Source organism: Amblyraja radiata, chromosome 28 (assembly GCF_010909765.2).
Source record: "Amblyraja radiata isolate CabotCenter1 chromosome 28, sAmbRad1.1.pri, whole genome shotgun sequence".
NCBI classification, from domain to species: domain Eukaryota; kingdom Metazoa; phylum Chordata; class Chondrichthyes; order Rajiformes; family Rajidae; genus Amblyraja; species Amblyraja radiata.
Window position 1 is genome coordinate 19,359,468 of NC_045983.1, and position 107,096 is coordinate 19,466,563.

The 107,096-nt window shown below is 42.2% G+C and overlaps 2 protein-coding genes across 3 annotated transcripts; one reads left to right on the plus strand and one right to left on the minus strand.

Moving 5' to 3' along the window:
* The first annotated feature begins 638 nt into the window (after positions 1–638).
* Positions 639–83,216, plus strand: LOC116988942 (NADPH--cytochrome P450 reductase). Of its 2 annotated transcripts, XM_033045987.1 has the most exons (17): positions 733–832; positions 1,119–1,213; positions 25,813–26,027; positions 47,423–47,471; positions 49,135–49,263; positions 58,092–58,241; positions 59,026–59,150; positions 60,657–60,746; positions 63,886–63,984; positions 64,758–64,874; positions 68,409–68,527; positions 69,279–69,460; positions 70,286–70,435; positions 72,007–72,274; positions 73,956–74,101; positions 75,790–75,875; positions 77,271–80,920. In XM_033045987.1, the coding sequence occupies exons 3-17, from the start codon at positions 25,834–25,836 to the stop codon at positions 77,413–77,415; spliced, it is 2,049 nt and encodes a 682-aa protein (XP_032901878.1). In that variant the 5' UTR covers positions 733–832; positions 1,119–1,213; positions 25,813–25,833; the 3' UTR covers positions 77,416–80,920. The 2 variants fall into 2 exon arrangements, with proteins under 2 accessions (XP_032901877.1, XP_032901878.1); XM_033045986.1 differs by lacking the exon at positions 1,119–1,213 and having other exon boundaries at positions 639–832; positions 77,271–83,216.
* Positions 83,217–84,513: 1,297 nt separating this feature from the next.
* On the minus strand, positions 84,514–99,678 carry tmem120a (transmembrane protein 120A). Its single transcript, XM_033045988.1, has 12 exons — positions 99,478–99,678; positions 97,135–97,253; positions 96,500–96,616; positions 95,522–95,581; positions 95,342–95,437; positions 93,973–94,062; positions 91,081–91,146; positions 90,197–90,258; positions 88,712–88,804; positions 86,450–86,514; positions 85,553–85,621; positions 84,514–85,186 (listed from the first exon to the last, which is right to left on the minus strand). Exons 1-12 carry the CDS (start codon positions 99,538–99,540, stop codon positions 85,073–85,075), a joined length of 1,014 nt encoding a protein of 337 aa, XP_032901879.1. The 5' UTR covers positions 99,541–99,678; the 3' UTR covers positions 84,514–85,072.
* Positions 99,679–107,096: the final 7,418 nt, after the last annotated feature.

Genomic DNA, 107,096 nt, shown 5'->3' on the forward strand with positions numbered 1-107,096 from the left:
TTCCTCTCTTGTTCTTTCCCTACCTCTTCTTCCTTCATCTGACAAGTTGCGGGAGCTGTGAACCCTACTAAAAGTGTTAACCATTAGTTCTGCTTTGTCTTTATTTGAGACTACAGTTTGATCTCCATTTGTTAAGATAGGATAACTCCACTCCCTTTTATCACCTACCATTTTTTAAATCATCCCCCATATCTCCCCTACCTGTGTTGTGTTTCCAATTGAATCACAATACTTCCTCCAATATGCTCTTTTTGTTTGTCTTATAGTTCCCCTTAGCATACTTCCCCTACTACCCACATCCTCTCCTATAGTTCCTCCTACTTCCCGACTCAGCATTAATCAGCATTTCGCTACAGCCCCACCCACACTCCCACTCATTCCAAGACCAATGGGTTGGTCCAAGCCCGTCCGGAATCTACCACAACTATATAGGGGTGGTGACATTTTGTTTGTGAATAAGATTTATTGAGGACATCGCACCGTATTATCATCAGAATGTTGATGTTGTTTGTGTAAAATTATTACATAAATGTGTTGTTGCTTTGGAAAGTGAGTCTGTGTTTTTTGAAGTGAGATTGTGGGGATGTTGTGTGGGTCTCCCCCCCCCCTTGGGGCCGCGGTGTGTGTGTGGGGTGGGGAGAGTGAGCTGGCCCGGCCGTGAATGACGTCATGGAGCCGGAGCTCCGCCCACCCTCCGACCGTCCATCGACGCCTCACGGTGAGCGCCGCTGACAACGTCGTCAACCCCGCGCACTAGGCACCGCCGGCCATCGCCTCAGGGACCCGGAGCTCCGTCCGCCCGCCCGCCCGGCCATCGCCTCAACACCTCACGGTGAGCGCCGCCGACAACCGCTTCAACCCAGCGGCCGTTACAGCGAGAGGGTGCCTCACCTGACCGCTCACCCAGGCCCGTGAGACGGCGCGGTCAGGCCACAGCACCCGGCGCCCCTCTGTCTTTGATCTGTCTTTTAACATAGCTTCCATTAATTTGTTCTATGTACTTTTACACATTTCTCGGTTCCCTCTCCCTTGACTCAGTCTGAAGAAAGGTCTCCCCTATTCCTTTTCTCCAAAGATGCTGCCTGACCCGCTGAGTTACTCTAGCATTTTGTGTCTAGCCCTAGTGTCATCCTCGGGTTGGCGACGGAAGGGCAGCTCCAGCTCTCAGCCTCTTGTCCCGGCCGCTGCATGTAGTTCCAGAAGGGTCGCCCAGGTAAAAATGGTCCCCAGTAATTTCTCCCGGTAGTGTCACCGGTAGTCACAAACTACTTGCCTTCACAGGCTGCTTGGGTGAGTTCCGGGGATATTGGAACATTCCTGTCCTGATTAGTTCAGGTTTTCGCCTTGTGGCAACTAAAATGAGATCTGTACCTAATTAGGATGTGTGTGAAAGAACATGGTGGTTTAAATCGAAGGTAGACACAAAATGCTGGAGTAGCTCAGCGGGACAGGCAGTATCTCTGGAGAGAAGGAATATGTGACGTTTCGGGTCGAGACCCTTCTTCAGACCCGCTGAGTTATTCCAGAATTTTGTGTCTACCTCCTATTTTGGATGTGTTGATTAGCGGGACAATGACCTTATTCAGCCTTCCCAGGCATGAAAAACAGTTTTGCTTGATCATCTAGGTCCATTCAAGCAAAATATTAAAGTTGTTTTGGATCCTTATCTAATTGTGTGGATGGTTTCAAAAGAATGGTGTTCCAGACACATTCTTAATATTTGTAGATTATAATCTGTGACTGCCAATTCATAGTGTGCCTCTTTGAAACCAGCTGTAAACTGGAACAGAGGTCCAATCATGTGGATTCCTTTCAGAGAGGAATAGGAAAAACAAATTGACAGTCAACATACTTGGGAGTATTGTCTGCATGTAAATATGCTTCTTGCCCAATTTTCCCTGGTGAGCAAGTTGCCAATTTGGGTTGGTCCCATTTCCCTGCATTCAGCCCAGAGCCCTCTAAACCCTTGCTATCCATATCTATCCAGATGTCTTGTAGAAATCATAATGGTAAAAGTCGCTTCTGTAACTTTGTCTGACAGCTCATTCCAGAGACTGAGTGTTTCATGCTTGACTAATCTTCTGGCATTTTTTGAGGATGTAACTAGGAAAATGGACAAGGGAGAGCCAGTGGATGTAGTGTACCTGGACTTTCAGAAAGCATTTGATAATGTCCCACATAGGAGATTAGTGGGCAAAATTAGAGCACATGGTATTGGGGGTAGGGTACTGACATGGATAGAAAATTGGTTGGCAGACAGGAAACAAAGAGTAGAGATTAACTGGTCCCTTTCAGAATGGCAGGCAGTGACTAGTGGGACCGCAGCTATTTACAATATACATCAGTGATTTACATGAAAGGATTCAAAGTACATTAGCAAATTTGCAGATGACACAAAGCTACGTGGCAGTGTGAACTGTGGGGCGGATGTTATAAGGATGCAGGGTGACTTGGACAGGTTGGGTGAGTGGGCAGATTCATGGCAGATGCAGTTTAATGTGGATACATGTGAGGTGATCCACTTTAGTGGCATAAACAGGAAGGCAGATTATTATCTGAATGGTGTCGGTGGGAAAAGGGGAAGTACAAAGAGATCTGGGGCTCCTTGTTCATCAGTCACTGAAAGTAAGCATGCAGGTACAGCAGTCAGTGAAGAAAGCTAATGGCATGTTGTCCTTCATAACAAGAGGAGTTGAGTATAGAAGCAAAGAGATCCTTCTGCAGTTCCACATGGCCCTAGTGAGACCACACCTAGAGTATTGTGTGCAAGGTCAGGTCGGGGGGAGTTCCCCCCACCACGGGTACCATGTGATCCCGTGCTACCTGCTCCATGGTCAGATAGTCGGTGACTAAACAATCTCCCCCACCTGGTTTTCCAGGTGCGGAGGGGCATGTGGACCCCCAGCAGGACCAAAAACAAGACCTGTCAAATGAGCTAATGAAGTGTGGATGGCCGTTGGCTCGCTAGAAGTTGCGATCACTGTCGTACATAACATTGTAAGGAATAATGATAAAGCACACATACCAAAATCCTATACTTCCAGCGGTGGAAGTTCATATTTATTTATTTAGCGAATGCAAAGTCCTTTAGCCAAGCAGTTGCCTCTTGATCTGCTGTATGAAGGGTGACAAGTCCTCCTTTGAGTCTTTGTTGAGGGCATGCTTCAATGATGTGTTGTATTGTTTGCTGCTCTCCACAAGCACACCGTGGGGTTGGGCTGCTGCCCCATTTGTGAAGGCTGGCCAAGCAGGGGCCATGTCCAGTCCTGAATCTATTCAGCGTCGTCCACTGCTTCCTTGGGAGATTGGTGCCAGGGTGGGGTCTGACACCAGATGTTTATTTGGGACGTCCTTGGACTCCCATTCCTTTTTCCAAGCTGATTGGATGGTGAAATCAGCTGGTGGTGGGTTCTTCCAAATTGCTCGTCTAGATGGAAGTCGAGCAGTGGGTGGGTTGAAGATGTCCATGTGAATTCGCAGGTGAGGGGAGTTTTTGGTCTTTTGGAGCATCCTTTGAGTGAGGACTATTCGCCGGATGTGTGGAGGGGCTATGTTGGATAGGACAGGGAGCCAGGGGAGTGGTGTTGAACGGATTGTTCCTGTGATGATCCTCATTGTTGAGTTCAATTGGGTGTCCACATGGTGTGTGTGGGATGACCTGGACCAAACAGGGGCACAATATTCGGCTGAAGAAAATGCAAGGGCTAGTGCTGAAATGCGCAGTGTGGGGGCTGCTGCCCCCCACTTTGAGCCAGCAAGCTTACTGAGGAGATTGTTTCTGGACTTCACCTTAGCTGCTGTTCTTTTGAGATGTTCCTTGAAGGATAGGGTCCTGTCAAGGGTCACTCCGAGGTAGGTTAGAGTGGGGGCATATTTCAGTTTGGTCCTGCTCAGTTCATAGGAACTGGTGGACGGAGATATGTGGTGCGTCTGTCACGGTTCCCGTTGGAAACCAGCACCACTACGTCGCTAATGTTTTCAACGATGATGAATAGTCTCCAAATTTGAGGAAGGACATTCTTGCTATTGAGGGAGTACAGCGAGGTTAATTCCCGGGATGGCGGGACTGTTATATGTTGATAGAATGGAGTGGCTGGGTTTGTATACTCTGGAATTTAGAAGGATGAGAGGAGATCTTATTGAAACATATTAGATTATTAAGGGATTGGACACGCTAGAGGCAGGAAACATGTTCCCGATGTTGGGGGAGTCCAGAACCAGGGACTACAGTTTAAGAATAAGGGGTAGGCCATTTAGAATGGAGATGAGGAAAAACTTTTTCACCCAGAGAGTTGTGAATCTGTGAGATTATCTGCCTCGGAAGGCAGTGGAGGCCAATTCTCTGGATGCTTTCAAGAGAGAGTTAGATAGAGCTCTTAAACATAGCGGAGTCAGGGGATATGGTGAGAAGGCAGGGATTGGGTACTGAATGTGGATGATCAGCCATGATCACAGTGAATGGCGGTGCTGGCTCGACGGGCCGAATGTCCTACTCCTGCACCTATTGTCTTAAACACTTCAATAAAGCTCAGTCTCAGCAAACATACCTTCTAATGTTTATCAATTTGATAACTGACATGTTGATCTGGATTTCGTGTTTGTCTTTTCAAGGCACAGACAAGTTAATGTAATGGTCACTGCATTGAAAAGATATCATAGCAAAAAGGTATTTACAAGATGTCTGTTCTGCGGCCTCTTCAATAATTACAAAACTATAGAACCTTATCCCAGTTTTTTTTTTTTTTTTTTTTTTTTTTTAATATTTTATTTTATTAGAAGTAAGTACAGTCATATGGCACCAAAGTGCCTAATATATATTTTCATAATACATTTTATGTACAACTTCTTTTTTTTTTTTGTTACACTGAAAAAAGATTAGAATAAGAAAAAGAAGTTAGATAGGAAAGGATAGAAAGATGTGAAATATATAGTGTGTGAAAAAAGAAAACGAGTAAATGAAAAAAGTTGAGAGAGAGAATAGAGAGAAGAAAAGAAAAAAAGAGGAGATCATTATTTATAGTCTTGACCAACCCTCGTCCAGTCCTGAAACAGTTATTTTTTACAATTGTGTTGCACCATATGATTCCAAAAAAACGACGAATGGAGACCAACTCGTTATGAATTGGTCTGATTTATCCATTAGGAGGAATCGCATTTCCTCAAGATGAGCGGTGTCCAACATACTTGCAATCCACATTTTAAGCGTTGGTATTGATGTACCCGTCCAAAATTTAAGAATTAATTTTTTTGCTATTATTAAACCATAGTTAAGGAATAGATTTTGAGATGTGTTCAATTTATTCCCATCTTCCATTACGCCAAATATAATCATTTCAGTATTAGGTTCCATTCTTGTCTTGAATAATTTTGTAAATATTTCAAAAATATAATTCCAAAATCTATAAAGTTTTATGCAGGAGACTAAGGAGTGTGTTATAGTTGCCTTTTGGGCTAGACATTTATCACAAGTGGCGGATATATTTGGATAAAATTTGTTCAATCTTGTTTTTGAGTAATATAATCTATGTACAATTTTAAATTGAATTAAATTATGTCTTACATTAATTGAACATTTGTGAATATATATCAGGTATTTTTCCCATTTAACCTTCGTAATTTTTATCATTAGTTCCCGTTCCCACTCTTCTCTAAGTACCTCTGTCGATGGTAGGTCTATATTTAGAATACTATTATATAAATATGATATTAATTTTTGTGAGTCAGCTTCAATATTCATTGCCTCTTCCAATAAGTCAGGAGTTACTTTTTGATATCCTTGTATATATTTTTTCACGAAATCGCAAATCTGAAGATATTTAAAATATTGGTTGTTTTTCAATTTAAATTTTAATTGTAATTGTTGGAATGATAGTAAGTTTCCCATTTCATACATATCCCCGATCCTTCTAATTCCGAGACTTTCCCATTGGTTATATGTCTTATCAATAAGAGATGGTTTAAATAAAGGGTTATTCGCTATTGGCATTAACAGTGATAGATTTCTTAATTTTAAAGATAATTTTATTTGTTTCCAAATTCTTATTGTACCATATATAATTGGGTTCTTCTTATATATTGTGTTATTCAGTTTTTTTGGGGAGAAGAGGATCGTTCCTATATTACTAGGATGGCAATCCTCCTTCTCCATTTTTATCCATTCTGTCTGTTGGGTAGCACTATCCAACCAATAAATCATATTCTTAATATGCACTGCCCAGTAATAATACATAAAATTCGGAAGTGAAAGTCCCCCGACCTCTTTTGGTTTACATAAGTGTTTTTTTGTGATTCTATGTGATCTATAGTCCCAAATATAATTAGTAATATTAGAGTCTAATTTAAAAAAAAAGTATTTTGGTATATATACCGGTATAGATTGAAATAGGTATAGTAATTGTGGTAGGAAGATCATTTTTATTGCATTTATTCTACCTAATAATGATAAGGGAAGTGTTTTCCAAAATTTAATCAACGTATTAAGTTTATTTAATAAAGGCATGAAATTAGCATTGAATAATGCTTTATATTTTCTAGTAATCTGAATACCCAAATATTTAAATTTTTCTGTTGCGATTTTAAAGGGGAACTTCAGTAAGTGTGTAGGTTCTTGAGGTTTTAATGTCATGATTTCACTTTTATTCCAGTTTATTCTATATCCAGAAAAAGACCCAAATTCCTCTATTAAGTTTAATAAATTTGGTATGCTCGTTTGTGACTTTGTAATATATAAAAGTATATCGTCTGCATATAATGAGATTTTATTCTTTGAGTCTCTGGTATTATAGCCCTGAATATTCGGATGAATTCTTATACTTTCAGCCAGGGGTTCTATCATAAGGGCAAATAGCAGGGGTGATAGTGCACATCCCTGCCTATTACCCCTTGATAGTTGAAATTTTTGAGATAACATGTTATTAGTTAAAATTCTTGCCATCGGTTTATCATATAATAATTTTACCCATCTTATAAAATTCTCTCCCATATTAAATTTTTGTAGTACTTTATATAAGTATTGCCACTCTACCTGATCAAATGCTTTCTCTGCATCCAAAGAAATAATTGATATATCTTCTTCCTCTACTTTATGCGAGTACATTATATTAAACAGACGTCTCAGATTATTAAATGAGTATCTTTTAGGTATAAACCCCGTTTGATCAGGGTTTATCAATTTACTAATATATTTGCTTAATCTTCTTGATAAAATCTTTGCTAAAATTTTCTGATCTGTATTTAAAAGTGATATAGCTCTGTACGAGCCCGGATCTTCTAAATCTTTATCTTTTTTTGGAATAAGTGTAATAGTTGATTCTGTTAGTGGTATGCAAAGTCCTTTAGCCAAGCATTGTTATCTTGATAATAAGCTGTATGAAGGGTGACAATCCTCCTTTGAGTCTTACCATTTGTTCAGGATTTTATGCACCTATTCCTTGATGTGTTGTATTGTTTGCTGCTCTCCACAAGCACACGTGGTTTGGCTGCTGCCCCATTTGTGAGGCTGGGCCAAGCAGGGGCCATGTCCCTTTCCTGAATCTATTTTGGTTATAGTCCACTTCTTGCTTCCTTGGGAGATTGGGCCAGGGTGGGTCACCAAACCAGATGTTTATTTGGACGTCCTTGGATAAAATTCCATTCCTTTTTCCAAGCTGATGGTTTATGGTGAAATCCAGCTGGTGGTGATTTCTTCCAATTGCTCGTCTAATGGAATTTGACAGTGGGTGGGTTGAAGATGTCATGTGAATTGGCAGGTACCTGGATATCATTTGGAGTTTTTGGTCTTTTGAGCCTCCTTTGAGTGAGGACTATTCGCCGATGTGTCAAGGGGCTATGTTGGCAGTGACCTGGATACCAGGGGAGTGGTGTTGAATGGCATTGTTTTCCTGTGATGATCCTCATTGTTGAGTTCAATTGGGTGTCACATGGTGTGTGTGGGATGACCTGGACCAAACAGGATTAGCACATCTATTCGTCTGAAGAAATTGTAAGGGCTAGTGCTTTTAAATGCGCAGTGTGGGGAATCTGCTGCCCCCCACTTTGAGCCAGCAAGCTTACTGAGAGATTGTTTCTGGCTTCACCTTAATGCTGTTCTTTTGAGATGTTTCCTTGAAGGAAAAGGTCCTGTCAAGGGTCTGTACTCCGAGATAGAAGTTGGAGTGGGGGCATATTTCAGTTGTGTCTGCTCAGTTTCATAGGAACTGGTGGACGGAGATTATGTGGTGCGTCTGTCACGGTTCCCGTTGGAAACCAGCACCACTACCTCGCTATATTTTCAACGATGATGAATAGTCTCCAAATTTGAGAAGGACATTCTTGCTATTGAGGGAATCCAGCGATTAGTTAATTCCCCTTCTTGATGGCGGACTGTTACATTACTTGATAGACAGAGTGGCTTGGTTTGTATACTCTGGAATTTAGAAGGATGAGAGGATCTTATTGAAACATATTAGATTATTAAGGGATTGGACACGCTAGAGGCAGGAAACATGTTCCCGATGTTGGACATAAGGAGTCCAGAACCAGGGACTACAGTTTATAATAAGGGGTAGCCATTTAGAATGGAGATGAGGAAAAACTTTTTTATCACCCTGAGAGTTGTGAATCTGTGAGATTATCTGCCTCAGAAGGCAGTGGAGGCCAATTCTCTGGATGCTTTCAAGAGAGAGTGATAGAGCTCTTAACATAGCGGATGTCAGGGGATTTGGTGAGAAGGCAGGGATTGGGTACTGAGTGGATGATCAGCCATGATCATCAGTGAATGAGGTGCTGGCTCGACGGGCCGAATGTCCTACTCCTGCACCTATTGTCTTAACACGTCCATAAAGCTCAGTCTCAGCAAACATACCTTCTAATGTTTTCAATTTGATAACTGACATGTTGATCTGGATTTCGTGTTTTGTCTTTTCAAGGCACAGACAAGTTAATGTAATGGTCACTGCATTGAAAAATCTTTGGTATCATAACAAAAGGTATTTACAAGATTCTGTTCTGCGGCCTCTTCAATAGGTTACAAAACCTGATAGAACCTTATCCCAGTTAACAGAAACAATTGCATTTATGTTTTGGATATTACTGCACAATTCTTTCCCAATTTACTTGAAATTCCCATCATGTCCTGCCTTGCAATCAGTTCAACTACCTGACACTCCCATGTTGTGACAGTTCATGTGCTGGAAATTTTCCTTTTACAGATTTCACAAATTTGAGATAAAGACTAAATATTCTATTTCCCCCCATCACGTAACTATATATTAAAAATTGTGAATGGAAGAAAATATAACTACACATAGAATGCAAAGGGAAACATCGAATTTTGTCATTTTGTTGAGATTTCGAGTTACAGAATTATTTTTTTAGGAATGTAATCTCTCCATAATGTGGGGGTTTATTACATTCAAAATGATGGATCAAAGATTTACTGGATGTTACAGATGTGTAAACCTTTCAGTTTGTCAAGTTTGATTTGCCATTCCATGAGATCATTGATTTGTAATTTACTCTATTCCCTGTCATAGTTTTTTTATCTTTGCCATCAACGAAAAAACTTTGAAATTTGATCGTGTTTTGTTTCAGTGTTTGAAATTTCCACTCTTTTTTTGCTTGAAGACGTGTTGCTGGAAATTGTCCCTGAATGCCATAGTGGTGACATGTAATTCTTTACGAACAAGAAGGCAGATATATAATCTGAATGGTGTCAGATTAAGAAATGGGGAGGTGCAATGGGACATGGATGTCCTTGTGCATCAGTCACTGAAAGTAAGCATGCAGGTACAGCAGGCTGTGAAGAAAGTAAATGGCATGTTCTTCAGACTCTTAACCTTTTTATCAGCTGATGTAATAGTTTGTTATTAGTGAATATTGATAAGTCCATTGAAGAGACCTGGGGCACTTGGTGCTACAAATGAATTGTACAAATTCCATTTGTGTGATCTGCAGTGACATTGAATATTCCTATTACGGGTAACTCTTTTATCCATGGAACTGTTTCTGAAAGGAACTCTGTCAGACTTTTCTGTTGGAAAAGTGTGATTTTGTGGATGTTTACTTGGGAGAGAATGCATTTTGTCAGCAAAGTTGATCAGCCCGTCAGCACTTGAGTTAAATATAGTACTTGAGGAATTGTTGCATCAATATTTCATACAAATGAGTAACAAGATCTCTAATAGTTTGGACTACATTTGATTTGCAGCTCTGTACATTTTTAACGGGTCGCAAGAAACAAGATGCTTGAATCTTGAGCAAAATCTGCTGGAGGAACTTAGTGGATCAGGCAGCATCTGTGGAGGGAATGGACAGACGACATTTTGGGTTGGTATTCTTCTTCAGACTGATGGAGTTAGGGGGAGAAAACAGGAAAAGAGATGGGGCAAAGTCTGGCAAGCTATAAGTGGATACAAGTGAAGTGGGGTGAGTGGCGGATGGGTCAAGTGAGTGACAAAGGCTGGAAGTGAAATGATGACAAAAGGATGTCAGATAAGGAAAGATGGATGAAATGTGAAGCCAGGGTGAGGGTGGAACCCGCCCCTCATCTCTATCCACTTATTACTTGCTATTCTTTGTCTCACCACCACCTCTCAATTTTCCAGCTTTCTCCCCAGCTCCCCCCAACCAATCCATCAGTCTGGGGTCACAATTTTGAATTTCCATTTGTCCATTTCCTCCACAGTTGCTGCCTGAACTGCCGTTTGTTTTTTAGCTCTGCAATTTTTCTCTCATTGGTCAATTTTATGATAGCTGCCTTAAATTTCTTGATTTTATTTTACACATCACAAGGATCATTCTTCAAGTAAGGTTAAGGGGTAGCTTGCACTGACATTTCCTGCCTTTGTTCTCTTCTATTTCTGACCTTGGCTTGGCAACTTCCTATCCTCTCCACTGTTGAGGTGGGACGACAAATTCCTAGCCTTGGGACATCCTAACATTAGTGTATTGAAGGGCTAACAGTAATGACTCAGACTATGCAATGAAACCATCAAATGTTGGAAATGATCCCACATTGTGTGGCATCTGTTAGAACGACCTATGTCTACGGACAATCATAACTTAGTGGTGCCTGAGGTCTATGAGCATCAGGCTAAAAGGTGGCAGTGTAATAGATGAGATGGTGTTCCTCAAGCCCTCATTTGACTTCTTTGGAGCAGTGTGGCGTGTGTGTGTGTGTCTGTGTCTGTCTGTCTTAAATGCATGTGCTTGACTAAATGGGCCATGTTCCTTAAGGGCCTGCCCCACTGTACGATGTAATTCAAGAGTCCGGCCAAGTTTTCCCCTGATTCGAGCTCGGACAATGTTCTTACAGGCTCCGTAGGAGTCCGTGGATGTCTCGAAGCGGCTCGTACGAGTCAAAACTGACCATTTTTTCATCACAAGTTTTTTTTTTACTCGTGGACATTTTTCACAGTGTTGAAAAAACGTCACGAGTTTACCTGATTTCCCGAGTACCTACCGTTACTCGTACGAGCTGCTACGAGACATCCACAAACTCCTACGGACCCGCTACGGACATTCTTCGAGTTCGAATCAGGGGACAGCTCGGGAGAACTCTTGAATTACCTCGTACAGTGGGACAGGCCCTTTAATGTTTTGCTGTTAGCCAAAAGACCTATGTAATTGGTAAGAACCATGGTGCTACTTAAATAGATATCTTCCCAATTTATTTACACAGTGGGCCAACATTATTTAGAATAATTTACTAGGTACAAGTTAAACTTTAGCTATGTTCAAGCTCAACTCCCAGAACAAGATTTATTTAGCACCTTTAATGTCAAATTTACAAAAGCACTTAACAGGGTTTTCATCAAACAAAGTTTGACACGAGTCATGTATGGATTAGATGATCCATTACTTCAAAGACAAAGATTTCCAAGAAGACAACAAAGAGTAATGGCTGCCACTCCAGGGTCCATCTTGACTGCAGTGGTTTATTTTATTCAGCAAAACATAAACTGCTGGAGGAATTTAGCAGGTTGAGCAGTATCTGTTGTGGGTGGGGATGCAGATGGTGGTGAAGGAATTATCAACGATTTGGGTCAGGCTTTACCTCTGTGGCTTCTAGCTCAATTTCCAGGCCTCCAAGTTCAGTCCCAGACAGGATTTTGAGTATGATATTCAATTCGCCTCTTCCCCCTGCGATTTTTATTCTTTCTCGCTCTATTTCCCTCTGCCGCTTGGTTGTATGCTTCTCAATCCCTCGCCCACGCCACAAATGTTACTGGACTTCCTCCAGCAGTTTTTTTTTTGCTCCAGATCCCTGCATCTGCTGTGCATTATCTCCTGTTATTTCATTTCACTTCCTTGTGTGGTTTCGCAACTAAAGGACAGTGCCCAGTAGAAGATTGAGCTCAGGATCTGGCAAATACATCTTAGTTGCCAATGGTAATGCAGTCTCCCTGTGGAGGGCAGCACTCTCCATTCTGTTTTTAAAGGTGGTCTTGGTTTGGATGTGCATAACTGACACAGCTAACAGAACCTACCAACATAAGCATTGTAATTTACATCAGTTTCTAACTTGGCAATTGTGTTCTCTCTTGCTTGAAGCAGTCAACTTATTACTGAGAAAACTAGTGTAGGAAGGAACTGCAGATTTAAACCAAAGATTGACACAAAATGTTGGAGTAACTCAGCAGGACAGGCAGCATTCTGGAGAGAAGGAATGGGTGATGTTTCAGGTCGAGTCCCTTCTTCAGACAAAGTCACGGGACTGAGGAACTAAATCTGGCTTGTCAAGGAAAAAGTGTTGCGTAATATACACATGAAAGTGTTCTGCAAGTGGACAGACTGTATTCAAGAGAGAGTTTGATGTAGCTCTTAGGGTTAACTGAACCAAGGGATATGGTGAGAAAGCAGAAACGGGGTACTGATTTTCGATGATCAGCCGTGATCATATTGAATGGCGGTTCTGGCTCGTAGGGCCGAATGGCCTACTATGGCAGGGAGTATTTTCTGTTTCCTTTGTGTTATTTTCTTCTTTCTTTCCCACATTATCCATAGAAGGAGATTAAGATGCCCATTATTTCCTGTTGTTGACAGGACGTATTGTAAATATATATCCCACACTTCTTTTCTATTTTAAGAGGTTGTTTTTTTTTCTCTACAGAGGTACAAGTCTGTGCCTCAACTGATCTCTGACAAACCATAACATGCCTACAGCTTAAACTAATTTAAATCCCATTATAACTACCTTGTCACGGACTCAACTCAAAACAACGGAACCTCTTGTTCACTTGGATTGAAATTTGTCTTAATTTAAAGGTGAACTGTTTCTGAGGTTCTCATCTTTAGGTTTCTGAGGGAACATCTTTAGGTTTCTGAGCACCATTCTGGTGCAGATAGTTATAAGTGTTTCAGTACTGTGAAATGGATCCTGATGCATTTGATGAATTAATAGTACTATCTGTAGGTACAGGGGATGAATTGGCTATCACGCAATATCGATTGAGAACTAGGGCACCACCTCAAAAGTTACTTTGGAAACTGATATGAAAGTTATCACAGTAATCAGGCACCCTTGTCTCTTCAGAACACAATCTGTCAGTTTTAACAAAGGTGAAATTGGCAAGCAATTGCTTCTATTGGCACGCATGCAATGATACACAATAAAAATAATAATAGTATTTTTATCTTGCAGTAGCAAATAAACATCCCTCTACTTGTTACTTTACTTTTTTAAAATTCTTGGGTGGGTGGGGGGACTTTGTTATTGCAAATCTGATACACTTCTGATGCAAATCTGAAAGCAAATTTGCAGCTGACACAAAACTGGGTAGCAGTGTGAACTGTGAGGAGGATGCTATGAGGATGCAGGGTGACTTGGACAGGTTGGGCGAGTGGGCAGATGCATGGCAGATGCAGTTTAATGTGGATAAATGTGAGGTTATCCACTTTGGTGGCAAAAACAGGAAAGATTATTATCTGAATGGTGTCAAATTGGGAAAAGGGGAAGTACAATGGGATCTGGGGGTACTTGTTCATCAATCACTAAGTAAGCATGCAGGCACAGCAGGCAGTGAAGAAAGGTAATGGCATGTTGGCCTTCATAACAAGAGACGTTGAGTACAGGAGTAAAGAGGTCCTTCTGCAGTTGTACAGGGCCCTAGTGAGACCACACCTGAAGTATTGTATGCAGTTTTGGTCTCCCAATTTGAGGAAGGACATTCTTGTTATAGACAGAGTGCAGCGTAGGTTCACAAGGTTAATTCCCGAGATGACGGTAGTCAAATGTTGATAGAATGGAGCGGGTGGGCTTGTATACTCTGGAATTTAGAAAGATGAGAGGGAATCTTATTGAAACATATAAGATTATGAAGGGATTGGACAGGCTAGAGGCAGAAAACATGTTCCCAATGATGGGGGAGTCCAGAACCAGGTGCAACAGTTTAAGAATAAGGGGTGGGCCATTTAGAACGGAGATGAGGAAAAAACTCTTTCACCCAGAGAGTTGTGAATCTGTGGAAGTCTCTGCCTCAGAAGTTAGCAGAGGCCAATTCTCTGGATGCTTTCAATGGAAAGGGCCTGTCCCACTTAGGCAAATTTTTCAGCGACTGTCACAGTTGTAGCAGGTCGCCGAAAAAGCGGCAACTGGATACCCCCCCCCCCCCCCCCCCACAACACTGTTTACAACAACCTACCACCCGGGTCGACGTCAAGCTACGGCAAGCTACCGGCGACCGATCAGGACGTCCACCTACGACATCCTACGGCCACACAGGCGACAACCATAGTCAACCTAAGTCCACCCGCGACAAGCAACGACTCTGTTGGCGACAACTGAAGACATTTCAGTCGCCGGTACCTGTTGACGTAGGTTGATGTAGGTGGTCGCCATTGGAATTCACCGAAGTCAGCACCTGACGGCAACCAACGTCACCTGGTGACAACCTGCGTCTTCCAGGCGACAACCTATGACAGCACCGGCAACAGAAGAAGACAAGCTACGTCAAACCCACAGTCGTCAAAAAGGTTTGAACATTTCAAAATCCAGCGGCAACCAGATAAACATTATGACTCTTTAGGAGACTTGAGAGGACTACAGACGTCACCCCCGCGACCATGTGAAAACAACCTAGTTGCTGAAAAAATCGCCTAAGTGGGACAGGGGCTTTAGATAGAGCTCTTAAAGATAGTGGAGTCAAGGGATATGGGGAGAAGGCAGGAACGGGGTACTGATTGTGGATGATCAGCCATGGTCACAGTGAATGGCGGTGCTGGCTCAAAGGGCTGAATGGCCTACTCCCCCACCTATTGTCTAACCGTTTTTCCTGTTGGCATTGTTTTGTACTGTGATTTTCTTTAATGTAAGGGTACTTAGGAACACTGAAGCATTATGGCAGAACCAGTAATCGTTATATTTTATTCCTGTTTAGATGGAAAATTTCCCATTCCTAGCATCACCAGGTTGTCATTCACCTTAACACACAAATTCTATTTGTCTTATTCAACCTAGAATGAGTTGGAATATTATATACATTCTGTAAAGAGGTTACTTCATGGCCATCCAGGACAAAACTCTGCATCATTGACAGCAGGTTTTGGTGTAGTGATGAAATATAAAACATGATGTATTGAACAATACAACTGCTTTTACCATCCCATTTGCGTTGTCTGCTTTCCTTTAATCTGTTCAGATAATTCTATGTTTTACCCTGGTCTTTGCAGACGTAGATTTATTAAAAATTGAAGGTAGATACAAAATGCTGGAGTAACTCAGTGGGGCAGGCAGCATCTCTGGAAAGAAGGAATGGGTGACGTTTTGTGTTGCGACCCTTCAGTCTGAAGAAGGGTCTTGATCCGAGACGTCACCCAATCCTTCTCTCCAGAGATGCTGCCTGTCCCGATGAGTTAGTCCAGCTTTTTGTGTCTACCTTCGAATTAAACCAGCATCTGCAGTTCTCTCCTACACATTTATTAAAAATTGTGAAGCCTCAATTGTTGCATAGATCTAAATACACAAGCTTGCATGATGTTTCAAAACATTCATTAGTTGTATAAAGAAAGTGTGAGGACTGGAAATGAGATTGAGATATCAGTATACTTGCACGTTATCTGTTTCTGTTCAAGAAGTGTTGCTTAAAAAATAAGCAAGTTCTCATTCGGGTCTGCACATTTTGTGCAAATCTTGCATTGCTTTTGTCTTTCCTATTCCCTCTCCCCCCCCCCCCCCCCCCCACCCCTCCCCCCTCACCATTCCCAGTGTCAATATTCGCTGAACCAAGTATTTTCAATACCACTTTCACTGCCTTTCATATTAGTGTAGTACTGAATTCTCAGTGCACAGTTGGATATTCAAGACAGGTTAGCGCAGGTTAGGGGAATTCCCTGGTCAATTTGTCCCTTCCCACCCGTACCATCCCCACTCCGGGCACTTTCCCTTGCAACTGCCTGAAATGCTACACTTGTCGCTTTACCTCCCCCCTTGACTCCATTCAAGGACAAGCAGTCTTTCCAGGTGCGGCAGAGGTTCACCTGCACCACCTCCAGCCTCATTTATTGCATCCGCTGTTCTAGATGTCAGCTGCTCTACATCGGTGAGACCAAGCGTAGGCTTGGCGATTGCTTCGTCGAACACCTCTGCTCTGTTCGCAATAACCAACCTGATCTCCCGGTGGCTCAGCACTTCAACTCCCCTTCCCATTCCGAAGGGTTTTGACCCGAAATGTTGCCTATTTCCTTCGCTCCATAGATGCTGCCTCACCTGCTGAGTTTCTCCAGCATTTTTGTCTACCTTCGATTTTCCAGCATCTGCAGTTCCTTCTTAAACATCTAAAAACTGCATTCCATTAATAGTTTGATTTATTTTCTATAGCAGCCATACTATTTTACTTTGTGTGCTGGCTTCCATCCTCTCCCGTTTCCAGGTAAAAGGAAATATTTAAGTTTCTAGGGTTGAAGTTGTGTGTAATTCTCATTCGAGGCTAGCACTTGTGCTGTGTTCTCAACTAAAATGAAATTTAAGAATACGCCATAAGAATATGTCCTTGGAAATTTGTTTCTTCAGAAGCCTGTGGATTGGTAAATCAGTAAATAGTATTTCATTAAAAAGCTGATTCATGCTACTTTGTAATTTCTCAGATTAACATGCAATGGGCGTTGAGGGAAAAGGTTGCAACATTGACTTTCAGATTGGTTGTGCATGATTATAAAATCTGTTAGTATAAAGGCAGGGCGAGCGATAAACGCAATGAGTATGATATTTGGGATAACTGCATTATAAATATTGCAAAATTCTATTTTATTATGTGTTGTATGTGATAACAAGGCTTGTGGTTACAATTATCACAACATTGGAAAGCAGCTCAGTGCCAGTCAGATTCTTGTACAAATTGAGTTGAATGCTGAGGGAGCTTTTTTTTCGCAGAGTTAAGAAAACTAATTACTGATAGTGTATTTAAAAGTGCTTAATGGACTTGTTCGGCTTTGTAATCTGCAGATTTTTTTCACTGAGCCTTTTCTTCCCCATCCTTGAACATTGACTTGTCCTTACAATGTAGGTTCAATTAATATCATCTGATGCATTCCTCAAGTATCAATGGCCAAGAGAGAGTCTGATAGTAGGTGTACTATATAACCATATAACCATATAACAATTACAGCACGGAAACAGGCCATCACGGCCCTACAAGTCAATGCCGAACAACTTTTTTTCCCTTAGTCCCACCTGCCTGCACTCATACCATAACCCTCCATTCCCTTCTCATCCATATGCCTATCCAATTTATTTTTAAATGATACCAACGAACCTGCCGCCACCACTTCCACTGGAAGCTCATTCCACACCGCTACCACTCTCTGAGTAAAGAAGTTCCCCCTCATGTTACCCCTAAACTTCTGTCCCTTAATTCTGAAGTCATGTCCTCTTGTTTGAATCTTCCCTATTCTCAAAGGGAAAAGCTTGATCACATCAACTCTGTCTATCCCTCTCATCATTTTAAAGACCTCTATCAAGTCCCCCCTTAACCCTTCTGCGCTCCAGAGAATAAAGACCTAACTTATTCAACCTATCTCTGTAACTTAGTTGTTGAAACCCAGGCAACATTCTAGTAAATCTCCTCTGTACTCTCTCTATTTTGTTGACATCTTCCTATAATGGGGCGACCAAAATTGTACACCATACTCCAGATTTGGTCTCACCAATGCCTTGTACAATTTTAACATTACATCCCAGCTTCTATACTCAATGCTCTGATTTATAAAGGCTAGCATACCAAAAGCTTTCTTTACCACCCTATCTATATGAGATTCCACCTTCAAGGAACTATGCACGGTTATTCCCAGATCCCTCTGTTCAACTGTATTCTTCAATTCCCTACCATTTACCATGTACGTCCTATTTTGATTTGTCCTGCCAAGGTGTAACACCTCACATTTATCAGCATTAAACTCCATCTGCCATCTTTCAGCCCATTTTTCCAAATGGCCTAAATCACCCTGTAGACTTTGGAAATCCTCTTCATTATCCACAACACCCCCTATCTTGGTATCATCTGCATACTTACTAATCCAATTTACCACCCCTTCATCCAGATCATTGATGTACATGACAAACAACAAAGGACCCAACACAGATCCCTGAGGCACCCCACTAGTCACCTGCCTCCAACCCGACAAACAGCCATCCACCATTACCCTCTGGCTTCTCCCATTCAGCCACTGTTGAATCCATCTTGCTATTCCTGCATTTATACCCAACAGTTTAACCTTCTTAACCAACCTTCCATGAGGAACCTTGTCAAAGGCCTTACTAAAGTCCATATAGACAACATCCACTGCTTTACCCTCGTCAATCTCCCTAGTCACCTCTTCAAAAAATTCAAGAAGATTAGTCAAACATGACCTTCCAGGCACAAATCCATGTTGACTGTTCCTAATCAGACCCTGTTTATCCAGATGCTTATATATATTATCTCTAAGTATCTTTTCCATTAATTTGCCCACCACTGAAGTCAAACTAACCGGTCTATAATTGCTAGGTTTACTCTTAGAACCCTTTTTAAACAATGGAACAACATGCGCAGTACGTCAATCCTCGGGGACTATTCCCGTTTCTAATGACATTTGAAATATTTCTGTCATAGCCCCGGCTATTTCTAAACTAACTTCCCTCAATGTCCTAGGGAATATCCTGTCAGGACCTGGAGACTTATCCACTTTTATATTTTTCAAAAGTGTCAGTACTTCTTTTACTTTGAAACTCATAGTATCCATAACTACTCTACTCGTTTCCCTTACCTCACATAATTCAATATCCTTCTCCTTGGTGAATACCGAAGAAAATAAATTGTTCAATATCTCCCCCATCACTTTTGGCTCTGCAGATAGCTGCCCACTCTGTTTCTCCAATGGACCAATTTTATCCCTCGTTATCCTTTTGCTATTAATATAGCTGTAGAAACCCTTTGGATTTACTTTCACCTTACTTGCCAAAGCAACCTCATATCTTCTTTTAGCTTTTCTAATTTCTTTCTTAAGATTCTTTTTACATTCCTTATACTCCACAAGCACCTCATTTACTTCATGCTGCCTATAATTATTGTAGATCTCTTATAGTACTGCTATAGATAGTGGGTAAACCTGGAGCGAATTGAGATCAAATTTACCCAAAGCTGTCTAAACCCGACAGGATTGAATTGTGGGGGTGGGAGGGGGATTGGCTTTTATTACCTGAACTTTTGAAAGTGAAGTTAATTTTTTAAGAAAAGGAAAACTTGGGAGTGGTGGAAAACAATTAAACAATTTCGATAGCCTGATGAATCTAGAGCTGTCAGAAAGACAAAAAATTAGACCCTTGTCATTCTGGAATGTTATTTGGAAATGCCCTATTCTCCAATTTGAACCTGATGCTCGGTAGATTGGTATTTGAGAGAATTGTATTTACTTTGAGTAATGTGGAAAGAATAATGTAATTGGGTCACAAATCACCATTTGAAATTGTGAGAGGCTAAATGGAAAACTCCTATCCTTCCTGTCTTGTCTTGTAGAGCAATGCTGTTACAATCGCAGGGCAGGCAGATTATCATGTACAGGCCCCTCCAGACAACTGCATGATGTTTGAGAAAGAGGGCAATAAGCAACTGACATCCAGAGACACAGGCTGTCTTCACTTCTCTTTAAATTTACTTTTCATTAGGGTTTACTTGTCTGTCGGTGATTTTTTTTCCCCCCAAATGGCTGAACAGATCTACTTGGAAATTCACCATGGCCAAGTACCTAAAGCCTAACGGAGTTAGGCTTTAGGTACCTGTTTGTGCACTGGCAACATTCATTTAAAACAAGTGATGGAGGAACTCACCAGGTCAGGCAGAATCTGTGAAGGAAATGACAGACGATGTTTCAGGTCAGGACCCTTCTTCAAACTGATTGGAGTAGTAGGAGAAAGCTGCAAAAAGCTGCGGCAGGACAAAGCCTGGCAGAGTGATTAGTGGATACATGTGTGTGTGGGGGGGGGGGGGGGGGGCGGGTTATTGGTAGGTAAGTAGAGTAAAGGATAAAGGTTACAGATGAAAAGGAGACAAATGTTTCTGATAAGGGGAAAGGAGGAGGAGTGAAAAGTAAAGCTGGCAGGAGGGATATGGGCCGAAGGGGATTGGGAAGGGTGAATAAATGGGAAATGGGAGACAAGTGTACAAAGAAAGGGAAATGAGCAGGTGACAGAAAGGTGGGAAATGCGTGGACACCATGACAGGATACATTAAAAGGGGGGATGAAGTATTACTTGTAATTGGAGAATGCCATTGGGATGTAAGCTACCCAAGAGGAAAAGTAGGTACTAATTCTCCAGTTTGTGTGTGGCCTTGTTCTGGCAATAAAGGAGGCCAAGGACAGAAACGTCAGTATGGGTATTAAATAAGCAGCCCTATCACCTTGCTCAGTTTCTCTTCATACATTCATCTCCCATCCCCGAGTCCTGTTTTCCTTTTATCCTTGTCTCTGACTTTCCATTTCACTCCTCCTATTTCCTTATCTGATACCCTTTTGACTCCTTTTCATCTCTAGCCTTCGTCACTTACTTTCTCCATCTCCGTCACTTGTATCCAACTATCATTTGCCAGGCACTGCCCCGCCTCCCCATCTCCCTTCCATTTTCTCCCCACTACACCAGTCTGAAGAACGTCATCTGACCATTCACTCCACAGATGCTATCTGGCCTGCTGAGCTCATCCACCACTTTGTTTTTTTGCTCATGCTAACATGGTTAATAGGTTTGTGGGTGACATCAAAATTGGTGGTGTAGTGGACAGTGAAGGACGGTGAAGAAAGTTATCTGTGCAAATTTGGTTAGTTAAACCAGGGACGACTTGCATAGTAAATTAAGAATTTAAGACAAAGTCTAACAGACTAATTGGATCGTTTGAATAATATGTCTTTCTTTATTGGAGGCATTGCTTTCTAAATGCATACATGTTAGCACCCCTTTAACAATAAAGTTATAAAATCTCAACCAGGAGCTCAAAGTTGGAAAGTATTAGAAAGGTTCATTCTGAAATGTACAGCCCATGCTTTACCTTTCCTCGTATTCAAAAGCATTTTGAAATTGTGCATTGTCATTTTGTTTGCAATAGTGATGAAATGCTCACATCCTAGCCACAGAACAAATCTGTGCCTAGAATGCGAGTGACTGGTTCACTATATTTATTTTATATTTATTGTAAAATGTTGCAGTTTTCCACCAAATTTATTCATGAATAAAATGTCTCTTGCTGTCTCTGTCAATCCTAATGTATCTTTTTCTTCTTTTTTTTAAAAAGTGCTTCACTGACCAAAGCCTCCACAATGCTGTGTCAGGGCTTTGTTGGCATGTGTTGAAATTGCCCATGCATCCTAAATGAGGAATGACTCCTGCGATTCTAAACTGCTTGGCTCTGCGCTGAGTAGTTATTGAAACCTGTCAGGATGAGCAGTATGTGGTCGATTGCTTTGGCGCAATTCAAGGTTTTGGCCTAATAATTGGTCTTGCATTTATATTTTAAAAAAATAAGGTTTACACAATACCTTTCAACACCACCCCATATCCTAAGTGCTTTTTTGGCAAAAATGTGATTTTTAAATTGCAGTCAATGCCAAATGGGTAAAGCAAGGTCCTACGCAAATAAAAAGAAAATGATCGTGACTAAATGGCTGCTTTCGTCATTAATGTACAGGTTATTGCACTTTGACCTGTTTAAAAGTACAGGGCTCACTGCTCACATTTGAATGCAGTTGGCTCGCACATCTGGGTTCTCATGTAATCTAACCTTCTTGACTAGCCTGCCGTTTGGCACCTTGCCAATTGCCTTGTCAAAGCCCTTGCTAAAGTTCAGATGAACAACATCCATCACCCTGCCCCCATCACTCTTCTTGTTGACCTCTGCAAAAAAAATAATAACCCTGAAACCTGATTTCCCATGCACAAAATCATTCTGGCTATCCCAATCTGTCCTTGCCTATCTAAATGGTAGTAAATGCTATACAATAGACAATAGGTGCAGGAGTAGGCCATTCGGCCCCCCGAGCCAGCACCGCCATTCAATGTGATCATGGCTGATCATCCCCAATCAGAATCCCGTTCCTGCCTTCTCCCCAGATCCCCTGACTCCGCTATCTTTAAGAGCCCTATCTAGCTCTCTCTTGAAAGCATCCAGAGAACCTGCCTCCACCACCCTCTGAGGCGGAGAATTCCACAGACTCACAACTCTCTGTGAGAAAAGTGTTTCCTCGTCTCCGTTCTAAATGGCTTACCCCTTATTCTTAAACTGTGGCTCCTGGTTCTGGATGCCCCCAACATCGGGAACATGTTTCCTGCCTCTACCGTGTCCAAACCCTTAACAATCTTATATGTTTCATATAATTCCTTCCAATAGATCTACCCATCACTGATGTCAGGCTTACAAACCTGCAGTTCCCTGGCTTATCCTTGTACCCTTCTTAAATAAAGGTACAACATTAGCTATCCTCTAATTTTTTGGTACCTTTCTCATGGCGGAAGATGATGCAAATATTTCTGCCAGGAACCCAGCAATTTCTTACCTAGTTTTCTACGACGTCCAATGATATACCTGGGGATTTAATGATATACTATGGGGATTTAAGGAAACTTAAACACTACTAGCATCTTTTTAAAATAATTTTAACACGAGCGGCATGGTGATGCAGCAGTAGAGTTGCGGCCTTACAACGTCAGGGACCCGGGTTCTATCCTGACTACAGGTGCTGTTTGAATGTGCTCCCCGTGACCTGCGCAGGTTTTCCCCAGGAGCTCCGGTTTCCTTCCACACTCCAAAATCATAAAGGTTTGTAGGTTAATTGGCTTGGTAAAATTGTAAATTGTCCCTAGTGTGTGTGTAGGATAATGTTAATGTGCGGGATCGCTGGTTGGAGTGGACTCGGTGGGCCAAAGGGCCTGTTTCCGCACTGTATCTTTAAACTGAACTAAACTAAATGTATTCACTACTTGCTGCTGGCACTGCACTACTTACTCACTTCCCATTCTTCTGTTGCTTCCATGATCACTCACCCAGTTTTATAATTCAGTTCAGTGGGATGTGCATGAATTCTAATTGCAGAAGTCAATATTGTTTGCTCAGGGCTACATCATGACTGAAGGACAGCAATGTTCCTGTGTGCTCTGGGCCAAAGGTTTGTTCAGCATGGAGTCAGGAACGGATTTTTACTGAGACTGTCCCAAACAAATACAAATGGAAGGTCATCCTACGTGTATACTTAACCAAGTGCTATGCAACGGTTTCTCTGCGTCAAAGGATATTTGTGAGCTGCTTGTGTCTTTGCTGTATTCCAACTGCTTTCACTGCAGACCTTTAGAATGCCAGAAGGAAGGCATTCCCTTTGTATAATACAACTCCTTTAATTTGGTATGCTTGGGATTTAAGCAGGGCTGTGGAGTCGATACCCAAAACTCCGACTCCTTGATTTCTTGTGTATCCGACACCGACCTCTAGGTATAATAATTCTAAATCTGCTATGACCACATTACACAAGATGGTATTTCATAAGAACTACATGAATCATCAGGCTACCCTGTAAACTCGTGTCCTTAAAGTTTTGAGTCTAATGGTTGTAGCTATGCTCTGGTGGCTTTTTTATTGTTTATCCTTGAAATAAAAATTATTAACAACTTTTATATATCACAAAATACGAGGTTAAAGTACAGTAAATACGGGCGGAAGAACTGACATACTTTACTTACCTTTACTAACTCGCGTTAGTAGTCTCTATTCATTGGTAATAATTAAATAATTTGAGGAAACTTGTTTTAAGGGATTAGGGGGCTCAAGGGGACACAGCCCTCCCCCCCCCCCCCCCTGTTAGTTTAGGTTAAGCTAAAGGGGAGGGGGGTCAAGGGAACGCTGCCCACCGTTAGTTTAAGTTAGCTGGTGTTTACTATACTTTTACCTGAATGAGCCCCAACCTTTTTCCTTCATTACGCAACCCCTTACTAACCTTTTAACCTAGAATATTATGTCAATCATCCCACTGAAAGTAGAAATCATGGTTTGTATCGACAATTTTTTTCTGATTTACGTAGTTTCTGAAATTTATGTTGAGGTCTGAGTCGGAGTCGGGACTTTTTTACTGACTCCCGACTCCAGCAGCACCAAAATTGCTCTGCTCGATGACTCCGACTCTGACTCCACAGCCCTGGATTTTAGTGCAGGATTGTGTGGACTATTTGATGTGATTTCATAGATAGCCCAGATTTTTAATTTGTTCTTTAAAAAGATGTCATGCAGTAACATTTCAATCAATCCGGTAAGTTCACTGCAATTGTAAAAAAACACTTAAATTGCTGAAAACTTATCAATACGGCACAATTGTCCTTTGTGTACCCATTGTTTAGTCACTGGGAACAATGTTCTCTCGTTTACTAAATAAGTCTTTGATTTTTTTCAATTTTACAGCATATACTGGGAATATTTTTGGCTTTTGGACCTTAACCAGGGTACTGTACCTGGTTTGCATGATGGTGTTAATGAGTTGGTTAGGTAATCGGCGAGGTGTCAGAGTTGCCCTTTAGTGTTCACTGGTGAAGTTGAAAGAGGTCAATGGTGCTAGTGTGAGGCTGCCTTTCTGTTCCGAGCCAGTGACCTACATTCTAGTGTGCTAACATCAGTGCTTGGAGATGATAAATTTGAGATCGCTATAATCTCTCATTTACACCCACATCTACAGGCCTTCAGAGGGAATTGGATATCTCCCAAACATTCGGAAGCGTAACACATCCGTTAAATGAGAAAGTGAGAATCTTTCAGCAACTAACCACGTGCACCGAATATTATCTGCCAAATCATTGGCGCATATCCCAGTTGTGAAACTAAATGGCATAATCTGAAAAAATGTAGAATAATTTTTCCACGCAGGTTTCCATTAACCTTTTATGAACATTGGCTTTGCAGCTAAAATGGCAAAAGGCTTTCATGATACAGATCACAGAATTTTCCCAATTATACTTAAACTATTCAAATGGGCAAATCATTGTGTATTTTGTCATTTGAAACGTAAATGGTGATGAGATAAAGAACACCCACAATCTGATTGAATGGTTGAACAAACCCTGGGTCAAATCTTACGGTGTTTTCTAAATCTCATCACACACACACACACACACACACACGTGTGATGGCTCTCAATGGTAGTGGGCATTCAGTTTCCAAACATGTTTTTGATATCTTTGTCTCGATCTTGAACAACTTATATCTCTAAAGTATTTCACATCATCCAACACTAAAGTCCTATCTGGGAATGCTATTTGTTGATCTGGGTTGTTGTAGTTAAGCAAACTGTTCCTGCTTTCAATTTTACCAAGACCAATAATCTTTGTTTTTCTTTTAGCAAGCCTTGTTAGTGAGGAGCATGGATTCTTCCGAAGCGGAGATTACTGCGCCCACAGCGGACAGTGCTGCCGAGTCTCTCGTAGTAGTGGAAGAGCCGTTCTTCAGTACGTTGGACATCTTTCTATTCACTCTTATTGCTGGATTTGCAATCTATTGGTTTTTCTTCAGAAAGAAAAAAGTTGAAATCCCTGACTACAAAACATTACAGCCACAGTAAGTGTTTAAATAAAACTCCTGGAAAAACATTGGGACTAGTTGATTTGAGTTCTCGATGGTCGTTGGGGTGTGGGGTGTGGGGGAGAGGGAGTACTGGTCAGGAGAAAGTGGTATCTTTCTATTAAGGTTCTTGCCTAGCCTAAACTTGGCCTGTTTGTAACAACGATATAATCTTGCAGTGAGTACAAATTCATATCTCTGCCTCACTAATGCCATTTATCTAATATTGTCCTTTTCCACCTCTGAAAGCATGCAGTGATACAGTTAGATTTGAAATTAAAATATTAATTTTACCGTGTTAAAACAAATTGGCTGAGATTTATGAGTCATCAATAAATATGGGTGAGGTGCCGGAAGACTGGAGGGTGGCAAATGTGCCTTTATTTACAAAGGGCTGCAAGGAAAAAGCCTGGGAACTGTAGGCCAGTGAGTTTAACATTTGTGGTCTGATAGGTACTAGAGGATATTCTGAAGGATAAGATATACATGCATTTAGATAGACTAGGGCTGATTAGGGATAGTCGGCGCGTTTTTGGACGTGGGCAATCGTGTCTGACGAATCTGAGTTTTTTGAGGATGTAATCAAAAGGGTTAATGAAGGCAGAGCTGTGGACATTGTATATATGGATTCCAGCAAGGCATTTGACAAGGTTCCGCATTGTAGACTGTTCTGGAAGGTTAGATCGCATGGGATCCAAGGAGAGCTAGCCGCCTGAATAGAAAATTGGCTTCATTGAAGGAATCAGAGGACGATGGTGGAAACTTGTTTATGGACTGGAGGCCTGTAACTAGTGGTATACCTGAGGGTTTGGTGCTGGATCCATTAGTGCTTGTCATCTTTATCAATCATTTGGATGAGAATGTACAAGACATGATTAGTAACAGCGAAGATGGTTATCAAAGGTTCCAGCAGGATCTTGATCAGTTGGGCAAGTGGACAGAGGAATAGTTAATGGAGTTTAAAGCCAATAAATGTGAAGCGTTGCATTTTGGGATGTCTTAACCCTCATAGGACCTTCACAGTAAATGGCAGGGTAGAGGGATGTAGGAGTGCAGATACATGTTCTTTGAATGTGTCGTCATAGGTAGATGTTTTGATATGCGTCTACTTACGATATAGGTAAAGCTAGCACATATTAGATGGAGAAAGATGGCTCCACACAAACTCATGTTGGGATCAAAAACAGGAATGTTTTATTTCCAAGTCAAGAAGGCTTTGGGCACATTGGATTTTATTAGTCAGGGTTTTGAGTATAGAAGTTTGGATGTTATGTTACAACTGTACAAGGCACTGGTGAGGCCACAGTTGGAGTATTGTGTTCAGTTTTGGTCACCCTGCTATAGGAAATATGCTGTCAAGCTGAATGCGAGTATGTTGCTAGGAGCTGAGGGCCTGAGCTGTTGGGGAAATTGGACAGGCCAGGACTGTATTCCTTGGTGCAGGAGGATAAGGTGTTTTCTTATTGAGGTGTATAAGATTGAGGGGAATAGATAGGGTAGATGCATAATCTTTTACCCAGCGTAGGGTAATCGAGAACCAGAGAATATTGGTTTAAGACGAGATGGAAAAGATTTAATAGAATCTGAGGGGACATTTTTTCACGCAAAGGGTGGTGGGTATATGGAAAGAGCTGCCGAATGAGGTAGTTGAAGCAGGAACTATCTATCTATCTATTATATAAAAGTCTGTGCCTGTCGCCTGCCGTCCGTCCGGCTGCCTTTCTGCCTTTTGATTCGTTTCCATCGTGTGATGTCACAATGCCCAATGCTCGCAGATGTCCAATCGCAATGCCCAATGCTCGCAGATGTCCAATCGGAATGGATCCATTTACATGTACGGCTTCCGGCTGCATTTCTTCCTTTGATTCACTGCAACTCCGAAACCAGACGCAGAATCGCCGACATCTTTTCCATTTCGGTAGAGATTTCACTTTTCTTTCTAAGTATCCGCTCCTCATTACATTTTGTCGTGTTTAAGTACACGTTTTTAATCAAATCCCCCCCCCCCCCCAATATTTCAAAAATAAACTGGCTTCTCACACATAGAATCAGCACCAGCCCCAGCCCCTGGTGAACGTTCCATTGTGTGATGTCACAATGCCCAATGTTCACATATGTCCAATCGGAATGGATTCATTTACATATGCCTTTGCAGGAGCCCCAGCCCCTGGTGAACGTTCCATCGTGTGATGTCACAATGCCCAATGCTCAAATACATTGTTGCCATAGAGGGAGTACAGAGAAGGTTCACCAGACTGATTCTTGGAATGTCAGGATTTTCATATGAAGAAAGACTGGATAGACTAGCCTTGTACTCGCTAGATTTTAGAAGATTGAGGGGGTATCTTATAGAAACGTATAAAATTCTTAAGGGGTTGGACAGGCTAGATGCAGGAAGATTGTTCCGGATGTTGGGGAAGACCAGAACAAGGGGTCACAGTTTAAGGATAAGGGGGAAATCCTTTAGTACTGAGATGAGGAAAACATTTTTCACACAGAGAGTGGTGAATCTCTGGAATTCTCTGCCACAGAAGGTATTTGAGGTCAGTTCATTGGCTATATTTAAGAGGGAGTTAGATGTGGCCCTTGTGGCTAAAGGGATCAGGGGGTAAGGAGAGAAGGCAGGTACAGGATACTGAGTTGGATGATCAGCCATGATCATATTGAATGGTGGTGCAGGCTAGAAGGGCCGAATGGCCTACTCCTGCACTTAATTTCTATGTTTCAATGTCTCCCTCTCCTCACCCCTCTCCCTCTCCCACCCATCCTCTCTCCCCCACCCCATTCCCTCTCTACCCCACCCCCTTCCCTCTCTCCCCCCGCCCCCTTCCCCTACCCCTCTGTGAGATTCAAAAATCACAAATGCTCTTGAGACAAATTCAGACAAAGAAGTGTTTTTATTAATTTCATATTCTGCAGAATAGGTGCCTCTCCTCTGATGTCCCCTAGAGGCACACCGAGGATCGGGATGTCTTCTATCTTTATACATTTCTTTTCATTATTATCACATTCTCATCCCTCCCTATTGAGCTTCTTCCAATCATTACATAAAGCCCTGTTTCCCACGAGAACATCTGGGAACGCCCACCCAACGTCAAAGACACCTCCCCTTTCATGCATCGCATGTGCATTTAAATTAGGCATCTTGTCATAGTGGGTGTGTGTACATATTCATGTAATCTCATGCGTAGTTGAGCGTGACTTCGTGTCCCTCTCCCCTTTGTTCTAATTTCTCTGCTATCTCCTGCTGAAGTCTTTCTATTGCTACTTTTTATCTAGAATTTCTCTCTGTTCTTTATATCGTTTCTTTCTATTCTACTAGCAGTCTGGCTTCTGCTGACACCTTATTTCTTTCTAAGTTATTTTTCTATCCCTAGTCTAAATCAACCATATCTGTTAACTCTTTCCTCACACCTCTGTCCCTCTTCCACCAGTCCCTCTACCCCTCCCTCCCCACTCATCCACTTCTCTCTCCTTACCCCACCCCTCTCCCTCGCTCACCCCTCTCTCTTCCCCTCACTGTCCCACCCCTTCCCCTACCCCTCTGTCCCTCTTCCACCACTCCCCCGTCCCTCTTCCACCACTCCCGCTACCCCTCCCTCCCTCCCCACTCTTCCACTTCTCTCCCCGTCTCTCCTCCCCCTCTCCCTCTCCTCACCCCTCTTCCATCCCTCTCTCCCCCACCCCCTTCCCTCTCTACCCCACCCCCTTCCCTCTCTACCCCACCCCCTTCCCTCTCTACCCACCCCTTCCCTCTCTCCCCCGCCCCCTTCCCCTCTGTCCCTCTTCCACCACTGCCCCTACCCCTCCCTCTCCCACTTCTCTTCCCTTACCCCACCCCTCTCCCTCCCTCACCCCCCCTTCCTTCCCCTCTCTCCCCCACCCCTTCCCCTACCCCTCTGTCCCTCATCCACCACTCCCCCTGTCCCTCTTCCACCACTCCTGCTACCCCTCCCTCCCTCCCTCCCTCCCTCCCTCCCTCCTCCCTCTCCTCCCCTCTCTCCACTCTCTCTCCCCCTCCAATCCCACTCTCCCCCTCCATCCACACTCTTCCCCCTCTCCCTCCTCATTCCCTTACCGTGCACAGCCTCTGTCTTTAAGAAGGAACTACAGATGCTGGAAAATCGAAGGTAGACATAAAAAAAGCTGGATAAACTCAGCGGGTGCGGCAGTATCTATGGAGCGAATTGAATGGTCAAAGTTTTTGGCCGATACCCGGAAGAAGGGTTTCGGCCAAAAACGTTGCCCTTTTCCTTTGGTCCATAGATGCTGCTGCACCCGCTGAGTTTATCCAGCTTTTTTGATGTTGTACCAGCCTCTCTCTCTCTCTGCCCTTTTCTCTTCTCTCGACTCATGCACGCCCGCTCCAACCCCTCCCCCCCCCCCCTTCACCTCTCTCCCCCATCCTCTTCTCCCCCCTCCCCCTCTCCCTCTCCACCCTCCTCCTCCCCTTACTCACAAAATATTTTTTGTGGGGGCGGGTCCTCAGTGTGTGTGACTGTTTGTGGAGGCGGCCACGCGCTCTCCATTCAAGAAGACGCTCATCTGTTTGTGGAGACGCATGCTTAGTATGTGACCAAAGATCTTATAGCGGAGCTCTCCGCTACAAGATCTTTGTGTGTGACGACACACGTTCCCCTCCCCCCCCCCTTTGGTGCAGGAGGCGCGCGCATCATCTGAACGCTCAGCGATTATTCGGATTCTTCACTAACCGTCATTCTGACTTTGCTTGTGAAGAGAAAAGTCCTGAATTGCATTTGTCTGATGCAGGAAGATTGTTCCCGATGTTGGGGAAGTCCAGGACAGGCGGGTCACAGTTTAAGGATAAAGGGGAAATCCTTTAGTACTGAGATGAGGAAAAATTTTTTCACACAGATAGTGGTGAGTCTCTGGAACTCTCTGCCACAGAAGGTAGTTGAGGCCAGTTCATTGGCTATATTTAAGAGGGAGTTAGATGTGGCCCTTGTGGCTAAAGGGATCAGGGGGTATGGAGAGAAGGCAGGTACAGGATACTGAGTTGGATGATCAGCCATGATCATATTGAATGGTGGTGCAGGCTCGAAGGGCCGAATGGCCTACTCCTGCACTTAATTTCAATGCTTCTATGTTTCCCTCTTCTCACCCCTCTCCCTCTCCCACCCATCTCTCTCTCTCTCTCCCCCACCCCCTTCCCTCTCTACCACCACCCCCTTCCCCCTACCCCTCTGCCCCTCTTTCACCACTCCCCCTACCCCTCCCTCTCCACTCTTCCACTTCTCTCCCCCTTCTCTCCTCCCCCTCTCCCTCTCCTCACCCCTCTCCAATCCCTCTCTCCCCCACCCCCTTCCCTCTCTACCCCACCCCATTCCCTCTCTCCCCCACCCCCTTCCCTCTCTACCCCACCCCCTTCCCCCTATCCCTCTGTCCCTCTTCGATCACTCCCCCACCCCTCTCCCCCTCCCCCCCCTCCTCCCAATCTTCCCCATCCCCCCCTCCCCCACATCTCTCTCCCCCTCTCTCACCCCCTACCCCGCTCTCCTTTCCCTCCCAAATCTATCCCGTTTCCTCCTCCTCCTCTCTCCTCCCTCCCCTCGTCTCACCCCCCCCCCGCAAACGCCGTTGGGGAAACAGACCCAACGGGTCTGCACTTGGTCTAGTAAACATTTAAAAGTCATTTGGACAGGTACATGAATAGGGAGGGATATGGAACGATCGCAGGAGTAAACAGGGCATCGTGCTCACCATGGGCAAGATGGGCTGAAGGGCCTATCTCAGTGCTGTATGACTGTTATGATTCAATTCTCCCCCACCCACCCACCCCAAAAAAAGGCAAGAAGCAACAAAACCTGGTTGTGGTTCCATTTACAATGAGAGAATCCAATAGTCGTCATAACGTTGTTTACACAGAAACAGCCCTTTGGCCCACCACAATCATGCCAATATTTTTACCCAACCACACTAATCCCATTTGCCTGCATTAGGTCCATGTATGTCAATGAATTTCACCACAAACATCCGATTCAGCTTTAAATGATGTCACCGAGTCAGGCAAGGGGATGGGAGATTGCAACCGTCATGTGGTCCGCCCTGTTTCGACGAATGTAATCGACCTGGCGTGCACAATCAAATAAGATCAAATAGAATAAGTTTGGTATGCCCAACTTGCGTATGGCGTGAACAACCTTAGGCTATGCACGCCATAGGCACGAAGAAGAAGAAGAAGCCGGCAAGCATGCATTTTGCCAATTCTGCCATTCCCTTCTCCAAATAAAATGTGGAGGTTGTTGTTGGGAGTTTAATTTCAAAGGTCAACTAGTTTTCATTAATTGCAAAATCACTGAGCAGAGTGTGTGGCTGGTCACATTGAAGAATTCTCATATAATTGTGATTTACTGTGGATGTAAAATAAAATTACAAACATATGTGAGATGAAGGGAAAAGTTGAATTTAAGATTTTTGTAAACTAAACTAACAGAACATTGTTGGAAAGGCCATGAAATTAGACTTTGAGGAACCACAACCAAGGTATTGCTAATCAGTAAATTGTGGTATTAAAAGATTATGGCAACAGATGCAGATTTTCAAGACTTGAATTCCTTGTAATCATCTGGTGCATGCATTGGTTCACTGATTCTGTGTGTTACACTGGGGAAGGGTACACAACAGTATAACCTGTCGAGCAGCAGGGAATGACTGACAGGAGCTTTTGCATTATTGGACTTCAATGTACATTTTCCAGAAATTGCTCCATTCCTACAGCAAAATCAGTCCAATTTCTTCCCTGAGCTTTCCTGAAATTGTTGCTGTACTGTCGGTAGGCTTGCTGATAAGACTTCTTCAGAAGTCGCCTAGTATTTAACTTTATCTTTCATGCCTTAGATCAACCTTTAATCTTTTCAGCTAAAGAAATTAAAAATGAAATGCTATTTCAATCATCCTTGGTATTTTCTCATGAATACATATTTCAGTACCATTTTACTAAACATCTAAAAGTACACAATGCTACCAAATATGGCTGTACTAAATTCGTCATTTTATATTTATGCAATAAGCAACTTATGCTTATTGCTTATTTTTAACCACATTATAAGTATCCTAATTTTGAGCTTTATCTGCTTCCTTGCCTTATTACATCTCTTTACGTTTAATTAGTTTACGTACCCAAAGTGAAGTTGTATTGATTTCCCAGTTTGTTTTATTCAGCAGTGTGTTTGAGGTAAACATCATCAATTGACCTGCAGTTACTCAATGTATTCCTTAATTGCTACTGTCACCACCTAATTTGTGCGGCATGGAAATGGAAGTCAAAGATAAATGCTGTATATATGGTTGGATGATGAGCTTGTAATGGTTTAGTTACAATTGGAGCTGTTTATACCAGTGATAAGTAAGCAATTGAATGCTAGGCAATTTTGGGGTGTGATACAGTTGGTCGGATTGAACACTTGAAAGTGCAATACTGCATTGCTTGTTTTAATTTCTGGCAACGCCTGCCATAGCTATCTGTTTGGAAGAGGATTCTCTCCCACAGTCCCTTTTCCATCAGAGCAGCTGAAGATTTGACGCCCATGGCCTTTCATATTGCACGTCATATCAGATCAAATTCCATGTTGCAGTCTCACTTCCTGCAGCACACCTGTTATTTCAGAAATGCAAACTGGCTTTGCAGTACAGAGTATCTTAATGCTTGAAAATGCAACATCACTTTTTTTCATAAGAGGAATTTGGTCATTTCTGACATGGACAGGATTTATTGTCGACCTGATTACCCTGGTGCCTTCCTAATATGTGTAATTTGGGGAGGGGGGGGGGGGGGATATTTCCAATATCTTATCTGGGACATTCAAGAACTTTGATAATGAAGCTGGTCATAATTTCATTATATTCTACGTAGGGCGGGGAAACCAGTAATTGGTGATGAACCTTTACCCTTTTGGTTCGTGTCCAGGTGGTGCTGTTGAACAATGCCTTGGAAGGTTGCTGTACAGCACCTTGTAAATAGTACATTCTGTTGCCCAGCCAGTGGATGGGGGAGTAAATGTTGAAGCTGATTTTTAAGTTGGCTGTGTTGTCCTAAATAGTATTAAGCATTAAAGCAAGTAAGGTAATCCATAAGACTCTCGATTTGTACTGTGTTAATCAAAAGATGAGTCATCAGATGCTGAGTCACACTGATTTGAATGATTGTTAAGACCACAAAGAAATTGGAAGCTAAAGGCGTAGAGTCATACAGTATTGTGACAACTGCATCGTTTTCTTTGCCGTGGAGGGGGCGGTGTATTAATTTGCTTCCTGATGGGTTCTGAACGATTATCCAAATTAGACCAAATGCCTGGTTTCATTCAACTTTTTTCTATGACTAGGATTGCAATTAGGGGAGTTTTATTTTTGAAAAATATTCAAACAAACACTAGAATGAACTGAAAAAAAGTCAGTGAGCTCGTGTTATGGTCAACTAATAATTCTACAGAAAACTAATGTTAGTTAATCTTCAGGATTGGAATGTACAACTTCAGATATTGTCAAGAAAACATTGGTCTAATGGTTTGTTCTTCCTGTTCTTTGCAGTTTTCCCATCCCACCCACAACCTTTGGAACTTTAGAGATCCTGATAAATGCCTCCTCTCCCCCACCCGCATCTAAAGATGATAAAAATAGAAAACACTGGAAGCTCTGAGCAACACCTGTACAACAAATTAACTTTTAAGATTAAAATGCTCCTTCAGAACTAAAAGAGAAAACAAATCAGTTTTACATTGAGTGGGCGAGGGATGGATGGGACAAAATGAATTTCTCGGATTGGTCAGGCCAAAGTTACGAAGTCATCCAATGTTCCACCTATCTGGTTAACAGGTCAATGATTACAATCAGTGAGAGTGAAAATGCACAAAGTGACTTGTTAAAACGTTGTAAAGTTAAGGTTGAGACACAAAGAGCTGCAGATACAAAAAATACGAGTGCTGGAGTAACTCAGTGGGTCAGGCAGCATCTCTGGAGAACATTTGACAAGTCAGGATCCTTCTGCCTGATGAAAGGTCCCGGCTCAACGTCACCTATTCATGTCCTCCACAGGTGCTGCCTGACCCGACTGAGTTACTCCAGCACTTTGTATAAATTTTAGGTTAGCTGCTTCTGAACAAAAACCAAAGGAAAATGTACACGCAGTCTCTCTGGAGAGAGCACCTGAGTTGGTACCATAAATGATAATCTTGCAGCAGAGTTGGCAATCTCTGATACAAACAGATAAATTGAACTGTCTGAGATTGTCGAATTCAGTATTGAGTCCCAAAGGCTGCCTTGTGCCCTGGCGCAGGTGAGTTAATGTTCCTCAAGTTTATGTTGGGTCCTATTGGAATAGTGCAAGAGACCATGGAAAGGTCAGTGTGAACGTTAGTGACACAGTGATTAAACGCCCTTTCCACAGATACTGCCTGACCACCTAATTTGTTTTCAGCATTTACTGTGTTATTTTTCCAATCTTTCAGCAAAGTTTTGATTGTCAATCATCAGGGGCAGTTTATAGGCAATTCCAACAATACCAGTATGTTCTTTTTTTTCCATTTGGGCCATCGTGTCTCTGAGTTTAATACTTTGCAATTCCGTATCCTTCCATCTTGCACCTGTCTCTTTATCTCTACCCTTTGTCCACCAATTTGCTTAACAAATAACCCCCATGCCTGTGTTCACCTATTACTTGCCGTGCTCTGTCCTGCCCTTCCTCTCTCACAACTTTTTTTCCTGTCCCCCTGCCATCAGTCTGACGATAGGTCCCAACCTGAAACGTTGCCTATCCATGTTGTCGAGGGATGCTACCTGACCTGCTGAGTTACACAAGCATTTTGTCTATATTTGGCATAAACCAGCATCTGCAGTTATTGTTATTACATGGAAATAGTTGTCTGGCTGGGTTTGCGATTTTGTAGACTGTGTGGCATAGCATGGTAAAAATGATAATACATGGGCCAGAAAATGTGCCAAGGGATGTTCCCAGCTCTGATCTGGGCACTCAATTTTGTCATCAAATTAATGATGTGGAAGAAGGGGTACTTTTGTTTCAGGGTTTGGATGCCACACAAAGTTATGGACAATAAAATACATGATGCGAGCATAAAGTTGTAAAACAATGTACAAAACACAACATGCTATAGGAACTCAGCGGGTCAGCCTGTATCTGGGAAGAAAAATGACAGGATGATTTGGATCGGGACCATTCTTCAGGCTGATTGTGAACATGCAGTTGCAAAATCTACTGTTCATGTGCGTGGGCGAATCTGAGAAATGGAATTCAAAGTGAGCAAATGGAAGTAGATTTAAGAATGATATATCAGTTTTCTAAATGTAAAGGCAGTTGGACTGTGGAAAAGAGAAATGTTGGCAGTCCAAGAATACAACAGGTATAAAGCAAATTGGGAAGTACAATTCAGAATCAAAGTGGTTTTATAGAACGTTGATTTTTATTTCAAATGAGTTTAAGCATAAAATGAAGCAGTTATATTTTGCTTCAGTCAGATCCAATCTAGAGAGCAGTGTTCAGTTGGGGGTTATTTGGAAAAACATTATGGCTTTTGTGAGGGTTTTATCACCAAATGATATGAATTTAGGCGTTGGATTTTAAGCAGTACTAGACTAAGAGGGACCCGTTTGGCCCCGTCACATGGGAGGCCTGGCCCCAACGCAACCCGTTCCCCAATGCAATATTCCACCACTCACCCGTTTCCCCAATGCAACCCATCCTCCCAACGTAATATTGCACCACTCGCGCATAGCCCCCAACAGTGCAGGCACGGTTCAATTCCCCTCATCCCCCAACACTCCTTCCCCCTCCTCTTCACCCTCTCTCTTCTTTCCCATCTCCTCCTCCCCTCCCTCTACTTTCCTCTACCCTCAGTCACTCCCTCCCTCCATAACTTCTCTTCCCTCCCTACCCCCTCCTATCCCTCTATCCCCCCCCTCCTCACCTCCCCCTATCCCCCCCACTGTCCCTCCTGACCTCCCCCACTGCCTTCCTCTCCCTCTATTCCCCACTCCCTACCTCCCCCTCTCCCTCTATTCCCCCTGCTCCCCCTATTCCCCCTGCTCCCCCACTCTCCTCACCATCCACACTTTCCCCTCTCCCTATCCATTCTTCTCCCTCAATCCCCCACACTCTCCCTCCTTATCTCCCCAGGATCTTTCCCCTCGCCTCCTCTCCACCCCCAATCCCTCCCTCCCTCCCTCTCCTTTCCCCTACCCTCAGTCACTCCCTCCCTCCATCCATAAAAAGCAGCATCTACAGTTCCTTCCTCCACAGGTCATTCATTGTTAGCTGTGTTTTAGGTGTGTGTCCGTCCCCGACTCTCCCTCCCTCTGCCCACTCCGGCTCAGCCGTCGCTGTCCCACCTGCGGCAGAGGACACAGACCCGGGGGGACAGCTAGACGAGACCACCATTGCCGCGGAGGGCAGGCAGGAGAGAGGTGTGAGTGATAAGGGAGAGAGAGACGGGTCCAGGGCATCCACTGAATCCTCCCCACGGCCGCCGCCGGTGGTGGGGGAGACACTAGACAAGTTACTGTGAGGAGGAGGGAGAGGAGTTTGTGAGTGAGGTGGGACAGGCCACCGCCGTTGGGGCAGGAAGGGGCGTCGCCATCCCGGCCATAGCATTGACTGACAGGAGAAGAGACCAATCTGCGTGACACTGACTGAAGGAATCTGCGCATGCGCATTTTTAAAGATTTTTAAACCTTGATAACTGTTACAATATACCACCGATCGGAACGAAACTTGTTGCACTCGCAGCACAGGAGAACAGTGAATAATCTGGCAAAATCGTAGCGCTATCACTACCGCTTTTGCGCAAATAGAAAATCCCCGCAAACTGGAAGAGCACAAGATAAGAGTTTTAGTTATTTATGTATAGATTTGCGTGAGTCGATGGTAATTTGCTTTCAGTATATTTTTGTTGTTTAAAAATATGTAGCATATTAGAGCCAAGGCTGCTGGCAGATTTGAGGTGTGGATCAACAAAGGACCGATTGAGTTTTTGGAATCAATTGAACAATTGCAAAATCTCCCTAATCAGGATTCAAACTTTCAGATTCTCAGTATGTTGCTTTGGAAATAATTTAATGCAAAAGGCCATGTGGCTTGGAGTTAGCTGACATTTGATTAAAATTTATGCACATTCTCGGCAATGTTTACTATCATACAATTAGCTTTGTAAGTGCTATTTATAAAATCAATCTTTGTTTAATTCTGCATAGTAATTTTGCATAACAATGATGTGGCAAATTAGACTGCATTGATTGTTACCTAATTATTGTTTTCTTTGATTATTTGATATCATTCATTTGAAGTGAAAAGAGCAGAGGACGTGTCATGAGTACAGACCTTTAATGATAGATTAGGTAACCATAGCAGCAAGCTGCCTTAGTTCAGTCCTGAAACAGCTGCCTCGAGAGGGCATTGGATGTGATGCTGCTGTTGCCAAGGGAAACGTCAGTGGAGAAGCGAAACAGATTGCAAAAAGATTTCCTATACAGATGGACAAGGCTTCCAACCACTGGAAGATTGATTATTTTTTAAAGTCTAAGCACTCCATTGTCAGCAGATTGTAGTACGGGCACAGAGACTGCAGATTTAGATCAAGAATTACTTCAGCTGAGATTTCCACTGAAGAGTTGGATATAGCTGTACTTTGTTGTTGTACTCAAACATTTTGGTTATGGATTGTTAACAGTGAATAGTTAGTTGATAGTGCACCATTGAACCAAAAGGTGACTTAAATGTAAGGGAATTCTGCCTAATTTATCAGCTTCCATCCTAAGCTGGGGAAACCTGCAACTGAAAATATGGGCTGCATGTATTCTGATCGGCAGCAGGAAACAGATCTATGCAGGTTGGTAATTTGCGAATTAATGTCGATAAATAATAATGTAGGAAGGCCTGCACCTCAACTCCCAATACTACTGAATGTGATAGGTGTAACGTGTTACAGTGAAGGTGCAGCCTTGGTCTTTGAATACGTAAGAGGAATGTCTTTGGTGGTAAGACCATTCACCTCTAGATGGAACGATTTACCTGGTTGTTGTCAGGAACTGTCCTTGAAGTGTGGGTATAGGAGAATTGGTAAGCGTAAAAATTGGTAAGAATTGGTAAGCAAAACAAAAAAAATTTAAAGTGCTGGAAATCTAAAATTGAAAGTTTTGCAAATCTAAAATTGAAAGTTATTCAGCAGGTCAGACTGAAAGAAAGTTAACATTTTGGGTCAATGCCCTTTCATTAGACTTGGCACAGTTTGCGATCAAGCCATTTTCATGCCCCATGTTGCAGATCGGCACAAAGAGGGAGCGGTGGAATACCTTCCACTTGTATGGGCGAGCGCATTGTTACCAACTCAAATCCAAGTACCAAGTTCAACTCCATCCAACACAGCTGTGCTTCATTGGCACCCCATTAACTACTCTATTTGTTTCCTTCACTATCAGCACACAGTAGCTACAGTGTGCGCCTTAAACAAAATACCCTGCAGCTACATCCCTAGGCTAGTCTGATAGCAGTTCCTAAACCCGAGACCCACACCATCAGGAAAGGGCTGTGGTCGCATACATGCAGGTTTCCCTCCAAATCCAATATCGTGACTTGGAAACCCGGTCCTTTGGCACTGGGTCCAAATGCTTGAAACATCTGTCCAACAGCACCGCACTAGGAGGACTCGGCGATGTCGCCACCATCTTGGCAAAAATTACCGAGAGTGGTGATAGAGAAACTGATCAAAATGGTGCTGCAGTTGGCTGAGAGAGGATGATGAAGGTTTGTTAAATGCAAATAATTCCGAGGGGATGTGTACAGAAGATGACTGAGGGGAAAATGGAGAAAAAAAAGATTGAACTGTGAAATAGTATTAAAATAATCTTTTGGGTCATTGATTAGTTGCAGCATTTTTTAAACTACTCAGCAGATTAGGCAGCATCTGTGGAACAAAATAATTCACATTTGAGACCAAAGAACATGGATCTGACCTTCTGATCTTAAGCTCTATGAATAGGAATTCATAAATGATGTCTGAATAACATTGGATGAGCTGCTACCATGTCCAACTATGTCACTTTATGTGGGGCAATAAATCTAAGCACCTCACCAACTGAAATTTAAGTCCTGGTAGTTGAGATGTGAATTAACGGGGAATTTTTATTTAATTTGACGTGTTTCGTGATTTGATGCTGCTTGGATAAACCTTCAAAGCAATGTTAAATTGCACATCACTGCAAGGAGTGTATTTTCACAGTACTCAAAGACACGTACTAAGCGGGTGGTTAAAGTGCCGGTGGGGCTTCAAGAGCTTTGTTTCTGTAAAATCACATCATGCAAAGTAGTACCAGGTTAAGTAAGCACCCACTTGCTTTTGTATTTGGTGTGCCTTTTAAAGCTGAAGTAGAAATTGAATTTAAAGCATAATTAGCTATTTTAGAATAAATAAAACAGCCTCCAATGAGGTCTGAATGGGACCTGTAGTTGTCTATTTTCTTTGAAGCTTCCTACCTTTCCCAGCAAGCCACACCAAAGATGCCGATTCAACTTTGCCTTTCGTTGATTTGTTGTGATTTTGTTGAAAGAAACATGAGGTGGATGATTTTTGAAAGGGTACATGCTGTAGCCACATAAGGAATGAATACTTAGTGGTTGAGCATCCTGTGTATCACCTGTTTCAGAACTGAAGGTCAGCATGGTGGCTTGGTTCCAGGGACCTGATTTGTCCCGGACCCACAGTGTTGACCGTGGACTTTCTTCTCCGTATGTGCACAGTTTTCCTTTGCGTGCTTTCGTTCCCTCCAACATCCCAAATATTTGTAGTTATTTTAATTTGTCACTAAGTTACCCTTTGGTCTAGTTTACTAACAAAAAAAATAATCAAAAGGGAGTTGATTGATGTGTGTGTCGCGTGTGTGTGTGTGTCGCGTGTGTGTGTGTGTCGGGTGTGTGTGTGTCGTGTGTGTCGTGTGTGTGTGTGTGTGTCGCATGTGTGTTGCGCTGCAGTACTACAAGGAAGTAAGGAGCATGGCCAGAAATGAGATTTTGTGAACGCAGATAAGATATTTAACTCAGCCTGGAAGTTGAGTGAACTGTACAGTAGTTTTGAAAAATACTACATAGTTCCCAAGATCCCTATTCAATCCTGACTTCCTCTACTGTCGGTCTGGAGTGTGGGAGGAAACTGAAGCTTCCCAGAGAAGAACAGGGAGAACGTACAAACTCCGTAAGGACAGCACCCGTAGTCAGGATCGATCCTGGGTCTCTGCCGCTGCAAGTCTACCGCTGCGCCACCGTGCCGCCCCTAAAGGGTTCCTCTGGGTGTTCGTTTCCTCCCACATCTTAAGTAGTTTAAATGGCCTCTACACTTTCCTTTGTGTAGGTGGGTGCCAGAGAATTGGGGAAGAGGGACAATGGGCAACATTGAGGAAATTATTCCAGTGGATTAGGGTAAATGTTATTACAAAAAAAGGGGAATTGCCAAATCTAGAGTTCCCTGGAAGACTAGATTGCCAAATATAGTTCCCTGGAAGACTAAAACCTGCTTCAAGAGTTAGAACAAGACAAAAGGCAAATCTGCCTGATGCCAAGAGCTGAATATAGCAATTGTTTGATTTACAAAAGACATACATTTCTGGAAATTATTGAGTTAAGCAAATGTTTGTAAATCCAAAAGTCTGGATGCAATACATTATGGTATGTGGGTACAGTGTAATCCGATGGATGTAAAATACCAAGATACTTATTATGGCAAGAAATTTCTTCATAAGTAGAAGTGCGAAACGGGTTGAAGGGAATCATAAATAAAACATACTTCAATTAAAAAAAAAAAAAACCTGTGCAGCAGAAAGCCTAGATGAATGTACAAAGAGTATGGGGGGGAATTACAAAAACAATCAAGATTTGAAAAAATAGCACAATTAAAATCTAGAAAATTCAGCTGTTGTTTCAATGTATATAAAAAGGCAAAGGTTAATTAATGAACAATTATGGGGGGACCAAAATGATAATCTGTGTTTGGAGGCAGGGGACATGGGTAAGATTCTCATATATTTTGAAGCTACCTCCACACAAAAAAAGGTGCATGATGCTTTAGGTATGGTTAAAGCAGATACTGTAGATGAAATATTGGATGTGATAAGCAATTAAGGGGATTCAATTACAGAAAATAGATTAATTACCACACAAGGAGGAATGTATCTTGCGTACATTTAAAATAAAAGGCAAGGGAAGAAATTGTCATCCTCATCAGCTGCAGGAGTAATGGCAAAGGATCGGGGGGGGGGGGCTGTTAATGTGGTGCTGACCTTTAAAACAGAAAGGGACAAATCAAGTAATAACAGGTAAGTTAGTTTAACTTCACTGCCAAATTATGAGAAACCATTCCGAGGGACAATATAAAAGAGAGAACATAAACCTTGAAGTGTACCGTTCGGGTTATGATGTTACAGGATGTTGGCAGGACAGACATTATTCCTGCGAGGGAAGATCAGATAAGCTAGATTTTTTTTGATCATTGGAAGCTAACGTGGCAACAATCGAGGTGTAGGAAGTTGAGGCGCCTAATCAGAAAGTGAGGATCGATTTCCCTTGGAGCGATCAAGGTCCAGGAATTGTGGATTTAAAGCAAAAGGTGGAAGAATTAGACCGGAAACAAATGTTTTTTATCCAGAGTTGAATGGCAGACTGGAATTTGCTCACTGAACAGTGATATGGTTATAGCGCCCATCAAATTAAAAAGCTTCTGTGTGTGGTGTGGGGGTGTGTGGTGTGTGGGTGTGTGGTGTGGGGGTGTGGGGGTGTGGTGGGGTGGGGGTGTGTGTGGTGGGGGTGGGGTGGGGGTGGGGGTGGGGTGGGGGTGTGTGTGGTGGGGGTGGGGTGGGGGGGTGTGTGGGGGTGTGCGGTGTGGGTGTGTGTGGGGGTGGTGGGGGTATGTGGGTGTGCGTGTGTGTGTGGGTGGGAATGTGTGTGGGAGTGCGTGTATGTGTGTGTGGGAGTGTGTATGTGTGTGTGTGGGTGGGGGGAGTGGTGTGGGTGAGGGTGGGTGTGTGTGTGTGCTTGGAGCAGTGACCTACATAACCCACGGATTATGGCTAACTTTCTGTTCCATATTTCAAAGCTGATGCTTTCAGAAATTATGCCTATTTTCCCCAAAATTAATTCCTAACTGGATCAATGCAATTTGATTGTTATGAAATGAATAATAACATTTTCATTGTGAGTTGGTTACAGTAATTTGAAAAATAAAACTGGTGACCAGTAATTTATGGTTTGTTTGGAAATATATGCTGTATTTACTATTTATTGGCACACTCCTCTTGTCCCTCAGAAATGAACCCTTCGAAAACATCATCACCTTGACCTGTCACATTAATTTCAGCACATTACTGCGTCCGCATTAGACTCTAGTGCAAGGTTAAGTTGATTTAATGGGTTAGTACACTGGTAGATTGTTTACAAGGCCAAAATGAGAAGGTAAGCATCTAGTATCTCCTAGCAGATACGAACCAGATCATGGTGTCGAAATTTTAATATCGCTGTATTTACTTGATACATGGCAGCCTCTCGGGGTCGGCTGTCATTGGCTTTTATTGCAGATCTAGTGGTAACGTGATTTGTTAGGTATATTGTGAAATCCTGTTCTTTTGAACAACTTCTTCTTCTTCTTATCGAGTCCACACACAAGATTAGAAGTTGTTCAGCCAGAGCTGAACACACTTCTCGGCATCTGCACAATGGTGTCTGTCTTGCGCTTCTTGTGCGTGGTGGTGGAAAGATTGGTTGAAACAGGGCCGCGACGTGAACGCTCTTTCCTTGGCCCCTTTTGAACAACTAATCAGATAATTGTGTTCAAACAACTGCAAAACATACAGACAGGATTAGGTCATATATCTCCCAAGGTTCTTAGCTGTTGACTAATGTTATAACTAATTCGTACCTCTACCTTGATTCTGCAGCACCTAACACAAATCTGTTCAGCACAGTTTACATTTTTTATGAGGCCAATTTTTGTTGAAAGAAAGGAATTGCTCTGCATTTCACACTCCTATTTTGTCTATATTATCACTCTAACTGCTCCAATTCATTCATTCACCAAATAACTCTTCTTATCCTAAACTTATCCCCATGGTCACCCCAGTTTTATCATATCGGGGACATTTCCCTCCCCTCCCCCCTAACCTTTTGATTTTTATATATTTTAAACTCCCTTTTGTGACTTGTAGCCTAATTCTCTTTTTCAAGATATTGTCTCTATTGTTGCAACCTTTTCGAGGAAAAACAGATCATCTTTAATGACCTTGTTTTGCATGTAAAGTTAAGATGGAGAAGTTGCTACCTTTAGAAATACGGGTGTTTTTAGAATTGGACAAATGCTTAAAGAATAGGGAACAGTCAGATGTGCGGGAACCCTAAGAATTGGTTATGGAATGAGAAAAGACTTGTATGGTGCTTATTACAAGCACTGACTAGTTCGGCTGAATGACTCTTTTTACAGAATCTAATACATTTATGGCAAGGCTTAAGATCATCCAGCTCATTTTCTCCTATCTGCCAAAAATAAGCTTTTGTTGCACTAATCGTTGATTTCTGAACCATTATCAATGAAACTTTTTTCAAGTGTTATACAGTGATTCTGATCTATTGCATGAACAAGCTAGTTTTCCTTAAAGCAGAATGTGATTTTGAAAGGAATTGATAGAATTCTTTGAGAGGAGGAGAGCACAAGTGAATACAGTAGGCATCAGGACTGAGAGTGTAGCAAATCATTTTGTCCGTGAGGGAGTGAAAAGTAGAGGAGGGAAGTTTGCAGATAGGTATGAGTCAGGCCAGGTACGGGGAAGCAATGACTGGGGGATGCAGGTAGATTTAGGAGGAAAGCTTGTTGTCCGCACGAAAATATTAGTACTAGTTTGAGGCTTGATATAGTGTTACAGTCAGTGAGTCAGCGGTGATAGTGTATTTTATAAATCTGACGGTGTCTTGGGAGAACTTAGTAGATGAGGCTTATGTAAGGAAAAAGCTTAGATATGTAGAGTTGGCAACAAAAGTTGAGAAGCGAGGATGAAGAGCAAGAGTACGTCCGGTAGTGGTGGATTGTAGAGGTTTCATAGCGAGATCGACCACGTCGCCATTTGGAGAGCTAGGAATTCGCGGACAGAGTTTGCGTAAGGTCATAAAGCAGATGCCAGAGGCAGCAGAACAAGGCTGGCTGGATTTGGTGGAGAAGAAATAGTGTCAGTTGGGGGCAGAAAGGAAACGCATGACATGCAGTATGTGTATTTCTTTGTAATTGTAGTCTGTGCAAGTGTATCCCAGTCTAATGCAAGGGTGATATTTGTGATGTTACAACCTTAATGATGGGCTTGGATTAGTGGAAGATAGCATGCAGGTGTTTAGCATTTGTTAGAGTGAGCTGATTGGCTGCAGCTTCCTTTATAGCAGGTATTGAGGGGGGTTGTTCTGGGATGCTAGAACCAACTGTTGCGCCTTCCTGAGGTGTTGTGGACCTAACTCAATGAAACAGCAATGAAGGGAGCCCACTTGATGATGCCAATGATATACTTGCATCTATGGGATTAGTTTTTTTTAAAGAGCTAATTAATATGTAGATAGGGTTTTTTTTGCATTTTGAGTCATTTATTGTAAGTTGGTATGTTTAGTTAGATAATACTTTGGCTTTGGGCTTGGTTTTCTTAGTTGAGTGCTTATCCTGAAGTTATATGTAATTTACCCCACTGCATATAGGTATGTTGCAAAACTTACCTTTAGCGGCCCTGCAGTTCTGTCGCTGCCCGTGTGCACGACTTTGGCGCCTTTGAGAGGGGGGCGGGTTTAAAACGCGATTTTCACTTGGGTATTGAAATCAAGGTTGTTCAGCCTACCTAGTTGCTGATGAAAAATTGCTGCGACGTTCGTTCGCTGCAGTTATTTTTAAACTAAATCGGGTTATTTAATTGTTATAGTAGTTTAAAAATCACCCTCTAGAGCCGCGAACCCCGACAACGGGACGGATCTTATGTAGGGGACAAGGCAAGGTAGGTTGTTTATTTTTACATTAAAAAAGATCCCTTTATATAAAATTTTATGTTGCGAGTAGCTGACTTGGGGGCCCATTCAAACCCGCAGTATCTTTCATGCCGACATGGGCTTCAAATCCACTGCAATGGCAACGTTCCAAACCATCGGGTTGCAGAAAAACCCACTCGCAAGCTGATTTAAATGGCCATTAATTTACAGCAATTGAACACTAAATTCCTTCCATTTGGCCTATGAATTAATGTCAATGAGATTTAAAAATCATGTTTTATTGTGAATTCTTGTGTGAATGTTCTTTGGACGCTTAGGCTATTTAAAAATGTAAATCTTTCCTTAAGAAATGGTTAGATGTTTAGATCTAGTAATTGAATTTTAGAATTAGCTACAATTGGGTAACTAACTAATTATATGCTTTAATTTCAGGTCATCCAAGTAAGATTGTTTAATATTAATTTCCGAATGCTTCAATCTATAATAACTGAAAATGTATTTCAGTTCTCTTAATTTTTAATAAAGATATGGCCATTTGACCTTGATCACAACTTTTGTGTTAAGTCAATGGAAAAGCAATAGGGAACAAGATGCTAATTTCCGAGTATGAAAATGGCCATAACATTTTTAATACTGAAGATATGAAAGTGAATTAGGTGTCAAATTAAACTTCTTTTTATGCTTTATCTGATTGCAGACTTGATTTTTAAAATCTCAAAATTTTGTAACATTGCTTCTACATATGAGGGATTGTAAGGCCTTGGTCTGAGACTTAAAATTTGGCATCCAGTCATTCAAAGGAATGGAACACTCGCAAGGCTAATGATTACTCAGCTCTGAGCTCCACATATAGCACTGAGAGGGGCACACTCTGGTCAGCCCAACACCAACCCTCATGCAATTTCGCTGCACTCTGGGGAGCAAGCATTTGGACCAGGTTCTCAACACAGCAGTGTGCAGCCCAGTGAATGTCTTTCTTTTGAATGTATAGAGGCAGGTAACTAGTTGCAAGTGATCAGATGGAAGTAAAACATAGTTAGAACTAATTAATGCCATGTTAGGTTACACTAAACCATTTAGGTCGAATTGATGACTAGAATTGCACTCTGATATCAGTTATTTGGGGACCAATAAAGATTGTTGATCAAAACTTTCAATGGCATATCTTGGGACCAGGTTAAATAAAAGCTATGTGTGATTTGACTTTTCCTGTCGTCTATTGCTGTAAATTAGATAACCAAGGGGTTAGCTAAAGGAAATCCTGTCAGTCATTGAGCAAGTATGATTAAGACATGGATCAAAAATAAATGTATTAAACAAATATTGCAGATGTTCTTGATCAAATCTCATGCTTAACTAATCAAGTTTCTGTTTTTAGAGCACCAACAATACGAGAAACCAGCTTCATTGAAAAAATGAGGAAAACAGTAAGTGCATTTGCCACTTTTGATATATTCTGGGACACATGTAATCCCACAGACCTGATGGGGAGCAGAACAAATTGAGTTAATTCCCTCTGCTACAACTTTTGGTAGTTGTTTTCTACAGGTTTCTCATTGGGTTCACTACTTTCAAGAGACCAGTACTGCTTTCTTTATATTGTGTAAAATGAATCTATTTTTTCACAAGATTCCTGTGTTTTATGGCATGATTTATCTATCTATCTATTTATTTATTTATTTATTTAACTTCATGCAACGTCCACTTTATGATCAATTCCCTGAGATTAGTTCCAAATTATCTTTTGCTCCATCAGATTTTGTGAACAGTTGTTTGAAATTTGCATTCTTGATTTACCCTTGCAAGTTACTGTTTTGACCACCTCCTTATCTCTTTCAGCCACCACGGCAAGCTTTGAAAACTAATTTATTCCGCTGCCCTTCGTTAGTCAATCTTGCCTTAATAGTTTGCTGCCCTTCTCCATACCATCTTTGAGGCATAAAGTCAAAACACATTCTTAAAGCTCTATATGGGCTTGCCTTCCTCTGTTCCATGGAGAACCATTCTATATTTTTCAACATCCATCTGTAAATTAGAGACCTTTATCCTTGCAAACATTTTTGTAATACTCCTCTGTACCCTTGTAATAATTCTCCTGACATGTGTTCAAAATTCAATTGAATCTAACCTGTGAGATATAAACGTCTAGATTGACATGCTTTTATTTTCTATTCCTCTTTTATTGTCTTTCCCTATTAATCCCTCAAATGTGCTTTTTTCTACAAGAACTCCCTGCCATGCTTTGTCTGCTTCACTGGACTGAAGCTGTATTAATTCCTCCTTTTTTTTTGGAAACTTGTTTTGAGGTTACTTTTGTCAATTAAGAATGTTTATATAAAATGGAAAGGCACAAATGTCCCAAATGAACCCTGCCAAAGACATTGCATGCCAACCTTCCCCAAATATCCCTCCACCACCACAACTTTTTAGCTATTTGAGCCAAATATCTGTATGTACACCACATCGCATGGCCTGATGAACTGCCTCTGATGCCTTGCTAAAGAATTCCATTAAATTGGTTTAAATTATATATTTTCACCTTAAGCAGGCTGCGTTTTTCTAAATTTTGTCCACGTGGCTTCAATTAAATCACCACCACTGACATTTAGGCTGTCTTTATTGGCTGTCTTCTTGTTGATCTCATCCGAATTGGCTACTCTAGGTATAATTTGAGTGGGGCACTGTTTTACCCATTTCTACAACCTTGCTATTTTGATTAGGAAATTCCAATGGTTTGACATCTGGCTCGTCGAGCGTTGATTGCTGCGCTTCCTTCCTGCTTGTCGCGTTGACCAAAACGCTTGTATGCGATAATATATTGACAATATAGTTTTATTGTTGATGACGACAAGGTGAAATTTATGGTTCATCGGTTTGTTCTCCTTGAGCACATTTTAATGCTGTCTACAGTATTTTATCTAAGAAACCTGGAAAATTTGTGAATAACAACTTCTAATCCATTTTAGATTCAGCACAATAACATTGTTGCTGTACATGTATGTGTGAACACTACCCTGACGCTTTAGTGTGACAAATGCTATCTTAAGACACCCTGAACCCTTTTCACCTATTTTGTATTCTTCTCTGCAGGGAAAAAACATAGTTGTATTTTATGGCTCTCAAACAGGAACAGCAGAAGAGTTTGCCAACCGACTCTCGAAAGATGCGCAACGTTATGGAATGAGAGGGATGGCCACTGATCCAGAGGAGTACGATATGGTTAGTACTTTATTTTATGGGTCAATTGAAAAGCATTTGAAATTGAAGAAACAAAATTAAATTTACTGAATATAGTCCACCCCTGGATTATGAATGCCTAATTTATGGACATCGCTACAAATGTTTGGGCTCTCGTAATGTTAAATTCAAAAGTCTGATGCATTCATTGCCACGAATGGCAGAACTAGTTTTCTCTGTCCACTTTTCGTAATTATTCTTATTAATCTTACGCAGTAGTTTTTGTCTATCATTGCAATACTGCGGTGGTGTGATTACCGTAGCGAGTGGTTTTCATGCATTTTCCAACTGATGGATAAAATCGGCTGAAGGACATTAGTTTAAATCTTTTTATTTGAATTTTGAATTTAACAGCAATTTGCATACATACAATGATAACAGACAGTGATAATCAGGACATAATTGTACAACAGTATGTAAACGACCCTCAAAACCCTTACCCTTACCCACCCTCGCCACCCGGGAACAAACAACACTCACATACGTACACATCCACACAAATACGATAAAAAAAATAAAAATTTAAATTCAAAAAATAAATAAATAAATAAATAAATAAATAAAATAAAAGTTTTTTTTTTTTTTAAATTTGTGGGGAGGGAGGGGGGGGTGGGGAGGGGTTGAGGGGATAGCAGCTGCAATAAGACAGAGCTGTGATAGAGGACACTCAGTCCTCTTCCGAGTCCGGAAACAAGTTAAGAGAGTTAACAAGTTCCAGGAAAGGGTTCCATGTATCTAGGAATGTCTTGGTAGAGCCTTTGAGAGATAACCTAAGTTTTTCAAGCTTTAAGTTGTAGAGCACCTCCTTGATCCAGCGGGCGTGTGTCGGGGGACAGGTAAGTCTCCAGTTAAGCAAAATCAGTCTCCGGGCTAACAGGGTTGTAAAAGCAACAGAGAGGTTGGTGTTGGGGGGAATACCAAAAATAGCTGACAGTGGGTTTGGAGGAATAGTCTGGCCATAGGCTCTGCTTAGCACGTCGAAAGCACTCCTCCAAAAGGTTGCTAGCTTAGGGCAAGACCAAAACATATGACTATGGTTGGCAGGGGATTGATTGCATCTGTTGCAGGTGTCTTTAACAGCGGGTATATTCTAGATAATCTTGCGTTTGTGTAGTGGACTTTGTGAAGGACTTTGCATTGGATTAGGCCATGACGGGCACATATGGAGGAAGAATGGATCAAATCCAAGGCAGTGTCCCATTGCTGGTCTGTTAGTTTCATATTCAGCTCGCCCTCCCACGCAGCTTTTAATGAGGTATAAGGTTTCAATATAACCGACCCTAACAAGTTGTACAAAAAAGAGATGCATTTCTTCCGGTTGGGATCTAGAGCTAGGATGGAATCGGTCAGGGTTTCAGGGGGACGATTTGGGAAATGGGGGAATATCTTCTTCACAAAATTCCTAATCTGGAAAAAACGAAAAAGGTGGGAGTTTGGGAGGCTATAGTTGTACGAAAGCTCAGCAAAAGACGAAAAAATACCATCCTTGTATAGGTTTTTGATACTACTGATGCCATTACTATGCCAGGTTTTGAATGCGGAGTCTGTACTTGAAGGATTAAAGATGTGATTTTTAAGCAGTGGGGTCAAGATGGAAGGGCCTTGTAAACCAAAGTTTTTCCTAAATTGACTCCATATCTTGAGCGAGAGGGACGCAATTGGGCCTGCACCCGCAGATGTTATAGAAAGGGGGAGTTGAGAGCATAGGACAGACCGCAACGGGAGATGTGAACTCGCCTTTTCCATGTGTACCCAGGTCGGTAGGTGGTCCCAATCATCATTCATCCAGTACAGGATTTTTTGCAAGTTAGCAGCCCAGTAGTATCGCCTAAAGTCAGGAAGTGCCAAACCGCCGTCACTCTTAGGAGACTGTAGTAGCGTCTTTCGAATTCTGGCCGGTTTGCTACCCCATAAAAACTTAGATATTCTCCTTTCTAATTTATCAAAAAAAGATTTAGTGATAAATATAGGAACATGCTGGAAAAGGTACAGGAATTTGGGTAGGACGACCATCTTGACCAGATTTATCTGGGCCGCGAGGGATAACGGTAAGACTGACCAGCGGTCAAAGTCTCTTTCAGCTTTCTCAACCAGAGGCAGGAAGTTTGTGCGGAACATATCAGATAAGGGTGTTGTAATAAAGACGCCGAGGTAGCGAAATCCGTCCTCCGCCCATTTGAATGAGGTTAAAGAGCGAGGGAGCTGCTTAGCCAATGAGTTAATCGGTAATAGTTCACTTTTTTGGTAGTTAAGTTTATAACCAGAGTACACCCCAAACCGTTCTAAAATATTCATAATCACAGGGAGAGAGCTGACTGGATTCGAGATGTACAGGAGCAGGTCATCCGCATACAATGAGACTTTATGAATTGTGTCAAACCGTGTGATACCTTTAAAGCCCTTCTCTGAGCGTAACCAAACCGCCAAGGGTTCTATCGCGACAGCAAACAGAAGTGGTGATAATGGGCAACCCTGTCTGGTACCTCTCTGAAGGGGGAAGTGGGGCGACAGTGTGTCGTTTATTTGTACTGAAGCCACCGGGGACGAGTATAATAGACTGACCCAATGAATGAAACTATTGCCGAGGCCAAACCTGTCCATCGCCTCGTATAGGTACTTCCACTCGACCCTGTCGAAAGCTTTTTCGGCGTCGAGGGAGACCACTATCTCCGGGGTCTCACTACTTGGTGAATGGATGATGTTAAGGAGACGCCTAGTATTGTGGGAGGACTGTCGGCCTGGCATAAACCCCGTTTGATCTAATGAGATAATAAAGGGCATCACTTGTTGAAGACGGAGCGCAAGAACTTTAGAGAGGATTTTGAGGTCCACATTCAAGAGTGAAATTGGTCTATAGCTACTACAAAGCAGAGGATCTTTCTCCTTTTTAAGAATTAGGGAGATAGTAGCCCACGACAAGGTGGGCGGTAGGCGACGATGTAAAAACGCCTCATTGTACATATCTCTCAGGACTGGTGCGAGGAGAGCAGAGAAAGCTTTGTAATATTCTACAGTGAAGCCGTCAGGGCCGGGCGACTTTCCGCTTTGCAGCGATGTGATGGCTGCTTGGACCTCAGTGACAGTTATGGGACCACCCAAGACTTTCGTGGCTTCATCGTCAATTCGGGGAAACATCATACTACGGAACATGTCATCTGCAGTGGGAGGACAATCGGAAGCGTATAGCTCAGCGTAAAATTTAGCAAATGCTTCATTAATTCTAAGAGGATCGGTATGAATCTCCCCTAAGCTGGATCTAATGGCTGGAATTAGCCGTGAAGTCGCCTCGGTTCTGGCCTGATGGGCCAAAAGCTTCCCAGCTTTATCCCCAGATTCAAAAAAGTGTTGCCTAGATTTAAGCAGTCGTAACTTGGCTTTATTGGTAGACATGAGGTCAAAGTCTATTTGTAACCTAAAGCGTTCTTTATAAAAATTAGGGTCTGGGTCAGATGCGTATTTATCATCAATGTCCTTTATTTTTCGTAACAGGTCTGCCATTTGGGACGTCTCGGCTCTTTTCAGGTTGGAGACAAAAGAGATAAGGGCCCCTAATATAGGCTTTTGAAGCTTCCCAGAGTATACCTCTTGCTATGTCCGGCGAGTCATTCAGCTCAAAATATAAGGTGATTTGGGAGTGCAGGAATTGCTTGTAGTGAGCCTCTGCTAGTAATGAGGAGTTGAACCTCCACTGTTTAAAGGGGTTAGTTCGTTTACGAAAGTGGAGATCGAGGGAGGTTGCAGCGTGATCTGATATTACGATGCTATGATATTCGCTGGATTTAATTTTGGAGAGCAGTCTGTTATCTAAGAGGAAGAAGTCTATACGGGTATAGGTACGGTGCACGTGGGAAAAAAATGAAAATAATTTAGTCGTGGGAAATGTATGTCTCCATGGGTCAGTGAGCCCAAGTTGTTTGGTAAAAGCATGCAAAGTCCTACCTGATTTAGTTAAAGTGGAGGCTTTGTTCGAAGATCTGTCCAGTATAGGGTCTTGGACCAGATTAAAATCTCCACCCACAATGATGTGGTAATTTTCAATGTTTGGGAGAGATGTAATAAATTTGGTTACAAATGAGCTGTCATCCCAGTTGGGACCGTAAATACTGGCCAATATGACAGGTGTGTCTTGCAGTTTGCCAGACACCATGACAAAGCGGCCAGCAGGGTCTTCCACCGTTTTCTGTGGTTCGAACATTACGTTTTTACGAATCAGGATAGCAGTACCCCTAGCCCTATAATTAAATTTTGAATGAAATAAGTGGCTAATCCAGCCTCTCTTAAGCCGTGTTACCTCTCTGTTGCGAAGGTGTGTCTCTTGAATAAAAAATATATCGCCCTTAAGGTATTGCAAGTGGGCCAAGATCTTATCAGTCTTAGTAGGACCTCCCACTCCCCTCACGTTCCACGAGACAAATCTAAGAGTGTCGTTTGTGTTGGCCATATTTAGCTATATCCAAACGAGTGGGCAGAGTGCTGTAATACTGCAGATTGAAATGGAAGAGCGCATCGAAGCCAGCTGCTGAGAGTGGGGGTGTGGGTGGTAAAAGGGGAAAAGAAAAAAAACAAAACAAAAAAAAAAATACATACATACGTATACACACACAAACGGTCGGGACACATATCACTTAACCATCTTTCAAACCTGAGTCCCCGGACCTGAGGTCCCCAATGTCCCAACCGAACCTTGAGTGCCCATTGCACCAAGGTACGTTGTCCTCGCATCCGCATGGAGTAGTCCGATCTTAACTCCCAATATTTCCACATCCCAAAGCAGTAAAGTCGCTCAATATCAGTAAAGTAACATAAAATGAAATAACTATAATAATGTTAACAATGATAATAATAATTTGAGAAATGGACAATAGAAAATAGAAATAGAAATAAAGTGAAGTAAACCTAAATGAATAGATACAAAGTTAAAATAATAGCCTTGGTAGTTGTACTACCAATGACATTGCTAACACTAATTGTAATAATAGTAGTGATGATAGTAATAATACAACAAGACAAATTAACAAAATTAACAAAATAGTGATATTAAATAAGTAAGCCAACGTATAAGTGAAACAGGAATAGCTTCCTTTGGTATAACATAGTATAACTTAAAGTTGGTAAGGTATAAAGAAAGAGTTAGCATTAGAGAGATTAACAAGTGGCAAACTGGATTCTTGGATTAAGGCGCAGGGCAGAAGAACATCAATTAAGTATTGTTAAACAAAAACGCTGTAAGAGCTAATTGGTGTAACGCAGCCTTGACTATAATGAGTTCTTATCAGCCCCAGACAGTCCGCTATTAAGACTAGTGTAAACAATCCATTCAAATGCTGGCCAGCTGCTAAAAGCAAGAAGGCAGAGATCAAATCACGAACCACAATGTGGGTCCCTTGAGCCCTATTTTATAGCATGTACAGGGGAAGAGCCTTTCAAGTATGATTACACATAAACATTAAAAGGAAAAGTTGGTAAGACATAGTCATTGATATAACAGCAAGGCCGAGCGCTAGCAGTGGCTAATTGCTAAGGGCAGTCAAGCTAAAGTTAGCCCATAATGTAACCCATAATGTAACCGTAGATTAACTGGATCCCTGTGCCATTCGGATGTAAACGTACCGAGCAGAGTCAGTCATCTGTGGGCCCCGGTCTGCATCAACGGTAAGATGAAATGAAAGCCTGAGCATCCTCGGGAGATGTTAACCGTCGCCTCTTTCCCTCCCCGGCCATGATGAACAGCTTGGCCGGATAATGAAGGGAGGGTTTGAGACCCAGGTTGTACAGCTCCTTCATGACGTCTCGATATGCAGAACGTTGTTCAACTATCTCGGGACAGTAATCTTCAAAAATGTGAATCGGGATATCTTTGTACTTCAGCTTACCCCTCTGCCTCCGAGCCTCACGCACCACCAACTCGCGGGTCTGGAATCTATGGAAGCAAACCACAACTGCTCTGGGTTTCCCACCAGGGCTTGGTTTGGCTGCTAGCGTGCGATGGGCTCGGTCTAGCTCCAGGGCTGATTCCAGTATGCGTTCGCCAAGTGTCTCGAGCAGGAGTTGAGAGAAAAAAGCTGTTGTTTGGGGGCCTTCGATGTTCTCGGGGAGGCCGACTATCCTTACGTTATTTCGGCGACTCCTGCCTTCCAGGTCGATAAGCTTAGACTTAAACTTGGCGTTCTCTTCGATGACCGTAGTTAGCATTGTCTCCATAGCTCGCATGTCTTGGCTGGTGGTATCGGCAAATGTCTCTAATGACGAAAGACGCTGTTGTTGATCTAGAATAGTGGTCTGGATATTGTCCAGTTTCGTTTCCAGCTTGGTGAACGCTGCGTTAAATTCTGCCAGTAGCGATGCCTTGTGCTCTGTTAACCATATAACCATATAACAATTACAGCACGGAAACAGGCCATCTCGGCCCTACAAGTCCGCGCCGAACAATTTTTTTCCCTTAGTCCCACCTGCCTGCACTCATACCATAACCCTCCATTCCCTTCTCATCCATATGCCTATCCAATTTATTCTTAAATGATACCAACGAACCTGCCGCCACCACTTCCACTGGAAGCTCATTCCACACCGCTACCACTCTCTGAGTAAAGAAGTTCCCCCTCATGTTACCCCTAAACTTCTGTCCCTTAATTCTGAAGTCATGTCCTCTTGTTTGAATCTTCCCTATTCTCAAAGGGAAAAGCTTGATCACATCAACTCTGTCTATCCCTCTCATCATTTTAAAGACCTCTATCAAGTCCCCCCTTAACCTTCTGCGCTCCAGAGAATAAAGACCTAACTTATTCAACCTATCTCTGTAACTTAGTTGTTGAAACCCAGGCAACATTCTAGTAAATCTCCTCTGTACTCTCTCTATTTTGTTGACATCCTTCCTATAATTGGGCGACCAAAATTGTGCACCATACTCCAGATTTGGTCTCACCAATGCCTTGTACAATTTTAACATTACATCCCAGCTTCTATACTCAAGGCTGCTAGCGTGGCCATGATGGTGCTGGTCGACGAGTCTTCAATATTTTGCTCCTCTTTCTTTCTTCTGCCTGCCATCTTTACGATGTGGAGGAGTGCTGTCAATGGTGTTAAATATTTATGGTAGTTTTAAAACTTAGGCTGAGCTGTAATAACAGTTGAAGGTTAACAGATTGGGAGCTTGGAAAAAGTGCGACTACTCCAGCTTGTTGCATCGCCTCCTCTGAAGGACATTAGTAAAATCTAAACCGTTTGTTACTTGGGGATGTCCTATAGTCAATATTTTTGGAAGGAATTAACATATATTTTCCACTTTTGATCCTTTTTAAAAAGAGAGCAGGAGAAGAAAGATACAAATGAGTAAAGAGCAGGAGATGAGGGCCGGATGAGGCAGGAAGATTTATCTTAGCAGATCTTCAACCATGTTAGAAATAAAAATAATCAAAGTGGAGCAATTTTACATTGAATACATTTAGAAATTATTTACTCCATCTGTAACTGAAGTATTAGTTAGGCAACTTGGCTGGCATGGATGAGTTGTGCCATAGGGACCACATTAATCTTTAAGGGGCCACATTCTCTCCCTAGTTACCCTTTTGCTTTTAGTATAGTTGTAGAATCTCTTCAGATTCTTCCAAATAGCTAAGCTATCTCATCCTCTCTTTGCCTTCCTGATATCCTCCTATTTCTTTTCATCCATAATAGCAAATTGCATTGTTGAAGGGTGTAAAAACATCAAGATAGGAAACCACTTGTCATATAGCCAGCATGGATCATAGAAAAGTTTGAATTTTCAGGGGGTAGTGAAATTGGTATTGTATGGAGGTGATTGGGTAATTGAGTAAGAGTAGAATCAATTCAACCATGTCTGGCAATGATGTTTAGATTAGAGAAGAAATATCGATTACAATCAAGGAATCGGTTTTCTTGATTTTCTTCCAATCCAACCTGTACCATTGTCAGGCAATTGATTCCAGATATCAACCATTCTCAGTTTATGCACAAAACCTTAAAACTCCTTTCACCTTAAATGAACCCATTATGTTGACAAAGGCTTTCTTCAATTTATCCGATACAAAAGCCAAAGAGAAAAAACAGTAAGCAAGTCAGTTGGACTTGGTTAATTTGAAGCCTTGAACCGATTCAATTTCATACCTTGAGTCATATTTTAAGAGATATAAACCAAATTATGCGCTAAGTAGCTTTAAGTACATCCCATTCCAGGATGCTTGTCTAAAGCATCATAGTACAGCACACTAGGCTTGTTGTGTGCCGAGCTGCAATCTCATTAGGAAAATGGAGAAATTCCTTATGGTTCTGGGCCTCTTGCAATCTTGGAATTCAAATATTGCAGCAAATGAAGTATTTTTGAAGGGAAACCATTGTTGCAATAAACACAGCAGTTGATTTACAATCACCAAACGCTCAAACCGCATGTGTTTTATATGGCGATTAAGGAGTATTGTCATGGGTTATGGCGATGTCTTCAGGGAAATTGAAAAGTCCAGAAGGTGTTCTGCAAGGAAGGTTTAACCGCATCATGCTAGCAATTTTCCCACAACCAGTACTTCCAAAAATAGTTTGATTATTTATTTGTTGCTTGAGACTTTGAATGCCCTATCTCCTCCCTATAAATTGGCACCATTAGTTGTACTTCAGAAGCAAACCAGTGGTTGTGAAACAGCTTTACATTGTACTGAATTTACCAATGATGCACTTCCCATTAATTATATTTTAGAATCTAATGATTAGTATCTAATGGAGGTGATTGGGTAATTGGGGAAGAGTAGAATCGATGATAATACTAATGATATTGTGATGCAATTTTCTATTCCTTTCAGTCAGAATTAAGTCGACTTACTGAACTAGAAAACTCCTTGGCAGTCTTCTGTATGGCTACGTATGGAGAAGGAGATCCCACTGACAATGCACAAGACTTTTATGACTGGATGCAAGAAACTGATGCTGATCTCTCTGGTATAAAATATGCAGTAAGTATCATGAGGCGGGCACTTATTTGAGATTTGCAAACCTTGTGCATTGTCTAATCATCCACAGATTGTTGAGTTTCATGTATGTATTAAAACAGCCTTGAATAAATGGGCATGCAGTCTTAAAGCTATTTCATGGAATAAGTTAATTACTGCATACATCAACCAGTGTGTGTGCAATAACCCATGCTGGGAAAAGAAATGAGGAGGAAAATTTCAGAATCTTTGACCATTTTTTAATCATCCCTGGCTCGAGAGGAATGTTTGCAAATTCCTGCACCTAAAAGAGAAGAAATAATAAATTAATTACAGACTGGTCTGTTTAATTTCAGACCTGGGCAAAGTACTGAAAGCAACTTAGGGACATGACAAAAACTTAATTTGGAATATGTTGTGGACAGTCAGCAAGGATTTATGGGGAAAGTCATGTCTGACTAATGATTACATTTTTTGAGTATGTAACAATGTAGAGGAAAGGTTGGATAGATTAAGGTTAGTTGGACTGGGTAGATTAAGATTGTGTTTGTTAACTACACTATTATAAGTGCATAAGGTTAATTTCATACTTAATTTATATGCGACTGTCCTCTACCCACTGGTTTTCAGGGGAATTTTCGCGGGAGTTACTGTAGTTTTCTCGCCTCCTGAAGCAGTTTGATTCCCGAGTAAATTGATTGTGTACTCTTTAATATGCAGTGTGCCAACAATCGGGTGTTGTTAATAAATATTATTTAATTAGCTATTCAAGGTTACCAGTCTGAAAAAATATTACATTCTTTAATAGGTCTTTGGGCTTGGAAATAAAACGTATGAACACTTTAATGCAATGGGCAAATACGTAAACAAAAGACTGGAGGAGTTGGGAGCAGAAAGAATCTTTGAGCTCGGTCTGGGAGATGATGATGGCAAGTGAGTGCAATTCCGCAAGTTTTTTATGAATGTTATGATTTGTAGAAGCTATTATTTTTACGTTTGCTTGTTGTACTAAAAATAATAAAGGGTTTGCTTTTCTTCCTGCTGAGCAGAAGGCCACTTGCTTTGGTATTGCTCCATATCTGAAATGTTATCCTTGAATGCTGCTGCAGATGTTTGGAGACAGGAATAAATGACATGTTAAATGTTGTTGTTTATAAAAATAAAAGCATTACCTTGAATGACTCTTTCAAGGCTGAGTCCAACATGTGGAACATGTAATGCTGTCGTAATTGTAGCAGTGGTAAAACCTTGAGCAGAGACCAAGCAATAAAATCTGAAATATTGAGCTGTTCATTCTTTCGAACAAAGTTAGACCTTTAATGCTGATAGTAAACAGAGGTTGCAACAGATGGCATCCTTCTGCTGTGTTTGTTTTTGGCATATTGACATGCTTTAAAAAAATTTAAAAAAAGGTTCAGTTGACACAATTTCAATTGCACCATATGATTATTCTTAACATTGCAGTTGGCTTGATTCCAATTCCGACCAAATCAGAGTGGAGTTGACTTTTCAGGAGGTGGGGGGGGGGGGGGGGGGGGGTGCAAGTCATGTTATTTCATTATCAAATCTGGTTGAAATATCTAATTAGAAAGTAAGCGATAAAGGGATGTCTGTGGTTTAGTACATTTAGAATGCTGAAGGTGGGGTAATGAGGTGCCCGTTCTCAAATACAAGACTGAGTTATAAATGTGATGGGAGCTATTGCAGGGAATTTTGAGGGACGGGACCTACTTGTATGTGGAAAGGGAATTAGAGATAATTAGAAAGTCCTTGTAGATTGGACCGGCGTGATGGCCGGACTGAAGCCTGAACCCAGGACTAGATGAATAGTTATGTTCTCTGACCTACGGACCTATCTCCCAAGTTGTATTATTGATAGTTTATCCTATTTTTCTTCTTTCTTTCTTTCTTTATTTTTCCTATCTATAAATATAAATAAATAATTAGAGGCAATGTTAATATGTAACCGATAAAGGAGGATCCCAGCTACTTTGGTAACTGGGTCCCTGGAAACCTGGATATTTAATATGTAACCGTTAAACAAAGTCTGTATTGGTTTGGACTATGATATGCAGATGCCTATAATAAAAATGTATTTAAAAAAAAAGAAAGTCCTTGTGCGTGAGAATTATGCCTCCCAAATTGAGAGCCTCAGTAAGACGTGGCTGCAGTTTATAAAAGGTGGGACTTGATTGAGACATGCAAGATCCTGAGGGATCATGATGGGGATGTGGTGGATTTTTCTTCTTCTGGGAGAAGTTAGAATTGAGTAACTATTTAAAAAAATAAGGGACTGCCCATTTCAAACGTTGATGGGTAAATCTTTAGTGTGCCAGTATTTTTGGAAAATTGGAAGGGCCGAACTCCTGCTATTTTCTATGTTGTGCCTAAATGCTAAAATTCTGTTAAATATCTGGGATTTATTTTCCAATCTATTAGCCTGGAAGAGGATTTCATCATGTGGCGGGAGCAGTTCTGGCCAGCAGTGTGCGAGTACTTTGGAGTGGAAGCCACTGGTGATGATTCCTGGTGAGTCTCTCTATGAGAATTTACTGAGGCCAATTCTTAATATGCTGATTTTTCTTGAAAGGACTTCACCACGGAGATAGTCATAGAATCTTACTGCGTGGAAACATGTTCCACACTGGCCAACATGTCCCATCTGCACATTAACATGATCAAAGTCACTCTGTTATCTATGCAAAGCTTTCAGCTGCTCTATTTTGTGTGGTTACTAAATATTGCCATTTAGTTTTACCAAATGCTAACATGATCTGGTGATCAGTGAGCGATGTGATGCAAAATCATCAGCTGTTTTCCCAATTGCAAATGTTGTTGTACTTGGTGATTTGTGACTCATGAACATTTCATGAGTGATTTCATGGTGATCATTTTCCAATGTTCTGTAGATTCCGGATCAGTTCCTGTAGATTGGAGGGTAACTAATGTTATCCCACTTTTTAAGAAAGGCTGGAGAGAGAAAACAGGGAATTATAGACCAGTTAGCCTGACATCGGTGGTGGGGAAGATGCTGGAGTCAATTATAAAAGATGAAATTGCGGAACATTTGGATGGCAGTAACCGGATCGGCTGAGTCAGCATGGATTTACGAAGGGGATGCTTCACTAATCTTCTGGAATTTTTTGAGGATGTAACTAGGAAAAATGGACAAGGGAGAGCCAGTGGATGTAGTGTACCTGGACTTTTAGAAAGCATTTGATAAGGTCCCACATAGGAGATTAGTGGGGTAAATTAGAGCACATGGTATTGCGGGTAGGGTACTGACATGGATGGAAAATTGGTTGGCAGACAGGAAACAAAGAGTAGGGATTAACGGGTCCCTTTCAGAATGGCAGGCAGTGACTAGTGGAGTACCGCAAGGTTCGGTGCTGAGACCGCAGCTATTTACAGTATACGGTGGGCGGCGCGACTCGCGTCGCAGCGGCCTCTGCAGTCCGTCTGTATTTTTATTATTTTTTGTCTCGTTTGAATGTGGTTTTTATTATTTTTTTGTGTATGTGGGCGGGGGGTGGGGGAAACTTAAAAAAATCTATCCCCTGCACGGAGAACCCGACCTTTTCTCTCTCGGGTCTCCGTTGTCGTTGGGGCCTAGCACCGTGGAGCGGCCTCCAGCAGGAACGACGTGGGGCTCCAGTCGCGGAGCCTGCGGACCTACTCACCATCGCGGAGCTGGCCGAGTTCGGAGTGGTGGGGGCGCGCTGCTGCGACCTGACCCCGGGGATTCGGAGGCTTACCGCAGGTCTGGCAGATAGGAACACCGGGAGCCCGCGGGTCCCTGCTGGGAGACCGCTTTTCGGGGCTTCCGCAACGGCGACTTCACCCGCCCGAGTTGTGGGGTTGAAGATTACCTGGAGTGGGGCCTTACATCATCGCCCCGCACGGCTTGGAATGGCTGCGCGACTTTGCTAGCGCCCGCCGGGGGGCTCCAACACCAAGACCTGGAGCGTGGCCTTGCATCACCCGGCGCGGCGTAAATGGCCGCGGGACAATTACCATCGCCTGCCGGGGGCTTTGACTTTGACTCTGACATCGGGAGGGGGATGGGAAGTGCAGGGGAGAGATAAGTCTTTGCCTTCCATCACAGCGAGGAGGAGATGCGCTGTGATGGATGTTTTGTGTAAATTGTGTTGTTTCTTGGTTTTTTATGTGTATGACTGCAGAAACAACATTTCGTTTGAACCCCAATGGGGTTCAAATGACAAATAAATTGTATTGTATTGTATACATCAATAATTTGGATGAAGGGATTCAAAGTAACATTAGCAAATTTGCAGATGACACAAAGCTGGGTGGCAGTGTGAACTGTGAGGAGGATGCTATGAGGATGCAGGATGACTTGGACAGGTTGGGTGAGTGGGGAGATACTTGGCAGATGCAGTTTAATGTGGATAAATGTGAGGTTACCCACTTTGGTGGCAAAAACAGGAAGGCAGATTATTATCTGAATGGTGTCAAGTTGGGAAAAGGGGAAGTACAAAGAGATCTGGGGGACCTTGTCCATCAGTCACTGAAAGTAAGCAAGCAGATACAGCAGGCAGTGAAGAAAGCTAATGGCATGTTGGCCTTCATAACAAGATGAGTTGAGTATAGGAGCAAAGAGGTTCTTCTGCAGTTGTACAGGGCCCTAGTGAGACCACACCTGGTGTATTGTGTGCGGTGTTGGTCTCCAAATTTGAGGAAGGTTATTCTTGCTATTGAGGGAGTACAGCGTAGGTTCACGAGGTTAATTCCCGTGATGGTGGGACTGTCTTATGTTGATAGAATGGAGCGGCTGGGCTTTTATACTCTGAAATTTAGAAGGATGAGAGGGCATCTTATTGAAAATATATAAGATTATTAAGGGATTGGACACGCTAGAGGCAGGAAACATGTTCCCGATGTTGGGGGGAGTCCAGAACCAGGGGCCACAGTTTAAGAATAAGGGGTAGGCCATTTACAACGGAGATGAGGAAAAACTTTTTCACCCAGAGAGTTGTCAATCTGTGGAATTCTCTACCTCAGAACGCAGTGGAGGCCAATTCTCTGGACGCTTACAAGAGAGTTAGATAGAGCTTTTGAAAATAGCGGTCAGGGGATATAGTAAGAAGGCAGGAACGGGGTACTGAATGTGGATGGTCAGCCATGATCACAGTGAATGGCGGTGCTGGCTCGAAGGGCCGAATGGCCTATTCCTGTACCTATTGTCCATTGTCTATTGTCATATGGTCTCAAATATTCACTTGCCACTTCTCTGCTTAACCTGAATGTACACTACTCTCTTCATTTCTAATTGCAAAAGGAGATGTATTTTTATTCTCTTTGCTCCACTCTCTCTGTACATATGTCATTTGTATTCCTCAATTGCATGCACTGTGCAAATGGCTGGTTGCAAATATATGCCATGGATTATCTTTTCAATTTTGTACTGTTTGAATGTCAGATTCACTGTGTGATTAACTAATATGTAAATAATAAGTAATATCAAGTCAAGTTTATTCGTCACATACACATACGAGATGTGCAGTGAAATAAAGTGGCAATGCTCGTGGACTTTGTGCCAAAAGACAAACAAACAAAGAACCAAACAAACTACAAACAGAGTGGAACAGAATCATATTTTTAAAAATAAATATTGTAATTAAGTAACCACGTGCTTATTCTTCTGCAGTATTCGTCAATATGAGCTAGTGCTGCATAATGACATCAACATGAATAAAATCTACACAGGAGAAATGGGACGTCTCAAAGCTTTTGAAAATCAGAAACCGTGAGTGTTTTGGCCGATGTCCCTGCAGTTATCACTATAATCTCAACAAAATAAACTGCAGTTATTTGTGTAATTTCACGTTCTCCTAGTTATAATACAAATAGTGGAAGATTAGCTGTAATGCTTATCACCAATTTTATTCCAGTTATTGATTTAACTCTGCACAGCATGTTGCAGAAATGTGGCATCATAACTTGCCCGAGATGTAATTCCTCAAAGTTCTTATTGCTGGGTCCCTAGCAGAGACATTTGTATCATCATTAGTCACAAGTGGGGTACCAGAGGACCGGAGGGTGGCTAATGTGCCTATCATTTCAGGGCCACAAGCACAAGCCTGGGAAATATAGGCCGGTGAGCTGAACGAGGTGGGAAAGTTACTGGAGAGGATTCTGACTAAAAACAAAATATGGTGTGTGGCCAATGAACTGGAGAGTGGGCCAGATATGTACAGGCACAATAAATGAGCGTTTTCTCCTTTTGTTTTGCTCCGAGGTTAAGGTTATATGGTCCACATCAAAGGGAATGTATTAATGATTAAGCGAGTAAATAATTTTATTTTTTTTAAAGTGGCAATGTGGGTGACATGAACTCTTTTAAAAACGTTGATTGTAGGAAGAAGAGAGCAATAAAGTTCATTGCTTAAATCAAAAGATAGCTGGACTGATACATTTTGAAAAAAAATCAGTCTTCCTGGGTTCCTTTACACCTTCAGCACCGAACAATACTTTTTAACTGATGTGGTTTTCTCATTAATGGTTTTATGTCCACTGTAGGCCTTTTGATGCAAAGAACCCATTTTTGGCACCTGTGACAGAAAATCGGAAACTGAATAAAGGAGGAGAACGGCACCTCATGCACCTGGAGCTGGACATCAGTGGTTCAAAGATAAGGTAAAGTGAGGACTTCAAGCATATGGCTCCCCTCTGGCTTTTAAGACTTTGCATACGATCATGCTAATCTTATCTTTAATTCTTCTTCACTGAATGATCCCCCAACCCTGAATTTCCTTGCAGTCTGAAATTCGGACTGGGTTAACCTTAAGTATACTTTGCAACTAAACCCCATACAAAGAAGAGGATTCTAAAGATTTGCAAGCCTTCTCTGCATCTAAATCTTATATGGCTTGGGTTGCCCTTTATCTTAAGAGCCTTTGTTCTGTGCCCCAATTCTAGAAATCTCCTGGTGAAATATCCTCCCCTGGGATCTTTCTTCCACATCTCAATGAAAGTCTATTCTAGTCAATCTTTCCTCGCATCTAGCGAGCCTTCAATGTACCATCTAAGTATGCTTCCTTAAACAAAATCAAAACTGTACATGATGGAACTTGCTATGGTCTCACCAACGACTTGCATGTGTTGCAAATGTTCATACTTCTCTCTCCCCCTTGCAATAAAGGTTGGCATTCAATTTACTTCCTTGGTTTCTATGCAATGCAACAATGGTCTTGTGTGTGGGGAGTAGGATTTCTTGGGGCTGTGTGTTGATCTCAGGTCCTGGTGTTTGAGGATGAGTTTGGTTTGAATTATGGTGATGAAGGTGGAGCTATAGTCAATCGATGGGAGTCTAATGTAGGTGTCCTTGCCATCCAGATGTTCCAAGGATGAGTGCAGTGCCAGGGAGATGGCATTTGCTGTGGGTCTGTTGCCATGGTAGCTAAATTGCAGTGGCTCTTGGTTGCCTGGAAGGCTATTAACCTGCGTCATGACCAGCCTATCGAAGCATCTCATGATGATGGATGTCAGAGCCACCAGCTGCCAGTTATTGAAGCATTTAATCTTGCTTTTGTTTTGGTAACGGGATGATAGTGGAATCTCGGGCTTCAATCTCTGCATGTCAGCAGAGAGAAAGTGCACTACCCGGGTGTTATACACCCCCCAACAAATAATCCAAGCCAAATAAATAAACTGGAAGTGGGATAACAATCTCAAAATTCCCAAATTATATGTTATACCTCGTAGAGTGCAGTGAGATTGAGGGCGAGATGAATGAAGCAGTGATGGAAGAGTTGGCAGTACATTTTCTTTGATTCTGAAGGATCCCTTTGAATTGAAGTGACGGCTCACATGGGTCCTCTGTGATGGGAAGCATCTCTACATATTAAAATAATTTCATATCAGAGCTATTAATTTCAAACACTGCAATAGAGCAACAAAGTCTGGTAGATTTATGTTGTAAGTGATGGATGGTGGTGAAGTCTTGACGATGATGAATGGAATGGGCCAATGTTATATCCACTATTGTTTCAAATTTGTTTAAATTTTCATGGTTCTATTAACTTGTCAAGTCTGCAGATAGTACCAATCTATTAACAATAGAAGCTTCTTAATAATTACAAGAGCCGATAGATTTGGCTCCTTTCTCTACTGGCTTATTTTCAGACAGGAACATTGTGAATAACAGTGAATGTTGATGAAAGCTGATCATCAAACTTATGGTTTGGAGAAGCTAATTCTGAATTTGCACCCTATACCTATATATGAGATTCAAAATTCATTCAGTTAGAATAAATGTCAGGTGTGGAATGATATTAAATTACTGGAACCTGTTATCGGGAGCTTGACATCATGGGACTTTATATTCTAAGGGCAAGTGCCCCATTACTAATCACTACCTTGGGCTGAGCGAGGTAAATCACTTTGCCTTACATTCCAGTGATGTTAGAAACCTCGGCACCTATTGGCAACTTTGGTTAATCTGTAGCAATCAAGCAATATATTTCTACAAATGTTACTTTAATTGGCGTTTTCAATGCTGTCTGATCTCGCTAAACTGTCTTTTCTACAAGGGCGGCACAGTGGCGCAGCGGTAGAGTTGCTGCCTTAGTGCCAGAGACCCATGTTCGATCCTGACTATGGGTGTTGTCTGTATGGAGTTTGTGCATTCTCCCCGTGGGTTTTACCCGGGTGCTCCGGTTTCCACACACACTCCAAAGACATATTTTTAAACAGTATTAAAAAGGTTATGGACATTTTCAAAATCGGAAATTAGCATCTTGTTCCCTATAGCTTTTCCATTGACTTAACACAAAAGCTGTGATGTAGGGCAGTCAAAAGCCCATAACTGTATTAAAAATTAAGAGAACTGAATGAACTTTTCAGTTATTATAGATTGAAGCATTCTGAAACAAATATAAAACATCTTACTTGGATGACCTGAAATTAAAGCATATAATGAGTTAATTACCTAATTGTAGTTAATTACAAAATTGACCGTTGTGACGGAAATAGTAATAAACACCCAGACTGCCTTGAAAATTCAAAAATGTGATATTCTCAAGATCAGAACTTTAATATTATTGTATTATATGCTGTAAGTCCGTTACAGATAGGTAAATAAATTACAATTTCTAGCAATAGACCAAGTCTTTATGGAGAAGATCGGTTGCTAGCTGGTACATTGGCATATCATAATCAGTAGCATCATCATACTCCTCAGATTGTAACCAATAAGCAACTCTGTACACCTTGTTTCTCCTCAACTTTTCAATTTTGGCATTGTAAACTACAGGTTTTTGCTCTTCAAACCACGCATGACATGCCTTTCTGCCCACTACTTTCCCCATTAAGAATGCCCTGTAGATTCAATTTCTTAAGAAAATGATTTTTTTTTTAAAATAGCCTAAGCATCCAAATAACAAACTAATCCCATTCACACAAGAATTCACAATATAACATGATTTTTAAATCTCACTGTCATGAATTTATATGCCAGATGGAAGGAATTTAATGTTTAATTCCCATAAATTAATCAAGAAACATCCACTCAATATAATAAAAAATATTATTATTTTGCACAATACATGGGACTAAAACTGATATTTAGTATAAAAATATTGACCATGGATAGACAATAACACAAAATATAGACGATTTAGATGCTCTTATGACATGATTGTCCAAAAAAAAAGCATTTAAATCATCTTACGAGTGGGTTTTTCTGGAACGCGATCGATTGGAACGTTGCATTTGCGGTGAATTTGAACTCCATATCAGCAGGAAAAACACTGCCGGTTCATATGGGGCCAAAATCACATTCTCGCAACATAAAATTAGATTAAAGCCATTCCAAGAAACAAGATTATATGTAAAATAAACGATTTACCTTTGTTTTGTCCCGTTCTTGCGATCCGTCACGTTGTAGGCGTTGAGGGCGTTAGAAGTCGCTTTTTATTTTAACCTAATTATTAAATTGTCTCGCGGTTTGGAAAAAAAAATCGGCAACGGAAGATGGATCGATTTTTCTTCAGCAGCTAGCAGCCCGAGGAAATCCGCCTCAGTCAGGCAGTAGAAAACTGGATTTAAATCCCATTCCCCCCCCCCCAAAGGCGCCAAAGTCGCGCGCACGGCTAGTGGTAGAACTGCAGCGCCGCTGAAGTTAAGTTTTGTAACATCGCTAACTTGTGCTTTATTTCCTTTGTGTTGTAGATACGAGAGTGGAGATCATGTGGCAGCGTTCCCTACAAACGACTCCACCATGGTCACTGAGATTGGCAAAATACTGAACTCTGACTTGGATGTAGTCTTTTCCTTAAAAAACCTTGATGGTGAGTGGCAAGTAAACTTCCTAATTCAATGAAATGGAGAAAGTAGGAGGAAGAAATAATTATCAAATAACAGTATATTAACATATTATTCAAACTGAGGCATCTGTTGTTCATTTCTGTGAGGGGAATGGGTTTTAATGAACATGTAACCAGTATTCATCGTAATATTAAAATATAATATTTCATGTAATCAAGGCCATAATGTGGCACAGTGAAAAGCTCCCCCTGTGTAAAAATTGTAAGAGTTCATTCTCATTTGATTATTACATCTGGTCACAATGTGAGGCATTGGGGAAAATAATTCAAGTTTAATCTGTATGTACCTGGAGTTTCCTGCGTAACCATTGCTGAACTGCTGTATTTCCCCAGCAGAGATGATGCCTAAAAATCTTCCAATCTTTTATTTCTGCATGTTAGTGATTAAAAATAAATAGACCAACTGAAATATGTTGTTGGTCATAAAGTGTGTAACTACAATAAATCTGGTCAAAAGTAATGGAATCAGCCTTCCTTCTGCTAAGAAATTTTGATCTTGATCGGGACCTGATTTTATCATCTCCTATAATTGTCTTGCAGGTCACTTTCAGGATGAACATGTATTAACTTTAATCAACAGCACTTTGCTTTGTTTCAGATCAGTTATCCATCAACTGCTCCAAATTCACAACTTTTTAATTCCCATTACAATGAATGATCTGCTGCGACTATACATGCATTCTATTAATTTATCCTGTGTGGTTGTATGTTTCAGAGGAGTCCAGTAAAAATCACCCATTCCCATGCCCAACCACGTACCGAACAGCATTGTCACATTATCTGGATATCAGCAATCCTCCACGCACTAATGTCCTCTATGAGCTGGCACAGTATGCATCAGACCCCACAGAGCAAGATTTTCTACGGAAAATGGCTTCTTCCTCCCCAGAAGGAAAGGTAGAGTATGCCAGTTTGCAGAGAACCTAGTTAGGCAAGCCCTGTTTAGGTAGCAAATGAGCTTCCACCTTTGCGATTTGTTTTGTATTCCCTCTCTCGCCTGCTCTGTACTGTTTTTGTTTTTTTGCCCATTAGTTACAACATCTGCCTTTCCTTCGGTGATCTGCTCTCAACACTGTAAACTCTAAACTTTGCAGTTCTTTCCCTAGAATCTTTAACTTATCTCTCTGCTTAAACTTGTTTTAAGCCGACCTGTTTGATTTAACTTTCATGCACATAACCAAATATGCAGTTGAGCCCATGAAGTGTTTTCAAAAACTGAGATGTTAATAGTGCTGGATGAATTAAAAAATATGATCTTTGTTCTGTTTGTTGGTGTCCCCTACTTACAAAAGACAAAACTAGCGCAAATCCTGTGGTCATTAGTGTGATATCATACAGCATGGAATCTTAAGCCCATTTCATCCATGCCGACCAAGATACCCCATCCAAGTTCGTCCCATCTGCCCCGCGCACATGGCCTGTATCTCTCTAACCCTGTCCTATTCATGTACCTGATGTGATGTGTATGTTTCAATAAAATGTGGGCTATAATATTTTGAATAGTCGGGTCTAAATTAAATGCAGCACAGGACACCACTATGTGGCCAACAAAAATATTTGCTAGCTCTCGAGTTATTAAAAGTTTTTATTTTTGTGAATTTTATGGGTTAATCTGCTGACCAGCAATTTTGGAGAATGGCATCTGGTAAATGCTAAATCTGTCACTAAGATTTTGAATGAGGGCTAGCGTCTGAGTTAAGAGATTGTTGTATTGTTTTTCAGTCGCAATACTTAAAGTGGGTGCTTGAAGCTAGAAGAAACATTCTGGCCATCCTCGAAGACTTGAAGTCCCTCCGCCCTCCCATCGATCATCTCTGCGAGTTGCTGCCACGGCTACAGGCCCGCTATTATTCCATTGCTTCATCTTCCAAGGTGAGACTAGCTGAGAAGATTTGTCAATTTTTTATTTGGAAATGACTGAAGAATATTGGTATGCATGCACTTGATCATTTTGTAACAACTTTTTTCTGACAACTGGTTTCTTATTATTAAATTAATTAAATGGGTAATGCTGCATGTAACCAAGGACTAAAATATGACTAAATTCATCCAATTGACATTATGCTGGAATGTATTATAATTAATGAAGATTATCAGAAAAATGCCCTTTAAACCATTTGGGCCAACATAGGGGGCACCTGGTTGTCTTAATTTCCTGCTGTGGCCTGAAGAGGGATGACTGGATCCAAGGCAGGCATTTGTGCTGGCAGTCTAATTAAAGCATCAGCCTTGAGTTGGAGGAAAGTTGTGGGTTCACGCCTTTCTCCAGAGAACTGAACACATGTAAAGTTTGACATTCATTGCACTGCTGGGGGAGTGCTTAACTCAGCAGTATTTTTATGAGGTAAAATCAATGCCTTGTCTGTCCATTTGGTTGGACAAATCCTACAGCATTACTTTGATTACAAAAGATTTCTGTTTCCTTGGCCAATATTTTTCATGCTTCCATACTACAAAGAAGGAAGCTATTCTCAGCAATTCAATTAACCAACTAATTTCCCTGTAATCTGTTCTCGCATGTTTATTAACTCCTTATCCATCTACACAAGGTGGTAATTTACTGTAGACACTTAAGGGCCTGTCCCACTTGGCCGTCATTCGCGCGCCATTTACGCGACCTGCTAGCGTGCGGGTAGCGCGGGACGGGCGCATGGAGTGGCGTGGAGGAGTGTGGACTTTGTCCTGCACTAAATCTTCACGCACCACCAGCCTGTCGCGTAACTGACGGCCAAAGTGGGACAGGCCCAAGACCCTGGCGCGGCGCAACATCTCACCTCCAACAGCAGCAGAAGCAGGCAAACGATCGCCGAGCTCGGCCTGGGGCTCACGGCCGTTGCGGATCCGGATCCGCCCCCACTCCTACTCCCAGAGCAGGGCCAAGACTATTGGAGAGAGACACAAAATGCTGGAGTAACTCAGCGGGACCGGCAGCATCTCTGGAGCGAAGCAATGGGAGACGTTTCGGGTCGAGACCTTTCTTCAGACTGAAGAAGAGTTTCGACCCGAAACATCATCCATTTCTTCTCTCCAGAGATGCTGCCAGTCCCGCTGAGTTACTCCGGCATTTTGTGTCGATCTTCAAATGATGTCACGCGCTCCAGATGGCTGTGCAGATGCATGATGACGCCCGCGACCGTCACGTGTCAGTCACTACTGGCCTGTCGCGTAAATGATGGCCAAGTGGGACAGGCCCTTTAATCTACCAATCTGGGTGTTTTTGGGATGTGGGAGGAAACCAGGGCATGGAGGGGAAACCCTCACAGTAACCGCAGAGGACACGCAAACTCCACACAGGCAGCACTGGATTATTTATCTCACATCCAGCCAAACTTGTTAGTTAGTTTTGTATGAATTTGTACGTTTTATATGATTTACCAAAGAATATGCATATTACAATGCTGGTTTTTTTTAAAACCGGTTTTAAAATGTCTGCTTTGTTTTAGGTTCACTCTGATTCAGTTCACATCTGTGCAGTTGTAGTAGAGTATGTATCTAAAGCAGGTCGCACCAACAGAGGTGTTGCAACAACTTGGCTACGAAACAAGGTGCCAACGGATAATGGTCACAAGCCCACTGTCCCAATGTATGTAAGGAAATCTCAGTTCCGGCTGCCCTACAAATCGAGCACGCCAATTCTCATGATCGGACCTGGCACGGGCATCGCTCCCTTCGTTGGTTTTATTCAGGAACGAGCTTGGCTGAAGCAGCAAGGTACAGGATCAAAATCATACTTCTAATGTTTGCAGGCATCTCTGCTTCTTCCACTGCAGGTGAGCCTGGACTGATTTTGGCAGTCAGCATCTGAGATGTCATTTCTCTCCTACATGCTGCTGCCTTGCTTAGTACTTGGATGCATTCCCAACAGTGGGAACATTACTCCAATCTGCACTTATAAGGGCCATTATGTAATTTGTGTTAGTGACTGTGCTGGGAACCTGATACAAACTGTGCACGTTGCCTTAGTCATGTGTGGTAAGATTGTTAACTTGTGGGTTTGGGAATTCCAGTGGAGGGCAGTGATCTGTGTACCAACTTCTCACACGGCAGCTCGCAGTCCACATGGGTGTTTATTGCAGTACAAAGGGTTACAAGCTTTGTTTATACGGAGGACCAAGAGGGCTATAATGAGTTGGCACACCAGTGTAACACTTAAGTGGGGTACAAGGCATGGATATGATTTTTGAAACATTCACCGTATAACGAGATAGTCACAAGATGTCTTCCTGCTAAGAATTCTGCTGGACATTTTCATGGCTTGGCCTTATGCTAGACATTTATAACTTGTTTGAGTCTATTTGCATCTGTTGATATTTGCATCAGTTGCTTTTGAATCAGAAGATTTGCATTTACGTAACTGGACTCAAGGTTCAAACTGAGACGCATGATCTTGCGTGAGACTGTGCTTCAGAACTGAGGGAGCATTAAGTTGTCGTGGTGGCTGACCTTGAGGGAAATATTAAACAAGGGATGCATATTTTTGCTGATCATTAGAGGCCTTGTGGCAGTATCTGAAGGAAGTTAGAACACCTAAGCAAACAGAAGCAGAGTTGTGCCCTTTATCCTGTCTACTCACTTCACCCTTCAGTCCAATCATGACTTATCTTTTATCACGGCAACACTTTCCTGCACTAACCCCATATCTGTTGATTCCCAGAATACCTAAAAATCTATCAATGTCCTTTTATAATATACTCAGTAGCTGAACCTACACAGCTCTTGGTAGAGACTTCCAGATTCATCGTATCTGAGTGAAGAAACTTATTTCCTGAGTGGCCAACTGCTACTTTTGAGACTTTGGCTCCTGATTCTAGATGCCCGACTCGAGGGAAACATCTCTGCATCTTTATATGAGACATGTATGGTTCAGTGAGATTACACCTCATTTATAATTTGAGAGTTAACCTCTCCTCGTATCACAAATGTAGCCACCCAGGATTAAATTTGATAAACCTTCACTCATCTTTCTCATTCATAAGTATGTCCTTGCTTGGCAGGAGAAAGTAAACTGAGCACAATATGTCAGATGTGATCTCGCCATGGCCCAACAATTGCAGCCATTTCCTTCTGTTCCTGGACTTGTGCTCTTGCAATTAAAGTCAATGTTTGAATCGTCTTCCTGGTGCACAAGCATGTTAATTTTCAGTGATATGTGTGCAAGAGCATCCAATTCTTTTAGAACATTAGCATCTATCAAATCCGCCTTTCACCTTTGATTTGTGGACACTGGCATTTTTAACCCTGGAATGTGTTGAGTTTACCTGCGCTGGCTTCCCACCATATTGTTTGTTTTTTAGTCATCTATTTTATCTGCTTTCAGTAAAATAAACTCCTAACTGCTTAAACCTGTGTCGAATGCGTTGGTGATGAAAGATCTATCCTGTGGTTTTTACAGGGAAGGAGGTTGGTGAAACTGTGCTGTACTATGGCTGCCGGTATAAGAACGAGGATTACCTTTATCAGGAGATGCTGGAGCAGTTCCAGAAGGATGGTGTCCTCACTCAGCTTAATGTAGCCTTCTCCAGGGACCAGGGCGAGAAGGTAAATCAGTCGCAAGCCAAATTGTGGATCATAATCATTATCCTGCCCCTACTTGTGGCCTTCTATGTGTCCTGAAATCCTTTCTTTTTAATGCACTAAGCAATGCAAAGTTTGAAAATTGTTTTATTGTTAAAATAAAGACAAATATTATTGTTTCTTCACATTAAGGCCCCTGATGAAGTGGGTCCTTCGTTTTTAACATTTAATTTAGTATTATGATCGGCACATACATCCTAGACTGAAGAGCCTATTCCTGTGCTGTTCTGTTCCAATTTCTAACATGCTACCTCCCAGGGTTTGCTGCTGGTGCCATTCTGTTCCAAACAACTCTTGTGGGTTCATTGCCATTAAGGTCAGATAACCTGGGCAAGTGGCTAAAATTTTGGACCTTTGTTCCAGAGGCATGAGTTTGAACCCAGTCTTGGAAAAGGGGAACTTGAAATCAGGTTGTAAATAACTCGAAGGTAGACGCAAAATGCGGGAGTAACTCAGCGGGATAGACAGCAAATCTGGAGAGAAGGAATGGGTGACGTTTCGAGTCGCGACCCTTCTTCAAACTGATGTCAGGGGAGTGGGAGGGACAGAGAACGCAGTCTGAGACAGTAAAACTGGTGGGAGAACGGGGGAGGGGATGGAAAGAGGGAAAGCAAGGGCTATTTGAAGTTAGAGAAGTCAATGTTCATACCGCTGGGGTGTAAGCTAACCCAAACATAATATGAGGTGCTGTTCCTCCAATTTGTGCTGGGCCTCACTGACAATGGAGGAGGCCCAGGACAGAAAGGTCAGATTGGGAATGGGAGGGGGAATTAATGTGTTGAGCAACCGGGAAATCAGGTAGGTTTAGGCGGACTGAGCGGAGGTGTTCAGCGAAACTGTCGCCGAGCCTGTGCTTGGTCTCACTGATGTACTGGAACAGCGGATACAGTCGATGAGGTTGGAGGAGGTGCAAGTAAACCTCTGCCTCACTTGAAAAGACTGTTGGGGTCCTTGGATGGAGTCAAGAGGGGAGGTAAAGGGAGAGGTGTTGCATCTCCTGCGGCTGCAGGTGACAGTACCCGGGGAGGGGGTGGTTTGGGTGGGAAATTGACCAGGGATTTGCGGAGGGAACGGTCTCTGCGGAAAGCAGAAAGGGGTGGAGATGGGAAGATGTAAATAACGTAAGCTGTTTTTTAAAAAGCTAGTGCAAGGCTAATTGTCATTTGACGAGCCATGTGGTGCAGAACTATTCCACAGGACATCTCTACATGTGACTCCAGACTCATCTGTTGACCGTTTTACTTCCTTAATATGGGGATAATAAATGCCAGCCTTGCTAAAGACATCAAATTTCCATTACATCTTTAAAGAATCTTTCATAGTTCCTTCACCAGACTTTCAGCCACCACTCCTAATATTGTCTTCTCTGGGTCTGTATCAGATTTTGTTTAATAATGGCCCCATGAAATATCTTTGCAATGTATTTTTCAGTGTTGCATGTGCATCATAAATGTTAGTTATTGTTGGAATTAGCTTTTGATAAGGTGGTGGAAGAAACTGGTTAAATCATTTAAGAGGTGGATGCTCTGAAAAGAAATGAGCTAGTGGAGGTGTCCATTTGTATATTGCGGTTTTGAATAATTAATTTTATCTGTTTCTCCCCTCTTCCTTCCATACCCCGCCCGCACTACAACACCTTCAATAAACTTTAGGTGTATGTTCAACATTTGCTGAAGAGAAATAAAGAGCATGTGTGGAATCTGATCCAGAAGGAGAATGGGCATATTTACATTTGCGGGTAAGTGAAGGGCATGTGTGTGCACAGCTTCACACTTGCATTATATCAAGGGAAATTCTAAGTGTACTATTTTAAGTGGAGAAATATGCGTTTTACAGAATATATCGCATGGAACAGGCCATTTGGCCCAAACCATGCTCCATGTGAGTGTCCTTGCATTTCTTTTCTCCAAACTCCTATCAGCAGAAGCCCCAGAACATAATTGCAGGAGTTGGCTTGGACCATTCAACCACTAACCGCTTCATCAATAATGTTCCTTCATAAGGTGGGAAGTGAAGATGAATGTTGTGCATCAATCCCATTCGCAACTCCTCAGAAAATGAAGCAATCCATGCAAACACTTGAGCATGGGTTAATATGTGATGAGTGATGTTAGTGCCATAAAACTGACTGATGATCGCTAACAAAAGGTAGTCTAACCACCAACCCTTGCATTCAGCGCATTACGTTGCTGCGACCCCACCAACAATATCCTAAGGTTAGCACTGACCAGAAACTTGACTGATACTGTCTCTCGAAAATCAAGTCAGATGCGAGGTATTCAGTAGCCAGAGACTTTCCACCTGATGCTCCAAGGCCCTTCCTCTATCTAAAAGGTGCAGGCCACGAGCTTGCTAGAATACTCTGAGCGACCTGGATGAGTGTGGTACCATTAGTGCTCAGAAGGTCAACACCATCCATTTCTAATCTAGATTCAATCTAAAAACAGTTGCAATAATGTGCACTTTGGTTGGTAAGCAATAATTCATTTTTGGAGGTGTTGGGCTGAAAGCAATTTTGCCATCTGTACAAATTTCTTGACCAATGGCTATATCAATAAATGTAAGTTATGATATTCAATAGTGTATAGAAGTATGAATAAAAAGAACATGAGATGCAAGATGAAGAAAAGTTGAAAATATTTCTTCAATCTCCAACAATAATTGAGAGGAGCAATATGCTACACTTGTAAAAGTTTGGTCTGTCGGGTTTATTGATAGGCATTAAAGGTAAAGATTAATTTTAAAAATGACTGGTACTTGACATCTGCTGGTATATTTAATGGGGAGCTAAAGACCTTCATAAATTTCAACGCATGAACCCTATTACGGTTCTGATATGTAATAGATCAAGGCAAATTGGGCAGCAGGTTCAGTTCTTTTATTGAGGGGGACAGACACACTTCACTAATTTACTCCAAAATAATTGTGATTGATAATGTCTTCATAAATCAATAACACATGGTGTTCTGGTGAATATCCCTCAGCCTGCACCATTAAGTCAATTTGCATTAAATATCTATAACATGTCCTACATTACCGTAATTTAAAAAAATTAAATGGCTGCAGAGTGCTTTGGGATTTACCAAGAGTGGGGAAATACAGTAAAATGCAAGTTCTTCTCTTTTTATTTCAGTGATGCAAAGAATATGGCAAGAGATGTCCAGAACACATTTTATGAAATTGCCGCTGAACTTGGAAACATGATGCATGAACAGGCTGTTGATTACGTCAAGAAACTGATGACAAAGGGCCGTTACTCATCGGATGTGTGGAGTTAAAGTGGAAAGAAGGGGCAGTAACCCTTTGCTGCTTTGTGCATATGAACAGAATATCAGATGTTCACAGTGGGTGACCTACCATAATCAATGCAAAGATCATTAAATGAAACGATTATTTTTTTTTTAAACAATTTGAAACCTGTGGAGAAAATCCTTGTGCTTTATTCAATACCTTGCTCCATTAGAATTGATCAATATTTAACATTAGATACTTTCTGTAGCTGTCTTTTAAAAATTGCTCTGAATTACAAATACCCAAATTCTGGCAAAATTGTTTTTGATAGAAATAATTTAAATGGTCAGCTGCCACACACAGTGGAGTTTGATTCCCAAGGCCAAGTACAGTGTGGGCCTTTCCTCTGTTTATTTTTTACTTCAATGTCGCAAATAAAATATGGGAAAATGTAACAAGTAACATTGAAAACAGCACCAGGTTTTCTGTAGAGAGGATCATTTCACATACATTGAATAGGCCTTTTCATTTGTGTAGGAAGGAACTGCAGATGCTGGTTTAAAACAAAGATGCAAATAGCTGGAATAACTCAGCGGGACAGGCAGCATTTCTGGAGAGAAGGAATGGGTGATGTTTATCCTTCTCCAGAGATGTTGTCTGGCCCGCTGTTACTCAGGCCTTTTCATTTACTCAGTTACTATTGTATCTCCATCTGCTCTTTGTGTTTTGAGAGGAAAGTGGGTGCTGGGCAAGGTTCTCAGACTGCATTAAACCCCAGAGTTTTCTTTGTTCTTTCAAATTGGTACAGTCTGCAGATTTTTATTCAGCACCCTATAACTAACACAAACGTTACTAAATTATGCTGATTTATGGTGTGCTTGGATCGATGAACATTAATCTAGTTCCTAATCCTTAGACATGAAATGTTATCTCGTGTTATCCTAACTATCTTCATAAGATTAAAGATTTGGTTTTTACACTTTATTAGGATGTGGTGTCAATAGGAGCAAGCGCAATCTCTAATCCAATGTTTTACCTGGAAGCCCTCAATCCAGACATAAATTCTGTAACTTAATAGAAGACGCAAGCTGCGGTTAATCTCCACTGCATTGCTGCAGTACATCAGTAAAATATATTGTCCAGTCAATACAACATACCAGAGACTTCCATGGCTAGCAAGCTCATATACTTGCAGTAGAGGAAATAGAATGGAAGTGTGAAAAAACTGAAGAGATGCCACAAGTGAAATTTGCAGATACCATTCTATGAAAAGCCATCGCTCAAAGCCTGGCATCTCTACACAGCACTGACCACCTTGTGATGTATTTCCCTCTGTTTTCTGTTGATACTGTAAAATCATCTTTGGCTTAGAAACATTAAATCTCTGAATCCTTGATCCTTAAAGAAGGGCAAAACGTGGCAAACATCAGAAAGCAGGTCAAGGTTCCCTTCATTCACTTTAGTCATGAGATTCTTTTTTTTTAATCTCAGCTGCAGTGAGTAAACTTTAAAAGATCATTGTTGCAGCATGCATCTAATGTTGCATAGATAATCAATTTCTGATGATTACCTCAGAGGCAATAACTATAAGTTCAGGTTTTATAAATACTTTTAATTGCCATGAAGAGTAATTTCATTTATAACATTTGATTTCTTGAGCTTCAAAGTAAGTTTATTGTTTCATTTTCAAATTGTCTGACAAGGTCGGAAATCTGCTGTTGGGTCTCCGCCAATACTTTGTGAGCTGACTGCTGGAGACCTGAGACGTGACCCTGAATAACATGTCCTGTTGATGTTTCATGTGTTTTTATTTCCTGTTGCTCTGTAATTTCTGGCCACCTCGTCCTTTCACTGCCTCTGAGTTCTCAACGTCAACATCCTTGACCCTCTTCTCAGTCTCCAATGTTATATTGCTGCCTTGGGTCTTTCAGCTCTGCAATTCTTGATGTAATATTTAATTCCCTTTTGGGTCTAATTAGATTCTCATAGGAAGTGATCATTACTGACTATGGGGCACTTCTAAAACTAAGGATGTAATTGATTGGTACTCATTTTTTAACTTGTTGGTAGCTCTTCATCAGGCAACTAATGCAATTAATTGGATGTAGAAAGATTTCTGTGAACACAACATATGAGTGACTCTTTGGGTATTTATTTGATGTTCCTGTAATTTTATTTGAGAAATTTAGTACCTGTATTTACCATTTTAACTGGTATTTTGGAGCAAATTGCCATTATTAAATCTTTATCTTAAAATTATAAACTTTCAGGGGGAAGTAAATTTTGCAATTTAATAGTGCATCTTTGCACTCGTGGGTCCTTGAACTGAGGAACGCCTGATTTTTAAACCCTCTAAACTGCTCATTTTGTCCACACCAAGCACTTTAAAATTACCTGCGCTGCTATAAAAAGGAAAACCTCTTGGGCTTGCATGTACATTATGTAACAATAATCCGTGACTCAGAATTTGAAGGGGTGCTTTCTTTTGTAGGTTAGAATCATTCACTAACAATTAAGGTCCAAATAAGTGCCTTGTACTAACATTGTGTATTGTAAGTCAGCCTTTTAAATGTGGGTTGCTTTAACTAAAAACAAAATGTTTTTTTGATAGCCTCAAGGAATAGGCTCTTTGAATAGCCTTTCCATGTGTAGAAGAATGGAATAATTTCTATTGGTGCTTCATGCTGGCAAATCTGTTGAACCTTTTGTAATGTGTAGTAAGATTTTGTGGAGATCAAATAACTCTCCCATGGTCTTTTATGCAGCGTCTATTTCCATTGTTCACTCGTGTATTAGACATCCTATACCTATCCAATTCCTTGATTATTAGCGGATCTGTCATCGTACACCAACTTAAACCTGATGGGCTCGTCTTTGAATAGTGCCAAACAGCAGTGCTATTTTAGTTTCCTGCCTAATGCCAGGCAAGGAATGCTAAACTCTAGTTTTACTTTAATGAAGATAATGGTCAATTTTTCAAGAACATGGAGGAAAAAGGCCATCAATGCAATCTCTTGACTGGTGATAAAGTAAATGCGATACTGAACAAACCAAGAGTGAAGAGTAGACGAGTTCTGTAGTCTCCATTTGTGTTTTTAAATATCACTGGGCAAAGTTTATTTGAGGCAGCACATTTCTTAATTGTTTGGATTAGATTTAGTTAACTGAATGTATGTCTCGTTGGGCAAGGCCCAATAAGAGTGGAATTGGATGCTTCATTTGCGGTATGCTGTGGTGCCTGCGGAAAAACACTCATTTCAACAATGCAAAAAATAGCGCAAGTTGGGCTAGAAATGGGCAGTTTTCCAGGGTATCATCTGTGTTAACCACCTTCAGCAAGCTGGAGCATGTCCAAACAAACAAACTTTAAGGGACCCAATCAAAGCAGTCAGTCAAACTACAGCAGTTTGTGAGAAAATTATTTCAGAGGGAGGTAACTAATAATGATCATGAACTGAATGCATTGGGATTATTACTTTTGGATGCTGAATGTCAAAGATGTATGAGAAGGGGTGGTGCCTCCTGCTTGCATACTGGTTGCTTAAGTCTGAATCAGAAAGGTTGTCAACTTGTGCCAAACGCTTTAAAACATCTGGGAGGATTTCCACCCAGATGTTGTCAACTGTAAATAGTAAAAACAGATTGTGACAGGGGCACAATTAGCAGCACCGGCTGCAATTGCAGTCTCAGACTCCTGAGAGGAATAGAAGTGATTTTTAAATGCTTTGTCTTGGAAGCATTTCAAAAACCTCCCTAATACAACCATTCCATCTGATATGCACAGCCAGGTGGATGGGCATGATGGCTTTCCCATCCTCACTACCATTAGGCAACACGGTGGCACAACGTCAGAGACCCAGGTTCAATCCTGTCTACAGGTGCTGTCTGTATGGAGTTTGTACGTTCTCACCGTGACCTCTGTGGGTGTTCTCCTGGAACTCCAGTTTCCTCCCACACTCCAAAGAAGTGCAGGTTTGTAGGTTAATTGGCTTGGTAAATTGGCCCTGGTGTGTAGGATAGTGTTAGTGTGCGGGAGTCACCGGTCAGTGAGCCAAAGGGCCTGTTTCCATGCTGTATCTCTAAACTAAACTATGCAGAAAACATGGGAACCTGCCCTGCCCTCTTCTGCTTGGTTCTTCCTGATCTATTCTTTGGAAAGTAAGATGAAATTGCATAGTATTATCAAATATGTTTGCCCATTCAGTGACTACATCCTTGTGTGCCAGCAGTTAGCATTTCATCCAATCGGCATATTTCCATAATCCCTTTGTGTATTGACCTCCATCTTCAATCTAGCTGGACCATTTTCCTCATCTCCGGGTGGTCCACATTCGCATCAGTCTGAGTAGAGTTTCTCCTGAATTGCTTGTGACTTGCATTTATGACAGCTAATTTTGGACTACCCCTGGGAAGAAATGCCTATACTGCATTTTAAGAAAGATGCTGAAGAGCTCTATTGGGTTTCAGAAGCTTCTAGAAAAGAGCCCCCTTGTTTAATCTTTGAAAGTTTAAAAAAAATGTCTCCATTAGTTTGATCATGGCCATTTTATTGATTTACACACTACTTTTTTTTACAATATGCAGAGCAGAAATTTACCCAGAGGTTCAGGTACTTGCACCTGAAATCTAACGAGATAAAGAACTAACTCCATCTTAATTGGTGAAAGGCATTACATTGAGTTGACCCAAGTAAGTGCCTATTAATATTACATTGTTTGGATCATCACTTTGTAATAGGGTTGGGTGATCTGTACATACTTTGGTTCAATTTGGTCCAGACTGTTATGTACTCATTTGTATTGATTTTCCTTTTTGGTTGGAAACTGGTGATTAAATCCACATCTAAAATGTATCTTAAATTAACATACTGTAAACAGGAACTTGAAGGAAAATTTTGAGGATTCATTGTACACCTTTTAAGTAACCCCCGGACCTTAGTTCTGAACACCTTATCACTTTGAGGTTCTGACATTTGTTTGACTGGAAGGTGTAAAGGGATGAATTGGATCTCTTGAGCAGTCATCCCAGATGGACTTGGGTTAGTTTGGCGGTAAGGCTGCTCGCTCAGCAAAGCAAATGACATTACTTTTAAAGTAATGATATTAACTTCTCGGACTATCAATATATTAATTTTCATGCTGGAGAATGCAACTGGTACTTGCCTTTTCTGCAAATGCCACAGGCAGATGGACCCTAACTGCATTTATTTCCTTGTGAAAGGCCATGGTTATTTGCTCAGTTGATTTACATGCTGTAGAACCTCAAGCTGCCCACTTGACTGACTTGGTCTGAAAGGGTTTGTGCCAGGGCATTGCTGATTCCCCCTGAATGACTCGTAACCTGTGGGAAGCTCTAAGAAAGCTAACAATGGTCTTTGGGGAAGCTCCAGTTTGTATCTGTGGCCGTCAAATTTCTAAACGCATTAAATTGTGAGTGACTTTCCTGTTACTGGAGAACTGCCTGTCATGGTGAGCCAATTAAGGTATATGTTAGCGTCCATGCTGTGTTGTCCAAGTGGACCTGTTTGTAATGTAGAATTTTAGACACACGTTTGTCCTTGAACTAATTAACCATCTTGTACATCAATTAGAAATTCTATTCAAATTAACAATATGTATTAATGTAAAGCCTTAGTGTTCCATTACTAATGAATTTATTTTTTTCCAGACAGTAAGGCAAGCACAGCATCAGTTTTTAAATATCTAATCTCTCTTGACTGGATATAAGATCATTATCTTCATCTAACTCTCACTTGCTCTGGTTCCTAATGGTTCCGTCATGTTTTATTTTGTGTGGACCTGTTATCATGTAATTTGTCTTCAAAATGATTAAACAGTTTATAAAAATCTGGACTGATTTCTTCACTGACTACTTGGGGCCCAAGGTACTGTAACCCACCTAAATGATTGCTCGAGGCAATAGTGATCTTAAAAGACAGTATCGAAAGCTGGTGTCCATTGAACTTTGTGTTCCAGAGAGGCCACTGCCTGTCAGCTGCAGAGATTCTGAACCCTGTGCAACAAAAGTAAGTTTGGGCATTCAAAACATCAAATAAAGGATGATTTCCTTAAAGATGATTTCTGTACAAGAGTTCCTGCCAAAGTACTTTATCAATGCAAAGTGTTTTTGTGTGCAAATGCAAGAAACAAGGGCATTAAATAGCCAATTTCCATTCTATAAAAGTATTTTATGCAGATCTTGCCATTGATTAAATTATCAAAACAAGAAGCCATTCTCCCTGGTTAAGAACTGTCAACAAAATTTCCAGCTCCAAATTTTTGCTTTGACCATCTTCTACAATTAAAGGCATTCCCTAAAAATTGCATGAACAAACAACATTTTGGATACACTCAGCTGGTCAGGCAGCTGCAGTGCAGGGAGGTGTCAATGTCAAAGACCTTCTGTTTATTTGTTCTTGGAAAATGAATGACAAGTTAGGGTGAATCTAGAATGTACTCTCTCTTCCCCATGCATCCCTTCACCACAATCTCTTCCCAACCTGCCTGATTGCCATTCTATCTACATTAGGCCCATTTGCAATTGCAATGCCCTTCATCCGTTAGATCATCCTTCAGCTACACCCTTTCAGCCTCCAGGTAGAGCAGTAATCAAATCCTCGTGACAATAGGCCATTGACCTGTGACGTTAACTCCATTCGTCTCTTTCCACAGATTCACCTGCCCTCTTGTATAATGCTTTTATTGTCTGATTTCCAGTATTAGAGGTGGACTGCTTTAATCAGCCACTCACTGTCCACAGTCTCCTCTGGCCTTTCTCCAGAAGGGAAGGGTGGTATAAGGCAATGCTTGGTGCCTGATTAGCTTGAAGATAAGTGTACACCATGGGGAGATTCGATGAGCACCTGCCCTGGATCAACCTCAGTTGGTGCAAGCTTGAGTGAGAAGAGACAGTGCTGGAGTAGCTCAGTGGGTCAGGCAGCATCTCAGGAAAATATTGGAGAGGTAATGTTTTGCATCAGGACCATTCTTCAAACAGCTAAACAAAGTAATGAAACATCATCTATCCAGGTTCTCCAGAGATGCTGCTTGACCCGCTGAGTTAGTCACCACTGGTGTTTTTTGTGAACTAGCAACTGCTGTTCTTTGTTTCTGAAGTTTTTTTAAAATAACACAAAAGACATTAAAAACAAAATTAATTATACTTTATTCAAAAACTTTGGTTTGGTTTTCAATGAGCACTTATTCTTGTCCACAGCAACACCATTAAACAAATGAGCATAGCCATCCCCAATGTAAACTTCATCAGATGAATCCAGCCCCTCTCCTCAACACACCAGGGCCATGTTGATGGGCTGAAGGAGAGCCTGGAGATCTATGATCTGACCTTCACACTTCAATGCATATGTGTGGAAATCCAAATTGTAATAGACATAGAACAGTTAAAAACATTGCTGCCGCAGTCGAGCCACATCGTGTCCCCACCAATATAGCTGTCAGTAATGCAGCAGAAACACTGAACCGCACTTCTGATGTATGCTTCAGTGGGCCTGTACAAATTTATTGGGTGATCATTTAAACACAAGTCAGTTCTTGAATTGACATGTCCCCGAACACACGCAGTTCATGATTAGTGGTGATCTGGCTAGAATGGACGGAGGTCAGTGAAGGTGAAAAGCCACACGGTACTTAAACAGTCACATTTCACCGGAGTGTAACCATAACCGGAGCAGCTCGCTGTCGTGCCTCACAACTCTTTGTTTTTATTCTCCCTCTGCTTCTGCTTTTGGTAGATGACACGAACGGTTGTAAGGAAATTTCCAAGGAAGAGAATGAGAAATGTAATGCCACACATGGAAACCTGCAGCAAAGAAATGAGTGCAGCGGGTTAGACCGAGGCAAACTGAGGGAAATGATCATCAACCTTCGAAGATGGAACCAGGGGCATTAAAAATCTACCCCTTGTCAAACTCGAAGGCAAAAGTAAAGCTAGACGTGCAGCTCAAGCCTTCAACTCTAATCCCAATGCATCGAGTTGCAGGACCTGCACAACCTGTAGTACTAGGCAATGCTCATTGACTGCACAGCACTCTGCACTTGCTGCTTACCTGCTTATTAGTTAATATTTTCTCTTCATAACAAACCTATCCGGTATATGTCATGAAGGCAATGCTGAGGTTGGTCGGAGAATGTTTCCAAAGATAACTCCCCCTCATGCTTTGCTTACCTGCCATTCTTTACATTCCGGGTGGTCTGATAGCTTGAACAAGGTGATCGCGTTAAATAACTGCCAGAACTGCAAAGGAAGAGAAGCATCAGGTCAGCAGAAGGTCTACTGACAGTGATCTAGGGATAGGCTGTATATGATCCTAGTACCTGGTAACGAGTAAGGATGCTCCTCTCCCCACCACCAGGCGGCAGCGGCAGCAGGTGCCTCAGCGACATCGTGAGCCTCTACGGCAATAGGAGCCCCAGCGGTGGTGGGGACCTCGGTGGCTATGGGGCCTCGCGATTACCCACGATCAGCGGTCGATGAGCATAAAGGGGGGAGGGGAAGATGGCCGTGAAGAACAATGGGGACCTGGCCTGGGGCGACCGCTGGGAGGGCCAATGGGAGAACAAATGGGTACCCGGTGTGGGGGAGGGTGTAGAATCCTCTGCCTAAGGGATAAAGTCTGTTTGTTTGTTCATTTGTTCCAAGAGTCAAGAGTGTTTTATTGTGGTATGTCACGGACGGGACAATGAAATTCTTATTTGCTGCAGCACAACAGAATATGAGAATATGTAAACATTGTGTATAATGGGGAAAATAAAGTTAAATAAATAACAAATATAGTGCAAATAACAGTATAGTCTTTTGCAGGTGAAGGTGCTGTGCGCACGGCAACCAGCCAACAGTTTTCGTGTACATTGTGTGTTGTCACTTGGCAGACCAATTTCCCTCCAGGATTGAATAAAGTTTTATCGTATCGTATAGGCCCAATTCTGACTTGATCAATGAATGCAGTTCCCAGTACTGGCCACCAGATGGGGCAACGTGTGTCTTGACCAAAGCCTGGGCCAATCTCCCAAGAACAGGGCTTCAGCTTCAGATCACACTATACAATATTTAAAAATCACTCACGTGGCCAAAGAACAGGAATGGGAGGAGAAAGGTGAGGCCTCTCCACATCCATGACTGGAAACCTTCTGCAAAGACAACCCCAAGAGTATCAGTACTGGATATAGACTTGCTCTTACCAAGAACCAAAACATATTTGATGTTGGATTAAACTGAATGTCGTCTTTAAATGTGAAAAAAAAGTTGTTTTATCATTAACGATATTGCAGCCTGTAAAATGAAACATCCAGAGAATTGGCCTCCACTGCCTTCTGAGGCAGAGAATTCCAGATTCACAACTGGGTGAAAAAGTTTTTCCACGTCTCCATTCTAAATGGCCTACCCCTTATTCTTAAACTGTGACCCCTGGTTCTGGACTCCCCCAACATCGGGAACATGTTTCCTGCCTCTAGCATGTCCAATCCCTTAATAATCTTATATGTTTCAATAAGATTCCCTCTCATCCTTCTAAATTCCAGACTATACAAGCCCAGCCGCTCCATTCTATCAACATATGACAGTCCAGCCATCCCGGGAATTAACCTTGTGAACCTACACTGCAAGAATGTCCTTCCTCAAATTTGGAGACCAAAACTTCACACAATACTCCAGGCATGGTCTCACTAGGGCCCTGTACAACTGCAGAAGGACCTCTTTGCTCCTATACTCAACGCCTCTTGTTGTGAAGGTCAACATGCCTTTAGCTTTCTTCACTGCCTGCTGTACCTGCATGCTTACTTTCAGTGAGTGAACAAGGACCCCCATATCTCTTTGTACTTCCCCTTTTCCCAACTTGACACCATTCAGATAATAATCTGCCTTATTGTTTTTGCCACCAAAGTGGATAACTTCACATTTATCCACATTAAACTGCATCTGCCATGCATTCGCCCACTCACCCAACCTGTCCAATCACCCTCCATCCTCATAGCATCCTCCTCACAGTTCACACTGCCACCCAGCTTTGTGTCATCTGCAAATTTGCTAATGTTACTTTGAATCCCCTCATCCAAATCATTGATGTATATTCTAACTAGCTGCAGTCCCAGCACCGAGCCATGCGGTACCCCACTAGTCACTGCCTGCCATTTTGGTATATTGGCCCTTGTGGCGGCTCCCAAGGGTCGTGCCACCTTAGTGTCGAGACCCACGCACTACACCCTCATCATTCAGAGTATTGAGTATAGAAGTCGGGAGGTCTTGTTGCAGTTGTATAAGATATTGGTGAGACTGCATTTGGAGTATTATATTCAGTTCTGAGCACAATGTTATAGGAAGGATGTTGTCAAGCTGGAAAGGGTACAAAGAAGATTTAGGAAGGATGTTGCTCAGGACTGGAGGGTCTGTGCTATAGGGAGAGGTTGAGTAGGCTGGGACTCTATTCCCAGGAGCGCAGGAGGATGAGGGGTAATCTTACAGAGGAATATAAAATCATAAGAGGAATAGATTGGGTAGATGCACAGTCACTTGCCCAAAGTAGGTGAATCGAGGACCAGAGGACATAGATTTAAGGTGAAGGGGAAAAGATTTATTAGGAATCCGAGGGGTAATTTTTTCACAAAAAGGGTGGTGGGTATATGGAACAAGCTGCCAGAGGAGGTAGATGAGGCTGGGACTATCCCAACGTTAAGAAGCAGTTAGACAGGTACATGGATAGGACAGGTTTGGAGGGATATAGACCAAATGCAGGCAGGTGGGACTAGTGTAGCTGGGACGTTGGCCGGTGTGGGCAAGTTAGGCCGAAGGGCTTGTTTCCACACTGTATTACATGGGGGGAGTTGATAGGAACGTGAAAAGAATAAAATGGGAATAGTGCAAGTGAGTGCTGAATGTTGGCATGAACACAGAGCTGAATGGCCTGTTTCCATGCTGCTTGTCTCCATGAATTATATGTAATAACATCAGTCAGAATCAAGATTTATCAGCATGTTGAAGGCCTTAACTGGTGGTTACTAGTAAGGTGCAGAATACAATTAATTGAGAAAACCATGTTACCTAAAAGAACTGGGTGTAAATGAAAATAAATCAGTTTAGTGTCTTGAGCAAAATTAAGAGTTTAATCTGGGTCTATGGAATTATTACACCTATTTATCCTTATACAGATTATCTGTGCACGAAACATTATTTAGACATTAAATATGCTATTTAAAAATAAATGTTAATGCAGGTAAATCAATGAATGGAAAGACAAGTGGTAATGACACTGGCTTGAAGCAGTAAGTATTGTATTTAGTTTATTGCCGCAGTCTTTATTGACCACAAGCCTCATGGTGCTGAGTGACTCACCCACAGTAAGGTCCATGTTGTGTCTTTCTCCCAGCGCTCGAAGTCTGTACAAGCAGCCACTCTGATAATAATACTGCAGAAACTGGACAAAACCTGCACAATACAAGCAGTCATGGGTCAGAACCCTGGCCAGCCAAGAAACACAACCTTTTGTGTATCTTTCACTGCAAGCAGTTGGGTTTAAAAGGTCCTATTGTATCACTGTACCATGGGACAGCATGTCCGAGATCCCTTCACACAGGGAGGTTTACATGCGGCCTAAATGTCACACTAGATAAAATTATCAGTCCACGCACAGCATTGCAGCAGTGTTCTAATCCAGGAAACTCAGCTGACGGTTTTCATACAGCGAGTTCCACACCCGGCTACGTACAGCTGGCTCCAGTTGAGCAATGAATAGGATATAACATAGTGTGATTGAAGATAGACACAAATAGCTGGAGTAACTCAGTGGGACAGGCAGCATCTCTGGAGAGAAGGAACGGGTGACGTTTTGGGTCGGGACCCTTCTTCAAACTTCACACCTGGTGTAATTGAACCTTTCACCCACCCAGAGGAGTTGTCAACTGCACCACTATGTGTGCCAGAGCTCTAGTGATGAGCTCAGAGGCCACTCTGTCAGAGTGGATAAAGGAACCCTGAACTGGTAGAGCAACACATCTTCAGAACTGTGTGGTTCAAACTCCAGACTCAACATGTCTACGTGACCTTGTCTCACCCCTCGGAAACCTACCCCCAAAACGTGAAGTTCACAAAGACAAAGGGAAAACACAGCACGTTTACACAAAGCCAGGTAGCAGCTCTGGCATGGAAATGGATCCCGAGGCTAGTGGATGGTTAGAGAGGAGTTGCAAAGTTACTAGGCTCGGCAGGAATGTGGAAATGTTACAGTCAGATCAGCCTATTGAGTGATAGCACATACGCTTGGGGGGAGGGGAGTGGGGGGGGGGGGGGGGGAGGGGGGGGGAAAGAGAGGGCACTCCTACTTTGTCTGTTCTCATGACGCCACGAGGAGCGACTGCACTGAAGGTACATGTTAGGGGTTATGGGGAGAAGGCAGGAGAATGGGGTTAGGAGTGAGTGATAGATCAGCTATGATTGAATGGCAGAGTGGACTTGATGGGCTGATTGGCCTAATTCTACTCCCATCCCTTATGATATACAAATGGCAGGATGGCCGTCAGGCAATTTCAGAAACAGTGTGGAGTCTTGGGATGGGAATCGGTTTTCCAGCGATGAACTTCAGCAGCATTATTCGATAAAATGCCACAGGTTCAGCAAGTTGAGCTGTACAAATCTGGACACAACGCCATATATTCCCAGGCATTACACACAGAATGAGATAGCACCTAGAACTGGAGTTTAGCAGTTGTGGGTTTTTTAAATGGTATAAGGGCCAAATGCAGGAGATATCGGACATCTGGTAGTGCTGAGTGAGAGGGGAGGAGCGGTGTGTAAAGAGAGTGGAAGCAATAGAGCACTTACTCTGGTACATGGAAAATGAGAGAAACTGGTTTCGAAAGAGCTGGTACATCTTCGAGTCGGGCCTAAACACAGTAAAGTTAAAGTTGTAATTATGCATGTAAAAACCGTGCTTCAAGGATTTCACGTTTTTTTTAACTAGAAGCCCAATACACAACAAGAGTACAAGGAAACAGTTGAATGTGGAAAGGTTATGGCTTATCGTTATACCTCACCTCCACCTTCCTGCACTAACCCCACACCTTGATTCAGTGGATATCTGTGAGTTCTAAGCAGTGGTGATTTGCGTGCGATTTATGGACTGGACGGGTTTAAAGGCCCACAAACCAAGGCCACATCCCATCGGATCAATGCTGGGGACATTGAAATGAATGCATCCAGTTCCCACAGGACAACATTGCCATCTCCTGAGATTACTAAGGGATCCTACCCCAAATCCCTCCCAACACTGTGAAGTCAATTATTCTTTGTTGGCGCAAGTGACAAAGAAAGACGGTGCAGGAATGAATAGAGTTGTGCACAAAAGTGAAAAATTAAAGGGGAACTATGAAAAGAATTGAGAGTTGTGGCGAGATTGAAAGAGTATTTAAAAATGCTTTTACCCAGGACTGTTCCTGAATTGCTGTTCTAACTGATGCAGATATCGTGGGGAAACAGTCACAAGTCTCTGACCAAGATCAGAGGCAAGAACTCCACATTGTTCCATGTCTCTCCCCACAGTCCCCATGCATCCCGACCCCTCTCCCCCACCCCCACCCTCACTGCACCCCTGCTGCTGCTCTGCACCATACCCTCATGTCATTTAAAGAACAACGGCCCTGTGTCTAAAGGTACGATCCGGTGACGCTGCCCCCGATCTGGTCCTTCACCAAGAAACGTGAACTCACCAGGTTAACATGACCCCCGAGAGGAAAGCCGAAATGTAATGGTGAATCACCCACCAGCCTTTAATCCTGAGAAAAATGTAGAAACACAATTAAATTAAATAGCAATTTAAAAGCAAATTAAATGGCAATAACTTCCATTCCACAGAGAAAATGTTACCCCCCACAAAACTTAGCCATAGTGAATGAATCAGCTTCCGGTTGGGTTCCGTCTATTAGCTGATTACAGACAGAGAAATTATGCACTTGTGTGACGGTGACCAGAGTTACTGAACATCTCTTGAACATATTTTACAGCTCACCTCTTGTACGGCGAAGGCTTAAAACCTACGAGAAGGCTAGGTACCTAGCAGCTACGGACCAACATCTTCCAGTGGTACCGCTCTGTAAAGATGCTGTTTCCGTTCTAGAGACCCAGGTTCAATCCTGACCTCAGGTACTCCACTGTGTGGGGTTTGCATGTTCTCTTCGTGACCACGAGGATTTCCCCAGAATGCTCATCCCAATGAGTGGAAGGTTAATGTTTAGTTGCCCCTAGCCTGCACTGTAGGTTTGTAGCAGAATGTGGGAAACGGCCTAAATGTTCTTGGGGAATAGTAAAGCGGCTTTTTCACGGGGCGACTTGACGCAAGAGTTAACCAGAGCTTAACATCGTGGGAACCTCGTGCGATAACAGTACGGCATTCGTGGACCACCGTGGCGCTAACGGCAGGTAATCGTGTAACTTGGTGACTCGGGAGAAAATTCAAGCAAGCTTGAATTTCTCCAAGAGTGACTTGTACACTTGTGGTTGAGCATTGCAACATTATATGAACGTAGTGGCCAGTGCGATATCCGTGCGATATCCGTAATAACTCTTGCGGTTACCGTGGGAACTCCTGCGAACGGTAAACCCGGAAGCTGGACAGAGGGGACAGAAGGTGAGTAAAAAAGGTGTTCTCAATATCCTTTATAAATGTCTGTATGTTAATATGTGTGTCTTTTCCTCTTGGGCATTACTTTGTTTCTGTTGGTGGCTCCACATTTTATGATAGCCTGAAGTGTGATAAAGCTTTTACCTCAGCAGTTTGATTGTCAGTGCTTGTTTACCTCATTGTTAAATACATATATTTTTTACTATCAGCTTGATGTCTGCAATTCTTCATTAACACATCACTACGATGAATGTCTCTAATGTTATAATCCCTCTCATGCTGAAACACAAAATAGTTGAAGGGAGGTGATATAATCACATTTTCATTAGGTTTCATTTTTGAGTGTTCAGGTCCATCAATTGTTGAGCTATTTAAACGTTTGAAAGTTTCACCTCTCGGTAGAAAATAAAATAAGCCAATCAGCACGGTAAATGTGAGACAAAGTCTTTATTCCTATTTGACAATATAAAAAGACGACTTCTTGCACATATTGAGAGAAGGTGCATCACACCAAACATTAGTCTATAAAAGGGCCTCGCAAACACGAAAATCAACAAATGAGGCACGCTAGATTATTTTAAACACATTATATTCATTAACCTCCGCAACAAGCCTAAACTCAGGCATTAAAAGGGACAATGCAATGTGCTGAATGGCAGGTTTTGCGGACGAACATCTTATAGGAAGCACTTTTCAGAGGACAACACTAGAAAGTCAACTTATTTGCTATGCATTTCTGCTAACATGCAGTAGTGTTCCTGTGGTCGGCTACCCATCAATATAGCTGTCCTGCCACGGCACACTCCCCAATTGTGAATTGTAGTAAGCGCAGAGATGGCCTCTTTGCTCTTTCACACCCAGTGAGACTTCCTCTTAATTCTCTTTTTAATTAATCTCTCCCTTCTGCCTTCACGCAAGCGTCCTCGATGCACATAGTGGGCTGCTGCATACAGCGCGTCAATGAAAAAAACCACCATCCTGTACTCGAAATTAGTATATGCATGTCTCCAAATGAGCCAATTCAACCAAGGGAGGATATTTATAGTGTGTGAAAAAAAAAGTGACATCATTTGTGCCACGTGTAGTTCACAATGTTCATTCAAGATTTAACGGGAAAGCTCGGGAGACGGACAAGTCACTCGCACAAATAACGGAAATGCCGAGTACCGTGGGAACTCTTTACCTACACCCCGTTATATCGTGTGATATCGTGCTAGACCACGACCACTTCACTCTGGTTACATCTTGTGTCAAGTCGCCCCGTGAAAAAGCCCCATAAGAGCTCACCTGCAAGGAGCTGCTAACCTGGTCAAACGTATCCCTTAGTACGAAGATAAACACAAAAAGCTGGAGAAGCTCAGCGGGCAGGCAGCATCTCTGGAGAGAAGGAATGGGTGACGTTTCGGGTTGAGACCCTTCTTCAGCACATTACCAACAACTAAGATGCTTCACAGGTGATGGCAATCTAACATCCAACAGTCAGCGATAATGTGACAGAGATGAACAAAGTTGATTGCACAAGGATTAGACTGTCATGGAACATTAGGGCACAGGAGCAGGCCATTCTTGTGCCAGCCATGATGCCACTTTAAATAATCCCATCTACCTGTACGTGGTCCTTCTTTCCCCACTCCTGGCTTGTTCATGCATCTGTATAAATGCCTCTGAAATGCCTATTGCATCTGAAACAATCACCTCCCCTGGCAGCACCTTCCGGGAACCTACCACACTGTGGGGAAAAAACTTACATCTCCTTAAACATCAACTTAGACCTTTCTGTCTCACCTTAAAGTTATGCCTCTAGAATTTGGCATTTCCACCCTGTACCTTGCAGCGTAGGAACAATAAAAAGGGAAATTCAGCTGCAGGACAATGACCATTCTGGGTATTATTAAGGCATTGAAATAAAAGCAACAAGTGGGTCAGTAGAGAACAACGGTTCTTTCTGCAGGTGAGGGAGTGCCCAGTCTCTAGTCCTTACCTCGATCCATTGTTAATGAGGATGCTCTCCCTGATTGTCAATGTACAGTAGTACCACACCAACAGGAAGTTGAACACTGAATCTGCCACCCTGTACAAGAATAAATCCAAAGGGTAATAAGTTAATGCTCCTGCACCATACCCCTATCGAGAGTCACCTACAGGTTGAATGCAGACACAGAATTAATAATGTGTAAAATCTGAGTTGCTGTCATTGAGGTGTGGAGCATCAGAACCCAGTCTAGACCACCGCCGAGCCAGAGTGGACAACCTGCAAGATCCCAGACATCCTACAGAGCTCTGCAAGTTTATCCAGAGGGCCTCTCTGCCCAAGATTTAATCCCCCAAGCTGACCAAGGAAGCAAGGCTCTGATGTTATCATGGAAGAGATCAATTATTGAGACACAAAAGGCCATTTGGCCCATTGGGTCCATGCCAGCTACGTCACTCCCATTCTCCCTGGTGAGTAACAAAGAATGAAAGGGAATGGTTGAGCCCATGTGTGGGTGAAATGTTCAAGAAAGAACTGCAGATGCTGGAAAAATCGAAGGTAGACAATTTTGTCTACCATGTGTGGGTGAGTATAGTTGTAAGCCTACAAGGGAATACGTTATTCTTGTGTAGGCTTCCAAATATTCTCTCCCACACATGGACTCAACCACCCCCTTTCATTCTTTGTCACTCACCTTAACCAAAGGGTACTGCACTATGGCTGATTAACCTGCTATCTCATCATTGGGCTGTATGAGGAAACCAGAGCACCCAGATGGAACCAATGTGATCATGCAGGCAACACCCAGCTGCGTCACTGAGCATTCATCATCCTATGACTGGTCTCAGGACCGATGAGTTAGGAAGGCCGAAGTCTGCCAGCGTTTCTGCCCTGGGGTTGAGTTGTTAACACAAGTGCCACGCTGGCCAAGGGCAGTATCTGGCACAACCATGATGCACCTGAGGGTAGCACAGTGGCGCAGCAGCAGAGTTGCTGCCTTACAGCACTTGGGTTTGATCCTGATTATGCCTGCTGTCTGTACAGAGTTAGTATGTTCTCGCAGTGACTGCGTGGGCATCCTCTAGGTGGTCTGGTTTCCTCCCACACTCCAAAGATGTACAGGTTTGTAGGTTAATTGCCTTGGCATAATTGTAAATTGGCCCTAGTGTGTGTAAGTGCGCAGTATTGCTGGTCGGCATGGACTCGGTGGGCCGAAGGGCCTGTTTCCGTGCTGTATCTCTAAACTAAACTGAACTAATAAATTAACTGCACAGGTAACACACTAGCGATCCCTACGCCAGCTTTCAATGGCAGCTGCGCCTACTCCAGGCATCTCCCCATTTACTGCAGTACGGTTAGAGGCCAAATAACAGCTCACCTGGAATTGAGCAGGAACCTGCAGCTGAAGGAGATGAGCAGAAGGATGATGGTGAGAAAGAGCTTGAATTTTTCATACTCATCCTTGTAGGCAAACCTGGAGCGTGAACAATTAGTAGAAAATGAAATGGAACACCCAAGTTCAAAAAGGACAAAGGAATGGGGCCCTGCAGATACTCACTTGGCCTGCTTGCTGAGCAGGGTGACATTGACGTTTCCCAATACCAGAGTCAAGTACAACCTGCAACAAAAGAAAACAAGCCAGTGACACAGCCCCTCCACTGAGGTGCAGTAGACAGAGCCGTGATGCAGCTTTCCTTTCCACAGTGAACTGCATGGGTAAAGCACTAGCCATCCCTACTCCAACTCTCAAAGACAGCTGCATAAACTCCAGGCAACCTGCAACACCGTTCATCCACAGGACCCTGATTGAGCTTCTCAAACAAGGAGACCACAGGGGCCATTCATGCTGAAAGGACAGGACTTCAATTGTAGATTTTTCTTCTCTTGCAACTACAGGAGATGGATCAGTGAAGCACATTGCATGGGAGTAAACCGAGCAGGAACCCCAGTGCATGGCCTCCAAATTCCCAGCTGTTTAATTCACACTTGAATCTGTAATGGGATCACTCCCTGATCGATTACCCTGCACACTGTGGCCAGAAACTCACCACAATCAGTGCAGAGGAATCTTTCCCAATAATCCATGGGAAACATACGTAAAGCTATAGGCTAAGTACATTTACATTTTAATCTCGATTGCAATGTTTAATTTCAATCTTTTCCTTGTTAAATGGAAGCAGCAGAAATTTGTAATTATTCAGAAAATATGTTTTGACTGATGATCTGTTCTAATGTGATTTTCCAACTGACCAACCGCCCAGAATCTAAGTTAATATTTGAGTGACTTAAGGCTGTAAGTAAGAGTACATGGATCGGACAGGTTTAGAGATATATGGGCCAATGCAGGCGGGGGGACCAGTGTAGATGGGATATGTTGGTCAGTGTGGGCAGGTTGGGCAGAAAGGCAATTCTGTATGACTCTATGAGAGCTAGTATTCCATGGAAACTTGTGTGTTGGTCCCCATCCCCACAGTGCAGTGTCTCCCATGTTGCCCAAAAGCTTACACAGACAAGGTCACTCATAATCATTGCTTACCCATTTCTCTTTGGGAGGAAAGCTTCCATTTCAAAGAAGATGTTTTGTCTTTCCTTCATCAATTCCTTCATGAACTCAGTCTCTCTCGAATGCTCTTCACTGTCCAACGGCTCACATCTGCGAGAACAGGGAATGAATGCATCAGCAGGCAAGCTTGACAAAGATTACCCAATCCCACTGCACTGCGAGACAGGCAGCTGAGGCAGCACAGCAGCACGCTTGGCTCTGTCGACTGAACCTTCATTTCTGAGTCCAAAGATCACAGGTTCACTCCTGGATCATCATCTAGATTGACAATGAAGTGCGTCGCTTAATACCGCTCTGTCAATGTATGTTTTCTTGGCTAAGATTTCAAGAAGGCAAATTGCACCAGAGGATGTGGAAGATCACATGGCCCTGTGGACCACTCCTATTTCTCAACTAACACAAAATTTGTCAACTCTTTTCTGTTAGGGACACTCTGGGAATATATGATACAAGATACAATTACAAGTTATTTTCCACATCATTTAGTTTCCTTTCCTTCCCCCCATCCCCAGTGAAAGAAGACAACAACATTAATTTAAACAAGGAATGGGTGCAGGAACAACTGAAAATTAAGCTAAGGAGACCCATCTCCTGAAAATATTATTTACCGTTGAAGATTGTTGGCGAGTTCCTTGTATTTCTTCTTCTGGCGTTCAATGGAAGTGAGGCAGGTATTCTGAAGTTTGATGACCTCTTCTAACTGCTGCTTGTAAAGCTTGTGTGTTTCCTGAGGAGCAGAGGCAGGAAAAGTGCAAATATTGCTGTAAATTTACCACCCATCAACCTTACATTGCACTTGACAATTAAAACATCACCCCACAGATTAGCGATTGCTACAGGCAGATGGGAAAGGCAAGTTTTCTCGTGGGCCTACAACTTTCCAATGTCTCCACGCTCTCCATGCTGCAAATTTTGAAAAGATAAGAAATCGTCAACTGTTTTGAAGAAGAAGAATCTGCTGCAGTCAGGATCCTCAGTGAAATCATGCAGAAAATGTCCCTCCACCGCGATCTTGTGTTTATTGCTTCCAATTTTGCAAACTTCCCACAAGCTATCACTTCCCTTGAGAAACGTGGCGATACATTAGTGAATAACTTTTCAACAAACTGACGGTATTCGTAAAGTTCCTGGCGATGTAGGTAAAGACATACAAGGAAAATGTGAGAGAGTGATTTTAGCTAACAAAGATCTTGAAGAAATAGAAAACATAGCAAAAGTTCTCAAAGGTAGTTGTAATGCACAAGATATCAACATAGAGTCTATAGCTTGTTTTGGGTATGCACCAGTGACCTCAGGTGAGGTAGAACTAAGTTTTTCATAACTGAAGCATATTCTGTCTGACAGACGGCATAGTTTAACACCACTGGCCAACAAATAATCCTTCAACATTTTTGCCACGTCCAATGGGATCCCACCACTGGCCACATCTTCCCATCTCCTCCCCTGTCTGTTTTCCGCAGAGACCGCTCCCTCCGTAACTCCCTGGTCAATTTGTCCCTTCCCACCCAAACCACCTCCTCTCCTGGCATTTTCCCTTGCAACCGCAGGAAATGCTACATTTGTCGCTTTACCTCCCCCCTTGACTCCATTCAAGGACCCAAGCAGTCTTTCCAGGTGCGGCAGAGGTTCACCTGCACCTCCTCCAACCTCATCTATTGCATCCGCTGCTCTAGATGACAGAAATAAGGATCTGCACAATGACAGGGAAATATGAAGATACTTGCACAGAAATATAGAAGTCTGCATTAAGATGACTGTTAAGACCTTTCATTAAAGGCAAAATACAACTATCAGTAAAAATAGAGGATGAAATTTAAGATATATGCTGTTTATTGCTAGTGGTGTTGAATTAAAACAAGTCCAACCACCGTCTCCCCAGGTACTTTCCCCTGCAACCGCAGGAGATTCAACACCTGACCCTATACCTCCTCCCTTGAGCCCGTCCAGGCACCCCGACAGTGAGGCAGGTGAGGCAGTGCTTCACCTACACCTTCTCCAACCTCTTTTACTGCACCCGTTGTCCCAGGTGTGGACTCTTATATATCGGCGAGACCAATCGTAGCCTCGGCGATCATCTCACTGAACACCTCCGCTCAGTCCTAGGCCTAGACGATCTCCCGGATGCTAAACACTTTAACCCCCCCTCCCATTCCCATACGGAACATTCAGTCCTGGGTCTCCTCCACTGGTCAGCGCGGAGCACGCAACAAAAGCTTTTCACTGTACCTCAGTACACGTGACAATAAACTAAACTGAATTGAACAACGCAAATTGGAGGAACAGCACCTGATATGTTGCTTGGGCAGCTTTCAACCCAGCGGCATGATATTTGATTTATCTAACTTCAAGTAACCCTTGCTTTCCCTCTCTCTCCATCCCTCCCCCATCCTGGTTCTCCGACAAGTTTCACTGTCTTCCTAATTAATGTTACTGTTGTATGCCTCGTTGTCACTTTCCACCCAGCTAACGATGAACCATTCAACATTCTCTTATCATCGCCTGCTTTGATCTGTCATTTTCACACCTTAACCTTCCATATCTCGTTCCCCTCTCCCCTGATTCTTAGTCTAAAGGGTCTCGACCCGAAACGTCACCCATTCTTTCTCTGCAGAGACGCTGCCTGTCCCGCTGAGTTACTCCAGCATTTTGTGTCTATCTGTGTCTAAACTAGCAGTACAGATGGGATGAAACGATGCTGTATTTGGGGAGAAGGAAGTGTTTGAAGGGCTGCATTCCTCTGGAAGACGTGACACGTTGCAGTTCTTAATCCAAAATCGCTACACTTTGCCCTTTGCCTCGCCTCTTCAACAAACGGCCTGAGTGACGGCGGCGTGGCCAAACGGGAGGAGGAGGCCCCGGCCAGTGGCCAATCAGAGACAGGCAGGGGGCGGGACGTGTGGCTATGTGACGCTGAGCGGTGGAGGCTCAGGGCGGACGCGGGTCCTGCTCACCTGCAATATCTGGTAATCCTTGTCCAGGTGCTCCCACTCCTCCCAGCACTCTTGGAAAGCCATGTTGTCGTTGCTGGCCGATCCCCTTCCCGGACCCGGCTGCGTCTGTTTCTACGCTAGCGCTACATCAAAACAAACGGGCGGCGCGCTTCCGGGGTAGACGTCAGATGACCAATCAGCGCGGTGGCCGGCGGGCGAGGGCCCGCCCTTTCCAGCGCTGCCCAATGGCGACTCAGAGGGAACAATCGCCACCGAACGCGCACGCAGGCCTCTGGCCAATGGGCTGCCGGCGGCCTTGTGTCAATTTCATGGGCGGGGCTTCGCCGCGCACGGGGCGTCACTGTGGAGCCCAACGTCACAGCGGACCCCGACGTCACAGTGGAGTCCGGCAGAGCTGGGCATCACAATGGGACCAGGCGTCACTGTGGTATGAGGCCGGGGTGGTCAGAACATCACAGTGGAGTCACAGTGAGTGGCTCGTTGCAGAAGGACAGAGTGCTGGAGATACTCAACGGGTCAGGCTGCATCTCTGGAGAACGTGAATAGGTGGCTTTTCGGGACCTTCTTCTTGCGTATGGCGTGCACAGCCTAAAGTTGGTGGACAACTTGTTCTATTTGATCTTATTTGATTGTGCACGCCAGGTTGATTGCATTCGTCGAAACCGGGCGGACCACGTGAAGGTTGCAATCTCCCACCCCACCCTTCAGGATGATGGGATTTGGAGGGGGGGGGGGAGTTAGAATAGGGGGGTTGCACGCAAGGTCATCGGGTCAAAGGGTGTGACGCACAGAGCAGCTCAATCCATGTCGACGGGCAATAAAGGGCTTAGTTTATTGGTTCTTTCATTAACATTTCCATTTTAACATTTGTGAGACATTTCTACTAGCGTTGGAATCAGGGTTACATTTCTTATTGAAGCTACCTACATACGATGGCCAGGACTCCAGAGTGACATACTTCAGATCTGAAAACGTAATCTGGTCAGCCACTCTAGGGTGATACGGAGGGAGTGCTGATGTCTTCAGAATCACAAATAAATCATAATCCCTGTAGCAACACCTAAAAACAAATTTGCCATGCATTATCCAATTACTGTGTTCGCTCCAGTCCAATAGTGACGACATTTCAGGAAGTACATAATTAGCAGTAAAACATTAGAAGGCCAAAGCATAAGAAAGTTTAAAAAAGTGTTATATTAATGGTCTGAAGAAGGGTTTCGGCCCGAAACGTCACCTATTTCCTTCGCTCCATAGATGCTGCTGCACCCGGTGAGTTTCTCCAGCATTTTTGTGTACCTTCTTATATTAATGGTGTTCTTTTTAAATGCACAGAGGTTGTTTCAGCAAAGTATGCAATTTGGCTCCTGTTATTAATTATTAAGCAAGTGTCCCTGATCTGCTTTAATCCTGAACTACAACTAATTTGTTGTCATTCATCTTTCCCCAATCCATTCTTAAATAGTGACACTGCCTTAGCAATTAACCAGAAATGAATTTATGGCCTCAATTTTCTGTGTGAAGAGACTCCAACAGCCTTTCATTCTATTTCACTGGACATTTAAACCTGCATCTTATGTCACTCAACTGCTGAAAATAATTTGTTTCCTTCCCAATCATTCTTTAATTATTTGAAACATTTTTATTGTATACTACACTAAGTAGGATTGGGTCCCAGTCACACGGGATGCCTGGTCCCCCAACGCAACCCATTCCCCAACGCAATATTCCACCACTCACCCGTTCCCCCAACGCAACCTGTCCCCTCAATACAATATTCCACAACTCACCCATAGCCCCTAACTGTGCAGGCACGGCTGACGGCTTCCCGTTGCGATGCCCCGATGGGAACTCACAGCAGGTGCTGGTCAATGGACGTTCTCCTCCGCCAGGATCAGATTCTCTGCTTTCCGTTTGGCGACATCTCCCAGCGGCGCGCCAGGCTTCCAGTCCCTCCAAAAATTGTGTCCGGTTGGAAACCTCAGCTCCAGTAATGACGCGATGGTGCAGGAAGGGGCGGACCGTCACGCAGAATGACAGGAGAAAAGACCAATCCACCCGGCGCTGACTGGCTGGAGAGCAGATCGATCTGCGAATGCGCGGTTTTAAATACTTTTTAATCCTTGCTACCTTTTACAATAGACCACCGATCGGAACGAAACTTGGTGCACTCGCAGCACAGGAGAACGGTGAATGAAGTGGCAAAAAATCATGTCGCGTACCATTTTTGCGCAAATATAAAGACCGCGCAAACCGGAAGATAACAAGATCAGAGCTTTAGTTATGTATAGATAGATATTCCAAAAGGGTGTGTTGTACTGAACAAGTTTTCAATCAGTGTTTTTGTATTTTTTCCATAAGATTTGTATCCTAAATTGAACTGCATTGAATATTTTTCTACAGCATCAATCATATGAACCCAAAACTGCAAAACTACACCACATTTTTACACCAGTATTAAGATGCAAACTAGTCTCTTCACTCTCAGAGTGCTTTATCACCCTGGCTCGACACAATACTGGGCTCCCTATTTAAGGATGTCAAAGATGTTTACGGTTACAGTGAGAAGGCAGGAGAATGGGGTTGAGGGAGAAAAATAGATCATAATGATAGAATGGAAGAGCAGTCTGGATGGGATGAATAGCCCAATTCTATTCCTGTCTTATGGCCTTATGTTAATGTGGAAACAGCTCAAAGAACATTTTCTAGATTAATTACTGGAGTGGGTGGATCATTTTATAAAACAACGTTCAATAGTCTGAAGAAGGCTTTCGGCCCGAAACGTTGCCTTTTTTCTTCGCTCCATAGATGCTGCTGCACCCGCTGAGTTTCTCCAGCTTTTTTGTGTACCTTCAATTAGCTAAGGTTGGGGATTAGAAGTGCAAAAGGCGATTTGATTGATATGTTAAGATCCCAAGGGCTTTTAAGAGGGTGGAATATGAAGGGGATATTTCCTATAAAGGGAAACCCTAGAACTGGAGGTTATTGTCTAATGATAAGGGTCATCCATCAGAGATGATGCCATTTATTTCCCTCCGTTTTTCAAGGGGCAATAGAAGCAGAATCTTTGCATGTTTTTAAGGCAAAATTAGGTGGATACCTGATCAGCGAAGGGTGAAGAATTACTGGGAGTGGTTGGAAATGTGGAACTAAGATTAGTTATGATCTAATTCAATGGTGTAGCAGGCTCAAACATTTGAGTGGTCTGGCCCTGGACCTAACTTTTATTACTGGTGGTACAGCAACACTGCTAGTAGAGCCACTCGCTCGCAGCACCAGAAAATTGGGTTCAATTCTGACCTCGGGTGCATTTGGTGTGAAGTTTGCTCCTTCTCCCCCTGACAGGCTTCCTCCAGGTGCTCTGGTTTCCTCCCACAAACCAAAGACGTGCAGGTTGGTGGGTTGATTAGCTGCTGTAAATTGCCCCTGGTGTATAGGTGAGTGAATCTGGGGGATCTAATAGGTGGGATTAGTGTAAAGTGGTCAACGGTCATCACTCATCACGGACTAGGTGTGCTGAAGGGTCTGGGTCCATGCTGTATCGGATTCTGAAAAATGAAAGTCTTTTTCTTTAATAGTTAAAACATTAAATCAAACAGAAGCTGATAAAAAGTGTACCTTCTTTTACTTACCTTTCTTCCTTGTAATCTTACGGCCTGCAGACAAATGCACGGAGACTGTGGATGCCGTGTCAGGTCTGCTGTCGTGCAGTTCTGATAATGACCAGCCTAATTGCTGGGGATTCAAATTCCTGCTCCATTGCCCGACTCTGTGGGGAGTGCCCAAGCTTGGCTAGTTCAGACTTCCGAATTTTGCACAGGTACTGAAACTTAATGGCATTTACTTCCGAGAAATGCAGAACTGAGATAAAACAAAGCACAACTGATCAATTCACATTTTTTTTGTCCTTGAACAACCATGACCTCGTCAAGACTTAAAAGGCTTGCTCACTCTTTACTATACTCCATGTTATCTGAAAATATCAAATTTGAACAGAGATCTCAATACAGATCATTAAGGTTAATAACATATGTAACTAATCAGAGTGACAAATCATTCATCCTCCACAACCCTCTTCTCTTTTTACTTTCATGGATCAAATTTGACCCACAAGCTTCAATGTTGTCAATTGGCCTTAGATACGTATAGGTAAATCTGCTTTAAAGCAATAGTTATGTTTCTTAGAAACCTTGCATTATAGGTGGTGACATTATAAAAACATATAATATCTGTAATTGTGTTACAGGGAAAAAATGGGTTATGGGCTACTGTTTCATGCTCAAAATTACAATGATATTTTCTCTCCCACAGGATTTTCAAAAATCGTTCAATAGAGTATCATTGCACAAATGTCACTAGAAGCGATTGCTGTCAATAGCCACCTGCGGTGAGACCCACAGACTGCCCTTACAAGACAATAGTGTCTGATTACTGTGGGGACGTTACATGGAAGCAATTACTTTTTTCTTAGACTGTTTTATTTGAACACTTTTTTCTTAGACTGTTTTATTTTTTGCAGGATATTTTTTTCTCTGCTTGTCAATTTCCAAAGTAACAAGTTCCCAATCAAAAATTGCATTATAACCAATTTGGCCTGTATTGTACAAATAGTGTCCCTTAATTCATCACCCATGTGTACAATTTGAGGCATTATCGCAGAATTACCTGCACTTTCTAATATACCGATATAAGCAATTTCAGTGTTGCACTACCCTCAATCATCATCTTTGCTTTACAGTAACAATCTCGATCGTTTATGAAACAGAATGACAGATTTGGTCCCTGCTCATCCAAATGTTTGTTAATTGCTATCTGCTCGATTTAAAAAAAATGTCCAATGTAATAATGAGGCATGCTGAGCTGTATTTCCCAAGTTTATCCTCTCTTTTCTTGAGCAAGGATATTACATTTGCAATCCCTGCATCCAAGGGGGATTAGAATAGGGAAGGCAGCACCTCTGTAATTTTCACCAATATTTCACCAGGCTGTAAACCATTTGACAAGATGACCCATTAATTTTAAGCATTGCTAACCTTTCTTATACTGACCACCATCTCAGTTGCTGTAGCTTTGGGAAAGCCCTTTTCTTTGGTAAATCCTTCCGATAGTTCCACTCACCCTGGCCCCCCTCATTGTTTCCCTGGCAACTCTTGTTAATATGATAAAAATTATACCTTTTGATTCCCATTTGTGTTCGCCGTAGTAAAAGCAGTAAAATTCTTCATATCTCACAGAGAGTTGAATTGACTAAGTCTGCGATACTGGGAATCCCACGGACAGATGCACCTTGGCCACAGCTGGATGAGGACCAAGTTGAGTAGGCTGATGCCTTTTGTGGTTCATTTACCACCTATTGTAAATCGAATGTGATAGATAACCTTGCAGGAATCAGGCAGCTCAGTCATTGGTGGTGTTGCAAAGCCATGTTTGGAATGTAGCTGTGATGAGGTCTGGAGCAAAATAGTCATAGCAAAACACATATTGGGCGTTGTGAGTAGGTTATTGCTAACTAGTCGCTTGCTACGAGGTGACATCTTCCTCCACTTGCAATAATTATCCAAAATTGATTTGTTCTGCTATTTGTAGACAGCGCGGGGCCTACTTGTATTTTAACCTTTGGAATAGAGGGGCAAAATGAAAAAGGGCAAGGGTCAGTCCTGATAATAACGAATTGGGATTAAAGCATCAGGGTGAAAGCTTCATATATTCAAGGAATTGTATCAGTTTGGTTGGAACTAATACACGGAAAGGCAGAAAATATTAATTGGTGTTATTAATAGATCCTCAAAACAGTAGTGGTAATGCATCAGAAATTATAAATGCAGTATAGGCAATATAATAATCGTGGAACTTTAATCTGCATATAGTTGGGGAAGTAATAAGTATAGTTGGGGTAGTAATTGGGGAAGGATGAGTTAATGAAATGCATACAAGATGTTTTTCTAGATCCATGTGTTCAGGCTATTTTACACACATTATAGCACAAGAGAAAGGGTTAAGTAATAATCTTGTAGCTAAGAGGCCTCCAAGAAGAATGAAAATGTGATATTATTTTATATTAATCTAAGAAGATTTACTTCAATCTGAAACCAGGGTCTTAAAATGTAAATAAAGCAAACTGCATGAGCTAGCTGTGATAGAGATAGAAAATTGAGTAGCCTGCATTATAAATAAAGCTTTAAACAGAAAAGAATGGTGCAGGGAAACTTGGAAGGTTAATGAGAAAGGACTATACCATAGTGCTAAATGATGAAATGGGTAATGGCTAGAGCATGTCAGGAATGGAACAGAGTACAAATATTGATGTTTGCCTCTAGAGTCAAAATGTGGAAATACATTAAACAGATGTTTCAGTATTTTCTCCGCTCAAAATTCTGAGTGGGGGGGATTTAAAAAAAATCAGACAAAGTATATTGATCCAATAAGTTACAAAATATAAAACACGGTGGAATAGCCATTACAAACCATTATCAGCACTGTCCATCCAACTAAAATCCCTGCCAGCTGTTTTAAATGCCTGTACTTCAGTATTATTTGTAATCTTATTCTGAAGTTACAATAGGGGATAAAAATAATGCCTCGGTGCGATAGAAGGACTATACCATGTTCGAGTAAGGTTGAGGGCAGTAATAACTACGTTCTGCATTATCCGTGATGACGTACATTAAACTGGCAGTTCTGGATAAAATGCACTTTATTCTTTGGAGATAGCATCACTTGAGAGGCACATAAACTTTAAAAAAGCAAATTAGGTTTCAAACTATGGAACAATGAAGAATAACGAGCGCAGATAAGTTACATGTATCAAGGAGTATTTATACTGCTTGCAATTAATCTACTTTTTCTGATGACCATGTTAGGACTAAACTCAGAATAACTAATTTTGGCGCACATGAGAACTAGCTTGTCAACATAAGAAGCAAGAACTGGGCATTTGGACAGTCCCAAACATTTCTCAATCACCCACTTCCTCAAATGGCCATTCAATACTCCTTCAATTTTATTTGCACTGAGTAGTGAATACATCCGAGAAGTTTATAACTTCGCCACTTTGAATGCAAAATAAAATTTGGGAGCAATTGCTCATATTATAAACTCTCTCTTTTCAGCATTTTGTTTTGAAATGAACTGTTCAAGTCCCAGTCCATTTATACACTAAAGCTGGCATTATCCAAGCTATTTGTTCTTTTTATACATTAAAGTAGTTGAACTTGCAGCACCGTATCACTTACTCATCCCCTTTTATTAGCAGTTGGGATGCGGATAGGCACTCAAATTAGAGCTGTGACCTTTCCATAGTTTTGGGTTTACTGAAGAGAAACGTGGGGGGAAAAAAGCACATTGTTCTTTTCCAAAAAAGGCATTACTGGAGCTTGCACAGTAATATTAAAGTATTAAAGAGCAGCAACAGTCAGAACAAATTAGTCCTGCAGATAGACACAAATTGCTGGAGAAACTCAGCGGGTCAGGCAGCATCTCTGGAGAAAAGGAATAGGTGATGTTTTGGATTGGAACCTTTCTACAGACCCTCTCAGATTATTCAGTCTGAAATAACCAGCATCTGCAGTTCTTTCCTACACAAAATTCATCTTTCAGTTTATTTTCTGAAAAGACAAATGTCA

What these genes read in the sequence shown, in the direction of transcription:
- LOC116988942 (XM_033045986.1), top strand. Translation starts at nt 25,834, where the DNA reads ATGGATTCTTCCGAAGCGGAGATTACTGCGCCCACAGCGGACAGTGCT. An exon ending in GCTTTTGAAAATCAGAAACC is followed by an intron (nt 63,985 to 64,757) that starts GTGAGTGTTTTG and finishes TGTCCACTGTAG; the next exon opens with GCCTTTTGATGCAAAGAACC. An exon ending in AGCTTGGCTGAAGCAGCAAG is followed by an intron (nt 72,275 to 73,955) that starts GTACAGGATCAA and finishes TGGTTTTTACAG; the next exon opens with GGAAGGAGGTTGGTGAAACT.
- tmem120a (XM_033045988.1), bottom strand. Translation starts at nt 99,540, where the DNA reads ATGGCTTTCCAAGAGTGCTGGGAGGAGTGGGAGCACCTGGACAAGGAT. An exon ending in TCGGGGGTCATGTTAACCTG is followed by an intron (nt 90,259 to 91,080) that starts GTGAGTTCACGT and finishes TACTGTGTTTAG; the next exon opens with GCCCGACTCGAAGATGTACC. An exon ending in CTCATTTTCCATGTACCAGA is followed by an intron (nt 88,805 to 90,196) that starts GTAAGTGCTCTA and finishes TGTATTGTGCAG; the next exon opens with GTTTTGTCCAGTTTCTGCAG.